Here is a 144,179-nt window from a genome sequence, read left to right as displayed (position 1 = left end):
GTGAATTATGATAAACAGTGATCACTACAACGGTTACATAATCCATTTTAGTATACTTAACATGGGTTTAGTGAGTAAATTCTACAAAAAAATTATCAGTATAATTAAGTTGAAATTACTAAAAAATAAAAAGTAACATTGAAATTTTTTCAGTGTGTTTTATAATGTGTAAAATGTGTATAATGTGTTTTAATCAGTCAATGTTAAAGAGACAATGTTAACTTCTCATTTTGTGCTAATAAAGCTTTTTATTAGAAAAATTGTGTTTCTGTGACTTAAAGGGGACCTATCATGCAAAATGCACTTTTGTACGTCTTTTATACATGAATATGTGTCCCCGGTGTTCCAGGGAACTCACCAAGTGTCAGAAAACACAACCCTCTCTATTTTCCTCCATACCCAAATCTCTAAAAAAGGGGCTGCAACGGATCTGATAAAAACTGATCCAGCGCTACGGCTATTGGGCCAACTCCACCAATCAGGAGGAGACAACCACGGCATTGCCGTTCGAAAGCGCTGGAGACGCTGTAGTACATATGACAGGCCTCTAGATGGTGCTGTTGCTCACAGAATCAACCCTTGCAAAAACAGGGGTAAAAAAGTGCAAATTGAGCGAAATTAGGCATGGCTAAAATGCATGATCTGTTTGGTATTTTGAAAAAAAAAAAGCATAAATATGCCTTATACAGATGGAGCCTCTTATTTTGGACGCCAGCATACAGCTTCCTGCCTACTGCCAGCCAGTTACCTGCCTAAGACCTGCCAAAGACCAGTATCCAGGAATGTTAGGCCCTCCCACTATTCTCCAATTTCAGGGTTTAACCAGGAGATGGCGCTATATATTAAATAACTAAGACTTAGTTTGTCACAATAGAAAATGCAGATATTATATAAAAAACTAAAGTTAAAATCTTGTTTTTAATGCCCCAAGAGCAATAACATCTTGTCACAAGCTTTTTGGAAGAAAAAGACTGACCCAAGAGACCTGTAGTTGACTAATTACAGGCCTCAATAAAGTTCTGCCATTGGTTGTGAAAAACAACGGTGGACATAGTGGAAAGTGAAATTGACATTGTCGAATTTAATAAAAATACAAAATAATGTATCTGTATACGTGTTTTACTATGTGATCTGCACTTATCAAACATCTAATTAAAGAATGGTAGCTGTACCTCTCAAACAACCTAATCTAGTTATAAATGTTTATTTTAAATAAAGTCTTTATGACTCGGAATATGAATAATATGGGTCCTTTACAGTTTGTTTTCATCTGATTTCAAATAAACACTAAGAGTACAGATATGTCTACCCTTTCTTTTCAGAGTGTAATATCTGCATTTTCTCTTTTGGTTTGAATAGGAGAAGGGCAATGGTTATCGATGGTGCTTTTAATGCCTATTGTATACGAACTGTGTGATTTATATTGCTTTTCAAATGCATATAAGCCCCCCATTTACACTGCACTTCCCCGTCAAGAAAATGAATAGCACTTAGTTAGATCACTTTACAGATCAGGTTGGACCAGCCCTGTCGCTACTCTCTGCATTTCCTACTGCAGATAAAAAAAAAGCTACAAATATGTATTTCTTAATAAACTAAATAGGCCACCATTGGTAGCAGTTCTCATTATATACTTCTCAGTAACTGCTCCCCTTAAATTAAATGTATTCTGTAGAGAAATGTAAACGTTCACCATCCCCCACCCGCCTACTGTATGTTGCTTTTTGACATGTAAATGGTTAACTACCCCCCTCTGAGTGAATACCTGTTGTACCTGTCCGGGGCTAAGCCCATAGGACGATGCTCTGATGTCATCACCCTCGCACATTGGTCATATGTTTACAAAAAACGATGTTAACACTTTCTCGTTCTTAATATATGCTATATTTAGGGTCGATATGTGTTGAATTTACTTTAAAATAGCAGATCACTGTGATTCACTTCTCCGCGGCTCCTCCGTGCAGAGAGCCCCCCCCCCGTTGACAATTCACGAGCGTCTAACTCTCTCCCCCCTCCCCCGTCGCACCTTCTAACAGAACCCCCCCCCCATATCAAATCCCAATTTATTCATATTCTGAGTCATAAAGACACACACACACACACACACACACACACGGATTTGGCCCACAGACCTAGAGAGTACCAAAATACAGTGAGTCCTAAACACAAGTAGTCAGGGTTCATTTATAACGCTTATTTTGATTTATTTTTCTCAAATGATGCTGTATGTTTCACTTTCTGAAAACGTTAGAATCGCACATGAAAAATATTGAAAGCTGCCAGCTGCCCTCGGCCATGTCTTTGGCGGTGATCCAAGCTTCGGTACCACAGTGGATAAAGTTAGTAATACATTTATACTGATCAAATGTCAATACATTACATAAGTCTTATTCTCATTCATACTTCATTTATTTCTTCTTCTGTCAGTATGAACACAAAAAACTAACCGGTATTACATTTCATTCTAAAGTTTACGGTCTAAAAAGGTATTTAAAACAGATAATTTGTCGTTGCTTTTGGCATAAGCAGTCAGAGGAAACATAACGTTCTCAGTAAGATTCCTTGAAGAACTAGAGCACAAGAACCAAAGTAAGCTTTACTTTCAATGAACCTTCAATATAGACCTAACATGTGAAGAAACATACTTTATTTAAAATAAACATTTATAACTAGTTTAGGTTGTTTGAGAGGTAATTGAAATAGCTAAGGGTGATGATCTGCGAACACAAACTACAGACTGCTGGAGAAGAGATATCACAGGGGGGGGGGGTTGGGACACACACATTCCGATGGCCAATTCGTTTTAAACAAAGAGTAGGCTATACTCAACATAGTGGGGTGGGGGCTGGTGAACGGTATGGTCAATGTTTGTAAACACTGTGACATTTTGACTTTATTTGATCATTTCAGTTAAAAACTAACGTTCATATTTCATATTACTGTTTTGCCTGGCTGGACCTGTAATTTACAGGAAAGGAGTGCACGCTACTAAAGAGACACGCTACCATGGAAACCAAACAATGGTGTTGCTGTATTGAAGTCCGAGTGGAAACAGTCATATTTGGAGCGTTATGTTAGAATGAAACAGCGAGGTCGTGACTCACAAAAAAAAAGTGTTACTTCACTAACTGTAAGCTTGTCACTCAGAGTAACCTACAGTTAACTTAAAGCTCCCATGTCATGCTTTTCCGGTTATTACTCGTCCCCTTGTGTGTTATGAAGGTTTTTATGCATGTAAACGGTGTGCAGAGTCAAAACCCTCAAAGTACACCCTGTAGCGAGTAAAACTCTAACACAGAAAATACCTCCCCAAAACGCCTCGTTGGAGATACGTCACTGCCCATTTGAGTCTTCCATTTAGTTCCGGGTACCGCCTGATGTCATGCGGTACCCGGAACGAAATGGACCAATCCCGAAGAGCTATGGCCACACCAGCAGCGGCGTGTTCCTCCTCCAGAGGTTCGAAGAACCGGCATTTCACAGACGAAAGCTTCCAAAACATTGCCCAGTTTGAGGCCGGATATGCACAGCTTGTTTGGACCGTTTGGAGCAGGTGAAGATCTGGGTATACAACCTGTAAGTTTGCATTGTTATTTGTGTATTTATCAAACAAGACTGTTTAAATGTGTAAACTGTGTTGGACTGCTAAGCCATTGACACAGTGCTAACTGTGCTAACTAAGTTGCTAGAGTTTCCATATATCAACTCTAATATCAGCAGATGGCCTTGCATACATGTATCTCATAGCAGGAGAATGTCTGCATTCACACACAAAATACCTATTGACAGTATACTCCGGGTGATTTGCCGGTCAGTCGCGAAACGTAATTACATTATAGCTGGCGTAGCGATCTAACACACGGAGCTAGAGCTAGTTTTGGTCAGAAAAACATTTTTGTGATGCTACGTTGCTAGCGTTTAAATATATCAACTACAATGTCAGCAGATGGCCTTACATGTTTGTCATGGCAGGAGAATGTCTGCAGTCACACACACGGAATACTCATACAGTATACTGTACTGTGATTTACCGTACATTGTGACCGTACATATACTGCATGTAGCTAACGAGGCTAGCTGTATGCTAGCGCAAAACAATGTATTCATGCAAGTTACATTGTATGACCGAACGTAGCAGAATACCCGTATACGATTGCAATTATAAACACGTTATTGCTAGCCTAATATGAACCACTAGCTTTTGTTCATAGTAGTTTTATTACACTGCATTATAGTTGCCTTTCCTCCAAGCTAACGTTCATATCGTGTTAGCTACCAAGGTAAACAAAGCTAGGTTAGCATATTAGCAGGCAAGCTGTTCATTACACAACTACTACTAACGAATCTAAAACAACTAAGTTTCTCTAATATTTTGTGATTTGCATTTGATTTCGTCCAGCCAGATCCTGGCGGACAATCCATGACGGGGAAGGGATTCTACTACTACTGAGGGTGCTAAAAGGCACCGCACCGACTGTGCGCAGGCAAGATGCGAGGAGGAGGAATGGATGATATACCGTGTATATATGTATATTTATGTTCATTTTGTACATTTCTAAAAATAAAGTTTAATGGAAATACTTAGTAGGCCTATCCTTTCTTCCCTGAATTCATATATAGCAAACCATGATTTGATTTCTCATCAAACAGTAGTAGTTTATAACGGGTAAAAATAACTTACTCTTTGTTATGAGAGTAGCTCGTAGGCCACAACGGAAAGACAAGGAGACATACACGAGTTTACAAAACCACGGCACATTTATTGTCGTAAATGCAGAGACAGGTGGTTGAGAGGATCGCAGAGTTAGTCTTCCTGCAGCCGCTTTGGAGAGAGACTGTGTCCGGAGGTGTCCGTGATCGTGCTGATTAGCCTCTATAGCTCCACCCCATCGTAAGACAAAGGCCCTGGGGCCGTCACACTCTTCTATAACAACAGTTAAAAATATATATGTATATAAAATATACCGCTGTACCGACGCCATGATAAGACTGATGTTACGCTGAGAGCAGCCGGGAAAAGCACTGACATGGGCGCAGCCTCTCTGGTGGTTGACTAATCAGAACGAGTGGCCGAGCTGACCAATCGGAGCACACTAGGCTCACAGGGAGGGGGGGGCAAGAGCTCCAACGAGTCGTTTAGTGGAGAAAGTGAATACTGCTGAATACACATGCTTGACAGAGATGCTGTATGCGAAACCAATGTGAGTTTGGAAAATTGCACAGTATAAATCTATTTTAGTATACCTCAACAATGTAATTATGATCAGTGGAAATGGCCATGACATGGGCCCTTTAACTGTTGGAAAAGAAAGATCAGGGGGGGAGAGAGCTGTGATGGGCCATTAGGAGTGTACACACACAGCTGAGAGCTGCCGTTTCATTCTGACTGTTTAAAAAACGGTAACAACGGACTATTTTTCTTAGTGGATGCATGTAAATTTAAATCAATACATACAACTATTTTTTAAATCAATAAAAATATTTTCTAAATCCATAAAAGCATTTGAATTAATATTGGGAGTCATGTCGTTACTTTGTTGAGAATGTGGCCATGTAATAAGCGGGATAGTTTGCAGCGACTTGGTCATTATGGGGAAAAATAACACCCAGGGATCAAGATCCCTCCGCGACGCGACGCGGAGGGATCAGTAATTTTTAGTGAATTACTGAGTTTAGGCACGTTAATAACATTTTAATGAAGTTGAATACAGTATATTCATATTTGTCAGTGATTTCATGTCAATTCGGCGAACATAAACGATTAAATTAGGATTAAAAATCGAGAGCCGGCTGCTGTTCGTTTTTTTCGACTAAACAACATTATTTTGTTAAATAACAACATGGTGATGTTTTGTAAATGATTACATGTCTTATTTAGCACAGACTATGATTCTATCCGTGACATATGGATCTTAACAAAGATCCGCTATACATTAGTACCAGACATACTGTACAAGACTCCACACATGACTCCAGTGTGGAACCCCACTGCACCCCCTGGTGGATCAATGATCCATTGCAGCTGGCTTCACAATAATTACATTTATTTATCACGGGGGCGGTATCAAGTCAGACTGGGGGCCGGCCGGCCATCACGGAACGTGCACGAACCGATCACGACCCTCGCATTTTAAACTGTCCAAAATAAGACGCTTCATCTGTATAGGTATGGTCCTACACTATATTATTCAAATATAGCATGATAGGTCCACTTTAATGGTTCTGTTAGACTACATTTAGTGTTATCAGCATATTATAATTATGTGACAAAATTCCATGCAATTAGATTAAATAGAACCAAACAGTAAAATATGTCAACCTGAAGTATTAATTTTACATTGGATCGATGAGATAAACATGTGTTGGGTTAACAACAGTGAATCATGTATTATGTACATATTTCATTTAAATTAGAGTAACATAATGTAATTGCGTGCAATTTTGTCACGTAATTAAATCATGTTGGTTTAACAAATCATTTTTTTGAGTGTAGGTCTCAGAAATATGTAAAATGTATATTGTCTCTGAAGTGTTTTGCTCAAAATACCAAATAGATCATGCGTTTTAGCCATGCCTCATACCCCTCTATTTCAGCCCTGTTAGAGAAGTGCTGATTCTGGGTCCCTAGCTTCAAATGTAACCAGAGCCGCCCCTTTGGAGCGTGACCAGTAGTGAGCTCTGTGAAGGCTGTCTACTCAGCAGAAACTCATCTAAATGCTGCCGTGATTAAACGCTATATTATGTTCCAAACCACATCAAGGATTATTTCTGAAACAGTATGGAACTCAAACGCTTTCTCTCTGGCGGGTTTACCACAAGGACAGTACCTTTTTATATCCTGCTTCTTTACACATACTCTCTCCAGTACAGCGTTAGCGCTGAGTGTTAGCGATGCTTGCTATTGAAAACAAAGAACATATTACGTCCAAAACTCGTCGCCCATTGTTTCTGATACAGCAAAGTTTCTGATAGGGGACCTCAGGGCCGTGGGCGGAACGTTGCAAGGAGTTTAATGTAAAGCCAGCCAACATTTTAGTAATGTCGCCATGACCGCAACAAATCTGGATCAGCTCCGTTGTACCCGTTTTTAGAGAGGTGGGTAAGGAGGAAAAGAGAGAGGGTTGTATTTTCTGACACTTTGTGAGTCTCCTTACACACCGGGGACACATATTTATGTATAAAAGACGTTTGAACAAGTCCTCCCTCATTTTAGTTAGTGTTAATTTCGTCAGCTATTTTTTTATTTAGTTTTAGTCTTAGTCCTGTGTTAAATTTCCTTTTTAGTTTTAGTCATATTTAGTCACCTTCATCCTGTTTTTATTTAGTCAAGTTTTAGTCGACTAAAAGTCTGAGCATTTTAGTCTTATTTTAGTTGACTAAAACAGTAAATATTTTAGTCAAGATTTAGTCGACTAAAAGTCTGAGCATTTTAGTCTTATTTTAGTCAAAGAAAACTAATTATTTTAGTCTACTTTTGTCAATGAAAACTGTTGAGTCTTTTTTAGTCATCAGATTATATAGAACATTTCAGTCAAACTAGTCTAGCCAAAACCAATAATTTGTCATTTTAGTTAAACTTATTTCACAATAAGATTATATTGTAGTGCCGAGAGATAGGAGTCGGAGGCGGTGCATCGAAGGTGAAAAGTGGTGCTTTAATGAGCAGCAGAAAACCACATGTTGTCGGGTCGCAGCCCGGGAAGAAGAGGAAGAAGAGGAAGAAGCCAGGAGGGCACACAATAAATACAATCGGCAACACATATGTCCGTGCGGAAACAATACCCCCCCACCTGTAGTTCCATGAGTGAATTATGTAACCTAGTTAATTAGTGATCACTACACAAGCCCCCCCAGAATTCAACCATGGACACAATCCTCGCGTCCGGGAGGAAGCACCACAGGGGCCGAGGAGGGCGGGGCCGGGCCATGGAACGGGCCGTCGGAAAGGAGCCGCAGGAGAGGGTAGGGGCCCTAACGAGGGCGAGGACATCCCCACCGGGGGGTGGGGGGCGGGCCGGAACGGGCCGTCGTCAGGGGGCCGCAGAAAGCAGGGTCGCTGTGTTGCGACGTGGGGACGGGCGTGAATATCCCGGTGGTCCCCAGCAGGGAGGAGCGCTGCCCGGCCGCAGGCGAAGGCACAGCGGCGGCGGGTACGAAGTCCTCGGGAGGAAGGAGCCGTGTCCCCGGGAGGAAGGAGCCGTGGACAGGGGAGAGGCCAGACGGGGCGCCGTCCGAAGCCGCCGTCGAGGCGAACCGTGAGCCGCGGTTAGAGGAGAGGCCAGGCAGGGTCCAGAAGCGCGCCACCCACGGGCCGATGAAGGCATGGGCGACGTCCGAAACCGCCGAGGCGAGGGAAGAGGCCAGACAGGGTCCTGAAGCGCGCCACCCACGGGCTGATGAAGGCATGGGCGACGTCCGAAACCGCTGAGGCGAGGGAAGAGGCCAGACAGGGTCCCGAAGCGCGCCACCCACGGGCCGATGAAGGCATGGGCGACGTCTGAAACCGTAGAGTCGAGGCGAGACGGGGTCCAGAAGCGCGCCACCCACGGGCCGAAGAAGACATGGGCGATGTCCGAAGCCGCCGTCGAGGCGGTGAAAAAGCGAGAGGGTCCACACGAGGCCGACCAGACTTGATCGAACCTCCTCTCCGGCACCACAAAAAAAAAGGGGCTAACAGTCGGATGTCGTTAGCCAATGGATGCTAGCTGCTAGCCGTTAGCTGTCGTGGCTAGCCGCCCTCGACGACCGTTAGTCGCTGTCGGCGGCGGCGGCGGCCCCGGAGCCTCTGCTAGGCGGCGTGCCCCCACCAGGGAAGGTGCCGCAGCGTGTAGTGGCCAGCACCTCAGGGGTAAATCGCCGGGCGGCCAGGAAGAACCGGCTAGCTTCTTCGGCTAAAGCGCGGGGCTCAACACTGGCCGTGTGAGCCAGCACAGCCTGGACATGCAGCCGCATGTCCCGAAGAAACAGCTCCATGAGGTAGAAGTTGGGTTCCTCCATACCGAGCAGGTTACGGAAATGGCGAGCGACGTCCTCAGCCATTCCGTGGGGTGCACCGAGCCTCAGTCCGTGTGCACGTGGCAGCCACGGACGTCTCCAAAAATCTCCGGCATTCCGAGAAAAACAGTGTTTGTTTTTTGCCGTGTTCGGTTCAGTCTCGGATCCTTCGCGAGACTTATGTCGGGGTCACCAATGTAGTGCCGAGAGATAGGAGTCGGAGGCGGTGCATCGAAGGTAAAAAGTGGTGCTTTAATGAGCAGCAGAAAACCACATGTTGTCGGGTCGCAGCCCGGGAAGAAGAGGAAGAAGCCAGGAGGGCACACAATAAATACAATCGGCAACACATATGTCCGTGCGGAAACAATACCCCCCCACCTGTAGTTCCATGAGTGAATTATGTAACCTAGTTAATTAGTGATCACTACAATATCTTGATTTGATGAAAAACACAGGTTGAATGATTAAGAATGCAGCTTTGCAGAGAGTATCTGGTCAGGTTTGTGGTGTTTTTACCAGCTGTGTTATGGCCACATTGCTTCCCTTCTGATAAAACAATGCATTCGCTTTTTTTCTCCGCCTCATTGTAGCGAAAATAGGCCCAAATATCACATTGTTTTTTCTCCCAAGCAGTGGTGGCTTTAGACTTTTTCGTTGTCAGTAATTTTGACGGACAGGATCGTAACATTTCCGTCATAATCCATTATTACCCGTCGAGTGCACAATTTATCACTCACTCGCGCTGACGGGGGGGTATTCGGTTAACGCGAGTGCGACCACTGCTCCCAAGCCTTGTTGTTGCCATTTTATTTTCTGTTAAATAAGGTTAGTTAGACCATGAGTTAGACCTGAGTCTTCCTGACAGTTCATATTGTGCCGCTGCCCGGTGTAATTCAAATGTACCGCCGCGCGCAGCACAGACACACAGCTGCTTCCCAGCCGCAGCACCGGAAATGGAACTGCTGGGAGAAAAACTGACTATCAGAGATGTAACGTTATCTTTGATAATATTTCGTCTCCTCATTTTTCGTCAACGAAAGTACAGAGAGATTTTGGCATAGTTTTTATTTAGTAAACTACATTTTCGTCTCGTCACTTTTCGTCAACGATATTGCATGATGATTTCGTTACAGTTATTGTTTTACTGCCGTCTGTGTCGTCTCGTCATCGTCTCGTTTTCGCCATGGAAAAAAAGGTCGTTGACGAACATATTTCGTTTAGTCAACGAAATTAACACTAATTTTAGTAGGTAGATTGTTTCAAAGATAAGGAGCTTGAAATAATCATGAGACTTGGCATTTTGAGAGTCAAGATCCCAGCGCTTTCGAGCGGTCTTGTGTGAACGGACAGCTCGAACCGCTGGAGACGCTGTAGTACAGGGGTCGGCAACAGGCGGACCGCGGTCCGGATCCGGACCCAGACGCCGACCTATACGGACCCGGACCTATAATCAATACATTAATAGGGGATTTCAATTTTGACGGGGCGATTCTATTTGAACCGCCGCCGACAGGGGGCGAAAGAGACGAGTGAGCGATACAGGGAGAGAAACACAGAAGAAGAGATGAGAGAGTGGCAGATAGAAGAGGAGAGGAAAGTGAGTGAAGAGAATAATTAGCGATACAGGGAGAGAAGCGGTGAATGTGAATACATTTTGGAATACTTTTTGGAATTATTGGTGGAAAAGTTTCCTCATAAAATGTAATATTCATTACCAGCAGAACTGTGTGCACACTGCACAGCGCTGCAGCATGTCTGTGAGGCCCCGCCCCCGCACGCAGATCAGAGAGAGAGATGTCTTTTAAAATATATAGAAACGGAGATGGTTCGATAAAATGTGCAAGATAACGTTTATGTAGCATTTCTTTATTGTCGAAATGATGACATTTCATAGCGGGATCAAATCAAAGTGAATGGCCTACTGCTGCTGAATGCATGGGGCAAGTGACTGGAAACAGTTGTAAAAGTTATTACGTCGTTTCAGATAATAAATAATAATGGTAATTCATTCTATTTAGGGGCGCCTTTCAAAGCACCCAAGGACACCTGACAATTCATAACATATTCTAAGGAAAGGTTTAAGAGAGTACAAATAATGCAGTCCGGGTGATGTTTTTTATGTGGGGTGCAGATGAGAGGGAGCTGTCCAGAATGACCCAAAGATGTTGTGTTTGAGTTGTGCTCTTGATAAGCCATTAAAACAGTAAAATAAGTGTCTCCTGTTCACCAAAACATACCCATCTGTTATGGAAAAATAAAGTATTCCAAAAGTATTCTAAAAGTAATCTGAATACGTTACTTTTTTAAGACACGTAACTCTAACTGTATTCGGATTACTTTCAGAGCCATGTATTCAGTAACCGATTACATTTACAAAGTAACCCTCCCAACCCTGATTAAAAGTGCCAAAACGCCACTATGAGACAAAACACAAAGTGTTTGACCAAACATTCCCTCTCAAGTCAGAACTGAGGTCACAAAAAATAAGCAGTCTCAGAGCCCAATATGATCAGTCCACCAGGATCAAAATTAAAACTAAATATCGTTCCAGCGCAGGCTAACCGAGGCTAACCAATGAGCACCTGCATGTGTGTATGAGAATGGCCCTGACACCATTTCAGCCCAGATTTAAACTCCTGGCAGGACAAGCTCAAGCTCAATTCTCGCACTGAATACAAAAAAGTGAGTGAGGGACTGCAATATAAGAGGGAAAGAAAGAGAAACTTTAAAACTGTTTAATTGTTATGATGTGTAAAGACTGATATGTTCTATAATCGTCTGAAACTGTTAAGTCATGATGTGAAACGGTTAACAAAGCTATTTTATTTATTTATTTATTTTATTTTTAAATGCAGCCCGAGAGGAACATTACACATATCCACAGTATTTACTGTATATCTGTATAGTTCAATGTTCATTGACAATAAATATTGTTGTTTTTGAATTGTACTTTCTTTATTTATTTGGCAGTCAGTTGTTGATGACATGCAGACGTTGATACAGCTACAGGCTACTTCAATATATATCACACTAATTCATAAAGCAAGTTAGACATTTTGATGTTCCGGACCTTTGCATGGGGAGATTTTCTCTAACTGGACCTCGTTGAATTTTAGTTGAATACCCCTGCTGTAGTACATATGCCGGGCCTGTAAGTGGCGCTGTACTTCTGCCACAAAATACACCAAAAGCAGCGAAGAAGTCTTCTCGCACATGCATGGTTGCCATGGTTGCCCTTCTGTTTATTCTCCGCGCTGGATTTAGCAGCAGAGGTGGGGTTTCGCCGGTCAACATGTCGTTAAAGTTTAAATCTTCCGGACAAAATTAGAAAAGTGCCAGTCAAAGGTCTTCTTTGTTATTTATTGAGCTTTAAAACAAATGAATAACGACTCTATATAATAATATAATAATAATACACGGAGGACGGAGCCTCTCTTTTCCTCCCCCTCTCCTGACAGCCCGTCAGTATCCATGGTCTCATGCAGCTGGCTGATCCAGTAAAAATAAACATATTTATAACTAGTTTAGGTAGTTTGAGAGGTAATTAAAATAGCTAAGGGTGATGATCTAACTTGAAGTGTGTGTTTTGTTCCTCTCATCGCTCCATCACAGCGGGCGGAGCTGCAGGTTATCATGCTGAGCTGCGTGTCTCCTCTCCTGTCCGATTAGACTTCACTCGCGTTTATGTCCATATCGATCAAATCTAGCTGGAAGCTCCTGCTGGGTGCACTGTCCTGCGAGATACCGGGACCTGGCTCGAAACACTGGGGTGTCATCGTTAGCAGGAAATTATCGTTATAGGGCGTAATCACATAGCCGTTTGGCCCCCCAAAGCGTTTCGTCCGCAGATCTACCCACCTTGGGACCCGTTATCGTTATCGTTTTCTGCGTTTCCATGTCGGCCTCGTGTGGCCGAACCGTCTATCTCAGGGATGGGCAAATGGTGGCCCGGGAGCCGCATGCGGCCCCCACCTTCTCTTTTCGCGGCCCTCAGATTAATTTATAAACAACGTAATTAATAAATAAAAAATACTTGTAGTACTGATACCGTCCACTAGACTCCTAGTTACGTCGCGAGCTGGGTACATGATTTCAAATACCGCAAAATAATCTGTGACGCGTTTGTGTCCCGGGGAAACACTCACAAGAAACACCGGCTGTTGTTATGCCTGCTGTGACGTTAAGTTGCCGCTTGTAATTATGCCTTTACAAGCTTCAAAGTTGTATTTATCATCTGAATTTGGCGAAACAAGTTTAATATTCTAAAAACCAAGACAAACTGTCACGGACCCTGCCGTGTTATCTATGATTACTATACGCTTTTCATTCATAATTTCAGCGGGAGGGGGAGCGGCGCTGAGGAACAGCAGAGTGCGGGTTGACAGGTGTCTGTGTTGACATTCCCCTTATTGTGGAATAAGGGGAATGCAGAGACAGGCTACAAGTGTCTTAGGTTCAAGTTAGACAACTAATGTCTGGGTAGTGTTCATGACTTCATGTTTATGTCATCTTAATGGTTAATGCACACACATTTTCCGTGCTTTCCAATAGTTTAAAATAGTTTTATTCCACTGTTAAATAACCTGTTCAATACAAACATGCCACTTGTAAAAATTAAATAACATTTCTGTGAACTGATATTTGTTTAGTGAGCTTATTAGAGGATGTTCCCTGAAAGATTGTAAAATGTCAATGAAGATGTCAGACTTAGTATATTTGTTAATAATTACATACAACACATGGGATATCTGTGTGTGTGTGTTCCAAGTGAATCTGCGGCCCCCTGGTGGCCAGTACATCAATTATGTGTCCCCCACCACCATCAAAGTTGCCCATCCCTGTGAAATATATGAAGCTTGAAATATGTGAGTATTTCATTTTATAGGGATAGTGGTGGTCTAATGCAGTGGTTCTCAACTGGTCAGGCCTCGGGACCCACTTTTTACTTGGTCAATACATCGCGACCCAACATTTTGAAGCACTCAAATCTATTCAACAAAAAATCGTGCTGTAATATATATATATACGCTTTTGAGCATACAATATTAATAAAAGTGAAGTACAGTGCATATATCCCTTATATCCCTTCACAGAACTAAAGTATGCTTTTAAAAAAGGTTTAATGAGATGATGGAATCAAAGCTGAACTATATAAGAAGGCACACATGCTGAAACCCAACCCCAGCAGGGGGGTCTGGGGGGATTCTCCCCCAGGAGATTTTTAGAAATACTAACATAAACTACGCATTCTGGTACACTCTGAGAAGAAAATCGGGCCTTCAAAATAAAAGTTTGACTTTTTCCCCCAAAAAATAAAAAAAAATAAAATCCAATTTTTTTTCCAACTTTCTTTTCTTCACTCACACATCCGCGACCCACTCGAAACGGGTCCGCGACCCACTTTTGGGTCGCGACCCACCAGTTGAGAACCACTGGTCTAATGGATAGTGAGGTGGGCTGAAGATCGGAAGGTTGTGAGTTCAAATCCCGCCAGGAACACCACCACTAGTGTGCCCTTGAGTAAGGCACTTAGTCCTTAGTTAGTCCAGGGAGAATGTCCCTGTAATTGGTAATTGTAAGTCGCTTTGGATAAAAGCGGCAGCTAAATTTAATGTAATAGGAGAAAATGGTTTCCTGAAAGAGTTATTTTTGAGTAAATATGTTACAATTGTTGAAATAAGTTTTAGAAGGAGTTTTTGTAATATCATTAGGGGACATTACTTTTGTTGTTTAGATGGCATTTAACAACCAAGATAGATAGTATGATTAGAAAAGACAGAGTGGAAAGGGTTGGATTTATTTAACCTCAGTGTGCTAGAATTTCTATAGGTAATGCGCCCCGAGACCTGGACTGTCCCTCTGCGTCAGACAGCTAAAACCCCGACCCTCCAGAGCAGGCTTTTGACCTAACCCAGAATAACATCCACACCTTCAATCGGCATTACAGGACGGACCCCCACGTTGACCTCACCCTGCACCAAACCAGAGAAAAGCACAACAGAATGCAGAGGAACAGGCACAACACTCATTCCCATACCTCGCATCAGGACAAAGTCCCCAGTTCTAGATTTGTCAGAAAACGGTAACACAGAGCTCAGAATGTATGAATCTGTGTTATCTTACCTTGTGTTATTATTACATGTTATTGCATTTGTCCAGCAGGGGGCAAACTCACTCTTGGTATTAAAAGAGCCGGTTGTACATGTTCCCATGAGGAAGTCCCGGAAGTATGTTACCAAAGTTAAACCAGTTAAACCTACTCCTATGTTGTGGACAGGGTTAGGGTTAGGGTTAGGGTTAGGGTTAGGGTTAGGGTTGATCACAAGATACAACATATTATTGGCGACGAGGATTAAGAAGAAGATTAAGACAAGGATCAAGACGGGATCAAAGAGGACATGCCGAACGGACTGGTTAGCACCTTACATGCAGATTTGGGTCGTTAGCGGCAGCTAGCTCAAATTATTAGCAAAGTCTGCGGGTGGAGGAGAGGATTCATTGACACACAATGGCAATGATTGGCACGCTGGCACCTTTTGATGCAAAAAATCAGAAGTGGGAAGAATACTGTGAGGTATTGGAACAGTTTTTTGAGGATAATGAAATTGATAATGGAGACAGACAAAGAGCCATATTAATAAGTGTTGTGGGATCATCAACATACAGCCTTATGAAAAACCTCCTCAGTCCGGATAAGCCCAAGGATAAAACTTACACACAACTTGTGGAGCTGCTAAAAAATCACTTTGACCCAAAGCCTAGTGAAATTGTGCAAAGGTACAAGTTTGACTCCCGCAACTGTGAGCCCAATGAGTCAGTAATGGAATACGTGGCTGAGCTGCGTCGGTTAGCGCAGGATTGCAACTATGGTAACACTTTGCAGCAGAGGTTGAGAGACAGGATCGTCTGTGGAATAAATGAAGATCGGATTCAGAGACGACTCTTATCAGAAGCGGATTTAACATTTGAAAAAGCATTGTCAATTGCTGTGGCGTCAGAGACTGCAAATAAAAATGCACAGGAGATACAAAGCCAAGGGGCCACAGCTAAATGCTTCAAAATGGATAAAAAGCCACAGGAGGCTTATGCACACAGAGAACCTACCAAAGAGTGTTACAGATGCAAGGGAACCAAGCATGAAGCAGCAGACTGTACGTTTAAACAAGAGAAATGTCATGCATGTGGTAAAATAGGACACATTGCCAGAGCTTGTCGTAGTAGATCTACACAGAATGGAAACAGCAACAAAAATGCAGACCCAAAGAGAGAAAGGAGGCAAACCACATATCACCGTTCTCATAAAGTAGAAGAGCAACAGAGCCAAAGTGATAGCTCAGAAGAAGATAAATTCTTACTGAATAAGATGAGGTTCAGATTGGGACGCATGAGTGAAGTGCACCTGAGACGAGTAGACCCATACATGGTTGAAGTGAAGCTGGATAGTAAGTTTGTTAACTTTGAGATAGACACTGGCTGTAATACAATAATGAATGAACAGACATTTCAAAGACTATGGAAAGACACAAAAAGTCCATGTTTGAGACCAACCAAAATCCACATCGAGTCTTATACTGACCCTGTTAATGTGGTCGGAGCTGCCCTTAAAGTGAAATACAAACATCAAAGGCGGTACCTGCCTCTCATTGTGGTTAAAGGGGACGGCCCGCTGGCTGGAGGAAATACATCTGAGTTGGAAAGAAATCAAGCTCAGACACAAATCCAGAGTCCTGAAACACCTGAAGACAGAGGACAAATCGCTGCAGCAAGTACTCAGCAAATTGCATGTCAGTAAACTTACAAGTTATGCGAACATGTAAGCAAAGCATAAATTACAGCTACGTTGACGTTACTTTGAATCGCGCGGGTAAGCTAAACCGTTAGCAAGTAGCTATAGCTAGCCAGATATATTAAATAAACACTTTGTCACACAATATAAATGTTGTGTTTTTTAGCGTTACCTGGTGATTTCAAAGAAAGCTCTCTGGGAAATGTTGACTTACTGTCAGTGTTCGACATGAAGCTAGAAGCTACCTTACAGTACACAGTTGATCCTGATTCCTGAGTCCTGTCAGTTAAAGTGTTTCATAGTTAGCTTAGCTAAGCATCAACCTAGCACTGAAATATATGGATGTTATGTGACAGTATTTCTGAGAAAAGTCAGCTGAAATGGTGGCATAGTTGCCACTACTTTACGTGTCGACAGCACGTTTGAACGTATTTGCAGCAGTAAATGTGGCTGTTTGGCCACTGACGTTGCCATAACAACACCTGAATTTAAATGTGCAACCTCTTTTTGTGACAGATTTTTGCATGAAATTATAATTCTTCTGATTGATATTTCCTATTGACAGCTAGTTTCTATGTGAACATTATGAGATGGACAGCCAGCTAACAAGCTTTTTATATACAAAGATTTCAGATCAAAGCTAATCCAGTGGGGCTCCTGAAAGGGGACAAGGGACACTATGCTCCCAAATATTAAGCCTTGACCCCCATCTTAAAATTGATATGATCCGAAAATTATCTGCATTGTCGGAGGCCTTTTTTCCTCATTATCATGTCAAATTGTACAGCTTTCCTTAGTTTTGAATGCAGAAAGATGACTATATTAGAGTATTAAGTAAATATATTAAGTGAATTACTCAAACTGCATTTGTATAGGAATGATTCTGTCCTATTGGCAGATAACTACTAACAGTGATATCTACAAGAGGTTTCCAATGTCAATTTAACTATTTTCAATTGGTTAGTATTATATTTTGTGACAGTGTGGTGACACTCATTTTAATGAAGACACATTTGTGTATCTTGAAATTCATTTATTTGACAGAGCTGGAAACTGATTGACTTAAAATACTTGTTTGTGTTTACCTACACAGTCATCACAGATGAGCCAAAAAGAGTAGAGGATGAAGAAAGGAGAACAGGAGAAAGGGACACACAAGAAGGAGATACAACAGATAAGAACAACAATGAACAGGAACATCAGAACAGACAAGAGTCAATGGGTAACTGATTTAGGGACTGCAGATACAGGGCCAAGGCAAGTGAGACATCACTGCTTTCCATCCGGCATGTTTGGCCAGCAAAAGAGATCATTTCAACCAAGTTGGTTTGATACTTTTAAATGGGTTGAATATTCTACAACTGCCAATGCAGCATTCTGCTTTAGTTGTAGATTATATGGCATACCAAAGGATACACAAACTGGAAGCGTGCATTGGATTCTTTTCGAGAACATGAAAAGTCAAACATACACAAGGCTTCAATTATTCTCTGGAAGAGCTTTAAAGCCACCCACGTCCATGGGGACATCACACAGCAGCTACATGCTGCAAATGTCAGTGAGATTCAGGAACGTAGGGAGTATCTGAAACGCATAGCAGCAGTGACAGCCTTTCTTGGGAAGCAAGGGATTGCTTTCAGAGGGCACAACGAAGCAGCAGAAAGTGATAACAAGGGTGATTTTATGGAATGCATGAAGCTTCTTGAAAACTTTGATCCTTTTCTGCAAACATATAAGCCACCTTCATGTGTGACTTATCTCTCACCCTCATCACAGAATGAGATGATTGAAAGCACCGCCGACGTTATAATGGCAAGGATAATATCTGAGATCAAAGAGGCAAAAATGTACTCGGTAATGGTGGATGAAGCAAGGGATAATCACACAGAGCATGGGAAGGAAGGTTTCAAAATTCAGATTAGAATAATTTCTACCATTTCTTTAATTCATGGTGGTTTCAGTAATCCCATGGTAATTGAGGACATAAATCATCTAAATGACTAATGTAATCTTTATGACTTTCAGAAAGGACAGGAGACAGACAGGTGCCTATCAATGATTGTCAACTGACAGCACAATGAGTCAAAGGACTAGCAGCAGCAGCAACATGATGATGATGTTAAATGTGTTGTTTTAGGAACATCCATTGTAAATACATGGAATTCAATAAACATTGAATAGCATGTCATGCAGTTTGTCTGTGCCTTTTCCTCTGTGTTGTCCTGGCATATAGTCTCCACCATGGTTTGCTGTGCTGCCTGGGGATGCTCCAATCACTCAGAGAAAGGAGTATGAATGTAAAGTTTCCCCACTGACACAGAGAGGAGGAAAGAATGGCTGGCTCAAGTCAGCAGGAGCAATTTAACTATCACAAAAGACAACAACAGCAACAAAATATGTGAGGTAATCATATTTTTCACAAAACGAAGACCACACCATTGGGAAGCTTAATGTCTGATTAATACAAATAAGGAACAGGGAGAGGCTTGCAAAACTCTGGGAGTTGAGACTCAGGGTGAGGGTCTCATTGCAGGTCTTCAGGCTCCATTGAATCCCCCTGGGGTTCTTGTGCTGAAAGAGGGAGACAAAGACAGGAGAAAGGGTTAGATACATCTATATAGCAACCAGTGGCGGCCGGCCCATAGGGGTAAATATTATATAATTGGTATCAGTAAAATGTATAATCTACAATAAAATCTCGTTTAAAATTGTGTTACGATGTCTAAAGTTACTGATAAGTCACATGTTTCCTGCCTGGCCTTGCCCGTGTATCATTACCTTCTCTCGTCTGGGCGCTAAGAGAGGAGCCCTCAACCGGTGCAGCAGCAGCCACTAGCAGCTGACTGTTGCTATCTGTAAACTATGCCGCCGAAACATAATTTCAGCCAATCAGCGTCGTCAAATCTGATGGTCACCGGGCGCCAATGTCAGCGCCCGGTGCAGTCTGTGAGTAGTTTGGACAGTGACTCGTATCCGGGTGACGCAGTAGTTGATGAGGATGGCTTCGTGTGCAGGTGGAGTCTCCGGACCTCGGTCCCCGCCTAATTCCGTTCAAGAGCTAATCTCCAATCCTTTCGAAAGGAGAAGTTTGGCAGATAAATTGTTGCTTAAAGACCTTGGACCGGACCAACCCGATTTGAATATATCGCAGCAAGCTCGTGAAAAAGACAAAACTTATACACGAGGCTTCGCACGTAGCTGGTACACCAAAAAGGCTTGGCTAGCTGGATGCAAACAGGTAAATGCTGGATGCAAACTTTATGTTCTTTCTTGCTCTAGCCTTGCCAGTTACATTGTACATAACACATATATTATCATTATGCTAACTGGTTGTTCGTGTTAGACGATGTAGCTTTTTCATTTCTGAGTTATTGCTATATGTAAATAAGCCTGTTTGTAAATAATCCTCAGAGAAACAGAAAAAACACAATGTATGACGTTTTGTGCTGTGGTTCTTTCTTTTAAATTGCATTTATTCACAGTTCAGTTTGAAATGCTGTAGTGACTTGTATTGAACCACTTAAATATTTATAATTAATGCTACTGAAAAGATGCTATTAATGACCAGAAACACATTATCTACAGTTTTTATATCCCACATGCAGTTCACTGTAAAGCCACTTGGTGGAGGTGTTGGTTCATAAAACATGAACAGTTTTAAGAAAGAAAAAAACATCACCAGAAGTCATCATTTAAGGGGTCATTTCTTTAAAAAATATGCCGGGGGAAATCCCCTCGACCCCCCGGGTACGTTTGATTCTATATGTCAAGAGCCCCACCAAAAAAAAAGGCCACCAGCCGCCACTGATAGCAACCTATAGGATGGGAAATTGCTGACCTATTTTAAATTTACCTTGTGTTTTCACTCTCACTTAAGTCCCTCTCCCTTTGCCATCAATCCAAAATCAGCTGAGCTGCAACATAATACAGACAGGTAATAATCAACAGAATCACAAGGACATAATATGGCTCTGCTAAAAACACTCACCCATAAGTTACGTTTTTGTTTACTGTTTGGAAGTCTCAAATATGCACTCTATATCCATATCAATAGCGATGTATCACAAAAATAGCTCTCTTCCTTATTATTGTGTAACGTTAACTATATTATACTAGCTTGAACTCCAAAATGGATATCCTCATTTCACCACCTCCACCCACTACAATCACACGCCCCGATGTTATATTTAACTAATATTTAACTCCCTCCACCCCGGATAAAAGCACGTTAAGAAGTTCTTTTTCTCTAATTCCACAACGTTGGATTGAAATAACATTGGGAGAACGGATTAATAGGCTGTTCATGGTTAACGTGTGTTGCTAACTTTATCCGGTATCCTAGCCCAGCGCCATATAGAGAGAGAGTTATGACAGCGGAAGTCCAAAATGCTTGATCGTCACGTGGTTCAGGGAGAGTCAATAGTTCCCCGGAAGTTCGTGGCGGGACATATGAATGCATGATTACCGGAGATAGAACTACGATTTTTGGTAATAAGTAGTGAATAAAGGTCTTGATTTGCAATATTTATACAACATACCGATATGTGCATGTATTTACATCAATATGTTTTAAAAATAAAATAGAATCTGCTAATATTTATGGATAATATTAGGAATAGTGTGAACAACTAGTTTACTTGTTAACATATACATGTTAGGCTGTTGCCTTGGTTAAAGAGCCTGTTGCCTTGTTGTGTATTGCTTTGAATTATTTAAAACAAATATTATCTTCTTAAACAGGTATGGTAGTCAGGAGCATCACTTCCTAATGTTTATTGATATATTTAGAGGGAGGGGATGGTAAGGAATGCTTCAAAATTTAGATTAGATTCATTTCTACCATTTTTTTTAATTCATGGTGGTTTCAGTAATCCCATGGTACTTGAGGACATAAGTAATCTAAATGACTAATGTACTCTTTATGACTTTCAGAAAGGACAGGAGACCAACAGGTGACTATCAATGGACTAGCAGCAACATGATTATGACGTTAAAAGTGTTGTTTTAGGAACATCCATTGTAAATACATGGAATTCAATAAACATTGAATAGCATGTCATGCAGTTTGTCTGTGCCTTTTCCTCCGTGTTGTCCTGGCATATCGTCTCCACCATGGTTTGCTGTGCTGCCTGGGGATGCTCCAATCGCTCAGAGAAAGGAGTAAGAATCAGAATGTACGGCTTCCCCACTGACACAGAGAGGAGGGAAAAATGGCTAGCTCAAGTCAGCAGGAGCAATTTAACAATCAAAACAGACAGCCGCAACAAAATATGTGAGGTAATCATATTCAAACACTGCATTTGCACTTTTTCACAAAACGAAGACCACACCTTTGGGAAGCTTAATGTTTGGTTTAATACAAATAACAGGGAAAGGCTTGAAGAACTCTGAGAGTTGAGACTCAGGGTGCAGGGTGAGGATCTCAGTGCAGGTATTCAGGCTCTATTGAATCCCAGTAGCGTGGCGTGGGGAAAAATGTAGGGGAAGCCCATTTTTTTGGGTTGGTTGGGGGGGGGGGGGGGGGGGTGGTCAATAACGTAACCAGATGAGTGATTACAGCGCCCGGTATCATTTTACACACATTTGTATCACACAGATGCAGGACTTGCACACGCCTGTTATCTAACCGACAGGTCCGCACGCACTCTCCAGCCGAAACTCTCGTTTTATTCATTTAAGCATTTCTTATTAATTTATGCAGACACACCCCCCCCCCCAAATGCAATACCAGCCGCTCAATGCGCAGTGCAGATTCGGTAATGAATAAAAAAGAAGCATTCATTCACAAAGTAAATCAGGAGACCTTTAAAGTTTTATGTACACATCAAAGTATCAGTAGGCGTGTATGAAACACATGAATTCAAAAACAATTATGTACAGAAACATTTGCATGCGATAGTCCACCTTCTCTTCCCTTCCCTTTCTAACACACGGCAAGTGCAGCAACAGTCCTCGTCTCTGTAATTAGCTCAGTCCGTAGTCCAAAAGTAACTAAAAAATATAAACAATCTCATCTATTCAGGTGAAATCGCCAGCCGCTTCTGAAGGGAAGCCAGAGAAAGCTGGCTTCCCTTGGCATGGCCCTGACCAATCACAGGTTGGCAGGGGCATCACGTGGGCCTCATCTGATTGGTCAATCCCTCAATTTTGTTCACCAAGGGAAGCTCGATCCGACTGGCCTCCTCTCGCAACAGTGAATGCAATCTACTGTTTCACCATAACATCTAGAGGGGCGCTGTTTGTTTCACTCTTTGTAAAATACTCAATGAGAGTGGGGGAGAGACCCATGGATGTATAATAAGAACTGGATACAGCGTGGGAGGCGGGGCCTCATTCATTCCTATGAGAGTTGCTCATTCGCGCATGATGATAAAATGGCCCAACTTTTGAGAGAGCGAAACGTCACAGATTACCCGGCATGCCTGAGAAGTACCCGTATGTGCGCTCATAGCGCATGCGCAACTTTAACCATGCCCCCCAAAATGCTCGTTCACATCAAGCACGTCCATTTGCGTACACGTAACAGCACCGCATGTTCATGACAGCATGGTAATGGATTGTTATTATGATGGATTTGATATTAACGAGGCGGCAGTTAGCAGCTAGCGGCTAGCTAGTAATTATGCTCATTTACACATCAATCGTTATGTACTTTTATATTACGCTGTAACAGGATCTAGTGATATCCAAGCAGCAGAGCTTCATTTAGCATGAAAGAATTATTGCACTGTATATATATATATATGTATATGTATGTATATATATATACATACATATATATACATATATATACCTATACATATATGTATATATATATATGTATATGTATATATGTATATATATACATATGTATATGTATATATGTATATATGTATATATATGTATATATATACATGTATATATATGTATATATGTATATACATATATATGTATATGTCTCTACTGTCTCTCTCTCCATGTATATATATACTGCTCGCTCTCTACTCCTCTCTCTTTCTGTGTCTATATATCTGTATATATATATATATATATATATATATATATACAGTGCAATAAACTTCTTAGTGCAATAAGAAGCTACAGGGACGTTAATCTACGTCGGTAATATTAACTTTATTTAATACAACATTTACGGCACAAGATTTAATCATACAGCCCATGTAGTATAATATTTGACAAATGATGAATTACAGCAAACATGTGCAATATATCCATTATTACAGCTCCGTGGGCTGGCAAATATGGGTCCGTTCTTATTGTGCATCCATGGGTAAAGATAAACGCATGTAGTGCTGAACCATAGACTGTATATATAAATGGACGTAGGGTCCGTGACGTCACCCATAGGATTCTGCAGAGTTGCCGAGAAGCCCTTAGTAGGCGGAGTCGGCCACTAACGGCTCGACAGTGACGTCTGAGTCTAACTCCCGCCTGCTCCAAATAAGGGCAAAGAGGCGGAGCCGAGGCGGGACCTTCTGCCTCCAGCTGGGAAGTAACAGAGCTAGCTCAAGCTAAGAAGCTAAGCTAACATGCTTCCCCATCAGCACACTGCCGTCACATTTTACGTTTCTAAGGTAAGCGGACATGAAACTATTCAGCAAAACTATAAATAATAATCTAAGTTATTGAGTTTTTAGCATAATACTTCAGAATCTTAAAATCCCTTAACGTTTGTATGCAATGTGCTAAATGCAACACTGGAATCAAGCAAATATTAATATGTTTGCATGACATTAGTTATTTATATTTTGCTATCACTTAATTATACGTTTAATACATTTAAGTTAAGCTAAGGTGCATGTGATGGTAGCTAGTTAGTGCTCTTACCTGTGAGGCCTCCTCCAAACCGCATTATAACCAGACTGTATCATTAAAACTATAAGTACCAGTTCTAGATCCTTGACTTTAGACAAACAATACAAAAGACAAAATGTATTTAAAGACCAATCTTTATTTGAAGGCGCCTCTTAACCTGGGATATTAGTTATACAGTAATAGTATTGACAATCTAAAAAAACTGAGCAACTCAACAGTCAACTTTATATTTCTTATTGTCTAAAGCATTTATTATTTTCATTTTCCCCTCTCATATTCAGTGTGGACGGATTGAGACAGCGTGGTGTCCAGAGAGCTGCAGAGACTTCAGGGAGAAACCTCCGTGTGATGGACGTCCAGTCTGTTGGTTTGGAGAGGACTGAGGGTCTTTCCTCTGTGAGGAGGATCAGACCTGATGGAGGAGCCCATGCATAGCTGATACCACCTGATCAGGCCTTGTCTGTCACTTTATTTGACTAAATGTGTTTACTTATACATTTAATAGGTTTACACCTTCTGTCCATATGTGCTTTTTTATTTAAAACATGTTTGATTAACTTTTGGTTCAGATTTCAATAAATTGAATTTGTATTTGCACTCCTTTTGTCCATTATTCTTACTGAAAATGTTAGATTACACATTCACATCCGACTGAAGATTGGCCCCATTTATTTGCGTTGCAAACTCTGCGGTACAAGGTACATGTTGTGAAGCTCATAAAGTGAGGCAAATAGAATTAATCAGCTGATGGAGTGTAGATGTGGAAATAGGTGCATTCGATCAGCTGACTTCACAATAAAAGTAGTTTCTTAGTGAATGTCCTGTACTGGTCTTAAAATCTCATAACATCAGCTTTTAATTTTCCTCTTGGATGTTCTTCTTGACCCTCAGAGAAGGAGAACATGTTGAGTCGTGTCTTTCAGGCATGTCCTTTCCTAACAAAAATTACAGGAAACATAAAACATATTATTGCAGAACAAGTGTGTTATTTATGAAAGAGGTGTGCTTGTGTTTAGGGGCTGTAGATATAATTATTTTGTAATTGTAATGTTTTATTTTATTTCAACAGTGAGCTACAAAGACAATCAGATTATGAATGAACAGTATGAAATTCATCAACATTGAAATATATTTTATTATCAAAATAATATTGAACTGTTATCAAAACTTAGTGCAACTGTAGAAGCTTGCTCTGTTCTCTCACTGAAATCATAACTTTTACCACGTTTTTTACAGACAATATTGAGAGATAAATAGTAGCAGTTCTCACTAATAGCTTTGCCTTCAATACCTTAAATTAGAAAGCTGACTTGCTTGTTAACATCTAAATGTAACCCTTTGCATGGAAAAAACCCTCAACTTCACTGATGTGTAGGTGATCTAGTATTTAGTATTGTTTAATGGAATGTATATCAGTGTATTAAAGTCAATACTTCATTTATTTAAACCAATATCTTTCTTGATTCTTTGTACAGTATGAAAAAAGAGTATTTGTACCTGTGCTGAAGTTCACTGCTGTGAGGAGTCCAGTTCTGTCTCTCACTCTCTGGTCCATCCTGTCTGCATCACCTGGAAACTTTAAACAAACAGATATATATGTAAAGAACCATGTGTACAAACAATATAACTTATTCTCTTCTGTTGAACATGTTGGATTGTGTATTGTCCGAGTCAGGGTTCTTTTTATTTTACTGTAACTTTGGAAGTTGTGTTACCAATGCTGTTGTGTTACTGTTTATTTGATACCAATTTGGTAATGCAATTAATAAAAACAACAACGTTTGGGTTCGTTCTTCAGATGACTGTGACGTTAACGTGTAAACTCAATAATGAACTCCAGCTCAACCAACCATATTGTAATATCTAAGTAATCATCTTGAAAATATGACATTAATAATTGTAATATACACACATCTTATTGTGAGGTTGATTTCACATACACTACTTCGACGTTAGCTTGTCTACATACTTGAGCATAGCTACCACTCGCTTACACGCAAACCCAAGCCTTAACATTCATTACGTATCATAAACACATAAATAAAGTACTCGAATTTCACTTACCGCAAAACGGCATTCATGCACCGTCTGTTTTAACCGCAGAGCGAGTCACAATAGTCCGATATATAAGCATGAAGAACAAACAAACACGGCCGGGATCAAGTTGTGTTCCCTGGATGAACTGGGCAGGCAGTGTCCCTGTAGCTTCACGGACGGAGCAGCTAGCAGAGAGACAAAAAGCTAACAGCAGCAGTCACCTGACAGAGCTGTCACTCAATGTGACCACGCCCTAATTTATGCAAAAACTTTAAGACCTAATATAAATAAAAGGGTCGCGTTAGAAAACAATTCACTCACAGATTCATAATCACGAAGGTGGAATCTAACTATATACATAATAAAATGTATTGGAGCCAGGGCTAGAAACATTTTTTTTCTGCTGTGAAAATGGGCATTTTAACATTGGGGTCTATGGAAATTGCTCCTTTCTGCAGTCATCGCCTATCGGCCAATATATGAACTGCAGTTTGTGGCACTTCCGTATTGGCGTCCCGGCTCTTCCCCAGAGTTTGCCGCTTGTGCTGAACACGTAACATGAACGTGCCGGGCGGCGCGGTCCCGTGGGTTAGATGCGCGTTCATAATGCAGAGGGAAATAACTCACAGAATAACGTTATTAGCACATTTTTACAACTTGAGGAACGAATGTTTTTAATAAGGGCTATACAAGTGTGCTATACAAATGTGCTAATAACGTTATTCTGAGAGTTATTTCCCTCTGCATTATGAACGCGCATCTAACCCACGGGACCGCGCCGCCCGGCACGTTCATGTTACGTGTTCAGCACTACATGCGTTTATCTTTACCCATGGCTGCACAATAAGAACGGACCCATATCGCCTTACTGCCAGCCCACGGAGCTGTAATAATGGATATATTGCACATGTTTGCTGTAATTCATCATTTGTAAAATATTATACTACATGGGCTGTATGATTAAATCTTGTACCGTAAATGTTGTATTAAATAAAGTTAATATTACCGACGTAGATTAACGTCCCTGTAGCTTCTTATTGCACTAAGAAGCTTATTGCACTGTGTATATGTATGTATATATATATATATATATATATATATATATATACAGTGCAATAATTCTTTCATGCTAAATGAAGCTCTGTTGCTTGGATATCACTAGATCCTGTTACAGCGTAATATAAAAGTACATAACGATTGATGTGTAAATTAGCATAATTACTAGCTAACCGCTAGCTGCTAACTGCCGCCTCGTTAATATCAAATCTATCATAACAAACATTACCATGCTGTCATGAACGTGCGGTGCTGTTACGTGTACGCAAATTGACGTGCTTGATGTGAACGAGTATTTTGGGGGGCATGGTTAAAGTTGCGCATGCGCTATGAGCGCACATACGGGTACTTCTCAGGCATGCCGGGTAATCTGTGACGTTTCGCTCTCTCAAAAGTTGGGCCATTTTATCATCATGCGCGAATGAGCAACTCTCATAGGAATGAATGAGGCCCCGCCTCCCACGCTGTATCCAGTTCTTATTATACATCCATGGGAGAGACGGGCCGGCAGCAACACACAGCAAAGGAGAATTATCGAAACAAAACAAAGTGTTTTTATTTATTTATTTAAATTATAACTACAATCCGAAAAAACAGGGGAAGCCTGGCTTCCCTTGGCCTCCGGGAGAAAACGCCACTGTTGAATCCCCCTCTGGTTCTTGTGCTGAAAGAGGGAGAAACAGACAGGAGAAAGGGTTATACACACCAGGGTTCCCGCGGGGTCTTAAAAAGTCTTAAAAAGTCTTACATTTGATAATCTGAATTTAAGGCCTTAAAAAGGTCTTAAATATGACCAAAAAAATAAGAAAGGTCTTAAATATGATTTAGAAGGTCTTAAAAATGATCGGATTTGAAAGGTACTTCTGTGTTGCGATAGCGTCTAAATGTGTTTTGGAGGAAATGTCCGGGCTGCAAAGTAACCAGTACGGTAATAGCCTTTCAGTTCCCCCCAACAATTTGTATTGAAATAAATCAACATGGAACCAGTAATCACTAACTTTGTTTCCGCCGGCCCCTTATCGGAGAACACCCAGCTAGTAACCGAGCAACCAAGCTTCAGCTAGCGGCAGTCAGAAACTCATGTATCTTCGAATAAATATGGGGAAGTGTAAGTTCAACCGTTATTGGTTGGAAAACATCGAATTTAGTGCTTGGTTGAAACCAGGGCAGGGGAACGTGTTTGAAGCCCGCTGCAAACCTTTGGCAAATAATTAGCGTTTGTTTGGCTAATGTAGCGTTAGCTAGTGTAGCGTTAGCTAGTGCAGCAGCTCCCGCAACAACACAGTGGGACCTCCGGGCAACGTTTGGGTCTACGTCAACCCTAAAAGCGGAGGTGCTGTAGACGCTAAATACCGTAGTTAAACACCAATCATGCAACAGCAACGATGAAAGATTGTAGCCAAGGCAGCAGAGCTCTGAACATAGCTCTTGTCAGTCAGAGTCTGTCTGTCTGTCTGTCTGTCTGTCTGTCTGTCTGTCTGTCTGTCTGTCTGTCTGTCTGTCTGTCTGTCTGTCTGTCTGTCTGTCTGTCTGTTTCGTCTCTCTCTGTCTCTGTCTTGCAGTGTCTGTCGTCGTTGTAGTCTCTCCTTCCTCTGTCCTGTCGCGAGTCTGTCTCTGCTCTGTAGTAGACTGCGTAGTCGTCTGTCAGAGAGAGGAGAGTCTGTAGAGCGTCGATGACTGCGTAGAAGAGAGAGAGAGCAAAGGGAGACATCTCTCGAGCAATGACGAGAGGATAGTGGTGAATAAATAGATTTGCCTATCAGAGAGATCGAGAGCCGGAGAAGGGAGAGCGAGAGCGAGCGAGAGCAGAGGAGACTCGACGTCGCGCGAGCTGGAGAAGAGGATCAGGATAGATGAGAGCGCTCGAGCGTCGAGGTAGCGCACTATACTCTACTCTCTCGAGCATATAGCGAGCAGAATCTGATGCTCAGCCTCTCTCTAGTCTCCTCTCTCTCTCGTCTCTCCTCTCTCGTACGATCTCTCTCTCTCTCTCTCTCTCTCTCTCTCTCTCTCTCTCTCTCTCTCTCTCTCACACACACACTAGGGCTGCTCGATTATGGCAAACATCATAATCACGATTATTTTGGTCAATAATTGATATCACGATTAGTAAATACGATTATTAATTGACTTTGAAAACATCCATTTATTGAACTTTAAAACAAATAATAATTTGGACAGTATCTTTTTAACTGTTGATTACCCTGAACGTATAATTCAACTGAAAAAATAAATTTAAATAAATAATATAAAAAATAATAAATACCAATAAACAAGATCAACAAATATTTTGGAGCGCACTTCCACAAGCTACTAAACATATACAAATATGATAAATAAAAATAAATTAGACTAAAATTAATTAGATCAAATATGTTGTACTGCACTGTCACAACCTAGCAAAGCAAAATAATCAATTATGTTGTTTCGTAATTGCCATTAAAATATGATTAATTGCACAGCCCACACACACACAAGCACACAGAGACACACACATACACACTTTTTGTCTAACACGCTAACACAGTTCTGTACTGTTATGCTGTTATGTTCAGTCATTGTTCTTATGTTGAACATGAATACATTTATGGGACGTATTTCTTCTTTCATAGCAATTTTCCTTCATACTTTCTTGCCGTGAAATAGGTCTTAAATTCTATTCAAAGTGGTCTTAAAAAGGTCTTAAAAAGTCTTAAATTTGAGTTGGCGAAACTTGCAGGAACCCTGACACACCTATATAGCACATCTATTGGATGGGAAATTGCCTTGGGGAGGGATAAGGTGTGGTCTTTGTTTCCAACTGAAGTTATGGAACTTTATTATTTGTGAGTTTAACAAAGTATGACAAATGGCATTAGTAATGGATGTGATATGAATTTGTATAAAGTTGTCTCACATTCTTGGTCGTATTTTACGTACAGTATGTAATGAGTGTACATGTCCAGTAAGTCCTCCACCTGTAACATCACTGCCCCTCCACCTGCCATACAGTAGATTACTAATATACACTAACAAGATTACTTATATAATACAGTGATAGAATACATGTTTAGTATGCTTACTTATATACAACAGTAGTATTAAATGTACCTTGTGTTTTCACTCTCACTTTGCCATCATTTCAAAATCAGCTGAGCTGCAACATAATACAGACAGGTAATAATCAACAGAATACACTAAAAACACTCACCCATAAATTACGTTTTTGTTTACTGTTTGGAAGTCTCAAATATGCACTCTAAATTAATATCAAATAGCTCTCTTCCTTATTATTGTGTAACGTTAATTTTATTATACTAGCTTGTAGGTCTACTCCAAAATGGAGATCGTAATTTCTCCACTTCCACTCATTACAATCACACGTGCCCCAATGTTATATTTAACTAATATTATATTCCTCCACCCCACAAAAAAAATCACGTTTAGAAGCCCTTTTTCTCTAATTCCACAACGTTGGATGAAATAACATTAGAACGGATTAATAGGCTGTTCATGGTTAACGTGTGTTGCTAACTTTATCCGGTATCCTAGCCTAATCTGTTATCTGTAAACATTCCCTAAATCTACTGATTTAGGGATAATCCACTAACATCCTTTAATACACATGTTCATTTGACTCAGATGTGCTGATAATATCCGCAATATAAATCTTTAAACGTCTTCTTACCTTTAAAAGTCCATCAAGAACGCTGCAACTCTACTGCGCTGCCAGCTACAGATCGTGGAGCCTCTCGAGTCAATAGTCCCCCGGAAGTCAGCGGCAAGCTAACTTCCGGGGAACTATTGACGGCTCCACCATCCACCATTGCTGTAAAAAAACTGGTCCATTGGAGTGAACGGAGATGTCGTAACTCTTCTATTATACGGCTCTGTCCTAGCCTAATCTGTTATCTGTAAACGATAATCCACTAACATCCTTTAATACACATGTTCATTTGACTCAGATGTGCTGATAATATCCGCAATATAAATCTTTAAACGTCTTCTTACCTTTAAAAGTCCATCACGAACGGTCTATTATGCTGCAACTCTACTGTGTTGCTAGCCACAGATCGTCAATAGTTCCCAGGAAGTCAGCGGCAAGCTAACTTCCGGGGAACTATTGAGGGCTCCATGATCCGCCATTGCTGTAAAAAAACTGGTCCATTGGAGGGAACGGAGATGTCGTAACTCTTCTATCTATATGGCGCTGCTTCATTGTAACAGATCTGGTAGGCCACCACGTTATTCTTTACTTTCTACGTCTTTATATGGAGAAGATATTACTTTTTTCTCCGTCATGTTGTTTCCATAGCAACAACAACTTTCTGTCAACAGCCAACGAAAGTAACAAAAAACAATGTAAAATCCTTTTCAGTTTCACAGAACACAAATTGGGTACATAATATGTTTACAGTACTGTTTATTGTTATTTTGTAATATTCTTTGCGGAATTTGGCCATGTAAAATGTCCTATTGGGTTGCTGTACAGCCAATGCGTGACGTCATTGGTAAGCGTAACGAACCCCGAACAGATTCTGGTACCGCCACCGCCACTGTGGGCTAAGCCCCGAATGTTTCCAGGTCCAGGCGACGCCCCTGGTGGAGACTACAAGCTCACTGTAAATACAGTTTCCTCACTTGAACAATACCCCATACCCCGAATGGAAGACCTGTTTGCAGCACTGACAGGAGGAAAACAGTTCACAAAGTTGGACATGAGTCATGCATGCCAGCAAATACTCATGGATGATGAATCAAATAAATACTTAACAGTGAATACGCACAGAGGCTTATTCACATATAACATACTGCCTTTTGGAGTAGCCCCAGCTATATTTCAGAGGACAATGGAAGGTCTCCTGCGAGGCAGTGTATTTAGATGACATCCTGGTGAGCGGTGTGGATGAGGAAGACCATCTGCAGAACCTCGAGACAGTGTTGGCAAAGCTGGAGGAGGCAGGATTGCGTCTGAGAAGGAGCAAGTGCACTTTCCTGGAAGAGGAAGTGGAATATCTGGGACATCGAGTGGACGCACAGGGACTTCACCCTGTGGAAAAGAAAGTCAAAGGAGGCTCCCACCCCCACACATGTTACTGAACTCAAGTCGTACTTAGGTTTGCTAAATTACTATAACAAATTTCTGCCAAACTTAGCTACACTATTGGCACCACTGCATGAGCTCCTGCGACAAGATGTGCGATGGACATGGCAAAAGAAACAGGAAGAGGCTTTTAAAAAATCAAAGGCCCTGTTAAACTCAGCAGAAGTGTTGGTGCATTACTCTGCTGACTGAGAGTTAATTATGTCATGCGTCACCTTACGGGATGGGCGCTGTTTTATCACACATAATAGACGATGGAACTGAACGTCCTTTGGGGTTCATGTCGCGTACCCTAGCGCCTGCTGAAAATAATTACTCACAGCTAGACAAAGAAGGCTTAGCAGTTATATTTGGAATCAAGAAATTCCACAAGTACTTGTATGGTTGAACTTTCACCATCTATACAGATCACAAGCCACTGATCTCTCTCTTCAACGAAAAGAAACCCATTCCACAGATGGGTTCCCCTAGAGTTCAGAGATGGGCGGTGCACCTGAGTGCCTATGAGTATCACATTGTGTACAAACCAGGAAAGAACAACGCTAATGCGGACGCATTAAGCAGACTGCCGCTGTCGGAAGATGTGCGAGAGAGTGAGACCGCAGAACAAGTGCTCATGATTGATCTTCTGGATGACACACTCGTGGACACAGCCAAAATAAAACACTGGACAGCTAAGGATGTAATATTGTCTCAAGTTCATGGTTATGTCCTGTCGGGATGGCCTTCAGTGACTGAGGCTCCTCTCAAGCCGTATCATCAGAGGAGAGAGGAACTGAGTGTGAGGGATGGCTGCGTGCTCTGGGGAGCCAGATTCATCGTAGCAAACAAAGGCAGGGAAAATATATTGAAAGTACTGCACCAAACACATTCCGGCATGTCAAAGATGAAAGGTCTGGCTAGATCTTATGTATGGTGGCCGGGGATGGACCAGGATGTAGAAAAGTGCAGTCTTGTGAGGAGTGCCAAAAGCACCACAAGTCACCACCATCAGCACCATTACATCCCTGGGAGTGGCCGGAGTCTCCCTGGACGAGAATTCATGTGGACTATGCAGGCCCTTTCCTGGGAGAGATGTTTCTACTGATAGTGGATGCTCACTCAAAATGGATGGATATTTATCCAGTGAAGTCAACTACATCACAGGTGACCATTGAAAAGCTACGTCAGAGTTTCAGTGGTTTTGGACTGCCAAAAATGTTGGTGTCAGACAACGGAACCTGTTTTACAAGTGCTGAATTTGAGACTTTCATGAAACAAAATGGCATCCGCCATGTGAGGTCAGCACCGTTTCACCCGTCTTCTAATGGGCTGGCAGAGAGGGCGGTCCAAACCTTCAAAGGGGGGATGAAAAAGATGAAAGGTGAAACATTGCAAACTAGACTGTCAAGGTTTCTGTTCAGTTACCGCATCACACCTCACGCGACCACAGGCCTGTCACCTGCAGAGTTGATGATGTCAAGGAGACTCAGATCTGCACTTGACCTGCTCCTGCCAGATGTGAAAACAAGAGTACAGCAAAAACAACTAAGACAGAAACAGTCCCATGACACAAATAGGAAACTGAGAAGTTTCTCACCAGTGTCATATACAGTGATCATTGGAAGTGGTCAAGTCGTGAAGCGGCATGTGGATCAAGTAAGAGCCAGATTGACAGACACCGTGCCCTTAGAGCCGGTGCTGGACTCCAACAGAGACACTGTGGTTCCAGTGACAATCGAGCAAGAAGGACCTCCTGCAAGAGAGCCAATGGTTCTGTGTACTCCGGTCCCGCCGGACTTGCCTGCTACACCCGTGGTGAGACGATCAGAGCGCGAGAGACAGCCACCTGTATACCTGAAAGACTTTGTTAAATAGATCAAGAGATGTTCCATTAATAAAGTTCTCACTTTAAGGAAATGTTTAGAATGTTAATCTTTGAAAATGAAATGGTTTATGTCAGTACCTCGAAATGTTGTGTAACGGGAGTATGTTATACCCCCACCTTCGGGAAGTATTTTTAGCTTAAAGGGGGGGAAATGTGGTATCTTACCTTGTGTTATTATTATTACATGTTATTGCATTTGTCCAGCAGGGGGCAAACTCACTCTTGGTATTAAAAGAGCCGGTTGTACATGTTCCCATGAGGAAGTCCCAGAAGCATGTTACCAAAGTAAAACCAGTTAAACCTACTCCTATGTTGTGGACATCCAATTATTGATCACAAGATACAACAGAATCATACGATGCAGTGTCTCTCAATTTTTTTACCGGCACCCTAACGTCACTTCCCACCAGTGACACGTATCCATCTGACATAAACGGAGAGAAATCCGGTTCCTTCAACCCGCATGGCTCATTAACCTGCTGACAGGGAGAGATGACAGGGACAGGTTTAGACACAGCACAAGCAGCAGAGTTAAACTGGCCTACACAGTTCCCCCTGCTAGCCTTAGCCTCGGGACAATCAACCTTCCAGTGCCCTCTCCCCCTGCAGAAGTGACATATATCTGACGAACCAACCTGTGGCTGACCTTGCATCCCACGTTCAGGTTTACCCCAGTGCGACTTAGTTTTCTCTTCCCATCTACCTGCTGCACAATACATACCACCTTCATCCTGGACCCTGAAGTCTCGACCGCCCCTGTGCGTTAGCACATAGTCATCAGCCAGAGCAGCAGCCTCTGCAGCAGTTTTCACCTTACGCTCACTGATGTAAACCGCAATGTGACTGGGTCCAGAATTGCTCCAACACCATCAACTCACATAATGCAACATATGTATCCACATTTAAAGCGTTACACCTACTGAAAGAGGTAACCAGATCCCTGGCAAACTCAACATGTGTCTGTCTGCCAGACATCTCCCAGGACCGAAACCTCTGGCGATATGCCTCAGGGACTAACTCATAAGCCTTCAACACAGCAGTCTTAACAGTTAAATACACCTTGCTATCTGTCGCCATTAAAGCAGAATAAGCTTCCTGGGCCCTACCTGTTAGCACACACTGTAGCAATAAGGTACTATTAGCATCCGACCACTCTCTGCTCTCAGCCACACGCTCAAATAGGGAGAAAAAGGTATCTGGATCTCGTTCACTGAACTGAGGCACAACCCGCAGATTAACTGCAACGTCAAACGGAGTATTATCTCTACCAGGAAAATCAAAAGCACGGCTGGGCCCTCCAGCAGTTAAACTCAACCTCCGCTCCTCTAACTCAAGTTTTTTTAATTTCTACCTGCAACAGCAACAGTCTCTCTCTCTGCTCAAACGTCAGGCCTGCATCACGGCAGCCAGACGCACTGATACCGTCTCTGCTCGGATCCACCGTAAACCTTTCCCCTCTGAAAGCACCTTCCTCAAACAGATTTGCTTTAACAATCCCTCTTATGTTTTCTTTCATTCTTTTATCCCCAACATCCAAGTGGAAATGTTCAGCAACATAGATCAGCTGCTCACGTGAGAAACCCTCCAGCAGTTCCTCTGAAGGTGCCCTCAAAAAATCCTCTACACTCCCCATGATGACCACACTGTGTGACACGCTCGCGCTACTTACACAGCATACACGCTACCGCGGCCCGTCCCTCCAACTGCCTCACAGAAACTAGCTAAACTCCCCAACTAGTCTTCAGGTGCTAGTTACGGCGGGTACTTACGCACTTAATACCGTAAGCTCGGCGAAGCGACCAGCAAACCGGCAACTCCACCTGCAGTCTCGGCGTGCTCCCGAGCTAATAGCTCTAACCACTTTCAAACCACACTAACAACCCCCCCTACGACCTCCAAGGGAGACCGTACTGAAGCCTAACAGGGACAAGACCAGCGGTACGTGACTGCCGTGAACAAATAGTCAGTGCACCACACCTACCTCGCATTCCAAACAACCAGCTGCCTTACTACAAACACTTACCCTTGTCAAAGCTACTCCCAACCAAACAGCTGTGCGCTCCGTTCACAACAACAAACTCCATTTGCGAAAACTATCTCCGACTGACCAGGTTCAACCACGAGCCCCCATATGTTACAACCCGGCTCCTGGGCTGCACATAAAGCTGGGAGGCGAGACGAGGGGTATGAATATAATATTTGTTTATTCATAACAAACAAACAAACAAACAAACAAAAAGGAACCAGCAACAGGTCCCTGAAGCTGGCACGGGGAGAGTGCCCAGAGGAGTGAGAGAGCGACGTATCCGGCTGGACTCCTCTTGAAGGCTTCCGGCAGGTGTAGCTCATCAGGCAGATGCAGCTCGTCAGGCACTGGAACCTGCAATCACCCACAAACACACACACACAAACAGACGGCACCCCACGTGGTGTGGAGAGGTCGTCACAGTTGTAATCGTGAATTAATAAATGATGGCGCTCCGCATATGACAGATTTTTGTAGACAAATGATACCTGCCTATGCTGAAAGATCTCTGAAAAGTTTCTTTGGACTAACACATTATTTTGGAGCTCCAAGGGAAACGAGAGGTTTCCTAAAAATTCCACAAAAATTGAAAACCGCACGTGACCTGTTTATAATCTACTTGATGATATTTTACTCCCACAGGAGTTGGCGGTTTGCAAATGTAAAGCTCAAACTAAAATCTGAAGATTCTTGTTTCTTTTAGGACTGAAAGATGGAGAGAAACACTTATTTTCACAGCGTTTTACAGTGCCCCACAGCGGAAAATAATGGATGTAAAATTGTAAATAATTTGTGGTATTTCCCTATAACAAATGATTACCTGAAAGTTTTTTTTTTTTCCCCATTACAAGATTTTGTTACACATGAGTTCATGTGTAAAAAGGGGGAATGTGTATAATGCATAATATCAACATGGCTGTCAAATTCACAACTTACATTTTTCATTTAGGGATTGAAAGAAACCTGCCGCCCAACTCAGATGTTCAAACTGAGCATTGAATAATAGTCTTAGAATGAACCTGCTCCATGTCTGGGGATGGGGTACTGTTTGATGAATGTTGCCATGTTTCTAAATATTGATTGAATTTTGAACAGGCAAAACAGATGCAGAATCAGTGGCCAAGGGGCGACTGTGAGAGATGTAATTCCAGAATGGGAATACCAAAGAAGTTGACATGTGATAATGAAATAGTTTTGTAATGTGGATATTTTAACAGATAATAGAGTAAGTGGGTTTTGAAATATAGAAAGAACATATTACAGTTAAGCTAAAACATAGTAATGTTTTGTAAGTAATGTAATGAGAAGGGTTATGGTCACCCCACAGACAGCAGAACTAAATGGTCCCAGGAGGGAGTTTTTAGCTAAAGACAGCATTAGGGTGCCTCCTGATGAGTTTAAAGATAGAAACCAGATATCAGCAGGTTTTTAATTATTATTCCTCTGTCCCACAATCAACAAGAATGTGGATGGGGAGAACTATATCTACTATAACCAGCAGAGATTAATAAATTACACCAGAGACGTTGTAAAAGATGACACGAACATTTAGATAAAAATAGACCGATAGAAAGGCGCTAGACATTAGTTGAAAAAGGGGGTGTATGCAAAAGCTGAAGAGGATGAGATTGTTTAAATAAAGAACTTTATATTTTGCTATTTTCAGATAGTTCAATCTTTCTTATATTTTGTGAATGAACAAGTGCCTTTAAAATGGATACAGTATGAAGATGATTTATGATGTGAAAGGAGGGAATTAGACATTTTCCATACCAAGCTAATTGCTGCTATTTTACGAAGTGACATTAAAGGATTAAAGGGCCCATGTCATGGCCATTTCCACTGATCATAATTACATTGTTGAGGTATACTAAAATAGATTTATACTGTGCAATTTTCCAAACTCACATTGGTTTCGCATACAGCATCTCTGTCAAGCATGTGTATTCAGCAGTATTCACTTTCTCCACTAAACGACTCGTTGGAGCTCTTGCCCCCCCCTCCCTGTGAGCCTAGTGTGCTCCGATTGGTCAGCTCGGCCACTCGTTCTGATTAGTCAACCACCAGAGAGGCTGCGCCCATGTCAGTGCTTTTCCCGGCTGCTCTCAGCGTAACATCAGTCTTATCATGGCGTCGGTACAGCGGTATATTTTATATACATATATATTTTTAACTGTTGTTATAGAAGAGTGTGACGGCCCCAGGGCCTTTGTCTTACGATGGGGTGGAGCTGAAGAGGCTAATCAGCACGATCACGGACACCTCCGGACACTACGGCCCCAGTCTCTCTCCAAAGCGGCTGCAGGAAGACTAACTCTGCGATCCTCTCAACCACCTGTCTCTGCATTTACCACAATAAATGTGCCGTGGTTTTGTAAACTCGTGTATGTCTCCTTGTCTTTCCGTTGTGGCCTACGAGCTACTCTCATAACAAAGAGTAAGTTATTTTTACCCGTTATAAACTACTACTGTTTGATGAGAAATCAAATCATGGTTTGCTATATATGAATTCAGGGAAGAAAGGATAGGCCTACTAAGTATTTCCATTAAACTTTATTTTTAGAAATGTACAAAATGAACATAAATATACATATATACACGGTATATCATCCATTCCTCCTCCTCTTGCCTGCGCACAGCCGGTGCGGTGCGGTGCCTTTTAGCACGAGGCCTCAGTAGTAGTAGAATCCCTTCCCCGTCATGGATTGTCCGCCAGGATCTGGCTGGACGAAATCAAATGCAAATCACAAAATATTAGAGAAACTTAGTTGTTTTAGATTCGTTAGTAGTAGTTGTGTAATGAACAGTTTGCCTGCTAATATGCTAACCTAGCTTTGTTTACCTTGGTAGCTAACACGATATGAACGTTAGCTTGGAGGAAAGGCAACTATAATGCAGTGTAATAAAACTACTATGAACAAAAGCTAGTGGTTCATATTAGGCTAGCAATAACGTGTTTATAATTGCAATCGTATACGGGTATTCTGCTACCATACAATGTAACTTGCATGAATACATTGTTTTGCGCTAGCATACAGCTAGCCTCGTTAGCTACATGCAGTATATGTACGGTCACAATGTACGGTAAACCGGAGTATACTGTATGAGTATTCCGTGTGTGTGACTGCAGACATTCTCCTGCCATGACAAACATGTAAGGCCATCTGCTGACATTGTAGTTGATATATTTAAACGCTAGCAACGTAGCATCACAAAAATGTTTTTCTGACCAAAACTAGCTCTAGCTCCGTGTGTTAGATCGCTACGCCAGCTATAATGTAATTACGTTTCGCGACTGACCGGCAAATCACCCGCAGTATACTGTCAATAGGTATTTTGTGTGTGAATGCAGACATTCTCCTGCTATGAGATACATGTATGCAAGGCCATCTGCTGATATTAGAGTTGATATATGGAAACTCTAGCAACTTAGTTAGCACAGTTAGCACTGTGTCAATGGCTTAGCAGTCCAACACAGTTTACACATTTAAACAGTCTTGTTTGATAAATACACAAATAACAATGCAAACTTACAGGTTGTATACCCAGATCTTCCCCTGCTCCAAACGGTCCAAACAAGCTGTGCATATCCGGCCTCAAACTGGGCAATGTTTTGGAAGCTTTCGTCTGTGAAATGCCGGTTCTTCGAACCTCTGGAGGAGGAACACGCCGCTGCTGGTGTGGCCATAGCTCTTCGGGATTGGTCCATTTCGTTCCGGGTACCGCATGACATCAGGCGGTACCCGGAACTAAATGGAAGACTCAAATGGGCAGTGACGTATCTCCAACGAGGCGTTTTGGGGAGGTATTTTCTGTGTTAGAGTTTTACTCGCTACAGGGTGTACTTTGAGGGTTTTGACTCTGCACACCGTTTACATGCATAAAAACCTTCATAACACACAAGGGGACGGGTAATAACCGGAAAAGCATGACATGGGAGCTTTAAGCTAGAAGTTATGCACAATGAAAAACTTCGTATTGATGATGAATATGTATTTTTCCTACTCTTTGTATTTTCTACTTTTTATATGAGTTATGTACTATGCAATGTTCAGATGAAGAGCATATTGATTTTAGTATTATTTACACACCTTAAAATGTGTAAGAAATAAAATCAATGTTTATATGGCGTAATTTAGATTAAATACACTGTTTTAATTGAAAGCTGTTTTATTCCGAAAACCGGAAGTTTTACACAACAACTTCCGGTTTTGCGAGTAAATATTGTTAGCTTCAATTTAAGGTTAGCATTAGCATGTGGCTAAATTCTACGTTTTGAAACAGTGAACTTAAGGTGAAATGACACGTAGTGTTGTACACTAAACACACTGTCTTTAACCCTCACTTATTGACACTGAAATACTTTTATTAGGGAATGTTTAAATAACCACAGACATTATATATTGTAAATTAACAACAGAAAAACGCCAGGAAGTGCCTTGGACCCGCCCCTCGTCGACGCCGGCCAATGGGAGAAGATTACAGTTGATAATACAGGAAGCAAGACAGAAAATCGATCTCTTTCATCCGGCTGACCTCACGCGAACGGGAGAGCCGACCGAGGGAGCCATCACCTGCACATTTTCATCTGTATCATCGCATCATTGTTGAATTAAATGCTGTTAACTAGTGATGGCAAAATGAAGCTTTGAATGAACTCGATTTGAAGCAAGCTTCGAATCACTGCTTCTATGGAATAGGAAGTCCAGGGTTGAAGCTCCGTTCGAAGCTTCAGTGTCAAACTGCCATCACTACTGTTAACTTTTAAATAAGCTTCCTTGGACTCTTTTCAGCTAATCCTGCTCTCAGGTTTTACTACCGTTAACAATTAGAGCAATGCGAATATTCGCATCGTGTCCGTTGTGAACGCAGCATAATGCAGTTCAGACCAGACCACTGCTCTGACGCTTTCAAAGCAACTTTGAGATTTGAACAGTGATAGGGGCACAAAGGCCATGGTGGCCGTAGGACGTACAATTATTTGTGGGGCATAACGGCCAGACTGAGGGGCAACGACGGCCACGGCCATACTCCCATGAGTATGATATTTATTTATCAATATCAGACACATTTACAAACAATACTTTAACCAGTAAAAACAACAATTTATTATGAATTAATCTACACCAAGAATGCTATTTTAAAAATGGTATCCAGCCTATAAAAACTGACTAAATGAGCGCAGACAGTTACTGTTGGGAGGGGGAAGCAAGCAGGTAAAATCTAAATATTACTCACCGCCACTCACACGTGCCCTGTACAGACACAGCAACTGAAAAGAAAGTGATAAATTAAGAAAGGTGCAAAATTAACTAAACACACACACACACACTTAAGGGGCAGTGAAGTGCACGTGAGGGCCTAACACCGCTGAATCCCAACTCCCAAGGCTGCCGCTCACGTCAGGGGTGCTGGATCCCTCAACAAAAGACACAAAACACAACAGTATATCAATTCATTGGATAAGATTCATACAGATAATAAAAACACTAATACTCTTGGAAGATTAGGAATCGGAGCAACAATGTAAACAAAAGCATCAAAAACAAACTACTATAACAAACCAAAATAATGGAAACAAAACAGCAGTGGCAGACAATCTATAAAAGAACAAAGCACATGTTACAGAAATGCCGCCATAAACATTAACTTTGTAAAAACCATGATCGCTCATACCTTATGTCCCTCGGACGGCGCAGCCCCTCACACACACACAATACCGCTGGTCTTGTCACCGTCACGGGCAAAGCTACAGTCTGCTGGAATCATGTGTAAGGCCCGGACACACCAAGCCGATTTTGGCCGTCGATGGGCGTCAGGCCGACGATGAGCGTCGACACGCCCTACTCAGATTGGTGTGTCCCGCACCGTTGTGTCTTTTCAACCGTGCCGACACCTTTTCGGCCGAAAACAGGCTGTATCAACATGTCGAATCTGTGTTTTCTTTTGCAGTCGGCCAAAGGCTGAAAAAAAGAAATCAGAAATCACTCTGATTGGCTGTTCAGCTAGCGAATCAGTGTATGAGAAGCGAAACGGAAGTGAGGGACCCAAACAAACTATTAAGAAGGCAAATCTGAGATTTCATTTAACTCCAGCTCTCGACACAGGTTCGGGAAAGCCCCGTGAGCTTCTCGCTGTAGAGTGAAAATGGAACGCACACGCTATTTGTTGTTTGTTTATATCACGCAGTATGTTCTTCTTCTCCATCGGTTATCACGCAGTCTGTCTTCCGGTTGTTGCCTCTTTTGAATGACGAATACACACTACCGCCGCCTGCTGGTAAGGAGAGTTATTACCACTCACGCATGCGCAGTTCGTACGTGCTTCTTGGCCCTCGGCTGAAGTCTTTGCGGTGTGTTCCAGTGCGACACATGGCCAAGACGTCGGGGGTCCGTCTGTGTCAGTTCTTTGGTGTCAGCTTGGTGTGTCCAGGCCTTAAAAGTCAAACACCCAGAGCCTAACATGTCACTAACTCGATAATTGTGTGGAGACTTATTCTGAGTCTAGCTATCATGATTTCCTCCCTTCTGTTTCTTTCTTTATAAATATTAATTGTAATTGTCTTTTGAACTTTATGATACTCTTTGCCTTTCTGGTCTTTCTCCCACCTTTTCTGCCAGATCTCCATCCCTTTTTTCTTAATTACTGCTTTTCCTTCTACGGGAAAGAACTATCAGGTATCAGCTGTTTAAATATTGTTTACCTAGTGAAGGGAATGCGGAAGTGGGCGGAACCTCTGTAGCGCAATACTACGGTGGCCGAAAAGTGGTTTACCTCTATGGTCGGCTACATATAGTATAATATATAGAACACTCCTATAGTAATAGTATGATAGAGGCGCTGTTTCTGGAGTTGCAGAAACCGGCAGAATTCATGAGGAAGAATTCCCAGGAAAACGCCCCTGGTGGCTTGGAGGTCTAGGTGTGGCTCGACGCCTCTCTCTCTCCCTCTCTCTGAGGCGATTATCCACTCGAGTGGCCATGGAAATGAATGTTTCCAGGTCTTGAGGTAATTCCAACGGAGCCAGGCAATCCTTTATGGGATCTGACAGTCCATTCATAAACGCGTCTATCAACGCGGGAGTGTTCCAGCTGTGAGGCTGCGGTCCGAAATGTTATGGCGTAATCTATGACAGGGTAGGTGCTGTTTTATCTGCATAAGAGGTGGCCTCCCTGGAGGTTGAAGTCTGATCGAACACCCGGCTCATTGTGTCGTAAAAAGCGGAATACGACCTGCATATGGGAGAGTCTCGAGCCCATTCAGCCGTGGCCCATGCCGCGGCTCTGCCGGTGAGGTGGGAGACCAAGAAGGCGATCTTGGCTTCCTCGGAAACAAACGCAGCTGGATTGTGTTTGTAATGAAGATCACACTGGACCAGGAACGTTCTGCAGTTTCCAGACTCCCCGGAAAACCTCTCTGGTGATGCCAACCGAAATGGAACAAATGCTGAGTGAACCTCGGCCTGGCCGGCTGCAGGATCAACGGGAGGTGGCGCCGTCGGCACATCTGGAGTCTCTAGACGGGTGAGGATTTGTTGAAGCTGTGTCGCCAGCTGATTGACCTGTGCGGTTACGGCGGTCTGAAAACCCTCCTGGCGGTCCGACAAACCTCTTACTCCGTGCCCAATAGCTGTTTGCTGCTCTTGATGCTGGTGAATTAGGGCAAACAATGCAGTCTGGACCGCTTTTAGGTCGGCTGGGTCCATTTTTGGTCAGTTCGTTCTGTCTGGACCTCGACACAAACTGATGGACCCAAATGCACGACCCAGAGACAAAGTCTTAAATGTAAAAAAAGTATCTTTAATTTCAAAGATCAGGAAATTCTTTTTAACAGAGTAGGTACTGGAATTAACTAAAAGCGCTCACAAGGAGAAAAAACTATGCATAACAAAAAGAGAACTTAAGAAAGAAACTAAAGCCTACAAAACAACAAAACCTGACATGAGTGAAAGCGATCTTTTCTTAGCTGAGGCTTGGCACGACCATTCGGGGAAACAAACAAGACGAACTGACAGGACAGGGGAGAGACAGGACTATTTAAACAGGAGGTGAGTGGGAACAGGTGGAAACAATCAGAGACGGGGCAGACACTGATGATGGCGGGAAAAACACACAAGGGGAGGAAGAAATGAAAGACAAGAGGTAAGTACAAAATAAAAGAGGAAATGACAGACAAAATACATAAACATAACTAACACATTTGACGAGACACAACAGAATGTGGGAAGAGGTGGGGCGGCGCCCCTATGGGCCAGCCACCACTGGCGTGAAGTATTGGTTCCTGGTTCTTGCCGGGCAGCCGAGTGGGGCCAGCTAAGAACCGGTTTTCGGTGCTTAGAGCCGGCTCTGCTGCGGTGGAAACAGGAAGAACCAGAGCTAAATCAGGCTGTAGCCCGGAACTGGCTCTGGAACCGGTTTGGTGGAAAAGGGGCAACAGTGTCATATGAGAAGCACCTTAGACAGGAGAAAATGGTGTGACCCTGCTGAAGGGGAGCCAGGGCAGGAGGCTTAACAATTTGATGTAAAATGTTTGTGTTCACTTCAGAGCCCTTTAGAACTAGGGTTATAATTTCCGAGCCCCACTCTCCATTGTTGAAAATAAAACTAAACTTTTCATAACCACAGTATTTTAACGGATTTAAATGCGGAAACTGGTGTTATTCATCAGAATTTCGTATGACTTGACTTGTGACTTGCTTGACCTGAGCAATGACTTGACTTGACTTGCTTGACTCTCACCACAGTGACTTGGGACTTGCTTGAGACTTGTAGGTTAAAACTTGAGACTTGCTCATGACTTGCACATGTAGGACTTACTCCCACCTCTGCTTCCCGCACTGCAAACAACAGAGGGTCTAACCAATTATCCCAATTACGGCTATCTTCATGAACAAATTTACGAACCATGTTCTTTAGTGTTTTGTTAAACCGCTCCACCAGGCCGTCAGTCTGGGGATGGTAAACACTAGTCCGGATTGAGTGGACGCCCAACAGTTCATACAGCTCGCGTAGTGTGCGTGACATAAATGAAGTGCCCTGCTCAGTCAGGATCTCTTTCGGGATCCCGACTTGGGAGATTATATGAAACAATGCCTGCGCAACGCTCTTAGCAGAGATATTACACAGCGGCACTGCCTCGGGATATCGTGATGCATTATCTACTGGCAGTGGCGGCGCCAGGGTATGGCTGGGGTAGGCTACAGCCATACCAAGAAATGGCTTAGCCCCACCTTAGCCCCACCATGAAAAGTGATGTTAAAGTAAGCAAATTCAATTAAATAATAAGCTAAATGCAAAATGTTGAGAACACGGATTGCGAAAATATACGGGTCGTGTCCACAACACACAAACTGATCCTGCTGTAACAACAAGTGCACCTTACTGATGCAATATGGTTGAGACCATTCGGGCTTATAGAAGAGGGGTGCAAGGAATAGTCAGTGGTTCTCAACTGGTCAGGCCTCGGGACCCACTTTTTACTTGGTCAATACATCGCGACCCAACATTTTGAAGCACTCAAATCTATTCAACAAAAAATCGTGCTGTAATATATACGCTTTCAGAATACAATATTAATAAAAGGGAAGTACAGTGCATATATCCCTTCACAGAACTAAAGTATGCTTTTAAACAAGGTTTAATGAGATGATGGAATCAAAGCTGAACTATATAAAAAGGGACACATGCTGAAAACCCAACCCCAGCAGGGGGGTCTGGGGGGATTCTCCCCCAGGAGATTTTTAGAAATACTAACATAAACTACGCATTCTGGTACACTCTGAGAAGAAAATAAATAAATCTATTACTACCCGACATATTAATAATATTTTATGCCATTGTTTGTTTTTCACTTAGTTCTGACATCTTGCTGCGAGAAGAGGAGATAGTCTGTGTGATTTACTTTAAATTGTGGGTAAGGGTAGATAGCTCCCATTGTTCTGTGACCTGTCAATCATCAAACCGGGGGTCATATTTCATTATGTGTTCATTTTTATCTGAAGTTGTACCCATGGATGTATAAAGAATAGTTCTACCGCAGTTATTCTCCGTGGGGACTTCCGGCAACTATCTTGATTCTGATTGGCCAGAAGACTCGAAAAAACATCAGCAGAGATGTTTTATTGAGAAGATGATCACTACGTGACAGAAGTTTTCAAAACCATTTATGGTCTCCGGTACTTCCAGTCCAACGCCTACTGCATGCACAGCGTTAGAAAATCGGGCCTTCAAAATAAAAGTTTGCATTTTTTCAACTTTTTTTTCTTCACTCACACATCCGCGACCCACTTGAAACGGGTCCGCGACCCACCAGTTGAGAACCACTGGTCTAAGTAGTGGGGGAGTTTTATACACTAAAGGTGTGGCAATCCTCTGGCGTTATAATATCAGCGCGGCCGCGGTCAGATCAAAATGCCTCCGAATGCAATTTGAATAGACCTACAGCCAATCAGAGCAACGAAACGTTGGGTCTGCGTCATGCCTTACTGATTGAGATCAATCGGAACCGCCATTCAGTATCCCTATTGGATCTTCAACGTGTACTATCATACGTCCGTTCACAGTGATCCCTTTTTATTTACTATAAGACAAATGTGCCGTTTTATTTCATACAGTTCCATTTTGATTGAGAAAGGGAAATAATCTAAACCTCACGTGTGGCATTTCACTGTTTCACGGGGTGCGATATAGCGTGTATGTAATTAAATTGCAAATACTGACTTGAGCACCACCACTGTATGGGTTAGCCCTACCATAGATTACCCAACAAAAATACCCTGGCGCCGCCACTGTCTACTGGGACAAAGCGATATCCCCGTGCACTCCGGTCTAATATTCAGATGAGGTCCTTACCCACTCTCTCAAAAGGCACCTCAATCAATGGTAGGGGGCGCAACAGCGCTTTTGGGGTGGCCAGCAGGTCAACCAGCTGACATTCACGGCAAGATGCACACCACCACTTCACATCTGCGCGAATGCCTGGCCAATGATCCAGTGTAGTGTTTTATCATACCCTAGATGACCTGACATGGGGTTATGATGAGCCGCCTGAAAAATCGTTTCCCGACGGCTTTTTGGCACCAACAACTGGGTATTTAGTTCTCCTGTTTGTGTGTCACGGCTCACACGATACAGCCTGTTCAAATCACAGTAAAGTGTGGGTAAGTGAGTGCTGCGTTTGGGTGTAGCTGGGAGCCATCAATACTCACCACCTGGTCGAAGCCGTGCTGAAGGCTCAAGAGGGAAATCCCCCACTGGAACCACTGGCGGGGGCGGAGGGACCTCCGCGGCCCCCTCCGTGGCTGTTTCCCCCTCAATGTCGTCAGCCGCCTCCGACTTCCACTAAACACAGCACAAAGCTCACATTTCCCTGACGCACTTGAATGCACCCCCATAGACCCCGCTAGCTTAGCAAACCCCGGCCAGTTCGTTCCCAAGATCAGGGGGTTCGTAAGGCGAGTACTAACTCCAGCCCAGACTCTATATGCTTTTTTCCCCTAAAAGACATTTCCAGAGTCACCTCTGGGTACTGGTGAATGCACACACCTCACCTTCACCCACGATGCTTCTACCAATGCCCCCGGCTGAACCAAGCGCTGATGGATAATCATCTGATTACAGCCTGTGTCCACGGAAAATATTCGGTTAACGCGACCTCTGGTACCACCCTGTATACATACCGGTATACTGTACGTCCCCTCGGGACCTGGGGAAGACACCGGCGGTCCCGGAGTGGGTCTGCCTTCAGGCTCTGCCGGGGAAGAGAGAGATGATCCTTTGCGAGGACGACGGTGCCTTGCAGGGGCCAGGAAGTGAACTGGGACCTCTCAAAGTAGCAGTCTACACTCCATATTTAGGTCTGTTCGGGGAAAGTCCAAGCCCCTACTGACTGAGACACTGCCGGACACAACCGTGGTGGGTCTCATCAGCAACAACGACGAGACCCACTACAGGAGGGAGGTGAACCAGCTGGCCACATGTTGCATAGACCAACACCCCCACCCACTGACCATCGGTGGTGCTGCTGTGGAGCAGGTGAGCAACACCAAATTCCTGGGGGTGAACATCACCGAGGACCTCTCCTGGAGCAACAACACCACGTCAATCACCAAGAAAGCCCAGCAGCGCCTCTACTTCGTCCGAAAACTGAAGCGGTGCCTCACTCCCATCACTCCTGGACCTCTACAACACCCACCTCACCCGCAAAGCACTCAGCATTGTGGGTGACATATTATATAGTGGGGGTTGGGTGTTAGAGGGATTGAATTAATCCAAAATGTTGTGCAACCTGGATTGTCTTCTGTACTGTGTTGTACATTAGATGTTGCAATAAAAAATGTATGATACAAAAAAAAATACGAAAAAAAGAAAAGAAACTCTTATAAATAGGTCAGTCCTATACCTATGAATAACATTGCCTTCTGTCACTTAGCACTCTACTGTATTTATTATTATTTTTTAAAACATGTATTGTATGAAAAACATGGTGGTTGCTATACACAAAAATAGTCCCATTTCATTGCACATGTTTTAGTGAGTAAAACTTTATTCTGTACAATAGGTTAGCAGAATCATAGACAAAGCTCAGAAAAAATAATATATTACAGAGGAAAAAACTGATTAAAAAGGTCATCAGACACAGAAACACATTTTGTTCCCAATACACCCATCACATCTTTCACAACTGAAATCATTTTCTTGAAACTTTACACTTTTGTATAAAACAGCATGTATAACTAATGATATAAAAATCATATCCACTAGTCGATCTCTACGGAAGCCAAAAACTGCTAGTTTTTAATATTTGTTATTCTTAAGATCACAAGGTAATTATTTCATATCGTCCAGAAAACAGGCTTTGATATGTAAGGGGTGTTCTTTTTTTCAATAATATCCACCTCGCTGGACATATACCGCTTTTTACATGGCCACATACTCAATAAACTAACACCTTGACATTAATTGAAATTATTTTATTGACTTATAATACGAAAAATAATCGTATTGCTGCCGCCAAGAGAGCAAATCTCCGTTACACAGCGGACCAATGGCTGAACTGTGACAACAACAATGTGGCTTAAAATTAACGGCAGAACTGATCGAGGTTCACTGTAACTGTTAAAGTCTGTTCACAGTTTCTGATCCGATAATTAAGTCCTTAAACACTGCAGACCCCATAGCGTGTCCCTGCTAGTATTGACTTCCTGTTTGTCTTCTTCTGTTGATTTATCTGACTTCCAACGCTGTCTTTTAGGCCCAATCCCAAACCACTCCCTCGACCCTACCCTCCGTCTGTACGAGGCTCCCTCCTGTCAGATGGAGGGAGTAAATGCAGCGGCAAGCTTTGGAACAAACTCCCCTCTCCAGCAGAAACAGGAAATGCCGTAACTGTATGTAACAACGGTTTGAAATCAGCATCTCTTAGACAAAAAATGTAAATTAATAACTCAAATAAAACTCCAAACATCTTTCATTGTGTTACTTTTTCTGTAAAGCTCTTTTAGTTTTAAACCTGATGTTTATAAGCTTCTTAGTTTTTGCAACAGTCTGTAAATATACACAACTTTATAATAAAATGCACACATTTACCTTTTTCTAGACTAAACACAGGTATGATCCTAAGTTAAAAACATATGAGGTTATCATGAGGTTGTTAACATCGCAGTTTATCAGTGGATGTTTGCTGGAACTACTTTTTAACAGCGTGTTTCCTGACGGACACACACAGCGTGACTCCGGTCAGGTAGAGACCGGTCTCAAGTCAGCACCGCTGCAGACTCGCTGTTTGAGGGCTTGATAGCCCACTCCCCCTCCACACCGCTCCACACTCGTTGGTTTGGAACAGCACTTAATGTGGCGGACCCTCCGCGCGAACGCGCAAACGGAGGGGTAGTGTGTAGGGGTAGGGTGTAGGGGGCGGTTTGGGATTGGGCCTTAACCTCTTTGCTTCTTTCCCTTGATCCTCCTTAGCAACAGTGATGTTATGCTTAGCAACGGGTTAATGAGTATTAATAACCTCTGGAATTTCTTAACTGATCAGAATCGAGTATTCAACTAAGCCGTGTAAGAACTTGAGATAATCAAGATCAGGAGGGCCATAGATGGCGTCTTGACAACCATAGCAACTGATTTAACTGAACATGTCCAGTCAAGGAGAATAGTACATTATGTTTACATCAAGGTCTAACATAGGCAGATCGTCTTTTGTTTTCAGGTGTTATATCAATAAAACAAGCTTTGTTTTCTTAAAACGTCAATAATTAACTTGTTATCTCAATATGGCATTTACATAAGTATTGCAAGCAGCTTCGAAAGAACTCTTACTTTGCCAAATATGTAATTAATGCGCAATGCGCATTTGACATCATCGTGACGGGCCTTATGAGGCCTTTGAATTTATAGTTTGAAATGCCTTTATTTTTAGGGGGGTGCAGCTGCACTAAATGGCTTCATGGAACAGCAAGGTGATATCTCAGCACTGAGGCCCTCCGCATCCTCAACCTGGCAGTGATTCATTATATCCTTACTAATATTTTGTGCATCTAATAATGTGCACTTTCTTTTCCAAGAAAAACACGATAAATGTTTTCTTTAAGGGGATGTTAGAAAGGAAGTTTAAGGAAAAAATGATAGGTTTACAGTAATGTAAAAATCTCGATTAATAATAAAATCTATGAAAATCAGTTTTATTTTGGTGCGACAATTAAGCTTTTGTTTGGTGTTTCTGTCACTTCAAACTCTTTGCATAATCTAATTTACAGTTGTGTTTGGCTTGTATTCCTCAGAAGCAGCTATTTTAAATAGTCAAGGATTTACATAGAAAGATTCCTTCCCAAATTCATCACACAAGAGTTCACAGATTTCACAGAATATTGCACCCTCTAGTCTCATCTCGCCTGTCCTGTAATGGCTTGTTTGACCTGCATATTAAGTATGTGGCTTAAGGGCACATAAGGTGTCAGTAAAATACCTTTCAAAAAGTTTATATATACACATTAAGGAAATATCCTGATATTTCCTAATGACATGTTATTAGGGCACCATACACCATAGCATCTGATGTACAGTTTGGCTGATGACAATACTGAAAATGTATCATTTACTGCTTTGTCTTGTTCTCCTTCCAGTTTTCTTCCAATGTTGCTTTGGGTTTATGTTTTTTGGTGCATCTCTTATCTCTAAAAACAAAAGATAAAGAAAATAATGAGACATTCCTTATACAAGTGATGTACACTTCCACTATTCAGTGTTTTAATTACGTTACCTTTGTGAGAGAAAGCAAACATCACATCACCAATATTTAACTATCAATATCAAAAACCCCTTCTCTACTACATTTATCCCGTGTTCACCCGGTTTAAAGGTTGTTTATGTGCACCCTTCACTGAACATATATAAAATTATACTCAGTATAATGGATACATTATAGTATCCATTATACTGAGTATATATGGATAATGCATTAGCATTAGCTTGTATTGAGTTTGGTTTGTGGTTGTGCTCTTACCAACTCAATCCTCCTTTTTGGCTTTCACGCTCTCTATATCCTGAGAGGCTTCAGTTGCAGAAGTCACTGCGCACACATTGAGAGGAAATCAATACATGATACAATACAATCGACATTGCAGACTTCATACAGAGGAAACTTTCACTCGTTTAACATATGGCTTCACCATCACCAAAACTAAAGAGACAACTAGTGTAACAATGCACCACAGGAGAGCATCCCTTCTTTGTCACATCCAGGTCTGCTGAACTGGTTACTAGTTATTCACCTGGTTTCTAAGCTTACACTCACAATACTGTATGGTGAATGGTCTGGTATGCACACTGCATAGATTCCAGAGAAAAGGTTTTGTAGATGTTATGCAATTTGTCTTCACCAGACCAGTTTTCTACACATTCTGCCTGTAGAGGCATCTCTGCCCTAAAAGTACAGCATGTTCTCTGACAGTCAAGGGTGGAGTGCAGGAGGAAATGAAACCACTAGCTCTGCTTCTTAAAGGAAAACTTCACCACCAAAATGATCGTCTGTAAACTTTGTTTATATTGCTTTCACACTGCACAAAACAACAGAATAAAAAAACAGAATTGTTTTTGATTCATTTGACTGGGGGAGGGGCCCCTTTTGACCCTATTAGGCTTGTTTAGGTTTAGGCGCTTTCACACCAAGTACCTTTCCCAGGAATAGTTCTCGGAACTTAGTTCCCCGGAAATCTTTAGTTCCGGAAGTATCTAGTAGATTGCAATTCACACCGGAATAAGTCCGTGAGGGAGCCGCTGACGTCACTTCTTCTTCTGCTTTAAGTTTACTGGCAGGCCGCAAACAACTTCACAGCGTATACTGCCACCCGAAGTCCCCGGCCGGAAATCCCCGGAGTTGGGGACTGGCTTCAGTAGAAGCTGCTGGGAGTCTTCCCAGCAGCTTCCGAGTAAATCGCCAGAAGCGCCGACACCTCCTCATCACTCCACCGCTCCCATGTTTTCTTTTGTGTCGCCATAAGTTAGTCTCTCTCCGTTGGTGCGTTGGGCTAATGCTAATAATGCTAATGCGAGCAAATAAAATGGCGGCTTCACAAAGCCTTTCAGAGTTTTACGGGGCGTGGTTTGCAATTCGCCCAGCCAATCAGAAATTGGAACCTTTTTCTCCCCAGGAGAGTCCCTGCTCTTTAGCTAAACTAAAAAGGGGTGAAAAGGTTCGCAAAAAAAAGTTCTAGTTCCAGATCTTTTTGGTGTGAACGCAAAATCCCAGGAACTATCGGAACTATTCCTGGGAAAAGTACTTGGTGTGAAAGCGCCTAATGGTCTCGAAGGCTTAAAGGTCCCCTATTATGCATAAATGCATTTTTTCACGTGTTGTATACATAAATATGTGCCACCTGTGTGAAGACATTCGGAAACTTTCAGGGAAAAGGATACTGTCCCTTTTTCTTCTGATCCACCTATTCAAAAACCTGTCTGGAAATTAGCTAATCAGATTTGGCCACTTTGCGATGTCACAACTGTTTTTCTTGGTTGGGCAACGATTAGCCACAAACCAACCAAGGTAACCCCCGCCCACCTTATCACCTGAATAGAGTGGCGAAGTCCCTCCCCTTCCGGTGGACCTCCATGGGACCTTATTTCGGAAAAAATATGTATTGAAGTCAATGGAGAGAGAAAGATTATCTTTCGATCCCGTTTGAATTGTGCCACGAATTACACATATGATGTTTGTCAATTTAAAAGATCATTTTGCAAGTAAAAAAAAAAAAAATGTGTCGTAAAACTGTGTCTTGCACAACAACACACGTCACCAAGATGGCCGTCACTACTGTCTTGTCAAAAAAGTGATTGACTACCCTCACTATCACCACAATGAAACACGTCCAGAAGAATGTCATGCAAAGCTGCCTGCCTGCCTGCCTTCCTTTGATTCTCTCTGAACTGCCTGATCTTTTTAATGTTTAATGTCAACCATTTGTGCAGATAGCATGAAGTAGAAAAGATCGCCGAAGCTAATGTAGCGTTAGCGTTAGCATTTCTCCCCCGGGCTTAAATGGTGTATTATTGAATGATCACACCGGTGTGACAGTACTCTTCAAAGGGTTCACGAAATATGACTACTACTCTTACTGTTTAACATTTTGGGTTACTTAATGTTACTTAATGTTAAGGCTAATAAAAATGACAAGGCTAAGCCGGCTGTAATGCTAACTAACGTGCTTGCTACTAGCTAGGTAGCTAACTTGATCCAGCCACTCCTGGTCCTTTCATCAGACGGGGAGCGAAAGAACGAGCAAGACCCATTGCTGGTATGATAACAACCTGGTACTAAGCACACAGGCATCTTGTTAAAGTTATCTTATCTTAGCTATCTCTATTTTAGTGGAGGAAAACAATTGTGACATCAGTTATGAGTGACATCACTTACGTGACTCTGGGATTTGTAGTCTTTCTAGTTGCGTATTTTTCATAGTCTTATATTTCAACAGTTTTACGACAAACTGTGACTTTTTTGACATGGACATTTTTTAAGATTGACAAACATCATATGTGTAATTCATGGCACAATTCAAACGGGATCGAAAGATACGTTTTCTCTCTCCATTGACTTCAATACATAATTTTTCCGAAATAAGGTCCCATGGACCGGAAGTAGATGGGCGTGACTTCGCCACTCTATCTCCTCCTAGAGCACCATTATGTTTTTTTAAACCAAGCATCTTGCAGGGGGGCGTGGCCAGCAGCAGCTCATTTGCATTTAAAGCTACAGACACAGAATCAGCACTTTTGAAACCGCCTGAAACAGAGGGGTTTATGGGATGCTACAATTATCTGTTTGGTATTAGGAGACAAACTCTTCAGAGACGTTTTGTGTATCTGATACCTATAATATATTGTTAAAATAAATCCCTGTGTTCCCTCCAGAGGGAGTTTCTCTCCCATACACCACCCAATTTTTTCAGCCTGGAGGCTTTTGAGAACACACAAGAGAAAAGTTGTATTCAATAATTCAAGGTTACATGTGGAGTGAGACATTTATAAATAAATTGTCATTTTGTGGGTAAATTATTCCTTTATAAATTACAACCAGATGTCCTGTGCATTTACTTAGTGCTAAATTACATTCCCAATTAAGTCAAATATTGTTTATGTTACATTTACATTGACTTGTATGTAATTTGAAGCAACACGGTATGATAGAAGACAGTTCACAATAGAGTACAATGAGTGAGAGTTGCGTGACTGAATCTATTGTACTGTTAGCATGCTCTTGGTAAAATGGACACACTCAAGAAAAGCGTTAATTTCTCATTCCCAGAGTGTGTGATTGCTTTTTATTTGTTCACACTATGTTATCTGTTCAGCACCACGGCCCAACAATATCCTGTTCATCCTGTCAGCTCGGACCAATCACAGGACAGGCAGGGACCAATGTAAAGTATTGTTTATTACAATGACAATTTTATGGTAAACTGAGTTTGTTGTTGCCATGTGTGTTTTTACCTGCTTAATTATAATGGCAGCCCCTTCAAGGGAGTGATGTTGTTAAACTTTGTCTTTATGTGTAACAAGAAGACAGATTGGCTTGCATGGCTGGTGAAGGGTCATTGATCGTTTACCTGGATGTAAAAAATAATTATGAAAACACTGAAATATTTCTTCATTTTCTATCCCCTTTCTGCTTGTTTACACATCTAATTGGTAAGCATGTTTGCATAGATTTACCAGCTATTTTAGCTAGTAGCAATGCTCTACTGTTTGACCTCCACCCAAAAACTCAGCCATCCGACCAGTAAGTGGACGGTGACTATCCAGGGTTCCTGCAGGTTTCGCCAACTCAAATTTAAGACTTTTTAAGACCTTTTTAAGACCACTTTGAATAGAATTTAAGACCTATTTCACGGCAAGAAAGTATGAAGGAAAATTGCTATGAAAGAAGAAATACGTCCCATAAATGTATTCATGTTCAACATAAGAACAATGACTGAACATAACAGCATAACAGTACAGAACTGTGTTAGCGTGTTAGACAAAAAGTGTGTATGTGTGTGTGTCTCTGTGTGCTTGTGTGTGTGTGTGTGTGTGTGTGTGTGTGGGCTGTGCAATTAACCATATTTTAATCACAATTACGAAACAACATAATCGATTATTTTGCTTTGCTAGGTTGTGACAGTGCACTACAACATATTTGATTAATTAATTTTAGTCTAATTTATTTTTATTTATCATATGTGTGGAAGTGCGCTCCAAAATATTTGTTGATCTTGTTTATTGGTATTTATTATTTTTGATATTATTTATTTAAATGTATCATTTATTTAATTTATTTTTTCCGTTGAATTATACGTTCAGGGTAATCAACAGTTAAAAAGATACTGTCCAAATTATTATTTGTTTTAAAGTTCAATAAATGGATGTTTTCAAAGTCAATTAATAATTGTATTTAATAATTGTGATATCAATTATTGACCAAAATAATCGTGATTATGATGTTTGCCATAATCGAGCAGCCCTAGTGTGTGTGTGTGTGTGTGTGTGTGTGTGTGTGTGTGTGTGTGTGTGTGTGTGTGTGTGTGTGAGAGAGAGAGTGACAAGAGCTATATTCAGAGCTCTGCTGCCTTGGCTACAATCTTTCATCGTTGCTGTTGTATGATTGGTGTTTAACTACGGTATTTAGCGTCTACAGCACCTCCGCTTTTAGGGTTGACGTAGACCCAAACGTTGCCCGGAGGTCCCAATGTGTTGTTGCGGGAGCTGCTGCACTAGCTAACGCTGCACTAGCTAACGCTACATTAGCCAAACAAACGCTAATTTATTTTGCAAAAGGTGCAGCGGGCTTTAAACACGTTCCCCTCCCCTGGTTTCAACCAAGCACTAAATTTGATGTTTTCCAACCAATAACGGTTGAACTTACACTTCCCCATATTTATTCGAAGATACATGAGTTTCTGTCTGCCGCTAGCTGAAGCTTGGTTGCTAGGTTTCTAGCTGGGTGTTCTCCAATAAGGGGCCGGCGGAAACAAAGTTAGTGATTACTGGTTCCATGTTGACTTATTTCAATACAAATTGTTGGGGGGAACTGAAAGGCTATTACCATACTGGTTACTTTGCAGCCCGGACATTTCCCCCAAAACACATTTAGACGCTATCGCAACACAGAAGTACCTTTCAAATCCGATCATTTTTAAGACCTTCTAAATCATATTTAAGACCTTTCTTATTTTTTTGGCCATATTTAAGACCTTTTTAAGGCCTTAAATTCATATTATCAAATTTAAGACTTTTTAAGACTTTTTAAGACCCCGCGGGAACCCTGCTATCAAGCAGTTTAACACATGGTTTTACGCTAATGTCACATATAGAAAACTGAATCGGAATATGCTTTGAATAGTTTCTTTTGTTTCTGCATTACAGGTTTGTCAGGAAACACTTCAGGTTTTAATCATGTAAAATCACTGAGCAGTAAACTCCCTCAAGAAATACAGAACGGTGTTAAAAAAAAGGCATATATCTCCCACTAGGATTGTCACATATAGAAAACTGAATCTGCTTTGTTAAGTCTCTGTTGTTGGAACAGATTACTAAAAAGAATGATGAAGGATTTTAGATTTTTATAATAGACTATTAAAGAAAACAGGGTAAACTTACTTACAATGATCGGTGTTAGAGTTTCATACCTTTAGGTGAGGGATCTGCCTTTGTTTGAGCAGCTGCAGTGACTGGTGATAATGGAGGCAACAGTGGAATAGTTGCTGCAGCAATCTTTATATCTATAAGAGTGTGTACTGCCTCGTCCGATGCTGATACTTCACTTGGTTCTGAAGCCTCGTCTGCTACTACTGCTGGTGATGGGGCTTTAGCTTCAGTTAGTGCTGTGGCTGTTGCTTCGGTTGGGGCTGTGGCTGTTGGTTCAGTTGGTGCTGCAACTTCAGTTGGTGCTGCAACTTCAGTTGGTGCTGCGACTTCAGTTGGTGCTGCGACTTCAGTTGGTGCTGCGACTTCAGTTGGTGCTGCGACTTCAGTTGGTGCTGCAGCTTCAGTTGGTGCTGTGGCTGTTGCTTCGGTTGGTGTTGCGGCTTCAGTTGGTGCTGCGGCTGTTGCTTCAGGTGCTGCGGCTTCAGTGTATGCTGGGGCTGGTGCTGGGATTGCAGCTACAGCTGGAGCTGGGGCTTCAGATGGTGCTGCAGCTGGTTCTGGGGCTTCAGTTGGTGCTGGTGCTGGGATTGCAGCTACAGCTGGAGCTGGGGCTTCAGATGGTGCTGCAGCTGGTTCTGGGGCTTCAGTTGTTGGTGCAGCTGGTTCTGGGGCTTCAGTTGGTGCTGGTGCTGGGATTGCAGCTACAGCTGGAGCTGGGGCTTCAGATGGTGCTGCAGCTGGTTCTGGGGCTTCAGTTGTTGGTGCAGCTGGTTCTGGGGCTTCAGTTGGTGCTGGTGCTGGGATTGCAGCTACAGCTGGAGCTGGGGCTTCAGATGGTGCTGCAGCTGGTTCTGGGGCTTCAGTTGTTGGTGCAGCTGGTTCTGGGGCTTCAGTTGGTGCTGGCGCTGGGATTGCAGCTACAGCTGGAGCTGGGGCTTCAGATGGTGCTGCAGCTGGTTCTGGGGCTTCATTTGTTGCTGCAGCTGGTTCTGGGGCTTCATTTGGTGCTGGTGCTGGGATTGCAGCTACAGCTGGAGCTGGGGCTTCAGATGGTGCTGCAGCTGGTTCTGGGGCTTCAGTTGTTGGTGCAGCTGGTTCTGGGGCTTCATTTGGTGCTGGGGCTGGTGCTGGGACTGTAGCTGCAGCTGCAGCTGGTGCTGGGGCTTCAGTTGGTGCTGGGGCAGCAGATTCAAATGGTTCTGGGTATACACATTTTTCTGTTGAGGTAGCAGCGGATGCAGAATTGTCAGTTGGAGCCTCTCCCTCCACATGAGCAGCCACTACAGCAGGGGCCTCAACAGCTAGAGCTGCTGCCTCTTCTACAACAACAGGGGCCTCTGTCTGCACAGCTACAACAGCAGGGTCCTCTGCCTGCACAGCTACATCAGCAGCGTCCTCTGCCTGCACAGCTACATCAGCAGGGGCCTCTGCCTGCACAGCTAGATCAGCAGTGGCCTCCTCAACCAGGGCTTCGACCACAGGAGTGGCCTCAGACAGTAACGTTTCTACAGGGACGGCTTTCTCTAAATGGGGTAGTGCCTCCAATACCTCTACAGCAGCCTCAGGTTCAGTGTAGGCTTCAGTTGGAGCAGCAGTTTCTGGAACTGGCTCTGAAGGGCTGACAGATTCTAGCTGTGGCTCAGGAGTAGACAGGAGGTCCTCCCCAGACCCAAGATCCTCCTGGGCCTCCAGGGCTACCAACACCACATCAGCTTCATCATCGGCTCCTGGTTGAAAATTGTCCGGTAAGGCAGTCTGCACAGGCAACTGTATCTGGTCCTCGATGGTTTGTGCATCTTCTGCAATGAAGCCATTTCTGACTGCTGTAAAAACAGGGTGGACAACAGAACATTTTTTATATTTAGATGTACGACTTGCAAGCATATTATCAATCTACATCGCCCCTTTGTGATGCCCTGTTAATCTGTAACAGTAACTACCTGACAACGCTAAGCAACAAAAATGATTAAGAGAACATTCCTAATTTCATTAAATTGAACATGATTTGGGGGTTGGTGAGCTAATCTACAGTAGGCTTCAATAACAACATTTCTAATGGCCAAATTCAAATGCATCCTAAGGTGACATTCAACGAAGAATAGACTTCTATATTGCAGGGTGTTAAATTATTCCTGTATTTTATTGTCTTAATCTGTCTTAATCAGCATGTTTTTGCATATCATTTTGCTGTTCTTGTAAGAGGCCAAAGACAAATGTCTGAAGTCAATCTAATAAATAATATGAATAATACAAATTAACCTTAACTCATGGAATGCAGGAGATGGAAAATAAAGGCAACAAGGTTCACAAACTGCATTGCTAGAGAAAACATTCTTTCATTTCCCTGGTTAAAAATGTGATTTATTGAAGCCAGTCTTTGTCTAAAGCCCGGAGGACATGCAAGTCACTCTCTGAGGAAATGAAATACACATGACAATGCATTTGTTGCATTTTGAGAGAGACCCTTCCTTCATTCTCCTTTTTTACCTCTGCTGTTATAGATATTTGAACAAGTAACAAGCCCTCAGGTGGAAAAACATGAATTTAGTATCAATGGCAGCCTAGGACATTTTAAGTGACAGTTTCTCTCTAGATAAGTTTTGCAGCTAATTTATTTGCAAAAACACCAGCTAAGACAGAGCAGAATGGTTCAGAAAGCTGAATGGGTGGATGGTTCAGAAGCCACAGCTTCCGGAATTTATTCGTCTGTCAGAAGTGCTAAAAAGAGCTGAGAGTGATGGGTGGAAAGGAATGTGACGGGCTGGCAACTCAAACGAAAAGGAATCATTGGAAGAAATGCAACAGAGAAAAAAAGTGGGTAAGCTATGCAAGTGACATATTTCTAATAATATCAAGTTTCAACTAAGAGTTCAGAACTGCAGACTTATAAGTGTTTTTTTTAAATGTCTAATTGTTATTATGGTATTACTTAACATACTCCCCTTAATTGAATTTAAACATGTTTCCATTAGTTTCCAATTTACGGCTCACATACCATCTAACAGAGTATTCCACACTGTTGTGCAGCTTGAACTGGTGTTAAAAACAGTTTTGGTGGAGACATAGACAGCCTCTCCAGGCATGGATGACCAGAATTTCAACATAATTTAGCAGCCAAAGATGATCCCAGTCAAAAGAAGTGCCATGGTTGGCTTAGAACACAGAGAAGAGGGAGGGATGGGATGTAAAGTATAGGGGGCCCGGTCAGGGGATGCGACCAGTGGTGGATCATACAGTGACTGTATGATTTAAAACTCCACCCATTCATTTGGAGAAGCCTTCCTGAAAAATACAATAAGTGGTTTTCTTGTGGGAATGATGTAAGAGTCTGGATAGCTTTTCCAGGTTACTGTAGCTGGCAGGCTGAAGAGACAATGCTATGGTACAAACATCATACACTGATGACACGCATGAATAGACAATCACGGTCAGTGTACACAGGGCTTGAACATAAGAATCCAAATGACAAACAAAACAAGAACTACAGAGCATGACTGCAAGTTCAGATGTAACATGTATATTCAGAAATTCCAGGATAGCCTGAAAAGCATTTGGGCTTTTTTACTAGCCCCTCTCCTTTGAAATCCAGCATCCATTGTTTTGTGCGAGCGCTAAATTCCTGGAGCAGTGTCAAACACTCCTTATCATGCATAAACAGATGGTAATCTAAGCAACTCACTTTTGAGGAAAACTTTCTATTCAGACTTTGGATGCACAAAAAGCATGCACACTATGTAGGGAAACATAATTTAATTCACAAATCAGACTACTGTAGATTGGCAGAAAAACGGTTTGGTCACAACTCTTTCCTCAGGCTGCAGATGCACTGCTGAACAATCCCAGCTGGCTTTCACACGGTGCTACTGTCAGAGTTTTATGAAGTCCTCACTACATTTTACAAAGCTAGCTTCATGTACATGTAAATACCCAATTGGCTTTGGTAAGGAGAGGAGTGGAAAATTAAACACAAACACACAATATAGCTCTCATTTGATAAAAAGCCAAAACATTCCGTTTCTGGCAGCATATTTTGAATGGATACCAAGCTAGAAATGGCTTATTAAAAATAAATGCTGACCACTTCTGGGGAGCAATGAGAAAATGGGTAAACATGAATAATTCTCTACATGGGCTGCTGTAGAATGCTTCGAAGCAGAAGAGAGTGAGAAAGCACACAGTGTTCCAGAGTAGAGTCACACACCCCTCAGCAAGCCTTGACTGAATAAAAGTGACTTACTCTACATATGTAAATGTAGAGTAAGTGTATAAATCATATGGTATGCTTATTCATTAAACATACACTAAGCTAGACACGTTTAGACATTTAAACATAGATTGTTCAAACTTACCCACTGTATCTCCATTGGCCTCCTCTGGCTTTGTACCTGGTCTTTTCTCCTGATCAACAGTCTGTGCACTGGATGAGGAGCACCCCATGTTTGTCAAAAATAGTTGAAATTGTTTAAAAATAATCTATTTTGTTAACAAACCCAAGTTCCACTGCTCTATATTAGCAAAGACAGAAACTGCACCATTTTCTCCACCAGTCTCTGATTCAATGCATGACCCGCTGTCTTCTTGCCCCAGATCTGTTGTAAGAATGCAGCCAGGCAGGGAAGGCACTACTACTGCTGAATGTTCCCGACTGCCTCATGCACAGGCACACTTTTCATGCAAGAGGGGGAGGCAACCATGTGTGAATGGAGTGTGTGTCCTCCCCTCTATAGGAGTGTCCCCTATGGAAGAGATCCACCACCTGGTGGTTATGGGTAATACATTTTCAAAGAATGCATTTCTTTAAAAGGGTTTAGTCGATGAAGTTATGCATTTACTGTCTTTGACTTGCATAATAGCTTTTATTATTATTGTGAGAAAAATTAAGTACTATAGATGACTTATCTTCTGAATTAATCATAAACCTGATAAAAAAACTTACAATGAAATGTGAAGTCTAAAATGTGTATTTATCTGTATAAGAGTATTTGGCATACAATTATAAAGATGTACAGAGAAAAATACATTGTGTAGAAAGCATCGCATTTGTATATGTTTCAGTGTAACTTGTAGAGCAGGGTGATTAGAGGGATCCTGTGATACCACACTGCAGAGCGGGGGTTGACTCCAGCTTTCCATATGCTGAAAACTTGATTTTCGAGTGTCTCCAGCTTCTTTGACATGGCTTCAAGTAAAGTTAAGGAAATATGCAAATACAAATAAAAAACACGATCTACCAAGTTTGGCGGTTTATCTTTTTTATGTTCTGACCCCATGTGAAGCCTAACCCACAACCATTTTATTAATTTTACATTTAATCAAGAAATGCTGCTCATTCATGAATGAACATATTTTGCCTAGAGGGCATTCCTCTGATTAAAGGGAGAGTCTAGGCTGCAGCCACACGAGGACGATAACGGTAGAATCTGCTACATTTCTCTGTCAGATAGACCAGGGATGGGCAACTTTGATGGTGGTGGGGGCCACATAATTGATGTACTGGCCACCAGGGGGCCACAGATTCACTTGGAACACACACACACACACACAGAAATTCCATGTGTTGTATGTAATTATTAACAAATATACTAAGTCTGACATCTTCATTGACATTTTACAATCTTTCAGGGAACATCCTCTAATAAGCTCACTAAACAAATATCAGTTCACAGAAATGTTATTTAATTTTTACAAGTGGCATGTTTGTATTGAACAGGTTATTTAACAGTGGAATAAAACTATTTTAAACTATTGGAAAGCACGGGAAATGTGTGTGCATTGAGATTAACCATTAAGATGACATAAACATGAAGTCATGAACACTACCCAGACATTAGTTGTCTAACTTGAACCTAAGACACTTGTAGCCTGTCTCTGCATTCCCCTTATTCCACAATAAGGGGAATGTCAACACAGACACCTGTCAACGCGCACTCTGCTGTTCCTCAGCGCCGCTCCCCCTCCCGCTGAAATTATGAATGAAAAGCGTATAGTAATCATAGATAACACGGCAGGGTCCGTGACAGTTTGTCTTGGTTTTTAGAATATTAAACTTGTTTTCGCCAAATTCAGATGATAAATACAACTTTGAAGCTTGTAAAGGCATAATTACAAGCGGCAACTTAACGTCACAGCAGGCATAACAACAGCCGGTGTTTCTTGTGAGTGTTTCCCAAGCGGCAAACTCTGGGGAAGAGCCGGGACGCCAATACGGAAGTGCCACAAACTGCAGTTCATATTGGCCGATAGGCGATGACTGCAGAAAGGAGCAATTTCCATAGACCCCCATGTTAAAATGCCCAATTTTACAGTCTAAAAAAACATGTTTCTACCCATGGATCCAATAAATATTATTATAGATATAGTTAGATTCCACCTTCATGATTATGAATCTGTGAGTGAATTGTTTTCTAACGCGACCCTTTTATTTATATTAGGTCTTAAAGTTTTTGCATAAATTAGGGCGTGGTCACATTGAGTGACAGCTCTGTCAAGTGACTGCTGCTGTTAGCTTCTTGTCTCTCTGCTAGCTGCTCCGTGAAGCTACAGGGACTCTGCCTGCTCAGTTCATCCAGGGAACACAACTTGACCCCGGCCGTGTTTGTTTGTTCTTCATGCGTATATATCGGACTATTGTGACTCGCTCTGCGGTTAAAACAGACGGTGCATGAATGCGGTTTTGCGGTAAGTGAAATTCGAGTACTTTATTTATGTGTTTATGATTTTAATCAGCTACGTAATGAATGTGTTAGCGTGTAAGCGTGTGGTAGCTACATCGGTGCTAACGATGCTAATCGTAGCCTCCAAGTTAAAACCATAGACCAGGGGTACTCAACATTTTTGATTAAAGGTCCACTTGTGAACTTTATACAAGGTCACTGGTCCGGATCAATGCCAGTAAAGTCACCCCCCCCCCCCCCCCCTTGAAACGAAACTGAAATTAAGAAGCAGTTTCTTATGGCGCGCTATGCATGGGGCCCAAGCCCCCAGGAAGTGCGCCGGACTCAGATGAAAATATTCGTGCTGGCCAAACGGCGGTACTACACTTCCTTTTGGTTGCCAGGCCCGGAAACACTTTTTCCCATTGACTTACATGGGGAAAGAGTGGTCTGTAAATCGTGCTAATAACGTTTTTCTGTGAGTTATTTCCCTCTGCATTATGAACGCGCATCTAACCCACGGGACTGCGCCGCCCGGCACGTTCATGTTACGTGTTCAGCACTACATGCGTTTATCTTTACCCATGGATGCACAATAAGAACGGACCCATATCACCTTACTGCCAGCCCACGGAGCTGTAATAATGGATATATTGCACATGTTTGCTGTAATTCATCATTTGTAAAATATTATACTACATGGGCTGTATGATTAAATCTTGTACCGTAAATGTTGTATTAAATAAAGTTAATATTACCGACGTAGATTAACGTCCCTGTAGCTTCTTATTGCACTAAGAAGCTTATTGCACTGTATATATATATATATATATATATACAGTGCAATAATTCTTTCATGCTAAATGAAGCTCTGTTGCTTGGATATCACTTGATCCTGTTACAGCGTAATATAAAAGTACATAACGATTGATGTTGAAATTAGCATAATTACTAGCTAACCGCTAGCTGCTAACGGCCGCCTCGTTAATATCAAATCTATCATAATAACAAACCATTACCATGCTGTCATGAACGTGCGGTGCTGTTACGTGTACGCAAATTGACGTGCTTGATGTGAACGAGCATTTTGGGGGGCATGGTTAAAGTTGCGCATGCGCTATGAGCGCACATACGGGTACTTCTCAGGCATGCCAGGTAATCTGTGACGTTTCGCTCTCTCAAAAGTTGGGCCATTTTATCATCATGCGCGAATGAGCAACACTCATAGGAATGAATGAGGCCCCGCCTCCCACGCTGTATCCAGTTCTTATTATACATCCATGGTTTCATGTTGTCGTTGCTGTGGACCTTCTTAATCTACCTTCTTTGGGGGCCCCCTTCTGGTCCAAGCACTTGCCTGCCTTGCCTGTCGGCAAACGGCGCCGCTTTATACACTCACACATTCAATACATACATACAGTATGGTGGCTTGGCTGTTTGTCTGTAGTCAATGCCTTGAACCTCGGCAAAAAAGGCATTAGAAGCATTAGAAAGTCAAGGTAAACTTGCGGTTAACTTGCGGTCTGCAATGAGTGTCACGCTCGCGCACACAAGTAAATATATATGCACGTTCATTCTCACTATGCGTCAGACACAAGACGCGCGTACACAATGATGTACATTAATTTATCAGAATCAGATTTTTTTTTTTTTTTTTTAATATAATGGGACACAGGGTTCGGTCCGGATCCGGACCTTGGTCCGGAGTTTGAGAAGCCCTGCCCTAAACCCTTAATGGAGGGAACTTCATTCAGCTGTGAGTGTGGCTACAGATGGAGTTCACTCCGTCACGGAGGGGTAGGGTGTAGGGAGTGGTTTGGGATTGGGCCTTCACCTGCTGCACTACCTGACCGGACTCAAAGCTAGGTGTGTCCGTCATGAAACACGCTGTGTACAAATAATTCCATCAAACATCCACTGATAAATTGCGACGTTAACAACCTCATGATAACCTCATTTTTTTAACTTAGGATCATACCTGTGTTTAGTCTAGAAAAAGGTAAATGTGTGCATTTTATTATAAAGTTGTGTATATTTACAGACTGTTACAAAAACTAAGAAGCTTAAAAACATCAGGTTTAAAACTTGTAAAAGAGCTTTACAAAAAAGTAACACAATTAAAGATGTTTGGAGTTTTATTTTAGTTATTCATTATTTGTTTTTGTCCAAGAGATGCTGTTTGAAACCGTTGTTACATCAATTTACAGCATTTCCTGTTTCTGCCGGAGAGAGGGGAGTTTGTTCCAAAGCTTGGTATTTACACCCTCCATCTGAAAGGAGGGAAAGGAGGGAGCCTCACAATGTTCGAGTACACCAATAACTGTTGGATCATTGTTTTGACAGGAACTGGAATTTGAGACAGGCTCGGATTGGCCATCGGGAGAGTCGGGACTTTTCCCGGTGGGCCGCTGCCTTTGGTGGGCCGCTGGCTGGCATTGGTGTGCTGCAAATGTACACAGCCGGCTCGGTTCGCTGAGCCTCCCCGTTGACAGTTCACGAGCGTCAAGCTCTCTCTCCCCTCCTGGTTTGACACACAACAGTATATGACTTTCAGCACAAATCATTTAGTCTAATTAATCAATTAAAACAAAAAGGTGGCTTAGTAAACTTTATATTTTTTAGAGTACATATAAAATAGGCATTAATGAGATAAACTATTCATTATGTTTGTCTAACTGCTACACATGCATTTATTTATACATAAATGTAGATATTTATGAACATCAAAGTATAGTTGTTATACGTTTTAAAATATAAATAATCACATCATGGGGTCATTAAAGTTTCAAACAGATTCATGTCTGGCTAGGTAGGCCTACTATAACATAAAAACATGATTTTTAAAACTAATTTCTGAATCTCACATTGGCCCATATCAGTATGTTATTGATATGGGCTGGACACCCCTTCACAATGATCATCATTTACTTTTTTTTAGACCAAATTAGGAGGGCCAGTCAGGCCACTAATGAGCTAAATCATTCACATTTGTAATTATTATTACTTTATAAATTAAGAGTACTAGGGGTCTAATACAAAACCTTTGCAGGAATCGTCATGCATTCTGAATGTTTCTGTACTTTAAAAAACAGGCATCATGGATCCTGTTCTTGTTTAAGATGATTCATACTCATTTGTGAATTAAACATCCATATTCACTCTTCAAAACTGAAACAACTAAAACATTGTTTGTAAAGCATTGCAGGCCTAAAGCTCCACGTCAGTGACCTATATTTAGATTTCTTCCAACAAACTTTAAAAATCGCAAACAGCATGTTTTTAAAGATTTAATCTTTTAAGAAACAAAATATCAACTTCCCAGGACCCTTAAAGGTCCTGGAAACTGCAAAAATTCCCTTATTTTGATCAATGCACTCTGATTTTAGGTGGCGATTTGCTGTGATGTCTGATGTTTTGGATGAGTGGTGCCTTTGTATGTGCATTTTTAGGTTTTTCTTAAGGAGTTGTAGGCTACAAAAACAACATGTTGTGTTTTTGCGCTTTGACATCAACATTTTGGGGGCTGTGGAAATATTATGCCATGTTGCTGCAGCAGTCAGGGCCATCACTGGAGCGGTCGTTGTGGTCGCTGGGGCCATCACTGGAGCGGTCGATGTGGTCGCTGGGGCCATCACTGGAGCGGTCGATGTGGTCGCTGGGGCCATCACTGGAGCGGTCGATGTGGTCGCTGGGGCCATCACTGGAGCGGTCGATGTGGTCGATGTGGTCGCTGGGGCCATCACTGGAGCGGTCGATGTGGTCGCTGGGGCCATCACTTGAGCGGTCGATGTGGTCGCTGGGGCCATCACTGGAGCGGTCGATGTAGTTGCCGGAATCATCAGAGACCTAGTTGTGGCTGTCATTGGAGCAGTGGCCGGAGTGACTGTTTTATTTGGAGCTGTAGCCATTGACGCCAACGTAGTTGGAAGTTGAGTGCAGCAGTTTTTAAAGTGATTAAAGAACATCTCCTTTCTCCCAATGATTCGTGGGCAAAGGCCACAGTGATAATGGCTGCTGGCCACACAGTCCAGATGGCATTTATAGACATTATAACCTAAAAAAGAGACAATAAGTGGTTTAGAGGATTCTAGAAACAAATCAAAATGATTTCCTTGTAAATATGCAATTATACACAAGGTGTTTGTGCGAGAGCAATAAATAATCATGTCACCAACAATAATATTTTTGCCTATAAACTGCATTTTTGCAGATTGAATGTGTGATTATGCTCATATTGTGCCATTAACCCCAAATGTGTGAGGCATTACACCTTAAGGAAACTTGGAGACCATTCGAAATTCAAATTATGAAGTATACAATGATCATATAGAATTATAGATGGACTTACCTCCATATTTTACAAGCGACCTCTGGTGGCTCTGCAAATGAGCCACCAAGCCAGGGTATGACCCGGTCCTGTGACAAAATGGACACTTGAAAGTGTCCAAGTCTAGTTTTTTTAGCTCTGGGCATGCTCCATCTGGGAATGTTGTGCTGTTTGTCTATAGGTGAAAAAATATAATACCATTTAAGTGAGTTTAATATTGGAAATAGTTAAACGTGGGGTAGGTAAGTTTGAGAAACCGGCTCGAGATACACTTTTTGTTATATTCCATGGAATGCTCTTAACATCCCGATAGCAATGAATATCTTAAGTGCTTTGACAAAAAAATCCATAAAAAAATGTCATCTGTGGAAGCCCGGCTAAAATAACTGGATGGCCTACCTGCCTGTCAGCTTTCCATCTGTGCACAAACTTATCTCGTGCCCTCCCTCATTGGTCATGTGCGTGTTCGTGTGTGTTGGAGGAGTGGCTCTGTAAGGAAGTGGCAGATTTGTTCCGGCTGTGTATTTTCAAATTCTAGCGCACTCGAGTTGGTTTCTCCAAAATTACCTACCCCACCTTTAACTCCTTAAACAAGCAGCAATGGACTGGCCTGTATAATCCTGTGGGACGAAGCTGGTCATACTTCCTCACTTTCAGAAGGTTTAAAGAGAAACTAAGAATAAAAACTCATAAATAGTGTAGTGTGCTTTTATTACATGTACAGCACTTTGGCTCGACCAAAGATCGTTTTTAAATGTGCTTTACAAATAAAAGTTGATTTGATCATTTATTTTAAACGTCAGGCCACCAACATGGCCACAAACCCCATCTAAAAACAGAGGCTCTGTCCTAATTACCTGGTTGCATCCACCTGGGTTACTTGGCTCTACCCAATACGTTTATATAATTTTACTTTAAACCACACTTAAAAGGAATAATATAAAGTATACAACACTGCATATGTACATGGCTACAGTGTAGCAACTAATACAAGTTTTAAATAAATAAACATTCAAATGTGAAAGACTTTCCTTCAAAGGCTGCTTTTGAATTTTAATGAATATTTAAAACTTACACAAAATCAGATTCTTGTAAACATTTGAGTATATGCATTGTTCCATCTGTCAAGCTAAGATATATAGCTTAGCTCTTAGCTTGACATGCTCAGTTAGCATACGTGTGTATATATATATATATATATATATATATATATATATATATATATATATATATATATATATATATATATATATATATACAGTGGCGACTGGTCATTAGGGGCAGGTGGGGCACAGCCCCACCTAGTGTCAGCAGAAAGTATTACACATAATGATTACAAAAAATGGAAAGAGATGCAAAAAAAGAAATAAAAAAATATATAAAATATATTTTAAGGTCATGTTTAATCATCTGATTCGTCTGTGCATTGCTGTTTTAGTCTGTGTTCTTCTAATTAGTGTCTACAGTGCCGTTTTGAGCCATGTGGGACAAAACCTGATCATGCCCCACCCTTTCACTGTCAAAGTGAACGGTGACTGTAAAAACTACACTGCGCATGCTCAGAGTATTTTTCAATGTAATGTGTGTGGCAAAAAAAAAAACACCATAGGGGCACAGAGCTGCCATCCCCACCATACGTCATCTCACATCATTCAGAGCTGATTGGCTGTAAGTACGTGTGCCGCGAAAAGTGTGGTGTGTGAAGAGCATGGATGTATAATAAGAGGAGACGAGAGCTGCAGTGACGCGTCCTAAAACCAGGAAGTAAGCTGCAAAAAAGCAATGAGGTTTCTCTATAGGATTTTAGAAAATAGCTTGAAATAAGATCTGTGGGAAACGTACCTGTTAGATAAATGCACGTTTTGTTCAGCCGGATAATATCCACATGTCTACCCTACTTTTATCATTTTCGAATCATAAATCTATCGATTAGATTTATGATAGACTTTTGAAACTACAAGATGATAAGGAGGACTTTTACAAAAAAGTTATAGAATTTTTTGTCCAGAAGGATAGGCAAATGGACTTCATCTTCAAGTCAAGGTAAGACCGCAATTTTTTGAAAATGGGATCTTACTTAGAGAGAACAATTCAATATTTAAATGATCAAATTACATTTTTTGGGTATCCTTTTGTTGAACTGTCTGTTTAAAATTAATCGAAGCATCAGACAAAAAAAGCTTTTGAAAATAATATTATATTTTGGTTTAGGTCAAAATATAATATTTGTAAACCTGAAGAGTCAGTGCCAGTGCCTCACCAGCCATGAACCTCACTGCAGAAGCTTATATATAGACATCTAAGTTTTTTGTGCCCCACCACTTTTGTACATATAAAAACGCCACTGTATATATATATATATATATATATATATATATATATATATATATATATATATATATATTCCATTCCTTTGAATGGAATATTTAAAATACAATTTACACTGCGCTAAACAGCCAAATCGACAAACAGCCGAGAACCTAAATAGTATGTAAAGATATCTAAACCACAAGACGTTAATTACCTGTACTCGGTGCTCCATATTGTCTTTTTCTGCGTTCTCTTTAAACTTCCATGTCTCTTTAAATATCCTTGCGTCAGCGTTTTGGGCGCGCTCTCTTCTGACCATTTGGAAGTTTCACTTCCTTCAACTTCCTGCAGGTTCAACCTCCACCGTCTTGCTGCGGCTGCAGCTGGGTGTTATTGGAGTTTGGACACAACGAATATTTTCCTCAGAGTCCGGCGCAATTCCTGGGGGCTTGGATGAACCTAAGGAAACCAGTAGAAGAGAGAGGAAGTCAGGACATTTGTTTTAAGAGCAATGGGACGTCCTTTCCTCGGAGCGTCACGTAAAGCGACGTCCGTTTGTGATGACGCCGGCACAGCTGATCGTCTGAAACCCATGTATAATGCAGCCAGCTCTGTCCCACACACACACAACCCCCCCGCCACTGTTAGTAGGCTACACATTTACTGACATACAAACATTTGTATCATCTGTTGTAGACCAAAATAAATTACATAAAATAAGAACTAATTTTCAGAAAAAGATAAAAGCCATTCTTAAAATGTATAAACGAACATCAGTTTAAGATTTGCTAGAAGAAAAAAAAGTGTAGGTATCCGTCTTGTGTAAAACTCTCGCGAGAGTTTGCAAGTCACGTGGCTGAATGTTTACGTTTGGCAGGCAGCCTTTTAGTTACGATCGTTAACATCAGTGGGCCACAGCAAATGATGGTGAGAAGCTAAACTATCTATTAATTATGTCAATTACAGGGAGTGTGATTGTTGAAATAGGGTGTTAGCGGTCTTGCTGTTCAAAGAAGAATGACAACACTGTAGATCACCAACACTATGGTTTATTTTTTATTCACAGGCAAGTCAACGTTGTCGCAGTAAAAGTCCCAAGATAGCTCCTGGTGCAATAAAATGTTCCCTTTCAGTGTTTTACTATTATGTCTGATGTTTCTCTATTAATATTGCTGCTGCATTAAAGGTAGGTAAGTTTGAGAAACCGGCTCGAGATCGCTAGAATTTGAAAATACACAACCGGAGAAAATCTGCCCACTTCTTTATAGAGCCCCTCCTCCAACACACACGACACATGACCAATGAGGGCACGAGATAAGTTTGTGCACAGATGGAAGGCTGACAGGCAGGTAGGCCATCCAGTTATTTTAGCCGGGCCGGCTAAAATGATTGGTCGTGCTTTTTACAGTATTACGGCTTCCACAGATGACATTTTTTTATGGATTTTTTGTCAAAGCACTTAAGATATTCATTGCTATCGGGATGTTAAGAGCATTCCATGGAATATAACAAAAAGTGTATCTCGAGCCGGTTTCTCAAACTTACCTACCCCACCTTTAATGTGTATGTTGCATGTTACTGCTGTAGATGTGTTTCCGAGCCGCTCCGATTACAACGAGAGTTACAACGAGAACGTGACGTCATATTTACACAAGACGGATCCTTTCTAGCCATAACCATGGGTGTTTCTCAATCGCGAGTACGCTTGTTTGGTAGCACATGTCTGCCGAGCATCTTGCTTCAGAAGCGAGGCAAGAATACTTCCTGGCATTCGGAAAACGAAGAGTGGAACACGCTAGCAAGTGTGCAGGTGTGCGTCATATGATAGGCCCCGCCTTACATTTTCCGCCACAGATTTTGGAAATTGGTCCATGCGCAAAGCATTGTGGGGATTTTAAGACCGCGGTGTCTACTCATGTGCAGCCTCGATATTTCTCCAAACGGAGTACGCCGGGCTCGGTAGATTTCCAAGTATGCTGGAGATTGGAACAGTAGAGGAAGGACAGTTCGCCTGCGCGGCGGCCGGAAGAAGGAAGTGAAGTTGGAGACGCGTGGCAGAAAGTTCACAGAGAATCGGAAATTCGGATACATACAGAAACGGTAGCATTGGACTGTTATTTTGGCGGATTTGCATAAACTGTACATTGAGTGTTTCATCATGTCAACCAGCTCAGATGGTAGCCAAAGAAACAATATGGAATGGATGATAGCCAAAGCTGCGAAGAAGAAAAGATCTTTGAGAGAAAGAGATAGTTCAGTAAGAGCTCGAAGTTGGTCGGATTGGTCGGGTGAAGCAGACGAGGCTAAGCAAACAAAAAATCAAGAGTCAGTCAAAATGACAGCCAAGCAATGTTGAATAAAGAAATAGAACACGAGTGGAAAGTGGTAATAGAATTCAATCAGGATGGTGGGCATTACCACCCGATTAAACTTACCAAAGCAATTGAAAAAGAGATTGGAAAAATTAAATTTGCTAAATTCATGAACAATAAGCGGGTATTGATACATGCCAATAACAAACAGCAGCAGGAAAAGATTCTGGGAATGAACTCACTGAATGGGGAGAAAATGAAGGCGCATGTTCCAGGAGCAATGGCAAAACTGAGAGGAGTAATCTCAGGAGTACCATTGGACATGTCAATGGAAGATGTGAAAAGTGAATTAAAAGGAGGCAAAATAGTGGAAGTCACAAGGCTTAAAAGCAAACGGGATGGTACACTCAAAGAAACATTATCAGTTCTCATTCAGTTTGAGAGAATCTTACCTAAGGCAGTACAAATGGGATATTTGAACTTCATGGTTAGGGAGTACATCCCCAAACCTCTCAGGTGCTACGCATGTCAACGAATGGGGCACACAGCGCAGCAGTGTAAAGGACAGCTAAGGTGTGCGAGATGCGGAGGAAAACATGAGTATGGAAAATGTGAAAAGGATGCAAAGGTTAAATGTTGTAACTGCGGAGGAGATCACAGTGCTGCGTTTGGAGGTTGTGAAGTGCAGAGAGAGGCCAGAGAGGTGCAGAGAGTTAAGATTACAAACAAAGTTTCATACGCAGAAGCAATAAAGAAAGTAAGGGGAACAGTAACAATCAATAAGACCCCTAGTGGAATGGAGCAGAGCATTACAATACAAAATGGCAGGAACACACCAAAAAGTAATCTTCAAATCCAACCCCACAGCGCCACCAAGAGTAAAGAGGATGATGATGTTTTAGGAGTGAAAAAGGTGAATTTTGTGGTATTTATATGCCATACTGTAAATGTTGCATTACAGTTAAAAAAGAAAAGTGATAGAATCAAAGCCATTGTGGAGGCAGCTGGAAAATTCCTTGACATGAAAGATATTAAAGCAGATCAGATACATGCAATGCTAACTATAAATGGAGCTGGGGAAAATGAAAATCAGGATGAGGGTTAGATCCTTAATCATGGTGCTGCACATACTACAGTGGAACGCAAGAAGCCTCATAGCTAATGGTCAAGAATTCAAGAAATATATATATGATCTAGAGGTAGTCCCTGAGGTAATATGTGTGCAAGAAACCTGGTTACGACCTCAATTAGAATTTGTCATTCCAGGATTTAGCTGTATAAGGCATGATAGAGATAATAATCAAAATGGTGGAGGGTGTGCCACGTTTCTCAAAGATGGTGTGGCATATGGAGGTGCAATCTCCTGATGATATAGAGTGTATTATAGTGGAAATCTGCAACCCTAGGAAACAAGATAACATTAGGATAATCAATTTATACAACCCATGTAAAAATCTAACCACTGATATATTTAAAGAAATAGCAGGCAATAAACATAGGAAGGAAGTTTGGTGTGGTGATTTCAATGCACACAACAGTCTATGGGGCAGCAACCATACAGACAGTAATGGAAATATAGTGGAAGAAATGCTGGAGGAAAGAACACTAGTATGCCTTAATGATGGACATGGCACAAGAGTAGATGTACACAGGGGGAAAGTATCATGCCTGGATCTGACATTAGTGTCAAACTGTTTGGTTCATACATGCGAATGGTTTGTTTTGAATAACTCCACAGTAGGAAGTGACCATTATCCAGTGCTTACTAAAATGAATACTAATGTATATATACAGGAAGGAGGTGCAATAACCAGGTGGTGCTTTGCTAAAGCTGATTGGGGGAAATTTAGGATATGGTGTGAGGAGTCGGTACACCTGCTAACATCAGAGGGAAGCATAGAGGTAATTACAAGCCAAATAACGCAACATATTCTAAATGCAGCAGAGAACAGTATACCCAAAACAACAACCAAGGGTAGGAAGAAAGTGGTGCCATGGTGGAATGAGGAATGCAGCAGGGCTATTAAAGAGCGAAATAATGCATTTAGAGAATTAAAGAAAAACATGACACAAAATAATGTTATAGAGTTTCAAAGGAAAAGGGCAGCTGCTCGAAGGACAATCAAATACACAAAAAAAAGAACATGGAGAGAATTTTGTTCTACCATTGGCAGAGGAGTAAAATTAGGTGATGTCTGGTCCATGTTTAAGCGGATGAGTGGGAAAAGGAAATCCATTAAAATTCCAGCTTTGGTTGATGGGGAGAGGCTGGCAGTGATAGATAAAGAGAAGGCAGACATGTTAGGAAGGACACTTGCAGCAGTACATAGCGGAGAACATCTCAGTGATATTCATAGGCAGCAAAAACAGCAGTTACTAGCAGAGAATGAAAACGTGAAGGAGAAGAGACAGGATAATAGGTCAGCTCTTGATGTGGAATTTACAATGTCAGAACTCAAAATAGCCTTACAAGGTACAGGTTATACAGCCCCAGGACAAGACCAGCTATGTTATGCTATGTTTAGACAGTTGCCTATGGAAACTATGACAATGGTGCTGAGTCTTTTCAATAAAATCTGGAGAGAAGGAGATATGCCAAGTTTGTGGAAAACAGCAGTCGTGCTACCATTCAATAAGCCAGGGAAAGATGCAGCTAACCCTAGTAACTACAGACCAATAGCTCTTACATCACACCTATGTAAATGGATGGAAAAGATCATTGTCCGTAGGCTCTCACATGTACTGGAGCAGAAAGGGCTGCTGAGTAGTTTTCAGAGCGGATTTCGTAAAGGGCGGTCCACAATAGATGCTTTAGTAAGAGTGGGTAATGATGTGGAAAAAACATTAAAAATGAAAGAGATAATGGCAATAGTGTACTTTGACATTGAAAAGGCGTATGACTGTATGTGGAGGGATGGGTTACTGATCAAATTGAGTATAATGGGTATTGGAGGGAGAATGTACAATTGGGTAAGGGCCTTTTTAACAGACAGGACATTTAGAGTAAAGGTTGGAGCAGATATTTCCAACTATTTTGAAATAGAAAATGGTATTCCCCAAGGGAGTGCAGTCAGTCCAATATTATTTAACATCATGATCAATGATATATTTACATGTTTAGACACATGCATTCAATCGGCTCTATACGCAGATGATGGGGCTATTTGGATGAGGGGAAGAAATGCCCCATACGTAATGGAGAATATAGCTAGAGCGATTAAAAAAGTGGAGAGGTGGTCATATAACTGGGGATTCAAAATGTCAGAAAGCAAGTCATGCTACATGGTATTCACAAACAAACGCAAGATTGATGGCCAACAGCTAACACTATATGATCGTCCAATGACAAAGGTGAATGAGTTCAAATACCTAGGACTGTGGTTTGATAGCAAATATACATGGAAAATGCATATTAAACAAGTGGAAACAAAATGCAAAAAAGTATTAAATTTATTGCGAGCTGTAGCTGGATGCAACTGGGGCGCAGACAAACAAGCATTAATAAACATTTACAGATCAATTATGAGGTCCACAATAGATTATGGTTGTATAGTGTATGGAGCAGCAGCAAAAACATCGCTTTTAAAAATTGATAGAATACAATATAAAGCATTGCGGTTGTGTATTGGAGCGATAAAGTCATCCCCTATCAATGCAGTTCTGATAGAAGCAGGAGAGACACCTCTGGAGATCAGAAGAGAGAAACTTGCTCTGTCATACTGGGTCAGGCTACAAGGAAGTGGAGAAGAAAATATTTCAAACAGAATATTACAGGATTGCTGGGAATATGCAAAGTTCCAGGGACGTGGGTTTGGCTGGACAAGTAAGGAAAGAACGAGGGCATATGGAGTGGAGAATATCACGTTTGCTAAAGCAACCCCATTTAGCAGTGTTCCCCCATGGCTTTTCCCAGAAGCTAAAATAGATATGAGTATTGTAGAAAGGAAAAAAGAGTGGCAAGTAAATGAAGTGGGAATTAAAACAAGTATGTATCTGAATGAAAAGTATTACAATTGCCTACAAATTTACACAGATGGTTATAAGAACAAGGAAGAGTGTGTTGGAATTGGTATATACATCCCAGAATTTAAAATATCTATTTCAAAAAGAGCGTCTGATCAATTATCAGTGTACACAGCAGAAATGCTTGTTGTAATAATAGGATTACAGTGGGTTGAAGAGGTCAGACCAGATAGGGTGGTGATATGCACAAATTCATTGTCCATATTACAAAGAATACAATCAACAACAACTGCCAGAGAAGACATTCTCATAGAACTGAATCATAGCCTGTTAAGACTGCACAGAGGCGGCATAGATCTGCAGTTCTGCTGGGTGCCTGCACATGAGGGGGTGAAAGGGAACGAGTGTGCTGATAAATTAGCAAAAAGTGCACTACAAAAGGAAATAACATTACCAGTTCAACTCGGTAAAGGAGAAGGAAAAGCAGTAATTAAGAAGAAAGGGATGGAGATCTGGCAGAAAAGGTGGGAGAAAGACCAGAAAGGCAAAGAATATCACAAAGTACAAAAGACAATTACAATTCATATTTATAAAGAAAGAAACAGAAGGGAGGAAATCACGATCGCTAGACTCAGAATAAATCACACAGCATTGAATGGTACTCTGTATATCATGGGGAAAAGTGACAGTGACAAGTGTGGGAGCTGTGGAGTAAAAGAAGATGTAGAACATATCTTGATACATTGTGACATATATAAAGCGGAAAGAGAAAAACTAAAGGCTAAAGTTTTAGAGGCAGAGAGGGAATGGAGTGTGGTTGGTATTTTGGGAACAAAAGGAGAGGGAGTGAGAGCTACCAGAAAGGCACTGTTTACATTCTTGAGTGAAACTGGGGTAGGAAAAAGAATTTAACATTAGGTCAAGAAAGAACATAGATTTTTATTTTTGTTTTATTTATTTCATGTTTTTTTTTTTTTGTTGATTTATTTATTTATTTTGATTAGATCATAGGTTAAAGAGTTGGTATGATATGATGATTCATACTCATGTACAGTAGGTGGCGGTATGCACCTTTTAAGTTGTTTGCAATCCGCCAAAAAACGAAGAGAAGAAGAAGAAGAAGATTGGAACAGTACTTCGGCGGGACTCGATGACGTAGTATGCTTGAAATAGTGGCTCTGCAGCAGCTTTTGCTCGCGATTGAGAAACACCCCATGGGCTAAGGCGTGTGTCAATCGATTTCCGGGTCAAGTGATCGAGGAGAGAGGAGTCGAGGAGGTACATTGGGGCCCAATTCGAAACCGCACCCTACACGGTACCCCTACGCACTTCCACTCCGTTTGCATGTTCGCGTGGAGGGTTCTCCACATTAAGTTCCGTTCCAATCAAACAAGTGGGTAATGGGAGTGGGTTATCAAGCTCTCTAACAGTCAGTCTGCACCGGTCCTTCTCCTGCTGCTCTACCTGAAAGAAGGAAGCCTCATTCAGCTGTGAGTGTGACTACAGACGGATTGGGTAGGGGTCGATTCGGAATTGTGCCGTAGTTTCCGGAAGCAAACGTTAAGACGACCAGCTCGACTGTTTCTTGTCAGAGAAACACACATGGTAATTGTAGCAAAGTGGAAAACAGAAAACTACACCGTGCATTCGTTCTGGGGAATCTAGAGGTGAACACATGCTGTGTTACTATCTGAACGTAATGTTTTAAAGGCATGTTGTGTTTTCCCCCCTTTTAATCCAACTCCCAAACTAAGCGTTATGCTGACCTGCTAGGTAGCTAACGTTAGCAAGCAACTATGGCAAGTCACGTGGTTCTTGTTTTTTTTTATATATAGAAAATGTCTGCGGCTAAAGTGAAGATGCGAGGGAAGAAGATGAGGAACCAGCCCTCCAGTGTTCAGTATGTGGGGAGCGGCACACAGAACGGTACTGTGCCTTCTGTTGGATCTGCGCTTCATGTCATACTGTATCCGACGTATTCACTTCTCTTTATCTCCATGACCTCGTCTCTTGCTGATGCATGATCAGATTTTCACAGGGTCAGCAAATCAGTATCCTGTCAGATAAACAGTCATTTATTCTTGTCTCTGCAGAGCTCTGTTTTTTTTACTTAAATATGAATGATCAGCGCTGCTAGGCACTGCTTTTACTGTCTGTGGGGGCAGAGTTTATCTAAATGCAGTAATGATGTTCTGAGCAACATTCATGGTCTAATAAACTCGAGGCTCTTGGTAAAATGTACTGTGGGCTTCTATGTTGTAACAATAGTTAACCCCAGCGTGACAGTTGGGTGGTTTGAGATACTTAATAATCTAAGAAATCAAAACAATAATCGAATGTTGCGTAAGTATGATAATAACAAAAGGAATGTTATAGGTATACAAAATAAATTGGTAAATTTTTAAGTTGAAACCAGATTTTGTGTTTTTATCATGCTTTATAAACACATTTTAAACTCCTCAAGCTATAACAAAAATAATTGCCTCCAGACAAGCACCCCTAAGTGTCTGGCAGTTGTCTGACATTATTGTTAATCCAGCCTTGGACATATTCAACATTTTACATGGTGGCCTTGAACTGATAAAATAATTATCTTCCCTAAGGTGGCGGTGGTGATGAGGGTCCATCTAGCATCCATCCCTCTACAAAAAGGCAGACAAACACCCACCAACGGGGTGGATGGGTCCGTGGACACCAGAAAGATGGTGGGGGCTACTCTAGGGAAATGCCCAATTACATCACAGGTAAAGACAATGTCCTACTCTCATAAATTATAAACACATTTGACTTTTATATCCATAACGCTGCTGTTTTGCAACTCTGTTGCTTTCCTGTTGGCCTTTATATAAATATGGTATTAAGTGGAAGTAAGGACACTGCAAATGCAAATTCACTGTCAGATTAATACCATTTTAAAATGTAGTGTCTCCACCCTTCCCCCTGCTTCCATCATTACTCAGCTGGAGCTTTTGCCAGGGCCAGGGCGGCAGAGGTGAGCACCATGCTTAAAGCCGTCACCAAGACAACGGGCAGCTGCCATGTGTTTGGAGCCCTGCCTAAACACATGAGGAGAAGGGCCATGAGCCACAACACCAAGCGCCTCCCTTGCAGACTGAGAGAGGTGGCTAACAGAATGGTAAAGCAAAACATATTCCCTTTTTAATCTTCTACATAACATTTTCTGTCTCTTTTTTTCATAGACTATCCATCTCTGAGTACAGTGACATTTCTGTTTATTTCCTCCTCCAGCGGGAAAGGAGCCTACAGGCCGGCCCCAAGAAGAAGAAGGAACAGGCAAAGAGCAAGAGCCGCAAGGCGCGCCGCCGCCACGGAAATCTGCTGCTGGAGTTCAACCGCCGCCAGAGAAAGAACGTCTGGCTGGAAACGCACATTTGGCACGCCAAGCGCTTCCACATGGTTAAAAAGTGGGGATACTGCCTTGGGAACAAGCCCACCTACAAATGCTACCGCTCTTGTCACAGGGCAATGAGCGGCCACTGTCTGCTACAGGTAACCCTTACTGAAATGGAGGGCGTGTTGTATTTTTTTCTTAAAATGTTTTGGATTGTAATCAACAGGATTTCACTGCCATTTGAAATATTTGGAATTTGTTGTTTTTGTTAACGTAGGACCTATCTTACTATTGCTGCATAGAGCTTCGGGGAGAGGAAGAAAAGCTGCTGGCTTCTCTCTCACAACTGACCAGCAAGGAGACCGGTGAGACTAGCCTTACTCCCACAAATTGCATTTTTGGTTTTTACTATATGCTCCAAAATACTGTGGATGTGGTTTTAATCTTCCACATTAATTCTTCCTTTTTGAGTTTGGAGTGGTAATCTGTGTATTGTTAATTAACACCCAATCTGATCAAAGTAGTTTATTGTTTTTGATTTAATTACAATGTTAAAAGTATTTGGTGTACTTCAGGTCCCACCTTTGCTGCAGCACTGTGTCTATCAGGGCGCAGACAGGGCAGTGTGGTGGTGTACAGAGCAGGACAGTACCCCACGCAGCCCCTGGGCCCTGTCACCTTCCTCTGGAGACCCTGTTCACAGGATTTAACCAACAGGCAGCTGTGGATCTGGGCTCATCCCACTATTAAACAGGTTTGGTGGTTGACAATGAGTTAAAATGCAATCTGTAGTGAAACGTTTCTTTTGGTTGCTATGATGGTTACTGGAGTTAAACCTTGTCTCCCATTCACTGTGTGCTCCTTTTTAAGGACCTTCTTCTGGAGTTACAAAAGGTGTGCCAGTGTTGTGACCCTGTGGTGACACCTGCTGAGGGTTTTCCCACCCTACAATTGGAGCCAAAGCCTGAGAAGACCTCCGATGCCAAGCAGATTACTGAAACCAAGAGAAAGCGAAAATGTAAGGATGCCAGTGGACCTCCTGCCAAGAAGATTCTTGGAGATGGAACCAGATCTCCCAGCACCCCGGTGACCTGGAAGTCCAGCTCAAATCGAATAGTTATAAGGTTAGTGTAGTTTGTATAGAAGGTAATTAAGAAAATACAATTTGGCTTGGATGTATTATTTTCACTCAAAAGTATTGATATCTTTTTGTTTTTACTTGTGGATGTGTTGCAGTGATCTCACAATGGAAATAGTTCGCTATCGCCTGATTGGACCACAGTCCTTTTCTGTTCTGGCGGAAACCATGGAAGCAGCTACGGTCTGTAATGTAAGAATTATAGTCTTAGCATCATGGAAAGCAGAAAGCCTCTTAAATGTTCTCGCATTTAACTCCAAACAACTGTGTTTTTCTTTCTTTAAGGAAATAAATATATCCAAGCCCTCTCACCTCTGGTGGCCTGAGCAATGCAAAAGCGAGAGCAAGATGAACCTGCATCAACAACAAACTCATGTCTTTCATATACTAAAAGGTGTATTGATATTTTTATTTTCACACAATCAAAATACTGTTGTTTTTTACGACATAGTACTACATTTCTTGCCATCTGATTAGGTATGTGTGTGCATGTTCATCTCACCATGACTGTATAATTCATCCAGGCATCTTTTCGACTGGAGAGCTGCCCTCAGGCACAGTGCTGGGTCTGACTGTAGATGACCCCAGGCTGACTTTACCAACAAAGAAGGTTAAAGCTTTGCCCTGTGTAAGGCCTGCACAAGGTAAAATCTGACCTATCAGACACTGGAGGAGGGTGGGCACTTAATTTACACATACACATGGTTATAGGGCATGCAATCACAAGTCATCTCCCCAGACTGGAATCATAACCTCTATTTTTCTTATGTGGACTAAGTCATACAGCGTGCAGATGCATGAAATGTTCCTTTTTATATATGCAAGCAGAAACCTAAGCCTTAAATAAGACGTCTCTATAGTTTAGGTAGAATCAGTCTGTTGTTGTGGTCATGAGGTTGCTTCAGTGAGTACACATCTGGTCCTGTGCTCCGGGGGGCCTCTGCCTGGCCATGCAGATGTTCCAGGTTCGAATCCTGGCAGGACCCTGTACTCCAAATACACCCTCAGTGACACACAACAGCTGATTCGCTGACAAAAAAGGGGTTTCTTTCAACCGCGCCGTTTATGTGTTTATAGTTTGCTTTTTTCAAATGTACAACAGTATTAGACTAAAGGAAATCCAGTCAAGTAAAAAAAAAAGAAGCAAATTACATTACATTGATGCTTTATGTCCATGCTTGCACACTTCCTTGTTTATTTTCGCCCATATTATATTAAGAGTGTTCAGTAGAGCACCTTTTCTTTCTTTACTTACACCTCTTCTAATGCCAAATGGCTGGATCGAATAAAAAGGTTTTGTTTTTATACAAATCTTGTTTTTAGTTAACTTCACATAAAAAAAAAAAAAAAAAAAAAAACTACAAAAGAAAATGCACAAATAATAAAGAAACATGGGCCAATTAAGGCTCTAAAGCATGTTGTGATGATATATGACCAAAACTGCGTTAAATCTGTTTTCATAATTGTGACGGGTGAGGGTACACTGAATAATTTTGTATTTCCTTATACATTACAAATATTCTCAGCCCAGTTAATTTTGAAAAATTATGTTTTGTTTTTCAGTTACAAAAGCTTGAGAACTTCTGGGATACAGGAACATAATGTCTCTCTTCAATTAGCACTATTACCAAGAGCGGGATTAGCATAAGCAGGACTGCAAGGATAATATGGCACGGCTTGAACTAACCAGGGTTATCTGTAACTTGTTATGACAGTTTGATTAAAATCCTTATGATATGCAAAACCTGTAAAAGCCACTGGGATAATTGGTAGGATAAAAAGTTTTTTTTTTCAAAGATTTTAAATCCTATAAAATTTGAAAAGGAATGTCTAAAAGCACTGCAAAAGCATTTTCTCTCAAATCCCATCTCTACCAGACTCTGTACTATAATAAGATATTGTCATTAGATTTAAGCTTAGCAAGACCTGCATAAATGAGGATGCAACATAAATGAACTTATATTTAGGACTGTTACCTTACTGCCTGGCAAAAAAATGGCTGGCCCACTTTCTGGTGAAAAAAATAATTGGCCCCAAGCGGGAAAAAAATGTTTTATTATACCTTAAAGATGCTTTGTTTTGTATTGCACGTCAAACAAGGAAAAGATCCAAAGTTCCGACAGACGATAAAAGAAGAAGAGATTTGTGGCAGATTGTAATCAATGGGACCCGGTCAGTCAATACGTGTATATGTATGGGAAATGCAGCTATTATGCTAATATAAAACACTGACAAGCAAAGAAAAATCCCAGTTTCAGAGTTAGCTGCTGCCTGCCACTCGTCCACCAGCAGACTGACAGGACATCCATCCTCTATAGTTTTTAATTTAAGTATATATCTTGTATTTGAGTTCCTTGTAGATCAAAAATGGTATGGTATTCTTACCTTTTTGATTTGATTAACGAAAACCTCAGAATCTGTATTTACCGGCAGTCACATGGCGGCGAATGTTTTCACCCAAAAAGGGTTGACCATGACGTAGACGGAAAATACCCAGATGTTTTTTTTTTCATTTATAAATCAGTCAAAAAGAGCTTAATATGTCCTTCTCGCACTTATGATGATGCTGGTCATACAGGATTGTGCCATGTCTGTGTGTGTGTGTTTGTTTCAGAGATGGACGAGAAGAGGAGGGAGCTGATGTTGCAAGGAGTTCCTGAACTCTGCTGTCAGAGTGACCTTTGGGAGCAGTCGGTCCGCAGCAACGTCGCTGATAACAAAACATCCGAACAGGTTGTCCATCATTTTGTTAATAGCAGAAATGTAATGCAGTACTTTCCAGTCACTCAGTTATTTACCTTACATCTGTAACTGGAAGCACAGATAATCGCATAGGTTGGTCATTTCTCAAGCATTTTCTTCGCATTTCCTTCAGGAGTTGAACCGTATGAGGAACGAGGTGCTGGTTCCGGGCTCCAGGCTGAGCCCAACCCCTCCGCAGGGCAGAGTCCCCATCCTGCTGATTCAACAGCCTGGCAAGCAGGTGGGAAATGAGATGAGCTCCTGGGGGGCTGGATGGGACCTACTGCTTCCCAAAGGATGGGGCATGGCCTTCTGGGTCCCATTGGTAGGTAGCATGGACAGTGGATGTATTTGATTACATTTAACAACATTGAAATGCAGTTTGTATTCAACCAGAAAGTGTAACAAGTAATAATGTGCATTAAGGGTTACAAAAGATTTACATGTAATGTACATAAATGTATCAATATCTTTAGATAAGGTTAAGATTTACAAGTGTATACATATAAGGTGCAGGGTTTAGGCATATATAGGGATCGGTACCGAGCCCCGGTATTAAACGGGCCCCGGGGCTGAATTATTAAAGACCGTGGCACCGTTAAGCTCCGACATTATCTGTCTTTTTATCGGTACTGGAGAGATGTAAAAAATATGTCATATGTATTATTGCTACACAAACATTATATTGCAGTTTTAGTTTCGCCAACTCCGTTTCTAATATGCAAAAAGACTGCAAAATGCGTCAATGATTATTTTTAGTATTTTCGATCTTTCCAATCCAGACGAGAGATCTCTCTCCCCCGCCTGCTTGCGAGGGGGCGGGGGAGTTTACACACACGCAGCTGCTACATGCAGCAACACACACACACTGAGGAGATGTCGGAGAGAACTCGCTCCGAGGTGTGGTTAAACTTTACCCAACTCGATGTGGACAATGCTCGTTACCAAAAGTGCAATAAGAGTTTAGCATGTAAGAGCGGTAACACGAGCAATTTGTCGAAACATTTAGCAAAAGTGCACCACGTTCAGACGGAGAAATGCACCTTTTTAGACTGTCTTTCTAGTAGCTCTGTAGCCCCATCCACAAGTAACTTTTCCACGTCAGGTATTAACTCAATTATACAAACATGGGTTAATGATTAGAGGTAACTGAGTTATTTATTTTGTTAAAGTTTCAGCTATTCTGTTTACAATTCTGTCATCAGATTATTTAATACGATTTGTTAAAACATTGTTTTTTCTTCTGATGTGAAATATATGTATTTCATTTAAATAAAAAGCAATGTTAGTTTTGTTCCCAATTTGTTTAGTTGGTTTACCTTGTTTTTTTCTCCAAAAGAACCGATAAAAGTACCGTTAAAAGACCGAATCGATAAGCGGTATCGATATAAGTAGTAGTACCTATAAAACCTTAACGATACCAATCCCTAGGCATATAATTAAATACAGTTGTAATGAATATTAAATACAGATGTGATAGTAATACCAGACATTGTAAATGTGTTACAAGAAGTGAATTTTCCCTGACTGTGAGGTGCTGTGGGTTAGAGCCCCATGACATTCAAAGGGGAGTGTGGTGGTGGGCTGGTACTAATTGACTCATGGATTTGAGGACCCTGGCTAGTTCTGAGTTTGAAAGTTCAGAAGGGTTATGGAGTTGTGGAAAAAACTGTTCCTGAGCCTGCTGGTGTGGGATCTAATGGCGCTTTTCCAATGCAGGACCTAGCACGGCTTAGTACGGTATGGTTAGGCCTTGGTAGGCCAGGCTCACTTTATGCTGCATTTCCATTACAGTTTAGGAACTGGGGTTGTAACTATAGTAACGCAGTGTAGGCGGGGCGATCGGCTGTTCAGCGGGCGGAGCGACGCTGCGTAAAACTGCCGTGATTTCATCTTCAATGCGAACCACAAAACCAACATCAGCCGTTAGCTGTTAGCACTCAGAGCTCACAGCTCACAGCTCCTCATATCTGTTCAGAAACTAGACAAAAGTTAAACAAGTACAAACCACAGACTGTCTGTGTCATGGCGAATACAGTCGCTGGTTTATTTATGTCTGTATAGGCCGTTGTTGTGAGTCTGGATGGAGTCGGAGCATATACAACGTTAGCTTAGCCTGGTCGATCCGATCTCCATTCAGAAAACATGCATTTTAAAAGGTTTTTCGCCTGCCGTCTTGTCTGCAGACTTGTCAAAGCATTAATTCATGGTTTTTACTAACCCGTATCAGTATGTTGTTACTTCGGCATCATTTTGAAACGTGTTTTACAATTAAATCACGGTAAAATATGTTCATTTTGTTGTAGTTGTAGCCCCCTTGCCAGCGATTTTCTCTGACCATTCACCAGTCGAGTGTTTACGTCACTAGTTTAGCATATTCAGCGCGGTTGTTGGCCCGGTAAGAACCTCAATTTTGGAGGGCCAGAAAAAAGGTGAAAAAGTAGCCCTGAGCCGGAAGTGGAAAAGCAAAAAAAAGCTCGCTTAAACCGTGCTGCAGTGGAAAAGCGCCATTAGGCTCCTGTCCCGCTTGGCAAACAGTCTGTGGTTTGGATGTGAGGGATCTTTGATGACGCTGTGAGCACATCGCAGACACCGTGTACGATGGAGGTCAGCGATGGCAGGTAGTGGCACACCGATGATGTGTTGAACTGTTGCAGGGCCTTCTTGTCAGCTAAAGAGCAGCTGCCATACCACACCGAGATGCAGCTGGTAAGAACGCTCTCGATGGTGCAGCGGTAAAAGTTATTCTGTATTTGAAGAGACAGGTGGGCTTTTTTAGCCCCCTTAAAAAGTACAGGTGTTGTTGTGCCTTTTTAAACAAGGCTGGATGTTTTGAAAGACCAAATGAGATCATCACAGAGATGGACACGCAGGAATTTGAAGATTGAGCCACGTTATACCTCAGATGTGAATACAGGGTGCGTCTGCAGCCTTTGGGCTTCCAGTAGTCCACAATGAGCTCTTTGGTGTTAATGATGTTGAGGCCAAGGTTGTTCTCAGCGCACCATTTTGTAAGAAGCTGGACCTCCTCCCTGTAGGCCGACACAACAGTGGTCATCTAACTTAATGCTGGCGTTGGAGTCATGCACAGGAGAGCATAGGGGCTCTATTTTCCGCTCCTCACACCATCGCTGGAATCCTAGCCACTTCGGCCTGTAACAGGCTGTGGTGGATCCCGCTCTAGCTGCCTGGATAGACTGAATAACACTATCAGACAATCCACCCTGTCTTAGCCTGTCCCTCTCAGGAGCCAAGCCTGGAGAGGTTGGCCCAGAGTGGGTAACGCCCCAATTGCACCTGCCTCTTGAGACATCGCCCCCCAGAACTGGGGAAGCGCCCAGGGCTGGCCCACCTTCATCTGTGTCATCTCTGAGTACCACGGAGCCCTGACGCGATCCGGCGCTACTAGGAGGATTGACAGACGTTCTCGCCTCACTCTCCCCAGGAGAGGGAGAATGAGACGCAGCGGTGGAAAGGCGTAGAGCAGCTTCCTTGGCCATGGCTCGTGTGCAAACGCGTCCACCCCCAAGGGCGGGTCGTCGCTCAGAGCCATGGAGAACCACAGGGCACAGTGGCTGTTGCGCCGGCTGGCGAACAGATCCACCTCTGCTGTCCCGAACCAGGCCCAGATCTGCTTCACCACCTCCGGGTGAAGCGCCCACTCGCCTGGCAGGGGGCCGCCCCTCGACATGAGGTCAGCCCCCCTGTTCTCCAGACCCAGAATGTGGAGGGCTCTCAGAGATAATACCACCTCTGAAGCCCATAACCACAGTTTCTCCGCTGTGGTCAACAAAGCGGTGGAGCGGACTCCGCCCTGCCTGTTGATATATGCCACTGTGGTGCTGTTGCCGCTCCTGACCATTACATGTCTCCCCCGAATTAAGGGTTTGAAATGCTGGAGGACCAACACTACTGCCCGTAGCTCTAGGAGGTTGCTGTGCCGTGTTTCTGTTAGAGACCAGCGCCCACCTATAGCTCTCCCCAGGCAGGTCCCTCCCCATCCTGTTCCGGATGCGTCCGTGAACACTGATGTAGGAGGTTACCTGTCCCAGTGGAGACCCCCTCCGGAGGTGATCCGGGGACCCCCAGAACCGGAGGTTGCCCTCCACTGAGGGGGGGATGGTCACCAGATGCCGTTTGTGCCTCTTGGGATCTAAACGCAGGCTGGAGAACCACCTCTGCAGGCGGCGCATATGCAGTAACCCGAGTGGGACCACAACATGAGCAGCTGCCATGAGACCCAGAGTCTGCATGATAGTCAAAGCTGTCACTGTTGCCCCCTGTCGCAGTCTGCAAACTGCCCGAAGCAAGGATGCCTGTCTGCTCTCTGACAGGGTGGCGCGTAGCCTGCCTGCATCGAGCACCACTCCTAAATACAACGCCTGTTGGTGAGGTATGGGGGTGCTCTTGTTCCAATTGATCGCAAAGCCCAACTTGGTTAGGTGTAGGATCAATTGGGCTGTGTAAAACATTGCCCGTTCCCTGGACCTGGCCATGACTATGAGGTCGTCCAGATAATAGAAAACTCTCATGCCACGGGCGCGCAGTGGTTGGAGCGCTGTGGCCACACATTTGCTGAACGTGTGTGGGGACAGGGAGTAGCCGAACGGTAGTCTGTTGTACTCGTAGACTACACCCTGGAAGGCAAAACGCAAATACTTTCTGTGTTTCGGAGCAATCTCGACATGAAAGTAAGCATCCTTCAGATGGTTGTGAACCAATCGCCTGGCTGCACCAGTCCCAGTAACTGTTTTATAGTTAACATCTGGAATTTTCTGCGTGCAATGTGGAGATTCAGGCTGCGAAGATCCAGAATGGGCCTGAATTCGCCCGTCTTCTTGGGAACCAGGGAGTACAGGGAATAATGCCCAGTCTCAGCGTCCTGTCCATCCACTCCGTTAACACACAGCTGCGCTTCCATTCCCCATAACACTGCGTTAGGGGATGTGCAATCAGCTGTGGGGCCCCAGTGATAAAGCTGTGGTACTCTCTGGTGACCCGTCCCGCCGCAAAACTCCCCGCGAAGGGAAGCTCTGCCCATGGGGGGTCGACACAGAAAGGGCAGACTGAGGTCCTTGAACGCACCACGGGGCGCTCTCGTGGGAGCGCGCGCTCCGCCATGATGCATTCACCCAAACAGTGAAATGCATCAAGCGGAGTTTTTACACTCTGCGTTATGTGTTCCCTAACCCTGCTACGCCGGCCATAATGTCCCTGTACCCGCATAGCGCGGTTTATCACTCTCACCCGCGCATGCCCACTAGCTGCTTCCTTTACTGGAGTTACGTCGCCTCCACGACCTCCAGTCCCCTTCCCGCGTCCATTCGCGATGTCTCGCAGATCCCACGCAGCTAGCAGGAAATGAACCCAGCTCACACTGTCCGCTCCTCGCAGCAGCCCGCCACCACAGCACCCAGACCCCACGCAGCATTCTCATCTGTTTGTCCTTACTGGTGTCATTTTCTGGTTGCTAACGCTATTGTAACACATAATCACTGATGTTCCTCTGTAACGGTGGTAGACTCATCAGAGCACAGTGGGCTCACAGGGAGGAAAATGGCCATGACATGGAACCTTTAAGACTTTCAACTCTGTTCTAATGGTTTTAAACATTTGTCTTGTCCATGTTTTGAGGCAATCGTAATTTGGCTGGACAAGCACTGTGAAATGTTAAATGTACGTTGAAATGTAAATTTAAAAGGCCCTCAGGTTTGCATAATTTGTCAATTTCCCTATAATCCAGTGTTTATTCTTTTATGCCTTCTTTTTCTATCTGCTAGGTGTACAGAGGAGTTCGCATTGGAGGGCTGAATATGAGTCTGAAACACTCTCAGAATAAAGGAGCCCCACACTTTCCCCACGATTACCCAGACTGCCCTGCAGGCGTACGTTTTCAGGAGGAACAGGAGGCAGAGCTCTTGGCAAAGTTCAAAAGGTCAGCTTATAACTGAGCAGGGAAGGAACCAAAAACATGAATATTGTATGTTTGAGTATTTGTATTTTTACGGAATTCAGCGGGAAAATCTTGTGCTGCCAAAGCTTACATGTATTTTGTATTGTATAGAAGGCTGATTTTTACTGATGGAACTGTTTCTAAAATGTAGTTTAATCATCCATTGCAGAGGCAAACTTGAGCTTAGGACCTTTACACTGTAAATGGGAAATGTTTCCTTTAACAAATCATAAAGTAAGGTGATAATTAGACTAAGGTGATAATTAGACTAGAGCTTGAACTAAATATACCTTGAAGTAGTTACACTATGACTATACAATCATCTGCTAGGTTAAGATAACATTCCCTTGCCTACACTCTGAATAAATGGAGAGCATGACATTGGATTAAAGTTTGATAGAGAGAAGCACTCCAAAGCTCTGACCCCAGTAAATTCCCATTATGCACATTTCCCAGACGGCGTGCTTCTTTTTCAATACTTCTGTGGCCGTGAAGCACTCATGGCAGTTTGACAGGGGTTTAACCTTCTGACCTCTCCTGTAGGCGTCCACCCGCCAAAAGAACCAATTATATTAAACATGGCTGTCTGGCTCCGTTCTGTTGCCCGTGGCAACAGCTGTCCGAGGAGTGGGAGCTTATCACGAGGGAAGGAGACGAAGAGAGGAGAAGAGAGTGCCAGAGCACAACAGAGGCTGACACAGTGATGGAGGAGATGACATCATATGGAGAAATCGCTGAGACAAAGCCTCTGAGCCGAGTCATTGTACTTAGGTAAGTGTTTGTCTTTACCTTCCCTTTATTCATGTTTGTGACATTCACTGAAGATTTACTATTTTTTTTAATCCTCTCCCCTATTGTGAACAAGAACTCAAGTCAGTATTGACTCAACACACACCCACTGCAGTTCTACACCAAGCTGTTTAACATCCTGCTAATCTAAATAACACTTCTTATAATATTAATGCTGTTGACTTTTATAGGTCCCTTGAGCAGAAATGTGCACTGTTTTTGGGTGTGAAGTCATTACTTTGTACCTATTTTTGATTAAGAGACCCCGGCACAGATTTTGGCAGGCTTGATGCATGGTGCTTCTCCAGTGTACGTCGCTTTCATCATAATGTCCCTGATGAGAATACCCAAAGTACATCCAGCCTTAAATTGCATTTATCCTCATGAAACCATCACACCAGTCTTGAGTAATGAAGGACTATATGAGAAATACATTGGATTGCTTTTCACTGTCCATTGGTTGCCTTTTTGTTTTCAGTATTATAATTAATATATATATTAATAATCCTTTAGGGAGCTTTACGGGGCCATAGCAATGTTTCTTTTTGAATATGAATCACTTCTTACAAATGGATATTGATTGTTTTTTATGCTTCTTAGGAACAGGAAGTTACTGAGGCTGCTCTCTGGTTGGTGCAGACCCACGACATCTAAAGGTCAAAAGTCATGCCGTGTTGGGGAGCTGCGACCTCTGGACAGATCAGCCATGACGGTGTTTCTCACTGCACATAGGATGAGTCTGGTGTGGGTGCGTCTTTCAGTACTGTGCAAGGGCAAACCAGAGCTCCATGCCATGGTGTGTGTGCCAACAGCAGAAGACCTGAATCTTCTGAAGAAAAAGCGTGGCAGCAGTGGCCCCCAGGAGCCCCCGCACAGAGACCACTTTAAAAGCAGTGTTCGACGCAGAAAAAAGGAGCCCAAGAAAGCTGCTGAATCATCTTGGTGTTCTGATAACACTCAGGGCAAAGAGTCAGTCTTTTCCACTGAACCAAACCCCACCACATCTGTCGTCCTCAATTCATCATCCTCTGACATCATTCTCGGGCTGTGGCCAGACCCTCTGCCGAGCATCACCTCTAACTGCTCCCGGGTGACTCTGGGCTGGGTCACCCAGGGCGACTTCTCCCTGTCTGCAGGCTGCGGGGAGGCCCTGGGTTTCGTCAGCGTTACTGCTCTTCTCAAAACCCTCTTCAACCAGCCGATGGAACACAGAGGAGTGTTGCTGCTGCGCAACCCCACATCTCTGCACTACCGCTTTGCAAAAATCAACATAGAGGTCTGATAGAAACATCTGGGCCCATGCAGAACTGTACTTCCCATCTGAATTCTTGGGTATTGGAACAACTCAAGATATGTCATTAATTTGCATGATTATTCATCACCCAATGCCTGTCTGAGGGACGCACCACACAGGTTAAAAAAAGTGTTTTCTTTTAGCAACAGGTTTCCAAATGAATCAAAGTAAGGCTTATTTTACACCTTCTATATTCATGCTAATGATCCCAGGAGTATTTATGTTGATGGTATGTGTGTACATACATCTTTTTTTGCGCCAAATGCATGGGTTTGAATTTTGGAAGAGTCCCTTTCTATTTGAGAAGCCTTGGTTAAAAAGGTTTAGTTGGAATATAAGCTAATAAAATATCCATACTGCACATAACAGACATTGTTATTTTGGGGTAATTACTGTCCACATTCCCACTTTGTAAGAACATACAGTGTTACGGCACACTCAATAATTGAAATATGCATTATGTTATCAGAAGTAAATGCTATGATCATGCAATATTTTTATAGTTGCATTGCATGAGCACTGGTTTCCCACTCATCCCATAATGTGTAGGTGGCAGATAAGAGTTTTGTTGCTTGGCAACACTAAAGTTTAGCAATTAGGAATGCAGTTAGGAATGCAGTCTGAAATGTTCTGTTTCTACTTCTTGGAAACAGGTTTCAGAGTCTTGCATGCTCAAGTTTTCCCACACACCTGCTAGCTATGTGTAAGCAACTTAAATTAATATAACTAATACTGAACTTCTTATGTTTGTCCTTTTATTGACTGAATTCACTTCACCCCAGATCATCATGACGCATGCATAGTTGCCTGGTCATTTAAGTTCCCCAGCCATTAGAGGGCAGTAGTGTTCCTAATTTCACTTATGTTATGAAATGGACACACTATTGAACCATCAGATTTTGTCCTTGTTTATTGACAACAGATCCTAAATAGGCAGATTTATACAATTGATTTCAATATATACATGTGTGCTATATTAGAAGCCATTTGTCACACTAGCCTGCTGGAGATTTATTTTATAAATACAATGTACTTGCTAGAAGGGAATTTGCACTCTGATTCACCACAATGAGATAATACTCTTCAGCTACTGTTAACTGCTGGTATAACTGTTAACTCAAGAGATGGCTCTGATATTTAAAGAGGCAATTTTTAAAGACCAATGTTGCCATCAATATGCCACTCAGCTATTGTTTGAATTCATGCCTACCATTTAATTTTAGAAAGATATCTTTCAAGTTCACAGGAAAAATAATTCACACACAAATCCACCAACATTACACTCCCAACAGATGGTCCTGGTCCTATGCATCGTCTGATTGGCCAGCTCTGTTGCACATGAGTTTGGCAGCCAGCGATCCGTATGTCTGCGCCTCGGGCTGCACTCTGTCTGTGTGACTTCTCCCTGTGAAGGTGGACAGCACACACATTAGACCCTGCTGCAGTCGGATAGATCCAGGGTTGCTGCGTGCTAATCAATGCACCATGCTCAATGCAAATAGGTAGGTATGTAACATACCATCATTTGAAGAGAGCTGATTAAAAATGTATCAGAAACTTACGAGGAATCTTATCCATTGAGATACAATTGGGATTTTGTAGCTTTATTTTTGGCCTGTTTCGGGCGATCAGGAAAACTCCAAGGAAAGACAGAAGACAACTGGAAGATAATTTTTAGAGATACAATCTTACAACAAATACCACATTTGAATAGGTGGCAACAACTTGTGTGTTATTGAACACTTACCCAAGAAGAAACATAAAAATGTTTAGTAAAGCCAATTCTTCAAATTCCTCGTAAAATACTATCCCTGCAAAGTGAAAAACACAAACACAGAAACGATGTAGACTCAAGTGCTTTGTGTAAATAGACCTGAAAATCCTGAGCACACATCACACGCATGGGAGGAATGTGTTTGATTATTAACTGAGGAGTTTAGTTCTTAAAGTTGTGAACACAGAACTTTTTCTTTTTTCTCTGAGTGATTGTTTCTATCTGTGATAGTTGGAACAAAAGTGTATCTTCAATCTTCCTGAGCTCACTCAACACACCCCGAGATGTTGTAATGCTGCCAGAAATAATGCATCAGCAATTTCTTGTTCAATGCAGTCAATTGTGGGTGTTGTGTGTAGGTGGAGAGAGCAACTAATACCAACAGCAAAAACAGCAGGAGATTATAATAAAAGGTGAGAGTAGCTTAAATCCCTGCATGCCCTATGATGGATGTCCTCATTTATGATTATAGCACATCAGATCAGGACTTATAACAAATATATATAAATATGTCTTATATTTTTAGAGCCTGACATAAAAACCTATGTTTACTGTAGATGATTTGGCCTGGTAGTGGAATATAAAGTGCATCCGGAAAGTATTCATACCCCTTCACCTTTTCCACATTTTTTATGTTACAGCCATATTTCAAAAATGGATTTGAGTTTTTCCTCAACATTCGAGACACAATACCCCATAATGACCAAGTGGAAAAATATTTTTTGTAAATGACTTAAAAATAAAACACTCAAATATCACATACACATAAGTATTCACACCCTTTACTCAATACTTTGTTGAAGCACATTTGGCAGCTATTACAGCCTCAAGTCTTCTTGAGTATGATGCTCCAAGCTTGGCACACCTATCTTTGGGCAGTTTCTCACATTCTTCTTTGCAGATTGTCTCAAGCTCCTTTGTTATCGTGACTCCAATCAAGTTATAGAAACATTTCAAGGATGATCAGTGGAAACGGGATGCACTTGAGCTCAATTTTCAGTGTCAAAGCAAAGGGTGTGAATACTTATGTACATGTGATATTTAATTTAATTATTTTTAACACGTTTGCAAAAAATTCTTTAAATACGTTTTCGCTTTGTCATTATGGGGTATTGTGTGTGGGTTATTGAGAACAAAAATGAATTTAATCCATTTAGAAATAAGGCTGTAACATAACAAAATGTGAACAAAGTTAAGGGGTATGAATACTTTCCGGATGCACTGTATTTAGCTATGACACTGAGGCTTCACTGGAAATGATCTCATGGCAACAGCAGTTGGGCAATTTTTCCACTTGAAGAATACCAAACATGGTAATTAGTTTATGATTGCAAGGTCAATTTTAACAATTGCTTTAAATCATAAAGTGTAGGGTGTTCCTTCAAGATGAAAATGCTTTTGAAAGTTGTTGTCTTGGTATATACAGAACAAAGAACACCATCATCGATTAGATAATAGAAGTGACCTGACACTGCTCATGCTATAAATACTGCGGGGCCTTTGCCAAAAAATGAGTAAGTGATTCACATCTACAGGTATAAATCATCATCTTGACTTTGTTTTATTTGTTGGGGAAAATATTATATATATATATAATAGAAATGTATGTTGCTCGTATTTGTGGCAGAACAATACATGAACTTAACGCAAAATAAACTACACTGGCTATAAAGGAACATATCACCTGTTTGAACAACAATGAAGCTCTGAGTCACAGGATACGTTACAGAATGCAGAATACCAGTATTGTACTGATTCTTTGTTAGTTTTTGAATCTCATAGGATTTGTTGACAAAAACGAGCTTGTCTTTCACTTAAATTGGAAAAATACACGCTTTCATTAAATGGGTGAAACTGTTGATATACCTGCAACAATGGCACTTGTGGTGAAAAACACAAAGTTGATAGGAACCACCTCTGTGGCATCAAACATTTTCATTGCCTGATTGAGAAATCTGTAGAAAGAGGACAAAAATAAGTTTGGGAGATAAATAAAGACATTTGTTATAGAAACAAGTGTGTGTATTTATCCGTCATATCACTTTAGATGCCAATATCACCATCTCAAATATAATTATTTCCCTCAGATTCTGCTGGAACTAATATGTCTAAATTGCATCCAGCCTGTGACAAACATCAGGGATTTCAACAACAAAATAGTGGCTGAAAGAGAAAAAGAAGGTTCACAGAGGAAGAGAGACAAAACCAGGACTTACTTGATCTGGAAGGCACAGGAGACAATCATGATGACACCCATGACGTAGAAGATGGGGTAGATGAGCTGCAGCTGGCCTGTTATTGACTCTGCGATCATCCCTGACACCGCTTTGACTGAGATAACTGTCAGAGAAGCTGCCGAACAATGGATCACTTTATTATCACAGCAGCAAAACATATTTTATCCAACTCAAAGCAAGGCCCACCTTAAAAAAAAATATATATATATTGAAGTGTACACTACAATAACAATATTTTTATAATTTCTCGGATGACGGCACTTGTATAGTTAGAGTTAAAATTGTTGTATTTGTCAATCTGGTGAATAGAACAGGGATAACAACTTCGGTTCGCCTTCAGAAAGCAGGGTGAATCGGTGAAAATATTCTAAATTTAGCGATGATACTAGTGATATAGATTTTTTTATGTGGGCCTTTTTCATTGACTAAAATATGTTTTGCTGCTGCCGCAGTTTACAACAGAACATCACTGAGCTTCTTTGCTTGTGCTCCCTTCCTTTAAACTATACAAACTATCCCTTTAACAGAGATGATTACAGAGCATGAGTCCAGTTTTAGTAGCCAGGCAACGGAGCAACCAATGACTTCCTCAATATGTTTAATCCCTAACCTCTGCTCTCAATCAGACAGCTGACATGGGTTCTTACCTAGCAGAGCTACCAGCAGCATCACAATGACGATGTGCTTCACATTCCTCATCTTGTACAGATAGAGCAGGAAACAAAAGAGAAGCATCTCTAGTAACTGTTGAGAGTGAGAGGGGGACACACAAATCATTCATTGAGATTCCATTGCGTCAAACTTTTCCATTAACATTTTAATCAGAACTGTACTTTTACTGACCATCTTATCTTTATTACAAAGGGTGGTATGCAGGCAATGAGCTGCATGCTTAAATTGAAACAAATGACTGGCTGAATAATGAAATTAATTGCTGGTCAAGAGCATTCTGCTCTGTTCAGGAACATCTGAGATAACACCACGCAGCTGTAATGGGTATATATATTATATATATATATTTATATTATATATAGGAAAAAAGGGCAAGCCAGGGGTCTTAAAAAGTCTTACATTTGATCATCTGAATTTAAGGCCTTAAAAAGGTCTTAAATATGACCAAAATATGATTTAGAAGGTCTTAAAAATGATGGGATTTGAAAGGTACTTCTTTGTTGCGATCGCGTCTAAATGTGTTTTGGGGGAAATGTCCGGGCTGCAAAGTAACCAGTACGGTAAGAGCCTTTCAGTTCCCCCCAACAATTTGTATTGAATTAAATCAACATGGAACCAGTAATCACTAACTTTGTTTCCCCCGGCCCCTTATCGGAGAACACCCAGCTAGTAACCTAGCAACCAAGCTAGCGGCAGTCAGAAACTCAGGTATCTTCGAATCTATTTACAAACAAATATGGGGAAGTGTAAGTTCAACCATATTTGGTTGGAAAACATCGAATTTAGTGCTTGGTTGAAACCAGTTGAGGGGAACGTGTTTGAAGCCCGCTGCACCTTTTGCAACAAAAAAAAAAGCGTTTGTTTTGCTAATGTAGCGTTAGCTAGTGCAGCAGCGGCGGAAGTGACGTAATCTGCCACCCAGGACAAGAGACGAGCATATTAAATGTATTATGTTCTGTTGTGTATTTGTGTTTCCAGGTATAACATTTAAGTTATAATAACAATCCTAATTTGTGGATTAATTTCATTATGGTATTTAAATTTGTTTCAGATTAACTTTTGTATTTGATGTTGCAATTTAATTTCTCCAAGAGAGACAAAAATCACTAAAAGATCTGGTGGATATCTGACCAGTATTTATTTATATATATCCTAATAGTACAGCGGATAAGCACAACAATTGTGCATTTTATGAGAAAAGCATGACATTTCTAGCATAGTTAGTGCATACCATAAGGTTTATTTTCAGATGTGGAGGGAAGTCAGATTTGACCTGTGAGGACCGTGAGAGGTCAAATCCAAGATGGCCGGCAGTCTCTCGGGTCAAATGTTCAAACACGCTTAATTTTGGAACCAAACATTGTAGAAAAACATTTAAGGTGTCATATCCAACTCAATTAGGGATGCCCAATCATTTGGTGATACTTTTGGGATCGCCAGAATTCACGAAAATGCATTTAGGTGAAGATAAAGGTAGAAATTGACCAAAAATAAGCTGTCAATCAGTTGAAATTTGCAAAATTGCAAATTATTTATCGTGTGTGTGTGTGTGTTGGTGGCAGATGTGGCGCAGTTATGTATTGTGTATATCCATGCTTCAACTATAGATTGCATAGATGCATTCTCTGTAGAGTTCTATGTTTTCTTGAGCCATACAGGTAAATAAATCCTGGATAATTATATGTAGCATATGGTCCCGCCTTACCAATGATATCAACTTATCATCAGCTAGATAAATGACATCAAAGTAACGGGCCGTCTCCACGGCAGCGTTAAAAAAATCTTGGAGGTGGGCGTATCTGAAGCTTGGGGATTTTTTTGCGATCAACCAATCACATGAATCTCCCGCCCGCGACATACGAAGCCAAAAAGCCCGAAGTAAACTGGATATAAACTCCCCAAAACAGGCGAAAACATACCACTGTCTCTGCCACCTCCCTCCATGCCTGGCTCCTCCGGTTTATATCCCGGTAGGTCTGGTCATAAAGCACCGGGTGATTGATTCGCTACCGCTAATTTCTCCTCCATTTTTTGGAATATGAGGAAATGATCTGCGGTATGTCTCTCCCAGCATACACGCCGTTTGATTGGCTAGAGCTTGAACTGTCAGATTTGCGTACACGGGATTTGATTGGCTGACGCTTCCTCCTCAGCTTCAAAAGTTGAACATTGTTCAACTTTGGATCTTGAAAATCCTGAGAATCTCCGCTCGCCTGCCCACAATGCATTTCGGCGAAAGCGAAAAAAAGTGACGTCACCCCATTCAAAGTGAATGGGCAGAAGCGTTTCAAGATTTTTTAACGCTGCCGTGGAGACGGCCCGTAACAGTCAAATCCAAGATGGCCGCCAGTCCGCTGTGTCCACGTCTTTTATAATTTTGGAACCAAACGATGTAGAAAATAATTTAAGGTGTCATTTCCAACTGAATTGGACAAGGACAAGGTAGACATTTACCAAAAAATAAGCTGTCAATCAGTTGAAATTTGTAAATGAACATCCAGTGGTTGATTGGGTGGGCAGCGGTTGGCCCCACTCACCAGTGAGAGCATGGAGGTGAATGATGCCAGGAAACAGCTCTTCACACAGAAGTCTAGATCTCTAGAGAACATTCCTCCAACCCAGGCAGCACTGAAGCAGCACATCAAGCGCACTTGCTACCAGGCCAACTGTTGGAACCAGGCATTGGTCCTGGATCCAAAGATGCCAGAGCCGTCTGACTGGGGCTGGACAGAGGAAACAACTGGGTGGCAGCCACTTTGGACCATTCTACCTGAAGCATCAAAATCGTGCCATGAATTGATCCACTGTCGCTGCCAGAAAGGGTGCACTGGACGATGCAAGTGTGCCAAAGCTGCACTGAAGTGCACTGCACTATGTTTCTGTTCTGGAGACTGTTATGGCGCATTTCCACTACACGGCCTCGCTCGGCCTCGCTCGGTATGGCTAGGCCTCGTTAGGACTGGCTCACTTTATGGCGCATTTCCATTACAGTTTAGGAACTGGGGTAGTATCTATAGTAACGCAGTGTAGGCGGAGCCGTGACGTCATCTTCAATGAAAACCCCAGAAAAACAACACAGCCGTTAGCTGTTAGCACTCAGAGCTCACAGCTCCTCATATCTGTTCAGAAACTAGACAAAAGTTAAACAAGTACAAACCACAGACTGCCTGTGTCATGGCGAATACAGTCGCTGCTTTATTTATGTCTGTATAGGCCGTTGTTGTGAGTGTGGACGGTCGGAGCATATACTGCGTTAGCTTAGCCAATCTCCATTTAGAAAACATGCATTTTAAAAGGTTTTTCGCCTGCCGTCTGTCTGCAGACTTGTCAAAGCATTAATTCATGGTTTTTACTAACCGGTATCAGTATGTTGTTACTTCGGCATCATTTTGAAACGTGTATTACAATTAAATCACGGTCAAATATGTCCATCTTGTTGTAGTTGTAGCCCCCTTGCCAGCGATTCTCTCTCTAGTTTATCATACTCAGCCCGACTCAGCCTCGTTGTCTCTGGCCCTAGACCCACGATTTTATGAGGCCAGAAAAACTGTGAATTAGGACCCGCTGGCCGGTACTAGGCCAAGTGGAAACGCAACCAAAAACGGGCCGCTGACGTCACAGCCCTCTTAAACCGTGCTCCGCGCTGTAGTGGAAACGCGCCATTAGATTTAGATCTGTATAATTATCATAATTAAAATAGACTAGCACCATGGGTCTATTATTTTGTATTATTATCCCTATAGTTTCAAAATTGAAGCACATTTCACTATATTGCATAGGTCGAATCCAAAAGTTTTTAATGTAATTTGACCTTGTCCTTGATCTAAATTAATTGTCTTTAATTCTGGCGATCTCAAAAGTATCATCAGATGAATGGGCATCCCCAATTTAGGTGGAAATGACACATTATTTTCTACATCGTTTGGTTCCAACATTTAAAAAAACGTGGACATTAAACACAGAGGACTGGCGGCCATCTTGGATTTGACTGTTACATTGATGTCATGTATCTAGCTGATTATAAGTTGATATCACACACACACACACACACACACACACACACACACACACACACACACACACACACACACACACACACACGATAAATAATTTGCAATTTTGCAAATTTCAACTGATTGACAGCTTATTTTTGGTCAATTTCTACCTTTATCTTCACCTAAATGCATTTTCTTGAATTCTGGCAACCTCAAAAGTATCACCAAATGATTGGGCATCCATAATTTAGTTGGATATGACACCTTAAATGTTTTTCTACAATGTTTGATTCCAAAATTAAGCGTGTTTGAACATTTGACCCAAGAGACTGGCGGCCATCTTGGATTTGACCTCTCACGGTCCTCACAGGTCAAATCTGACTTCCCTCCACATCTGAAAATATACCTTATGGTATGCACTAACTATGCTAGAAATGTCATGCTTTTCTCATAAAATGCACAATTAGGGGGGGCTCGACGCTCGTGAACTGTCAACAGGAGGGCGGGGGGAGCCTCGCTGCGGGGAAGCAGTGTGTGGACTTGTCAGCGCAACTTACATGATGCCGAATTTAACAACAACATTTAAATAATTGGCTTAAACGGCATAATAATAAGGACGATCGTCCGTTCTGTGATTCTCCAGAACACACATGTTATGATATTAGGGTCATGCAGAGTGAGATGAGATTGCTGTCCCTTTAAGAGAGAGAGAGGGGGGTGTGGCGTGTGCATGTGTGTGTGTGGATGGTAGAGCGAGAGTGAGCGAGCGTGTGTATGTTTCTGGAAGTGAAACGAGGCAGCAGAAAAACAGAGGTCTGTCGTCTCTGATGTATTTTGTGAAACAGAAGCCCCTTTGTAGCATATTATTTCGATGAGAGATGAGCAGATCGCCACTGGGCTTTCAACTAAAGACACAGCCACGCAAAAACTGCGGCATTTGTACTGCTCCTTATGGGTACAGCAATTTGTGAAGTGCTGATCGTTTAACCACGGAGGAAAGCGGAAGAAAGTCGCCTGGAGTTAAAGAGAGCGGGGCTGCGTTGCGTGCATGGCTTCCTTCTGCAGGTAACGGGGAAACGCGCCCTGGCGGTGGTCTCGTTCAGGATCCGAAAATACAATTTAAAGGAGAGGTGTCATGGCCATTTCCACTGATCATAATTCCATTGTTGAGGTATACTAAAATAGATTTATATTGTGCAATTTTCCAAACTCACATTGGTTTCTCATACAGCATCTCTGTAAACTACGTGTATTCACTGAATTTCACTATCTGCCTTTAACGGCTCGTTGTAGCTCCAATAGCTCCAGCCCCCACCCTCCCTGTGAGCACAGTGTGCTCTAATTGGTCGGGACGTTGTGAATCGCGCTGAGCTCCGTGGAGGTGTTGTTTCCTTGTTTAGGATACATAGCGAAACACAGCCAAACTCATCCTGAGCACACACAAAGTCACAGCCGAAGTAAAAACAATAAGTGTGGCTTGATATTGAGTAAGAAAAAGGTTGATAAACTCTGTTGCGGCTTTCACACCAGCGCTTTTCCCTTTCTAGCTCCTAGCGAGAGCTTTTCTGGTTCAGCTCCCGTTTCCCTTTTCAGCTCCCGCTCTGTTCACACTGCCCAGAGCTGCCGAGAGATTTTCTCCCACAACAACGGGGGGGGGGGACTGCGTCGGGTCGACGATCGTGTTGCTTTTAATCATACGAAGCCAGATTAAATTAAATAACGACTTCTCCAACCTTATACTTTTCTCCAGAGTGCCGTGGTTCATTGTTTATTAATGTGTTAGTGCTGGCTGCTCTTCAACGGGAGTGTATTCTCCCGTTAGCTCCAGGTTAGCTCACACGGCTCTAAAGTATTCACTGTCTGACTGTCACACAAGCAGCTGATACATATCCCCAGTTCCCCTTAAGTGAATGTGTGTCAGTCTGAATTGACACTGTTTGGCATCACAACGCTGTTATGAAAGTTTCTCTGGTATAACATGGGTGATGTTAGCATAGCAACCGAAGCTAAACGGACTACTTGCTAAGCCGTTTTCTCCAGGCACTTTTTACCGGCGTATTTTTCATTATGATTCTACTTGTGATAGTCGGACATGACAACCTGTACAGCCCATGTATTAATTCCATCCGATAGCTGCTATAATAACAAACCAAACGTCTGCCTGCTCTCCACAATGATCAATAACAGCGAACGGATGGTCAAAGTAAGGTTTCCTGCACGCCTCGACGTAAGAGACGTAAGCGACGCCGCGTCATAGCTCCAAAGCTCTTGCCTCTGGACCGACAACTTTTTGGAGCTGGAAGTGAACCGCATTCCGGAGCTATGACGCGCTGCCGCTGCGGTGTGAACAGGAAAAACCGGCGCTTTTCAGGCTCTAGCTCCCAGCAGGAGCTGGAAAAGCGCCGGTGTGAAAGGGGCATATGAGAATGGGTCTGCAGAGAGAATTTCGCCGCGATCCCAACTGTCTGTTATCAGCCTGCAGCCAGGGAGGAGAAATCAGCAGAGAGAGTGAGTGTGTGTGTGTGTGAGGAAGTCCGTGGATTGGTCAATTTGGACCAATCAGCGGGGGCTTAATGTAACGGCTCCACGGACGTAACGTAACGGCTCCACGGACGTAACGTAACGGCTCCACGGATTGGTCCATTTCGTTCCGGGTACCGCATGACGTCATAGCTCTGGGCGTGGCTACTGGGTGTTCACACGTCACAATGTCCAGGAAGAACATGGAAGAACATGAGAAAGTTCCAGCGAGGCGTTTTGGGGAGGTCTTTTCTGTGTTAGAGTTTTACTCCCTACATGGTGTACTTTGAGGGTTTTTGACTCAGACCATTTACATGCATAAAAACCTTCATAACACACAAGGGGACGGGTAATAACCGGAAAAGCATGACATGTCTCCTTTAAATATTTTGCACACTTATTCCACTTATTCCTAGTGTGCCACTGGTTACGGTGCCACGTGCCAATGGTGGCACGCGTGCCAGGGGTTGCCGACCCCTGTTATAGAGTATGATCTCATTATTCGTTAATGAACCTCATATTTGTGACAAGGCGTGAGTGAGCGGAACTCTCCTCTATTTAGGGTAAACGTTAAACTTTTAATACAAAAGTTGCCGACTTCTCATCCACGATTACGTCACTTCCGCCGCCTAAAACCCAGGAGGTATACGATCTAGCACTACACACACACACACACACACACACCCACACACACACACTTTTTGTCTAACACGCTAACACAGTTCTGTGTACTGTTATGCTGCTATGTTCAGTCATCGTTTGAACATGAATACATTTCATGTACGTATTTCTTCTTTCATAGCAATTTTCCTTCATACTTTCTTGCCGTGAAATGGGTCTTAAATTCTATTCAAAGTGGTCTTAAAAAGGTCTTAAATTTGAGTTGGTGAAACCTGCAGGAACCCTGGCAAGCTGACCTTTACTGTAAATGTCAAATGTCTGTACCAACCCTTTTGAATAATCTAAAACTTTCACATGAAAAAGTTGCTTGTATGACTTCTGGAAATAATGAGAAAACAGTGATAGATATTTAATTTTCATCTGATTAATGACCTCATGAGAAAACAATCTCATACTGTTGTAGTTTGCTCTTCTGCAGGCTGATGAGTATTCACGATAGATTGCCAGCTATCGAAAACAGCTTGCCCTTTTATCAATCACTGCAGCCAGAGACAGCATGACTGAGAGAGATCTGAAAATGTAAATATGTGTGTGCTATCTGTAGTTTCCTAATATCTGGTTTAAGATTTCTCATGTTTTTCATCCAATAGCTGTTAGCATAGAGGACTAGAATGTGTTTGAGAGAAACAGTCAGTCTCAACTAAATCAGTGTGCCTTCGATCGAAGGAATTTTTCTCCCCTGGCTAAACGTTGCATATGATGGGTTATAGAAGTTCATATTTTTGAAAAAGGAAAAATATAGATCTCACAAATATGCTACAAATCCTCAGTAGTGTTCAAGACTTCTAATAGCATTTTTCTGAATAACAGATCAAAGGTGTCCTAGCACTACATACTTTATACTCTTCACTTCACAAAGCTCTGTATTTCTTCAGGAGAAGGTTAACCTGGAAAGTGGAAACACAGAGCATGTGTTTCCCTGCACATCACAGAAGTCATCAATGGAAAAGCTGCAGCGACCTTCTCCTGCAGAAATCTTCCATAAAAAACATGGAAGGTGTTTTCCACAGAGACAAGTGCTTACATCCCTGTAGGCACTTGTCTACGGCTGTGGTGCAGTGGACTAGTGCGTTGGTGTTCGGATCAGGGGAGCACAGGTTCAAACCCCAATGCAGTCAGCATGTCGTTGTGTCCCTGGGCAAGACGCTTCACCCCAAATTGCTAAAAATAAATCAATAAATAAAATAAAATGAATAGGCATGCAAATAAACACAGGTTAGTATACAGATGATACAGGACACAAATCTGAAAAAATATGACGTGGGCTACTACACTTTAGAATCATATTCCCGTTGCCCCCTTCCCCGCCCCGGTCTTTGGTGTTATTAATCATTACCAACCTTATTTTTCAGAAACTCCATGAAGCTCCCCCAGATATTTTCCAAAACTGCCAGCTTTCCTTTAGTAATATATGTTAGTTTTTCTAAAGCGACACATGCTGACAGATCCTTAATATATTTATTCATACTAGGTTTGTTCACATTTTTCCATTCTATAGCTATTGCCCTATTTGCTTGTAAAAGACACAAGTCTATAAGTGCACGCTCACTCTTCTTAGAAACAAAGTCTTTTGGATAAATACCCAGGATGCACAACTTTGGCTGACAAGGGATTTTCAGTTTTGTTATCTGGTTAATCATGTTAAGAGCCTCCTTCCAAAAACGATTGACCACATTACATTCCCACAAACAGTGAAAGAGTGATCCTTTAGCATCGTTACATTTAAAGCAGGTGTCTGGGGTATTGGGATTAAAGTGATGTAGTTTTGATGGCGTTATATATGTTCTTAAAATCCAATTGTATTGTATCAACTTAAGCCGTGTGTTAATTGTTTGTGTTTGAGCCTTCAGGCACACTTCAGACCATTCCTTCTCAGAGATTTCCTCTTGTAAATCAAGCCTCCAGCTTTTAAGTTTATCTTCTGAAGATTCAGGTGACTTGTCTACAAAGATTTTATAGAGCAGCGATAGCTGGCCTCTACCAACCACGTGTTTAACTGTAATGTCTTCCAACATTGAGAGAGGTGGCTGAGTAAGTGAGCTGTTTTGAGATACAGAGATAAAATGTCTTATTTGTAAACACTTAAAGAAGTGCTTAGAAGGAATATCATACTTTTCTTGTAGTTCAGTAAATTACATTCATTTTACATCATTGTACAAATCGGTAATCCTGCTTAATCCCTTGTTCGCCCAAGTCTTAAAACCAGCATCTTCTCTACCAGGTATAAATTGACTATTGCCCCATATGGGGGTGAAACCTGACAGTGGGGGGATGTCCCCTATATACATTACATTACATTTAGGGCTGTCAGTCGATTAAAATATTTAATCGCGATTAATCGCATGATTGTCCATAGTTAATCGCGATTAATCGCAAATTAATCGCACATTTTTTATCTGTTCTAAATGTACCTTAGAGGGATATTTTTCAAGTTTTTAATACTCTTATCAACATATGAGTGGACAAATATGCTTTAAATGTTTGTTTATTATCATTTGAACAATGACAAATATTCTCATGAATATTAAACACAACAACCTCTGAACATTACAAATATTCGCCTCAATTCAACCTGGAACCTCTCTCATACAATAATACTGTGTGTGTGTGTGTGTGTGTGTGTGTGTGTGTGTGTGTGTGTGTGTGTGTGTGTGTGTGTGTGTGTGTGTGTGTGTGTGTGTGTGTGTGTGTGTGTGTGTGTGTGTGTGAATGTGGAGACACTGTGATGGATCGTTGGAGCTATGTGCAGCTCAAGGCATATATGCTCGAACGGGAGCTGCCTGGACGCTGCAATCATGTTGCGCGCACTATCCGTGCTGAGTGTGCTGACTTTTCGTACAATGTCCCACTGTCTGGCTACCTGCATAAAGTCAAGTGCTCGGCGCAGTTGTCGGCGAAATGTCGCTCCTCTGTTTTCATTGAAACAGCTCCTTATATCCGTTAGCGCAGCTAGCTAGCACCAGATGCTAACAACAACAACAACACGTAAGGTGTGCCTCGCTCGCCCCACACATACACACACCCTCCCAGTCCTCCCGATGGCCAGTCCGGGCCTGCCGGCCGGTGAGCGTGGAAGTGTGGTCTGCCACAAGCGGGCGGCAGGAGCGGGGCTGTCAGCATCAGCTTGTAGATGGTATTTTAAACTCGATGCGCTCTGAAACTACGGGGCAGGGCGGCCGAGGACAAAAAATACACATGCGCTAATATAATTAGTGGCGTTAATTTTTTTTTGCCTTAATGCGTTATTAACGCATTAACTTGACAGCCCTAATTACATTACATGTTACTTGTTAGACGCTTTTATCCAAAGCGACTTACATACTCAAGCAGTTTGGGGTGAAGTGTCTTGCCCAGGGACACAACGACATGCTGACTGCAGTGGGGTTTGAACCTGCGCTCCCCTGATCCGAACACTAACGCACTAGTCCACTACGCCACAGGCCTCCCTATATATTTGTGGACCTCATGCCAGATGTGTATGGTATTTCTTAGAAAGTATTTTTTTGTGTTTTTACCCTTCTTTGGCTCAGAAGAATAAAGATAGCTACTAAGCGCGGTAACCCTTGAGCTGAGCATGCTTCAATCTTGACCCACGCTGGAGCATCCTCTGGGGTGAAGTAGCACATGGCTGCTCTCAGTTGTGCTGCCCAATAGTACCAGCGTAGGTTGGGCAGTTTTAGACCCCCTCTGTCATAAGGAAAGTAAAGTAGGGTAAAACGGAGCCTAGAGCGTCTATTATTCCAGATAAAGTTGGTAAATATTTTCTTACATTTTTGAAAAAATGACTCGGGTGGGGGTAAGGGGATTGATTGAAAGAAATAGAGCAATTTGGGTAATGTATTCATTTTTAAGATGTTAACACGACCGATTAAGGAGATTGGCATTAAAGTCCATCTGTTAAGCGATTCTACCACAGATTCTACAACAGGGTTATAGTTGGCTGGAACCAGATCATTCATTTCAGGTGTGATTTTTATTCCTAAATAGGTGAATCCTTCCCTATGAGCTGAAAAGGGAGTTTGTATTCTAGGTTGCTGCCTCTCTTGTTCATTTAGATAAAGTATTGAGGATTTATGCATATTTATTTTGTAGCCTGCAAATTGAATCAGTTGAAATAGTGGGGAAATCTAATGAACTTAGAAAATGTTCCTTTTGGCCTGAACCTTTATGTTCGGATGTATTAAGTTTTTCATAAAACATTTTAAAAGCATTATTTATTTCTGCAGGGTCATTTGTTAATTTACCATTTGTTTTAATGCTGTTGATAGCCCTTTCAGATTGCAATTTTTTAATACGCCAAGCCAATATTTTGCCCGCCTTTTCTCCCTGATCGTAGTAGCTTTGTTTTAATCTTAGTAAGCTAGCAGCTGCCTGGTTACTCAATAATTCACTATATTGAGTCCTTAGGACCAAAAGTTCTGCTTGTAGTTCTGGGGAATCTTGGGTAACAACCCTATCCTCCAAATCTTTAATACAACCCTCCAGTGAATTTAATTTGGATTTAAAGGCTTTGTTCTGCGAGCTAGAATAGCTAACAATCATGCCCCTAATGTATGCCTTAAACGCTTCCCAGCGTATAGTTGGAGAGGTTTCATTAGTATTCATGCTAAAATAGAGGTCAATATGTATTCCTACAAATTCAACAAATGTTCTATCCTGTAGCCATCTGGATTGAAAACGCCACCTAGGTGGATTCATAACAAGATCAGAGTTATTAAACAGTAATGAAATTGGTGAATGGTCAGAGAGGACCCTACTGTCTTACCAACATTTTGTAATCCTTGACATAAGGCCCATAGAAACCAGGAAATAGTCTATACATGAGTGTGTTTGGTGAAAAACAAGAATATTCTCTGGAAACTGGTTTAAATGACCTCCAAACTTCACACAAATTAAAATCCTGGATCAGTTGTTTAAGGGGTTTCCTTGTTTGGGTGTGAGACAAGTCTGTCCCCCTTGATCTATCTATACTGGGCTCTAGTGCACAATTGAAGTCTCCCCCTATAATATAATGGCCTGGGAGGGAGGATAAAGTTAGAAAAATCTTTTTGAAGAATAAGGGAACATCCTCATTAGGGCCGTATATATTGACAATATTCAAGGTTTCTGTAAGAAGGGTGCCGTGAATAATGGAATATCTGCCTCTTGGGTCAGAGATAGTCCTAATTATGTTAAAAGGAATGGATGTACAGTATGTATAAGAGTTAACACCCCTCTAGCATGGGAAGAATAGGAGGCTGCGATGACCTGACCATTCCATCTTTTCTGGATCTTATGAATCACCTCGTGGCAAAAGCGATTCCTGTAAAAACAGTATTTTGGAATTCAACCTCTTAGCTCTGGTCCACAAAACTGAGGAACAGAATACATGTCCACAAACAAGTCCCTAAAGTGTCGCTCCGCCCTAATTTCCATACAAATTATAGAAATGTTAACAAAGGGAATGAATAAAACTAAAAACTTCTATAAAATATTTCCACTTCCACTTGTCGATGCTTTCATTCACTAGGCAGCAAGTTTAAAGCTCTTAAAATAAAATGTATTCATAAGTAAACACCAAGTTTAGCTGCCATTGTTAGGATCTAAAATGTGGATTAATAATTTGTTTTATATCTAAAGAAAATTATATAAAATGTGATTTTGGGAGTGTAAAGGCATAACTTAGATTTAACCGTTCAAGGACAGCACTTATTCTTAACAGTATCAATAACAGAAAACACACTTCTTCAACAGTGTAATATAATAAATGTAACACAGATATACCAGTGTATAGCCTACACATCCTACATAAATATTATTACTGCTAAATACTGCAAAGACAAAACTTTACTTTGACAGATTTTGTCCTTTTACAGTAACAAGTAATATACTGTAGGCTATTCTTTATAGTAATCTCACCAGGTGCTTTCACAGAACTGTTCAATCTCTGGTCTTCTCCTGGATCTTGTTCAGGAACGTGTGTACATCCGTAGGAGAAGTGAAGAGGCGAGAGTTGCCGTCATGTGTCGGAAAGAGGATGGATATTGTATTCCATACCGCAGACCCATGTCTCTGCACCTCGTTTTAACTCCATCGTAGGCTCTGCGCTTTTTATCCGTCTCCTTGGCGACGTCATGGAAAAACATTATATGATGTTTGTCAAAGTGGATTTTACCCTTTCATATGCATGCAGCCGACATCACTTTGGTTTTGTCCTTGTAGTTTAAGAACTTAATCCGAACTGCTCGAGGCGGTGCGTTTGGCTTCGGTCAGCCAGATGGAACTCTGTGCGCCCTTTCAATAACGAGCGGTGCTGAAAACGATCCAGCACCCAGAATTTCAGGGATCCATTTTTCCAGATAGGTGCATGCATCCTTCCCTTCAGCGTTTTCGGGCAAGCCTATCAGTCGCACATTAGATCTGCGGCTACGATTTTCCAGATCTTCCATTTTCGCCTCCAAACTTTCCACCTGTTGTCTCAGCTGTTTCGTTGTTTTATTAAGTGCTGAGACATCGTCTTCCACCGCTCCAAGCCGCTCCTCAGCCTCCGTTAATCGGCCAGAGTACTGTTTTAGTTGGCCTTCGATAGATTGTATTAAGTGTATTACCGCATTACATTTTGATGCAAAGTCTTCCTTCAGGTCTTTCTTTAAATTGTTAATTGCACTCAGAATTTCACCTGAGGATTTATCCTGCGACAGGTCTTCTCCCTCCTCGTGTTCCATGTCGGGAGTAAGGCCAGTTTGAGACAGCGGTGGCCAATCTTTTTCGGATAAAGTTTCCAAAACGTTGTCCTTTTTAGTTGTTTTCTTGCGTGGAGGCATTAGTAACACCGTTATGATGTGTAAATTGCGTTTTCCTTTTACCTCCCGCGTTCCAAAGAGTTAATTTACAATATTAGGGCAGAGCGACGACTAAACTATGTCTGATCAACACCGCGCCATAACCGGAAGTCCTCTTGAATGTAACATTTACACTTTTGTGATGAGTTTTGAGAAAAACACAGATCTACAGTATACAAGACCCATCACTATGGCAACAGGTATGTTTATGCCATCCCTGCCTGAGGCTAAATTGGAGAAGCAGAGCATATGGGTATCAATGCATCGCAGACCATGAGGTAGGGCCGATCTGTTTTAGTTTGAACAGACTCCACTTTACAAAGTCCATGTAGACACAACACAAGGACAAGAGAAATCTTTGTTAATCAACGATTATTTTCACCTTTCTCTTATCCATCAACTGTATACTTCAACATTTTGACAGAGGATTTATACTATACTTGAATTGAGCCTTAAAAGGAGTGCTCCTTTCTAAAGGGAGGTCAAAGGTTGGGTGAGCTAACTAACAGCAGGACAAAAGCTGCTGTACAAGTACACACTTAAGAGCATCCCATGTAGACATACAAAAAGAAGCTCAAAGTCTGTTCTGGTTGATGTGTGTTTCCAGGCCTCCCACATCTGCACTCTTTGCATTTCTGCACCATCATTGCAGCTGGGCAGGGACTGTAGCGACACTTTCTACTTATATATTTATAGTTGCAACATCACAACCTTTTGAGATCCAGAAAGCTCATTAAATCTCAGTTTCTGAATACGGGCTCTGTGTATCTCCCCTGAGCGTTTCAATTCTTCCAGAGAAATTACAGCAAATAGAAAAATAGATGGCATTCTTACTTTTAACTATATGGGATATTTAAAGGGGTTACGTACAAGGTAAAGCAGGAAGTGCCAGTTCATCACGTAGTACTGTACCAGATGGGCTGTAATGTGTATGGTAGTGTGGGGGGCAAAGTTCACCAGGACATACGTTCCTGTTATTGCCAGGGTGCCACCTAGAGAAGAAGGAGAACAGAGAACGGCGAGATCAGTGTGCATGGTTTTGTTTAATGTGATTGCAGAACTACCTGTACATAATTTTAATTGCCTGTTTTAAAGGGTACAACTCTAAAATCCTGGAAAAGAAACTGCAAATATGGCTGAACATAATTATGGGGAATACATGTATTTAAACTGTCACTGCAAATCTTACATTTCTGATTCCCATGCAAAATATTTCAACATGCACACTCATTGTGATTTTCTGTTTTTGCAAATGTTCCCTTTAATGAATTGACAATTATGCAATACATTAACATCCACACTAAACTAATTTATTTCGGTAATAAATACAGCCTGGTTTGACATCCTTCAAAAAAGCCCTCACTATTTCACTCTTGCTTTCAACTGCTAATACCCTAAAAGTGTGATTTATTAAGGCAACAAACAGTTGTTCAATGTAGCATGAGTGTCATTGTGACTAACATAAAGGCCATGATCATTTAGCAGCAGTCTCTACAATTTGACAAATGACAAACAGTTTTCCATAAAATAAGATAATAGGATTGATCGTTTTATTTCACTGGCAGAAACAAACAGCAATTAGACGTTTAAACTGCAGGATCAAATGTTTGATTTGATCTCAGTCTGAAAGGAAGTAAAATGAGGTCAGTAGTGTTGTAAACTGAAATATGTTTTCTTCTGTCACAAGACTATCTTGCGACTGAGATAATGTCCCTGTGATATGCCTGATCTGTTAGATGAAGACTTGTGAAGTTGAGAGGAAGTGTTTGCTTACCAACAATGTCAGAGGCACGCACTGTCTCCTTCAGGAAAACCACGGATAACACAGCGCTCGCTGGGAAGTGAAAATATATTACTGTCAGTTTAACTGTGAAAAAGATGATTATTATCAAACAATGTTTCAAGTCAATTTAGTTCTATATACTTTATTGGCATGCAATACATGTTTTGCCTAAACAAAATTACAATAGTGAAAGAAAATAAATGTTAAAGTAAAAACATGTTAAGTTAGTTTCAATATTAGCTTTTTAGAACAAATAGATAATAGAATAAATACATATAATATTTATTTCATTATAAATCTGAAAATAATTTGAATTGTGAATAAAAACAAACTGGCTGCACACATGTATGCATTTATTGAATGTTAGTAAATAGCATTTACTGTCCAGCATGCAGGTTGAAATTATATCTGTAATTTCTTATATTGTATGTATACAACAAAGCATGTGCAGTTACACATACAGGCAAGCACAGATTTACACACAGTTATATATGGGATGCTCCGATCGTTATCGGCCTGCTCTCTATAAAGGCCGATCAGGAGAGCTGATCACATGACGTAAGATACATGACACTTTTCTCTGTGCGCGGCAAAACAAGCTCGCCAAAATGGCTTCACCGGTCTGGCAGCAAAAACTGTAACAAAAAACACAACGATGCTGAAAGAGTGTGTTTCAGAGAAACATGTGCAACTATGTGCTTGACATAAATATCAAACTGGAAGTTTTATAAAGACTCCTGTGGATATGTTTACAAAAAGGAGAGATTTTAATATATTTTATGTTGGGACTCTTTCTTCACCTCTGGGACCAGCTGGATCCAACAAGTAACCATAGCAACCCGGTACAAAGTGAGATTCACATGGCTTGATAACATGAGAAATGCAGTAACCTCAGGGGTACACGGTTCTGTCGCTGCCTGTGTGTGTGTGTGTGTGTGTGTGTGTGTGTGTGTGTGTGTGTGTGTGTGTGTGTGTGTGTTTGTGTGTGTGTGTGTGTGTGTGTGTTTTTTTTTTATCTAACATGAATGGATGAAAGCTGCAAAAGTTGAAATGTTGTGCTTATTCAAAATATCAAAACAAGTTTTTAATACATGTATGTTCTACAAGCTTGCAGAAATCCATCATCCATTTCAACTTTGTGAAATTCCTGAATATAAATGGTGTAATATGGTTTTTAAAATAATTTTCCAATTGAAATGTCTCAATTAAAGCCAACAAGCTATCTATAATTAGATTAATTAGCTAGCTGTTATGATTGGCTAATGATCCGGCTTAATTTAGGACAGCTCTCGTTCAAACTGATTATTGATTATTATTCTGAAGTAAATACACTTTCTAAATCACACATAACACTTCAGAGGAATGAAAGAATATATCACATATCTTCTGTGTCTAGTGCTCAAAATAACTAGGAATGGAAAAAATAAGCATGCACCTACTCTGAACTAAATTCAATTATCTATACTTGACCTGGATATTAGGCAGAGTTAATATTTAGTTGCCTAAGTAATCAATATTACAACCAGGACACTTAAAGTGATATATATATATATATATATATATATATATATATATATATATATATATATATATATGTAAAAACATCATTGGTAGATATTTAGTGGATATAAAATAGCTTAAAAGCGGGACCTCTTCTATTAGATTCTTCCTAATTCAGGGTCGGCGTCATGGGGGTCATTCGCGGGCCATCCCCCCCAAAACGAGTCACTGTGCCCCCCCAACGCAGGGCAGGCAAGCCCTGCCACTTTGCCGGTTTAAAAAAAAAAAATCATATTATAAGTGAAAACGTTTCCACTAAATGTTTTTTGTGTGAAATAAATCAGAAATAAAGAATACAAATAGAAAACACAGCCTGAGGTGTGCTCACTGCTGCTCGTTGATTGGTGTGTTGCTTGACCAATGACCCCCGACCTTTGTTTTGTTGTCATTACGTGGCTGACTGTTTAGATGTAAGCCCAGTGGCAATCTGTTCATCTGTTATACTGATTATACAGTAAAGCCATCGAAAATAATATGATACGGTACAGTACAAGTACTTCTGGGTCTCTGTGTTTCATTCAAGCTCGGCTCTGTGTATGTGTGGCACGAGCACATTTTGTTGTTGTTAGCCTCTGGTTAGCTAGCTATGCCAACGGATATAAAGAGCTGTTTCTGACTGAGAGGCTCAGATAAATACAGCTCAGTGAGGTAAGGTCAGGACTCTGTCAGTGTTTAGATAGTTAACTTAAGTTATCTCAGTAGGTCTCAAACGGTTTGGTTACCATTTATGTAAACAAGTATTTCCGAGGAACACCTTTATATGATCATTATAGTTATTAAAAAATAAGAGAATAAATGAAAAACAGGTATGAAATACTATATGACAGTAAAACAAGAATAGAGTTTAAAAGGGGAGTGATTTGTAAAACATGCATAAAGAAAAAGTAAATCTGTTTACAGTTCTGTTTCATATGGATGTTGAGAGATGTATCCATAGATCTCTTCATGTTGCTCTCAAAGTGCACCAGATTGATGCATTTAACTTCAATATTTAAAAAAAAAATCTTCCCGGGGGAGGTTAGGTTCACCCCCCACCTAAAACATGTTCATATGGATTAGATACTAAATACATTTGCACACTTTTTATATGGTGGCCTATGTCCATATGTTTCTGTTTTTGGTGGTCGTGCCACAACCGTAAATGTATGCACAAGTCATAGGTGCGCTATAAAATAGCACTACACCCCTGCAATGTGTGTGAAAACAAGAGACTTTACACCATGTTTTGAAATTGAAGTTGCGTTGGTGTTTGTGTGTTGGTTGTTGACGGCAGTGTGTGCCCCCCCGTGGTAAATGATTGCCCCCCCATTCGATTTGTTCTAGAGCCGACGCTGTCCTAATTGTTGAAAGATATCTTTTAAGGATCTACCCTCCCATATTATCAAGTGAATCGTAAATAAATCCATATTGGTATGGTACTTGTATGGAATGGAGTGCCAAAATATATATATATCTATATAGAAAAGATTATTACAAAATTGTATTGAGAAAAACTTTTCAGCAACACTAAGAATATTGTTGAGACGTCTATCTGTCAATCAGGTGTATATATAGTAATAGTTATAAGTAAAACTAATAGCTTGGAAGCGCAACAATGCCTCTTTTCGTTTTTTTTTGGAGTGAACATATAAACGTTTTTTGTTTTTTTCTAGGGACATTGCACATTAATGAACACTTAAAACAATAAATATTTCAGGTGTAAATATGCCAGATTTAGCTACTTTCCATCACATAAGAAAATGACATTTATAAACATAGCAAAAACAAATACATTATGCAAAAAGTGCAAAAGAGCAAGAGCAGCATACACAAGTATTTATCACATGGCAATACAATATGGCAGCAATAACATATAAAGTGCAAGAGAAGATACAAGAGATACATAAAGTGCAAGAGAAGATACCCCTGTATTAAAGTGCATTTAGCGGTGATTGCACGTCTGTTTGTTTCTCAACCATTCTTTGAGTTGACCTTTAAAACTATTGAGAGTATCCCGTATCTCAGTTGGGAGGCTATTCCAGAATGAGCCAGAACGTTCACTTAAATGTATGGAAATCTTCTAAACGTTAATGTTACTATAACTTTAAATCTGTTTCATAATGTACTTGAGTGAATTTTATGAAATGCCACATATAGAGGAAAACCTTTCAGACTTTCAGCACATAATGTACGCTCTGGACTGCTTAGGAAAGATCAGAAGAAGAGCAGACTTCACATGGCATCACTTCCTGTACCTGTCGTCGTGCCTTGGTGGAAAATGCATGAGGGGGGAAAGGTTGCACCTACCTATGACAGACACACAGCCTAGCGGGGCTATGAGTGATGCTGGGGCAAAGCCGTAGGCAGCAAAGTTCCCCAGTTCCCCGAAACCCATGAGAGCCACGCCGCACCACCACGTCCCAGAGGTGTAGTAGGGCTTCGATCCACGCTGGGACTGACGCACATGGGCATATTTCTGTCAGAGAGAGAGGGAGCAGGAGCCAGCAGCATCATATCCTAGGGACCTCATGTGATTATAAAAATGTAGTTGTAAAGATTGTCAATTAAATCAACAAATCGATAATGTCGAGTTATCACATTTTTATTTAGTCAGGACAGTCCTGATATATAATATTAATGTAGAATTTTTACCTAAAAATTACAGTAATGGCAGATTTTCCATATTATGATCACAAACAACTTCCTGAAATACTACAAATTACTTGAGGTCCACGTTTTGTTCTGTTTAGGGCCAGTCAAATATATAAGACCTGATGATAAACAGGATGAAATTTAAAAGAAAAAGGACATTTTGCTATTATCTGAATCACGCTAGGAAAACAAAAACGATGATCATTTATCAGTTAATGTATTTATAGCTCAGCCTTTAAAGCTTCTCAGTCTGGCAGAGGCAATCATCTATGTATGTTTGTATTAAAATAATCAAATTAACTTTCTAAATGACTTGACATGTAAATCTCAAAATGGCAAAAGAACAGCGATAAAAACGTTCACAGAGAAGATGACAACAATTGTCACTTGCACGAAGCAATGTTACCTTCACGGAGTGCGTCGATGCGCAAGCTGTCATCCAAAGAACAGGAGGGTTTAGGTAGCGCCTCACAGCAATCTTTAAAGGTCGTTTTCTCAAAATGAGTTTTTTCTCATGAATATTTATTGGGAAGCGGATTAAAAACAATGGCGTTCAAGTCACTTGAAATATTGCCTTCAAAAGATCAGAGAGCATCATAAGCATTATAGTAAAGTAGGTCTGTACTTTATTATAATACCTATTATGCTCCCTGATCCTTATGAAAGCACAAAAACATTGCAGTTTGGTTCTTTAAGTGGACAATTGTATTGCTTTTCACAATATGAATATTAAGTAGATTTTAAATATTCACTTTAATTCATTACAATTCTTAAGCTGCAAAATGGCTGCTGTAGCATGTCAGCAGAACACACAGTCACTTTCTTATAATGAACACAGAGAATCAACTTGAAATAAAGCATACCGTCAGGAAAAAGGCAGTCTATAAGTAACTCTTCAAAGACTCTAAGTGCAGCTGGGTTCTGGTGCTTCTTACCTGTATGTTGAGTGAAATGCTGATGAGGATGTTCCCACATATGGAGATAATGATTCCCAGGAGATAGGTCTGTGGGAACAAACAGTAATCAGGCAAGATTAGGTAACATTCTACTTGTCACACAACAACTCCAAACACCCCATAATACTCCCTGCAAGGCTTCCCTCCAGCTGTCACATCTGCCATTTCCAAGACAACCACAGAGACTATTGTTTTGTGAGAGTACTTTTCCCAGGAATAGTTCCGATAGTTCCTGAGATTTTGCGTTAACACCAAAAATATCTGGAACTAGAACTTTTTTTTGCGAACCTTTTCACCCCGTTTTAGTCCCTGCTATTGCAAACCACGCCCCGTAAAACTCTGAAAGGTTTTCGTGAAGCCGCCATTTTATTTGCTCGCATTAGCATTATTAGCATTAGCATTAGCCCAGCGCACCAACAGAGATATACTAACTTATGGCAACACAAAAGAAAACATGGGAGTGGTGGAGTGATGAGGAGGTGTCGGCGCTTCTGGCGATTTACTCGGAAGGCTTCAGTAGAAGCTGCTGGGAGTCTTCAACTCCGGGGGACTTCCGGCCGGGGGACTTCGGGTGGCAGTATACGCCGTGAAGTTGTTTGCGGTCTGCCAGTAAACCCAAAGCAGAAGAAGAAGAATAAGTGACGTCAGCTGCTCCCTCAGGGACTTATTCCGGTGTGAACACGATTTACTAGATAGTTCCAGGAAAAAAAAATGTTCCGGGGAAAAGTTCCGGGAACTATTCCTTGGAAAAGTACTTGGTATGAAAGCGCCTATTGCTGCTCTGTTAGAAGGCACAGTGTGTGTGTGTGTGTGTGTGTGTGTGTGTGTGTGTGTGTGTGTGTGTGTGTGTGTGTGTGTGTGTGTGTGTGTGTGTGTTTCTAATTCAGATGCTTAAAAGGTTCTTGATATACAAATGTTTATTCTCACAGTCACATGCAGTAAAGAGCAGCAAACAAACACACACTCCCACCCTTATCTCTCCCACAATATACAACACCTCACAGAGGTCTTGATGCAGGTTAGTACACACCTTTAGACTCACAGACACCCTTGTGATATCACAAGGTTTACAGATGGTACTCCGGTAATGTAGCGAGAATTGTTGGAAGAAGTTGATAGTGTCACAGCAGTCGAAAGCAGTGTTAATTTTGGCAGCTGTTTTTGATTTAGTCTTAGTCTTAGTCTTTAGACGGAAATTTTAGTCAACTTTTAGTCAAAATGTTTTCTCTCTTTAAACCAATTCAGTTAGGCAAATACAGGTTTCTGAAATCGGAATCAATGTGACAGCATCAAGTGTTGAAATTCGTAAAGCAACATTTCACTCTCTTTGATGGGTATCGTTAAGGTTTTCTACGGTACTACTAGTCTTATCGATACTGCTTATCGATCCGGTACTTTAACGGTATTCTTGTATTTACTTTTTGTTATTTTTTAAAGGGAAAAACTAACAAATTGTTAACCGAATTAATTGCTTTATCTAAATGTGAAATAAATGAAATATATATAATTATGTTAAAATATTGTACTGTACTTGAGTAAAATGTTCAGGTACTTGTACTTTACTGGAGTATTTAAATGTTTTGCTACTGTGTACTTCTACTCCTCTACAGTTCAGAGGTACATGGTGTACTTTTACTCCACTACATGTATTTAATACCTTTAGTTACTTTACAGATTTGGATGAATGATGTGAAATATAATCAAGTGTTAAATCAGACTTTAGTTCCACCTGGAGTAAATTCACAAGCTACCCTGCAGTATACAAAGTACTTCAAACTAGCTGCACCTTTACCAGCTTTGAGAACACTTTAATGATCAATCATTATAAAACATATCATATATATTATTCTGAAATGGACCAATCTGCACAATGACTACTGTCGCTACTTTAACTATATTTTGATGATCATACTTTTACTTGAGGAACTCTTCCTACACTATGGTATTTGTTTACTTAACTACAAGATCTGAGTAGCCTACTTCTCCCACCTCTGCACACCTGATGTGATAACGTTACTCGTAATTGGGGCAACAGAGCTACGAGTTAAGGAAGTCGAAAATTGTGCATTTCTCCGACTGAATATGGCGCCTTTTGGCCGGCTGTTTGGACAGACTACTCTACTCGTGTCAACGCGCTAACACGAAAACACTAATGGCAAACAAGCTTTGTCCACATCGAGCCTTGTAGAGTGTCTCTATACTTCTGAACGCTCCGTCCCCGGCAGATCTCTGTGTGCCGCTGCAGCGTGTCTGTTAGGCCCCGCCCCCCGCACACAGAGAGAGAGTGAGGCCCCGCCCCCCGCACACAGATCGCTCTTCTGGAGTGAAGAGAGCGGAAATAATGATATTGCAAGTTAGAAACGTAAGATGCATTTTGACAGACAAGACGGACAATTGGGGGGAAATACCCTGCATTTTGAATGTCCGACAGTCCACAATTAACACCTTAGTCCCGTCTCATCTCGTCAACGAAAACTAAATATACATTTCGTCAAAGTTTTCGTTATCAAGAATCTATTTTTAGCTCGTCATCGTCTCGTCTTAGTCATGTAAAAAAGGTCGTTGACGAACATTTTTCGTCATAGTTTTCGTCTACGAAATTAACACTGGTCGAAAGTCTACGGCCATGCTAGTAGTTCAAGGAGGCTTTACTTAGAAACTGATGATGATAAAATTCTTACAAGCTCACAATGAAAATGCTAAGATAATGATGAAACAAAGATTGGTTTAGCCATGAGACTTCCTTTGAGCATACAGTCTAGAAGTCAGTGTAGATAACAAAATCTGGGATTTATTCATCTTGTATGGTGCCTAACTTTAGTAGATTATAACAAACTAGGTATGAAATTCATCTGACCAAAGTCGGAGCCGCAAAAAAAGCTGATATTATTGCCAACAACAGATTAGGAAATGTTTGCTTTAGCCTTGCCGTTGGCCTGAAAAATACTTTTGTTGATCACTTACATCCTCACTAAGTGTTAATTAAAGCTGCAAGCAGTGATGATCGGGCCCTTGCACATCCAAAGTTTTGACCATGAGCTAATGCAGTTTGATTGTTCATGGCGAAGTATCATCATTTTCCATCTCTTTCTCACGCCGCCACAGCCAAAGCCACGCAACACAGACACACAACTTTTTCTATGGAGCTTCCCTAACCTCTGAAAGCTTATCATACCAAATTCGGAGAGTTATGAATAATATGAAAGGAGAAGGACATTAAATACCAAAACATCTTACTTCCTGCTGCCAGTAGGTGGCGCTTGGTCGATGAGTGAATATTGACATGCAGCTGTCTTCAGGCCTGGACTCTGGTCCTCCATGAGAAATTTGGAGCTTATACGAATATGGTGGAGTTACAGCGACTTCTGTTTCAAGGGTGAAAGACGCTTTTTTGTTGCCACGCCACCGCAAGGGAGTTGGATGTAGCCTAAAGCTTTTGAAACTTTTGATCCTCAAGGTCTTATGATGACATTTGAGTTGATCTGATGAAAACTGTAGGAGGATTTTGTTCAAACAGGGGACCTGAAAAGTGCAAAATCCTGCCAAGAGAAAATCATCTTTTGGTAAATGTTAAGGCTAATTTGAATAGGTTCAATGGATCCCTGTGGCTAGAGAAGTAATGCCCCCCAAAACTCCCCCCTATCTTGAGATCCTTCTGTCTCAACTGTGGTGGAAAGAAAAACCAGATCCATTCGTTTTTAGTGTCTCAAGAATAGGCCGCTACTTTCTCCCATATATTGGAAAATGATTGCCAAGTGGAAATGTGATTTTAGGTGATAAAAATACAATTTTCTCCACCCACCTTTGACAAAGAAAGCATTGTGATTGATGAAAAACTTAAAGAAAGAAACGTAATCACTGAAGAAGTGTCAGCATACAGTATTTCCCTAGAGTGTATTACGAGAGAGAAGAAGGAGAGAGACAACAGAGACAGAGGATATGCAGTAATGGGAATTAAAACAAAGGAGACAGAGGAGCTGCAAAATGAGAGTGATGGAGATCCGAATAGTAAGAAAAAATGGGAAAGAGGACAGCACAGGTTCAGAAGTCAATTCTGCCAGATTATTGTGACTAATATCCATCTGATATTGTAAAAAAATTGATAAGAATACTGCGGTCAAAGGCCACCACAATGAATTGAGTGTAACACACATAAAAACACAACAGTTGATCAGTATCACACAATCCAGAGGTCATCTAGGGCTCTGTCAGGGCATATCATTAAATATCCTCTGTGAAAAGATGAAACATCTCTTTTCACCACAGAGAGGAGCTGTCATTATAGCAGACTCTTGTAGTAAATAAGTGAAGGCCAAAGCCCACCCTCTCAACAAGGAAAACAGCCATAACTCTCTGCCCTCTCTCAGACAAAATGATGATGGTAACTTTTCTTTTATGGGGACCAGTAGTGTCACAGGCTCTCATCCTCAGGTTGCTCTGTACAGGGGCAGAATATGAGTTTGTATCTCTGCGGGAGAGGTGGAGGTCTGAGACTGAACATCCTCCGTCCTAGCTACACAACTGTTACGTACTTCAGACTTGCACAAACTCAGGTATTTCATTACTTTAGACTTGAATCTTGTGCAAACATGCATGGCTTTATTTTTGAACAAATAATATTTTCTTTACCTGGACAAACATCAAGATATGTTGGACACAGACACATCTATTGCAACCGGATCTGTCGTCTGAATGTGAAGAAAGATAAAAGTCCCATCCTCACATCTAATCAAAATTGAAATATCTGTTTGCTTCAACCTTTGAGACACAGAAAGTGGTGGGCTGTCTGTACTGTAGGAGCTAACTACGGCTCTGTGATCATTCATGATCAGAGAGACAGCATCATGCATCAGGCCAGCTGTTCTCTGTTCACTAAACTAAGATCAATAACCTTGTCAAGCTTTACAGGACGGAGTGTAAGTGACCCACTGATTTGCTGTTACTGAGCCCGCCAGGAGGCTGCCGGCTTGAACTGACAGGGCCAGGTGTGTGTGTGTGAGAGAGAGAGAGAGAGAGAGAGAGAGAGAGAGAGAGAGAGAGAGAGAGAGAGAGAGAGAGAGAGAGAGAGAGAGAGAGAGAGAGAGATTCACAGAGTCTTCACACAGAAACTGCAATTTGAAGTGTGAGGAGGGAATCATCTTATTTAAAATTAAGCAAAAGTAAATTATGCATGCCAGCAAATATATTTATAAAATTAAATGTAATTATTTTTCATTTGTTTGTTTGTTGTCCAATGTTTGGGGAACAGAGCGAGAAAACGCATGTACCTGTGGTCCCAGTAGGGACCGAACCAGCCAAATGCTTTACGAAACAGTGAGATGAGTGTGAGAGTGTGTGAGAGAGGAGGATACACAGGGAGAGAGCTTCCTGTTACAAGAAGAGCAAACACAGCCGCGAGGCGGGGTCACTGGGAGGGCCTTTGGCTTGCGGCTTACACAAACATTACACACTTTACCTAAGGTAAGCAAGAGACTTCACACAACAAAGCTATCGTTTTTGCAATCTATTTTTTGTTTCACTTTTTAGATTTCACACTGATGTCTCAAGACTTTCCTGTAATTGAACGTCACTGAACGGTAGATGAATGTGAAGGATTACAAGATAAGGCCACCTCATTTATGCAATGGTTGAAAGTAACTACCTCAACTACTGTACTATATTTAAACTATGTTAAGGTTTTTTACATCATTCCCATTTTATCCGTCTTTATACTTCGACTCCACTACATTTATAGGAGTGTGTTGAGTACATATTTCAAATAGCATTATTGTAAATAAAACGTACTCAGAGAGAGTACAGTAGTTCAAATTAGCTTCAGAATTACCCGTTACCCAAGGCCTCCACATTTCTAAACTATTAAATTATTTCTAAATAATGAAGCTAATAAAACACCTAACAGTTTTGCAAATGTGAAATATTCCATTCACAGAATCAATGGGGTGGCTTTTAAATCAATGGAAGGGTATAGGTAACTAGAAAATACATTTCCTGCTGAAAATGCGTGCGAATGCTGTAAACTGTGTACATTTGTTGCTGAATTTAGCTGAAAATGCAGAAAAAGCTGAATATTTTATTAGTTGAATGGTCTCTGTAGCTGCTTTTAGCTACAGAAAGTGTGTTGCTGAACTTAGCGGAGAAATGTAGAAAAGTGAAATGATTTTAATCAAATTGTTACAGCTCAAATGCATTGCAATGACTTTGTTGAAAACTTGAAAGTGAAATGTTAAACTGGAAGAGTAGGAACATTTATGAAGGTAGATATGGTGCAAAATGTGAGAGCTTGTAAAACCTGATGTGAGCACTTGCAGAAAAAAAATCTGAGCTTGTGTGCATACATTTACACTTGTATAAAATATCCATGTATCTGTGAACCAAATTTGAAGTCACAGAAGAAAAAAAAGTTTTGTAGCTTGTAGAAAAAAAATGAACTTAGTGATGAAATGTTCACTTGCAGAAAAATATATATTTTTTAAATATATTTTCCATTACAACTGCAACTTGGTTATTACAACCTCTCAAATCAGTCATTACAACTTCACGAATCTGCTCGCCTTGACTTTTGCTACACTTCTTGCGATGAATGTGTCGCTAAAGTAATTTTCACCTGTAGATGTGGGGGAGGGAGGGGGGTTAGAGCGAAGGGGCGGAGCTATCAAAACGAGGAGGCGCAAGCTCGGGTCAGTCACACAGCCATGTCAGGTCGAACCGGATGACTGCGGGGCCCCGCATGTTGCCCCTTTCACACCAACGCGGTTCCAGGGCCGGTTCAGAGCTTGTGCCTGATAAGCACCGATTTTTCCTGTTCACGCCACAGCGGAGCCGGCTCTTTTCCCCGAAAACCGGTTCTTACCAAGCTCGAAAAAAGTGTCGGTCTAGTCTCGAGGCAAGAACCGCATACGTCACGCTTACGTCGGAGGGGGCCGAGATTAACCTGAACTAACAGTTTATGCACAGTAAGGCAAATAAAAGTTGAAACAAGCAGTAGCGCTGAGCAAAGTGACTAGAACGCTACCACACACTTGTAAAAAAAACACACTTTATAAAGTCAGGCAACACTAACCAGTAACCAGGCTTCGTGTGATTCTGTTTATTTGTACCTATACTTTGACCATCTGTTCGCTGTTATTGATCATTGTGGAGAGCAGGCAGACGTTTTGTTTTGTATTATAGCAGCTATCGGATGGAATCAATACATGCACAGGTTGTCATGTCCGACTATCACAAGTAGAATCATAATGAAAAATACGGCGGTAAAATGTACCTGTAGAAAACGGCTTATGCCACAAGTTAAAGCAACAAGTAGCCTAGTCAATATAGTCAGTGTAGCTTCGGTTGCTATGCTAACATCACCCATTTTATACCAGAGAAACTTTCATAACAGCGTTGTGATGCCAAACAGCGTCAATTCAGACTGACACACATTCACTTAAGGGGAATTGGGGATATTTATCAGCTGCTTGTGTGACAGTCAGACAGTGAATACTTTACAGCGGCCGCTGCTGTGAGTTAACGGGAGAATAAACTCCCGTGGAAGAGCAGCCAGCACTGCAGCGGTCGGTAAATGCCGCTGTAACACATTAATAAACAATGAACCACGGCACTCTGGAGAAAAGTATAAGGTTGGAGAAGTCGTTATTTAATTTAATCTGGCTTCGTATGATTAAAAGCAACACGATCATCGACCCGACGCAGTCCCCCATTGTTGTTGTTGTGAGCGAAGCACGGAGCTAGAACGGGAGCTGCGTTGGTGTGAAAGGGGCAACAGTAGTCACTTGTTTGTGACTGACCCGAGCTTGAGCCTCCTCGTTCTGATAGCTCCGCCCCTTCGCTCCAACCCCCCTCCCTCCCACACATCTACAGGTGAAAATTACTTTAGCGACACATAGGGATGGGTACCGAGCCCCGGTATTAAACGGGCCCCGGGGCTGAATTATTAAAGACCGTGGTACCGTTAAGCTCCGACGTTATCGGTCTTTTTATCGGTACTGGAGACATGTAAAAAATATGTCATGTGTATTATTGCTACACAAACATTATATTGCAGTTTCTAACATGCAAAAAGACTGCAAAATGCGTTTTGTATTTTCGATCTCTCCAATCCAGACGAGAGATCTCTCTCCCCCGCCTGCTTGCGAGGGGGCGGGGCAGTTTACACACACGCAGCTGCTACATGCAGCAACACACACACACGGAGGAGATGGCGGAGAGAACTAAGCGCTCCGAGGTGTGGTTAAACTTTACCCGTTTCGCTCGTTGCCTAACCCCTAGATTGAAAGACTACGGAGGGATAGGGTCTGCAAAATTAGTTTGTGTGTGTGTACATATATATATATATGCTATATATGCTCTGAACGTTCCACTTCCTGCCTGCCCGACCTTACGTTACGGCTGCGCCGCGTCAAAAATAGGATTCATCCTAATTTTAGAGGAGCCCTGCGCCGAGACGCTTCTGGGACGCTTCTGGGACGCTTCTGAGCCGTAACGCGCCGCGTGTGGTGGAATAGCACCCATTGACTAGAGTGGCCGCGATCGCCGTGAGCACCGTGGCGCAGCCGTAACTCGCCCGTAACGCGCCCGTAACGCGCCCGTAACGCGCCGCAGAAGGACCCGGTGGAATCTAGGGGTAAAGTACAATAAGAGTTTAGCATGTAAGGGCGGTAACACAAGCAATTTGTCTAAACATCTTGCAAAAGTGCACCACATTCAGACGGAGAAATGCACCGTTTTCGACTGTCTTTCTAGTAGCTCTGTAGCCCCATCCACGAGTAACGTTTCCACGTCAGGTATATTATGTATGCTAGCAGCAACACACGGAGCTAACTCAATGATACAAACATGGGTTAATGATTAGAGGTAACTCTGTAGCCCCATCCACAAGTAACTTTTCAGGTATTAACTCAATTATACAAACATGGGTTAATGATTAGAGGTAACTGAGTTATTTATTTTGTTAAAGTTTCAGCCATTCTGTTTACAGTTCTGTCATCAGATTATTTAATACGATTTGTTAAAACGTTGTTGTTTCTTTTGATGTGAAATATTATGTATTTCATTTAAATAAAAAGCGATGTTAGTTTTGTTCACAATTTGTTTATTTTCATTTTTCATTTAATCGTTTATTTGAATAGGGACAATGCACATTAATGAACACTTTAGACAAATAATGCTTCAAGTGTAAATATGCCGGATTTTGGCTTTGAGATCATTTCCATCCGTAGTCCCTGACATACAACATATAGTTAGTTTACCTCATTTTTCTCTCCAAAAGAACCGATAAAAGTACCGTTAAAAGACCGGACCGATAAGTTGTATCGATAAAAGTAGTAGTACCGTTAAAACCTTAACGATACCCATCCCTAGCGACACATTCATCGCAAGAAGTGTAGCAAAAGTCAAGGCGAGCAGATTCGTGAAATTGTAATGACTGATTTGAGAGGTTGTAATAACCAAGTTGCAGTTGTAATGGAAAATATATTTTAAAAATATATTTTTTTCTGCAAGTGAACATTTCATCACTAAATTCATTTTTTTTCGACAAGCTACAAAACTTTTTTTTCTTCTGTGACTTCAAATTTGGTTCACAGATACGTGGATATTTTATACAAGTGTAAATGTATGCACACAAGCTCAGATTTTTTTTCTGCAAGTGCTCACATCAGGTTTTACACGCTCTCGCATTTTGCACCATATCTACCTTCATAGTAAGCCCAGAGATCAAAGGTTACCATGGTGACATGTGTGTGTGTGTGTGTGTGTGTGTGTGTGTGTGTGTGTGTGTGTGTGTGTGTGTGTGTGTGTGTGTGTGTGTGTGTGTGTGTGGTAGAGATGTTCAGTGTGTGTGTGTGTGTGTGTGTGTGTGTGTGTGTGTGTGTGTGTGTGTGTGTGTGTGTGTGTGTGTGTGTGTGTGTGTCCCTGTCTGTCTGTCTGTCTGTCTGTGTGTGAACATATGTAGTATAAACATCTGAAGTTACCTACTGTAACTCAAGCTTCTATGAGTATAGGCGTAGACCTCTAAGGCTATCGCTATTGGGTAATCCCCTGCGCACCCGCGCAGCACTGAAACACTTGTAGTCCACGCCCACCTGCGAGGTGGGCCCCACCCTCGGACTCACTTCTGGTATAAATAGGAAGGAGGCCCGACAATCTGCTCCCACACAAACAGCTTTTCTTCAGCTATTCGTGGAGCCAGTGGGGCCCAGAACTTAGAGGGCAACGCCTATACTCATAGAAGCTGGAGTTACAGTAGGTAACTTCAGTTCTATTTCGTATAGGCTTCGCCCTCTAAGGCTATCGCCCACTGGGTCCGCCCGGTACCAGAAGCACAGACACACCTACTCAGATAATAACCCATGCCTATTGCGCCATGCGAGTGGCGCATCACAGTCCCTGGAATATAGCATAACATGAATATTCTCCATGAGGGGACGAAGACTGGGAACAATACAAACCTGCCACTGTGAAAAAGTATAGACGAAGGTCACACTTTGTCCAGCGATAAAAGAAGGGGAACAAGGGCAGCTCTCTGCGTGTAGACAGGCAGGAGAGCTCACAGCTGGATTCCTGACATCACTCATTCTGACAAAACACTTCGTACAAAGTGTGTCAGAGAGGGAAAAAAGTTAACATCCCTCTCATAAGAGGGAAAAAGGGCCGCTCTCTGCGTGCTGAGAGGCAGGCGAGAGGCGCACAGCTGGATCCCTGACGTCACCCACTCTGACAGGACACTCAGTACAGGGTGTGTCAGAGAGGAATGGGAGACATCCCTCAAATAAAATGGAATAAACGAACAGGGGGAAGACCAAGATGCAACAGTGCAAATGTCTTCCACTGACAAAACGGTGGGTTACGTATTGTAACCCTTGTTATATAAGCACAGGCGGAGCCCTCTACTGGACTCTATGGGTACTACCTTATCATGCAAGCATTCACCCACTGAGATTTCTATAGACGTAGCCGGCCCCGGGGCGTGCCTACCTGAATGTGCGCGCATCTCACCTCCGTATAAAAGGAGGCCTCGCCTCCTGACCATCATCCTACACCTCTCTTCAGCGAGCGGTATAGGACAGACAGTGCCCCTGAGTAGAGGGCTCCGCCTGTGCTTATATAAAAAGGGTTACAATACGTAACCCACCGTTATATCTCTCACAACCCGATGTATACACGCACTGTCGTCCAGCACACCGTTCTGGTCACTGTCCCTGACTGGCTTTAGCAGCCGCTGCGCCTCACTCACCTCTCCCTCTTTTTTTCTGAGCATCAGACAGACTCTTACCTTGATCATGTACCCCACATCTAACCTGGTAAGGACAAGTATCATCCAGTCATGTACTACACACACGCAACTCTAGTGACGGACCTTTTTTGCAAGCGTACTGTAAAGAACAAACTATAATAAATTAATCAGACCAAAAGTATGTATAGCGCACTTAAAAGGTGCTATGTTAAAGGTGGGGTAGGTAATTTTGGAGAAACCAGCTCGAGTGTGCTAGAATTTGAAAATACACAGCCGGAAAAAACTGCCACTTCCTTACAGAGCCCCTCCTCCAACACACACGAACCTGACCAATGAGGGCACGAGATAAGTTTGTGCACAGATGGAAGGCTGACAGGCAGGTAGGCCATCCAGTTATTTTAGCCGGGCCGGCTAAAATGATTGGTCGTGCTTTTTGCAGTACTACGGCTTCCACAGATTCATTGCTATCGGGATGTTAAGAGCATTGCATGGAATATAACAAAAAGTGTATCTCAAGCCGGTTTCTCAAACTTACCTACCCCACCTTTAATTCAAGTTATTATTATTATTATGAATAATGCTGAAGCACTAATCCTATAGGACACTGACTCAAAGACAGACAGATGGACAGTGTTGCCCTTTGTGTCCCCTAACAATGGGGGTCTGTCCCTCCCTGATGGGCTTATCTCCGGAGCCTGTCTGTTTCTGCTCAAAGGTGATGCTACAGAAGAGGTCTCAGCTTGGAGAAATAGATCGGTAGGGAAAGAAAAGGGCAGAAGGAGAAATTCTTATTTTCTTAGGTCAATTTGATGTTAGGTTAACTGAATAATAAAAGAGTTGCCTGACAGCAAATCTGAGCATAAAGAACACGCTTACAACATTTCCAACACCACCTTTGTAAATCCTTGCTGACCTCAATGCTGTCTGAACAAAGGCTGAGAGAGAACTCAATGTCAGATGATTTACTCACTACCAAGTTAGACTTGCAATATGTGATAAACATCCAATAGAGGTGATGAAGAGCACATTCAAAATGTAACGACCTCATGCGTATTACGTCTAAGGAGTTTGAGGCGCCGTTTACACGAGGAGAAAACGGCTTGTATCTGCATAGTTTCGCGTGCGTATAGCCCTATTATTTACACGAGGCCGATAGAAACTGACCCCACAAACGATAACGGGTCCCAAGGTGGATAGATTTGCAAACGAAACGCTCTGGGGGGTCAACCGAGTCCGTGTAATCACCTCTATACGAATATTTCCTGAAAAAATAACGATAGCCCCACCTCTCCTGCTCACTGCTGTAGCAACTATCAAAAATAGCTGTGTTAATTAAACGCACAAGGGGTTCTTGAATGAAATAATATTATAAAAGGCAAACCAGAATTGTTAACGCCCAATATACTCCTTAAACAAAATAAACAGAGTCAGATTTCATGCATTGATCCATTATATTGACAAAGGAGCGATCTCACCCGGTGTTTGTAGAGAATATCTCTCTTTCTGAGCGCGTCCTCTCCACGGAGACGTGCTTCTTGGTCGGTTGATGCAATATCCACAGATTCGGTTTCTTTCAGTTAACTTCCCCGTTGCATTTATCCATATGCTGAGGAAATTACTATATCCCGCTGAATACCAGCAATCGCCACACACACTTCCTCCTGTCAGTAGCTACTGCTAGTGCTACTGCTACTGACCATGCTACAGATATTAGTGCAAAATCTACAGCTCCTCTACCACAACCATCAGCAACAAGTGGACATGGAGAATTACATGAACTACATGTTGCTAAATACACCGCGGGGACTAAACAGAAGGGTAGCCATGGCAACATTGCTGCGGGGCTGCTCGGGCTGCTCTTCTTCGCTGCTTTTGGTGTATTTTGGCGGAAGTTACAGCGCCACTTACAGTCCCGGCATATGTACTACAGCGTTTCCAGCGGTCTCGTTTGAACAGACACGTTAAATGAAACGAATGCATGTGAACGGAAGACTTTTTAGAATACGCATACTGTGCATAAACGCAAACGTTCCCGTGTGAAGGAGGCCTAAGGGCTGAGGGGTCTTTAAAATATAAACGTGATTTATTGCGCAGGGAGTAAGAATGTTATGGCCTAATGTCCATTACATTTTCATATATTCTGTGTACAAGACATTACTTAATATTGTCCTAATGTGTACTACTTGGTGCCTTTGAATATATACAAGTCAAAATGTATTGAGTAGCTTCACTATAGGGGGCGGAAGTGGCTCAGTCTGTAGGGACTTGGTAGGGACTTGGTCTTGGAACCGAAGGGTCGCCGGTTCACGTCCCGATCGGACCAAAAAAAAATGGAGTGAGCTGGTAGCTGGAGAGGTGCCAGTTCACCTCCAAGGCCACTGCCGAGGGGCCTTTGAGCAAGGCACCTAACCTCAAAACTGCTCCCTTGGCGCTGGGTACCTGGCAGCCTCTCTGCTCTGCCACCTCTCCTATCTGCATGTGGTTGTGTGTGTGCATGTATATCCTCTGTGTTTGTGCATGTATATCCTCCCCTGTGTGTGTAAACACAACAGAGTGGGGAAAGAAATTTCCCTGTAAGGGATTAATAAAGTGTTTCTTCTATAGGTGTATAACAATTATAGGTAATGTTATCCAGCAACCCTTTGCACCAAAACAACAGAGATTGTGGATGTCTTCCTTTTTATGTTTTCATGTCGTAGCACGCGATCCAACCAATTGGAAAATAAGTCAGGCATTGAGAAACTCCTCAACATGTTCAGCTCAGAGACGCAGACAGACAGACATTGTCCCCTGGACAGGAGATGTTCTCTGGGATGTGGGTAGCTGCGACCATTAGCCAGCTGCTCAGGACTCTTACAGTAGATCTATTCTCTCACAACCCACCATTACTCATTACACACGCCTCTCATTTCTCCTCCTCTCTCTCTCTCTCTCTCTCTCCCTGCCCCACACTGGTGATGTCACACAGAGGACAGAAAGAGAAAAACACTCTGACAGGGGAAGAGGAGCACGAGGAGAATGTGTGTGTCTGTATGAGGTCTGACACACATAGCAGGACATTACCAAACACACACACACCCCTCCCCCCACGAACACGGAAGACACTTTATATTACCAACTCAAACAGAGAGAGTCTACTTAAGTCAAAAGTTCCAAATAAAAGAAATGTATCAGATCGTGTACTTAAGTAAAAGTAGAGGTACCAGAGTGTAGGAATACTCTGTTACACTAAAGGTCCTGCAATCAAAATGTTACTCAAGTAAAAGTAGAACAGTATTATCATCAAAATATAGTTAAAGTACCAAAAGTAAAAGTATCTGGAGAAAATATTCTTAGTTACTTTACAACACTGCCTGTGACAGGTGTGTCAGGACTCATTACCAGAGCTTTGAGGCTGAGCTTATATTTAGAAAAGATGTTTTAAAACGTATTCTTGTCTCGTACATTAAAGTCACTCACTGTTCCTAAATCGTAATTGTATTCAAAATATTTCTTTGTTTTGTACAGAGCATAGCAATGATTTTTAATATATTATTCACTGAAAATATCCAGAAAATATCCAAAAAAGAGAATTCCATTCAATATAATGAAAGATATTGCAAACATTTCTGATTACAAAATATATTTGTATCTCCAAATCATTCAGCCCTAGTGCCCAGTGAACCGCGGTGAAGTTAGTTTTAGGTTGGATATTCGACGGACATTCGCGGACCAGCCAGCAGCGTCAGTTTCCCCTGCTGCTGGCTGTATTACGACGGGGAGATCTTCTGCGCGAAAGGAGGCTTTCACTTAGGGACCATCAACAAATGACTTTTCAATTACACAAGAAAAATGTTCCTTTTAATAAATCAACAGCTTCCCGATCGAGTGAATGTGAAGCAAATCCACTCTAGAGCATACATGTGTTGAACACCCTCTTGTTATTGCATTTTAATACTTTAAATACGTTTTATTAATATTTTGATGGAAACATTTGCATATTTCTTCAATAACTTCTAGATCATGTGACCTAATGACTCAAAATCAGTGCTGGATAAAATAACTAAACTTGCTGCATAGGACACACCTCTTTTTATTGAATTTTAATACTTTAAATATTTGTATATTAATATTTGTATGCGAAAATGAGCATATTGCTTCAATACCTTCCAGGTCATGTGACCTAATCACTCAAAATCAGTGCTGGGTCAAATAACTACACTTGCTGCCAGGATAACAACCTCCATCTCAACGTCAGCAAAACCAAAGAGCTGATTGTGGACTACATGAAGCAGCAGAGAGAGGGTCACGCCCCCATCGCCATCAATGGGACTACGGTGGAGAGAGTCAGCAGCTTCAGGTTCCTTGGGGTCCACATCACTGAGGACCTGACATGACTCTTCACACTACCACCATCACCAAAAAAGCTCGACAGCGGCTCTTCTTCCTCCGCAGGCTGAGGAGGTTCAACATGGACTCCAGGATACTCTGCAACTTCTACAGGTGCACCATAGAGAGAATCCTGACCTTCTACAGGTGCACCATAGAGAGCATCCTGACTGGCTGCTTCACGGCCTGGTACGGCAGCTGCACCGCTCTCAATCGTAAGGCCTTACAGAGGGGGGTGAAAACTGCACAGAACATCACCAGGACGGAGCTGCCATCCATGGAGGACCTTTACTCCCAGCGGCTCAGGAAGAAAGCCCTCAGGATTATCAAAGACCCCCATCACCCCAGCCACAAACTGTTCTGTCTGCTGCCGTCTGGCAGGCGTTACCGCAGCATCCTGACTAAAACCACCAGACTCAGGGACAGTTTCATACCACAGGCAATAAGACTGCTAAACAACTGAAGTGCTGAAACAACATCTGTTAAACACCTGAACTGTTGAAACAACATCCATAACATTCATCTGCTATTTAGTAATTATTTATCTATTTCTCTAATATATCATTCCAATAACTTGCATATAGACTCTTATTGTACTATTTCACTTTTTTAAACTATTTTTCTTTTTGTATTTACTATTTACTTGCACTATATTTGTCTGTTTATCTGTGTTATTGTGTTGCATTGTTGGAGAAGCCTGTGAGCTAAGATTTTCATCGTCATAACTACACTGTAGCTATGTTCGTATGACAAATAAAAACCTTGAACCTTGATTAATGAATTAAAGTACTTGTTGTTTTGCCCGCTGACCGGCTGGTCCTGTGGCTCGTCTTTTTTTTGTAACTAGCTGATGCTCAATCTAATCCTGTTCTTCAAAGTCACTGTCGGACTCAGAATTCTCAGAAATGTGATCCTCACATTCTGAAACACCTTCCTCTTCCTCATACATCAAAATCATTTGCAAGGCCCTCTGAGCAGAGAATCATTTGGCCATCTTGATCAGTTGTGATCACTCACGCACGCACGCACGCACGCACGCACGCACGCACGCACGCACGCACGCACTCACACACACACACACACACACACACACACACACACACACACACACACACACACACACACACACACACACACACACACACACACACACACACACACACACAATTTCCACACTTGTGTTAGCCCCGAACATCCTGTATGTAATATAAATGTGTAGGGGGGGTGTACAGTGGGTGGTCATTGAAAATGTGTTCTGATATATGTTCTTCACAGAAAATTAGCCAACGCCATTGAGTGTGAGTTTGAACAAATAATGTATCATATCATTTTTCTTTAGATAAATAATGAAACACTATACAAGGGTTAATATGAATACATTTTTGTATGGAAAATTCTGTTTATTTTTTCAATAGCTTCTCTGTCATGTGACTGACTGTCACACTCAATTTTGTTTTAACAGCTTCTCTGTCATGTGACATAGAAGCCCAGGGACGTGTGTTTGGCTGGACAAGTAAGGAAAGAACGAGGGCATATGGAGTGGAGACCATCACGTTTGCCAAAGCAAGCCCATTTAGTAGTGTTCCTCCATGGCTTTTCCCAGAAGCTAAAATAGATATGAGTATTGTAGAAAGGTAAAAATAGTGGCAAATAAATGAAGTGGGAATTAAAACAAGTATGTATCTGAACTAAAAGTACTACAATTACCTACAAATGTACACAGATGGTTCTAAGACCAAAGAAGAGTGTGTTGGAGTTGGTATATACATCCCAGACTTTAAAATATCTATCTCAAAAAGAGCGTCTGATCAATTATTAGTGTATACAGCAGAAATGCTTGCTGTAATAATAGGATTACAGTGGGTTGAAGAGGTCAGACCAGATAGGGTGGTGATATGCACTGATTCATTGTCCATATTACAAAGAATACAATCAACAACAACTGTCAGAGAAGACATTCTCATAGAACTGAATCATAGCCTGTTAAGACTTCACAGAGGCGGTATAGATCTGCAGTTCTGCTGGGTGCCTGCACATGAGGGGGTGAAAGGGAAGGAGTGTGCTGAGAAATGAGCAAAAAGTGCACTACAAAAGGAAATAACATTACCAGTTCAACTTGGTAAAGGAGAAGGAAAAGCAGTAATTAAGAAGAAAGGGATGGAGATCTGGCAGAAAAGGTGGGAGAAAGACCAGAAAGGCAAAGAATATCACAAAGTACAAAAGACAATTACAATTCATATTTATAAAGAAAGAAACAGAAGGGAGGAAATCATGATAGCTAGACTCAGACTAAATCACACGGCTTTGAATGGTACGCTGTATACTGTATCATGGGGAAAAGTGACAGTGACAAGTGTGGGAGCTGTGGAGTTAAAGAAGATGTGGAACATATCTTGTTACATTGTGACATCTTTAAAGCTGAAAGAGAAAAACTAAAGGATAATGTTTTAGAGGCAGAGAGGGAATGGAGTGTGGTTGGTATTTTGGGAACAGAAGGAGAGGGAGTAATGACCTGTCCACATGACAGGTCATTAGTTATTGAAGAAATAAGCAAATTTTTCCATCAAAATATTAATATAAAATATTTAAAGTATTAAAATGCAATAAAAAGAGGTGTGTCCTATGCAGCAAGTGTAGTTATTTGATCCAGCACTGATTTTGAGTCATTATGTCACACTACCTAGCAGTTATTGAAGAAATATGCAAATGTTTCCATCAAAAATATTAATAAAACGTATTTAACGTATTAAAATGCAACAAAAAGAGGTGTGTTCAATAAATGTTTGCTCTAGAATGAATTTGCTTCACATTCACACGATCGAGAAGCTGTCGATTTATTAAAAAGAACATTTTTCTTGTGTATTTGTAAAAGTCATTTGTTGATGGTCCCTAAGTGAAAGCCTCGTTTCGCGGAGAAGATCTCCCCGTTAAACTGACGCTGCTGGCGGGTCCGGGAAACTGACGCTGCTGGCGGGTCCGCGAATGTCTGTCGAATATCCAACCTAAAACTAAATTCACCGCGGTGCCCAACGAATCAAGAAGATGAAGCTATGTTAGCTACATCTTAAATAAGTGACTCACCCCATGATGGAGACATTCTCTTCACATTAACATTGGTTTTTATCTCAGCATACATACATACATATATATAATACATAATATGTTGACTTAACCTATTCTCCCAAAAAATACTCATGTAATGCATGATCCACTCTGGAGAAACCTGTCCTTCCTAAAGACTCACCCGGAGAGGGTTTTCCAAGATGTGCGCCCTGTGAGCCGCATCTGGAGAACTTCCATTTGCCATGTTTTCCTTGTCGTTTTATAAGGAAATACCACTTTTCTAGATCGCAGCTCCTACTCTGGTCACATATTCGTCTTTTGTTCTCCACTTCATGTCTTCATCCCGTCCCACGTCCCCGTCGCCTCAGTGGGAACAGAAGGAAACGCTCCTCACGTTCGTATCAGAAGGGCTGCTGACTTCATGTACGGTCGGAAAAATCGTTTTTTTAAGTTATAAAACATCAGGGAAGGTCCACATGTTTTAAAAACGTTGCTTTTTTGTTGGGGTGGATAACAACAATAAAAAAATAAAAAAAGTAGAGCATCAACTGCTACACATAACATTGAAGATCCATCTAATTGAAATTATTTTGCCACTTCTATACAACATTGCAAGAGGCACTTGAAGGCAGCATAAGCGAACAGGTGCAGTTCCTGTTGCGCATGGAAAGAGCGCTCTAGCGCAGAAAACCATATCCTGGCATCATAAACTAAACATAAATGAACAGTTATTTGCCGAATGCAGAACTTACATTAAAAAGAAACCCTCCAATGGCTCCCCAGACTTGATTTGGCTACCATTGCTGTAGTTGGTCTTTAAACACTTTGCCCCCTGCTGGGCACATCCAGGAGGACAGATGCATCTGGCTGACAATCTCCCAGATGACTGGACAACGCATTTGAAAAGCCCACGTGAAGGCTGCTGATGCTCTCCCATTCAGACAACAGGTGTTTTATTGTTTATCTGCATGATTTACCATTCACCCCTCATCATCTGCAGCCAGTGGCGTCTGGTGGAATTTTTTCTAGGTAGTGCTGTGCCACATGCAATCAATTTCAGCAAACATCCCAGTATGGTGGAGGAGTTTTCAGCGTTAATTGTAATGACTATGTACAAAAACTTAAATCAATGGCATTAGCAATACTTGCATACATATATGTATGTATATATATATATATGATGTATATAATATATATATATATATATGATAATATATATATCATATATGTATATGTATGTATATATATATATTACAGAACAACGGTATAATCAACAGTAATACAAAAAGCTGAAGATGTAACACAATAATTATTCTTATTCTTAAAATCAATGTGGTGTACGTCTTTGACGCGCCTTTAAAAAGGGTGGCGGTCTTCAGGTGCTCCTCCAGCACAGTGTGCAGGAAACTAAATACACCAATTCCCTGAAAATCCCAGGGCTGACTGAAGAGTCAGTCTCGTCATGCCCACAAAAAGCCAACTCAAAAGCACAACAAAACTTCATTATTTTGGATAAAATATGCCTGTTTTTATCCACTTCCTCATTGTGTTTCCCAACCGCAATCCTGTGGGCGTCGTCCAGCTGCGTAGCAGTTGCTTACTTGGGGCGATACAATAATCGCCCCTCCGGAAGTAGTTTTGAGGATGCTGATTGGCTAAATCTTTTGACATATGTTCACATCTTGAATCAGCAATTGGCTAACCTGCTACAGACACCCGGGGCGATTTCTCCATCGCCCCAGAACTGAACTTCAGTCATATAGTGTACTAGGATGTAATTAAAAGAATCTACCCTATGCATAAACGAAACCTAAATCATAGCGAACTCTATCTACTTACTACAACTCTATATCTATCTAACACCCCTCCTCCCCCCACCCCCACAATGAATATCTACCAATCACGTTCTTGCTTGATTTGCCGGACCAGCGTTGCAGTCTGGAAGAAAAGCAATGTGGCACCTCCCCGCTGATTTTCCTTCTGGCAGAATCTACACAACACATCAGCCCCATTGAACAGCCTATCATGCCAGCCATATACAGCACATGGGGGGCAGAGTTTTACTCTGTGTGTTGCAACTTGCATATATATTTATTGCACTTGACGCACACACGCATGGCGTAATTTCCACCTGGGACAGGGGGGAAATGTCCCCCGCTCTTTTCGAAATCCCGTTTGTGCCCCCCCACTTTACAAATATGTTTATTATTATTTTTAACGCAAGCCGTCGATCGCCACGGAGGAGCTCACAGCCTCTGTTACCCCTTTCACACCAAGGCTTTTCCCGTTCTAGCTCCGTGGTAGAGCTTTTCTGGTTGAGAACCGGTTTTTCGGTTCAGCTCGTTTTGGTTTTGCTCTGTCGAAACTAAATGGAACAAATGGGACGACTTTACTACCAACTTTACATGCTACATTCAAGACTTCTTTACAATCATCATCATCAACTTCAACGACGATTCGGTAGGAGAAAGAAGGTAAATATACGTCCTATTCGATGGCATTAGAGCTAGCTGTTGTTAGCCTCTGCATGCGCCAAGCTCAAAATACCCAGCTTTGCAGCATTCATTACTATGGTATAACATTAAAACTGATTCTCAATGTTATTTCCACAGATCATGTTGAAGCTGGCGAAAAGGCGGATGTCGCGTGTTATTTGGACACAGCCCAGATCTTCCGACGTAAGCGTGACGTATGCGGTGCTTGCTTTCTAGACCGACAACTTTTTGGTGCTTGAAACAAACCGGATTCCGGAGCTTAGAGGCGGCTCCGCTGCGGTGTGAACAGGAAAAACCGGTGCTTTTCAAGCTCCAGCTCCGAACCAGCCCTGGAACCGCGTTGGTGTGAGCGAGCGAGACAGAGAGAGAGAGCGAGCGAGAGAGCTAGGGAGGGAGGGAGGGAGGGAGAGGGGGAGAGAGAGGGGGAGAGAGAGAGCGAGAGAGCTGGGGGGGAGGGAGGGAGGGAGAGAGAGAGAGCTAGGGAGAGCATACCTTTATCTATTTAATATAGATAAAGTAAGAAATCATTCCAATGTGTACTATAGGACAGTAAAAAAAATCAAGGAGGAGGTGAGGCCCGTCCACCCCCAAATAAAGCAGGTTAAAATAATTAGATTGCATACATGTTCTTTTAGTAAACACTGCAAACGGGTCCCACAGACCCAAACAGCACACAAAGGTTAAAGGTCAGCATATCATCATGTTAAAATGTGCTAAATATATACACTGCAAAAAAAAAAAAAGAGGAGTAAAAGTAGCCCCCGACTTGTTTTATTTTTTGAAAGTAGCCCTCACCCTAAAAAAGGTTGGTGACCCCTGATCTAGGTATAATAACAGAGACTGACAATGTTGGGCCCCAAATATTCTCTCCATTAGCCTTTGGAAGGTACTTGGGGCATTGCAAAGCCCAAAAGGCATCCTGTTCCACTCAAAAAGGCCGAATGGGGTACAGAAGGCAGTTTTCATCTTATCCTTCTCTGTGACAGGGACTTGATGATACCCACTAGCCAGATCCAGCGTGGAGAACCAACGGGCCCCCGAGAGTGCATCTAGGGATTCCTCAATCCGTGGCAAAGGGAAGGCCTCTTTTCGGGTCTTGTTGTTAAGCAGCCGGTAATCGACGCACATCTGAAGAGTGCAATCTTTCTTTTTGACCAGGACAATAGGCGATGCAAAAGGGCTACTGCTCTCCCTGATCACCCGTGACTCAAGAAGCTGGTGAATGTGGGTTTTAACCGTGTCATACTCTGAGGGCGGGATACGTCTGTACCTCTGGCGTTTTGGTATTTCATAGAGCACTGGAATGTCATGTGAGATCAGATTTGTGCAGCCTAAGTCTCCCTCATGAGCTGAAAATACTTCACTATGATTTTGTAGTAGGGACCTGACCTGGCACTGATTTTCTTCTGACAATGCAGCCAAATGCCATTAATCTTCTCTTGCACTGAGTTGTGACTGTCTGTGAAGACACTCTGGCTGTCACCTGTTCTGCACTTTCTGTGACACCTGTGGGCAGACTCACCAGAGGGGCATGGCTCAAGGTAACTATCACGGTGCATGGGCAGAGGACAACATCATTAACCCCCACATGGACTATAGGGATGTAGACTGTACCTCGTGTCATTTGGACCAGGGATGGAGAAGCTAGCAACCCAGCAGGCAAGCCAACACTCAGGGGTTCAAACAAGCCATAGTTACCTGCATGATGCTGGGAGAAAGTCGCTGCAACCAGCTTCATAGTTCCACCAGGGACTCTGAAAACTCTCCTGCCCTTGACTTTTACTCTACTCGAGTGATCAGAGGGCCCATTGACCTGAGCTTGGTGATACTTTTGAAAAGCTTGTTGAAGCTGGCTGGGGGCCTGTGAGACAGAGGGCAAATCAAAAAGAGCAGAGCCATGCAGTGAAAATAACTCCCTGTAACATGTTTTAAGGATGTTCATGCCTATAACACATGAGGCAGATGATGCCTGACCAGTGGGGTCTTTAACAACCAGCACACCACGCTTTGTGCAACACAGTCTCACTCCCTGATAGTCCAATAGCGACGCTTGGTCAGGGTCCTTTGGCGCCAGTTGTGACGCGCCGAGTCTCCTTTAGCTTCATTAACGGACGCAAAGAACTTTCAACTGATTGCAATGTATTCCCATCGGCGGCGGTATTTGACGCTCAGGCAAGTACCGCATCGGTCCATGTCGGCGGCAGTTAAAGGCAATGTGAGCGTCCATTCCCATTGGATAACGGAGAATTTTACACCCGGAAGTAAGTATTCTCCTTACTGTCGATTGATTTTACAGTGATATCTGCACTACTCATCAACTCAAAACACCAGATTATCCTTGTTAATTACACAACATTGATTGGTTTAAATTGTGTACAATGGTTTTGTGTTTTTCCCCTTCGATTCGGAGAAACAAATATTTTTTCGGAGTTTAGGATTGCCGAAGACACTACACTACCCATAATCCTCAGCTATCGTTCCGCTTTGCTCGACAAGCCCCGTGATTAGTCCTCAAGCTCTGTGATTGGTTGACCTCCAACTGCATTCTATATGAAAAAAACGTTTTGTAAAAGATAAAATCATACTTTATTCAGCAGTGCTTGCTTTACTCTTTGAAAGTCATCACATGAATGCATTGTAATAAATGGTTTGGCTGCATTAAATATTACACATCTGTCGCAGTAGTTTATTTATCTACAGAGATTGGGCCTCAGAATAAACCGGAAAAAGTTTAACACTGTAAACTTGACAGCTTTTTAACCCGCACCGCCTACTGGTTAAAGCATGTTATTACACGTTTAGAGTAATTGTGCAGGTAGATTGTGTTGCTTTTTAATGACTGTTTTAAAATGCCTTTTTCTTAATGTCTTTCATTTTTGTGAAGCACTTTGAATTGCCTTGTGTTCAGGGCCGTCCCTGGCCAACTTGGGGCCCCAAGCGACATTGTGAGATGAGGCCCCCCCCCCCCCAACCGACAGGAGTGAAAACAATTTTTTTCGAAACAAAGTACTTTGCAAATATAATTACTGTTTATTATTATTATCAACACAGTTACTTTTTTTATACAGTGAGGTAAATGGTAAATGTGCATGTATGTCGTTCAGTATGCGTTTACAGGTGAATACGTCTGCATTTCCTGCCAAATACTAGCCTCAAAAAGGTTAAAATATGATTAATGCAAATAAACTCCTTAATCATAATCATAATCAATTCAATAATATAAATACTATATTATTTTATTATAATATAGCTGTAATATAGTCAAGACAAAACATGCTTATTACATGCTCAAAAACTTGCACGGAGAACTGCGCTGAGAACTGCGCTGAGAACTGCGCACAAGCCAAGCTCATAAGCCGAGGCCCCCTGCGCGAGGCCCCCTGCGCAATGTGAAGCCCCATGCAGCCTGCATGATCGGCCTGAAGGGAGGGACGGCCCTGCTTGTGTTTGACACAAAGGGCTCTTTAAGAACTCAGATGCTCGATTCCGTTGCTTTGGTAATATTCTTTATTATAAAGATCACAAAGCTTTTCAAAGTCTTCTAGGATCTACTAGGACATTCCAAAGAATCCTTAGGTTCGACTAGGTATTTACAACAGGTCTCTGGTAACAGGCATGGATCTCATGAAGAGACAAGACGAACCAACACAAGACAAAGGGAGAGAAGGACTATATATACACACACACACACATTAGGTAATGAGGCACAGGTGGACACAATCAGGGGCGGGAACAACAATCAGTCTGACCGGTGACACACAAAGACAGGAAGTGCAGACACCTGGAAAGATAGAGCAGAGTCATGTCAAGATAAGACAGATAGACAAACACTAAAACCTTACAGTACCCCCCCTTTTACGGACGACTCCAGACGTCCCTGAAACCTGAGACCGTAGTCTGTCAAAATCCGTGATCAGAGTTTTGTCGACAATGAAGCTGCCTGGGATCCAGCATCTTTCCTCTAGTCCATACCCTACCCAGTCGACCAGGAACTGTCTCCCTCTACCCCGCTTTCTTTCTGACAGTATCTTTTCCACTGTATAGACGATACCTCCGTCGATGACCCGAGGAGGTGGAGGTGGTGTGGAGGAGGGAACCAGTCTACTCTCTAAAACTGGTTTCAGCTTGCTGACATGGAACGTGGGGTGGACCTTGAGAGACTTTGGGAGACATAGGCGAACAGCAACAGGATTAATAACCTTTGAAATGGGAAATGGACCAACGAACCGGGGGGCCAGTTTCCTGGAGGCGACATGAAGAGGAAGGTCCTTGGTGGACAACCACACTCGTTGTCCGACCTTGTATCTAGGAGATGGACGTCGTTTTCGGTCGGCCAAACTCTTCATGCGGGTCGCACTTCTCTGCAGCATCTGGCGAACACCCTTCCATACCCGGCGACAGCGGCGAACCAGAGCATGTGCTGATGGTACGGTAACTTCTTGCTCGAGCTCCGGGAACAATGGAGGCTGGTATCCATGAACACATTGGAAAGGAGAGATTCCGGTGGCTGATGTGGGTAAGGTATTGTGTGCATACTCAACCCAGATCAGATGTTTGCTCCAGGTGGTAGGCTTCTGGGACACCAGGCATCTCAGACATGTCTCCATTTCCTGATTCATCCTCTCCGCTTGGCCGTTTGACTGGGGATGGTATCCGGATGTCAGGCTCACAGTGGCTTGGATCAGGCGACAAAACTCCTTCCAGAAACGTGAAACGAATTGTGGGCCTCGGTCTGAAACGACATCACTTGGGAAACCATGTATACGAAAAACAT

The 144,179-nt window shown here is 41.9% G+C and overlaps 4 protein-coding genes and 1 pseudogene across 11 annotated transcripts; 2 read left to right on the top strand and 3 right to left on the bottom strand.

Annotated features, from left to right (window-relative positions):
- Positions 1–33,228: 33,228 nt before the first annotated feature.
- LOC117497395 lies at positions 33,229–34,628 on the top strand (annotated as a pseudogene).
- A 15,934-nt stretch (positions 34,629–50,562) lies between these two features.
- Positions 50,563–62,375, bottom strand: LOC117497377 (uncharacterized protein KIAA0754-like). Its single transcript, XM_034149339.1, has 4 exons — positions 62,133–62,375; positions 57,825–59,606; positions 52,169–52,234; positions 50,563–51,839 (listed from the first exon to the last, which is right to left on the bottom strand). The coding sequence occupies exons 1-3, from the start codon at positions 62,218–62,220 to the stop codon at positions 52,173–52,175; spliced, it is 1,932 nt and encodes a 643-aa protein (XP_034005230.1). The 5' UTR covers positions 62,221–62,375; the 3' UTR covers positions 50,563–51,839; positions 52,169–52,172.
- A 4,262-nt stretch (positions 62,376–66,637) lies between these two features.
- On the bottom strand, positions 66,638–71,599 carry LOC117497394 (integumentary mucin C.1-like). The gene is made up of 4 exons (XM_034149372.1): positions 71,288–71,599; positions 68,785–68,938; positions 68,006–68,490; positions 66,638–66,706 (listed from the first exon to the last, which is right to left on the bottom strand). Exons 1-4 carry the CDS (start codon positions 71,390–71,392, stop codon positions 66,638–66,640), a joined length of 813 nt encoding a protein of 270 aa, XP_034005263.1. The 5' UTR covers positions 71,393–71,599.
- Positions 71,600–71,983: 384 nt separating this feature from the next.
- pop1 (POP1 homolog, ribonuclease P/MRP subunit) lies at positions 71,984–93,360 on the top strand. Of its 7 annotated transcripts, none has more exons than XM_034149354.1 (16): positions 71,984–72,000; positions 79,184–79,274; positions 79,952–80,092; positions 80,309–80,484; positions 80,598–80,858; positions 80,978–81,065; positions 81,276–81,454; positions 81,571–81,824; positions 81,937–82,021; positions 82,124–82,232; positions 82,363–82,482; positions 84,453–84,571; positions 84,714–84,905; positions 90,361–90,515; positions 91,077–91,304; positions 91,923–93,360. In XM_034149354.1, exons 1-16 carry the CDS (start codon positions 71,995–71,997, stop codon positions 92,602–92,604), a joined length of 2,886 nt encoding a protein of 961 aa, XP_034005245.1. In that variant the 5' UTR covers positions 71,984–71,994; the 3' UTR covers positions 92,605–93,360. The 7 variants fall into 7 exon arrangements, with proteins under 7 accessions (XP_034005245.1, XP_034005241.1, XP_034005242.1 ...); XM_034149350.1 differs by having other exon boundaries at positions 71,985–72,000; positions 81,937–82,030; XM_034149351.1 differs by lacking the exon at positions 71,984–72,000 and adding an exon at positions 78,570–78,953 and having other exon boundaries at positions 81,937–82,030; positions 91,923–92,604.
- Positions 93,361–93,508: 148 nt separating this feature from the next.
- Positions 93,509–137,365, bottom strand: LOC117497385 (NIPA-like protein 2). 2 transcript variants are annotated; one of them, XM_034149359.1, is made up of 11 exons: positions 137,092–137,365; positions 118,226–118,294; positions 116,946–117,093; positions 113,091–113,150; positions 112,187–112,308; positions 97,275–97,371; positions 96,607–96,742; positions 96,257–96,345; positions 94,364–94,427; positions 94,179–94,276; positions 93,509–94,021 (listed from the first exon to the last, which is right to left on the bottom strand). In XM_034149359.1, exons 1-11 carry the CDS (start codon positions 137,152–137,154, stop codon positions 93,921–93,923), a joined length of 1,047 nt encoding a protein of 348 aa, XP_034005250.1. In that variant the 5' UTR covers positions 137,155–137,365; the 3' UTR covers positions 93,509–93,920. The 2 variants fall into 2 exon arrangements, with proteins under 2 accessions (XP_034005250.1, XP_034005249.1); XM_034149358.1 differs by having other exon boundaries at positions 116,946–117,114; positions 137,092–137,361.
- Positions 137,366–144,179: the final 6,814 nt, after the last annotated feature.

Source organism: Trematomus bernacchii, unplaced genomic scaffold (genome assembly GCF_902827165.1).
Source record: "Trematomus bernacchii unplaced genomic scaffold, fTreBer1.1, whole genome shotgun sequence".
Lineage (NCBI taxonomy): Eukaryota > Metazoa > Chordata > Actinopteri > Perciformes > Nototheniidae > Trematomus > Trematomus bernacchii.
The sequence above is the reverse complement of the archived record's forward strand: the minus strand, read 5'-3'. Positions and strand labels throughout refer to the sequence as shown.

Coding starts and splice junctions, on each gene's coding strand:
- pop1 (XM_034149350.1), top strand. Junction 81,066..81,275: donor ACTGACCAGCAAGGAGACCG/GTGAGACTAGCC, acceptor GGTGTACTTCAG/GTCCCACCTTTGCTGCAGCA. Junction 84,572..84,713: donor ATAACAAAACATCCGAACAG/GTTGTCCATCAT, acceptor CATTTCCTTCAG/GAGTTGAACCGTATGAGGAA.
- LOC117497394 (XM_034149372.1), bottom strand. CDS start 71,392: ATGGTCAGAAGAGAGCGCGCCCAAAACGCTGACGCAAGGATATTTAAA. Junction 68,939..71,287: donor ATATGGAGCACCGAGTACAG/GTAATTAACGTC, acceptor TTTCACCTATAG/ACAAACAGCACAACATTCCC. Junction 68,491..68,784: donor GTCGCTTGTAAAATATGGAG/GTAAGTCCATCT, acceptor TCTCTTTTTTAG/GTTATAATGTCTATAAATGC.
- LOC117497385 (XM_034149358.1), bottom strand. CDS start 137,154: ATGGCAAATGGAAGTTCTCCAGATGCGGCTCACAGGGCGCACATCTTG. Junction 118,295..137,091: donor TCTTGGAAAACCCTCTCCGG/GTGAGTCTTTAG, acceptor TTGTTCCCACAG/ACCTATCTCCTGGGAATCAT. Junction 117,115..118,225: donor GCATTTCACTCAACATACAG/GTAAGAAGCACC, acceptor TCTCTCTGACAG/AAATATGCCCATGTGCGTCA.
- LOC117497377 (XM_034149339.1), bottom strand. CDS start 62,220: ATGGGGTGCTCCTCATCCAGTGCACAGACTGTTGATCAGGAGAAAAGA. Junction 59,607..62,132: donor GGCCAATGGAGATACAGTGG/GTAAGTTTGAAC, acceptor CTGTTTTTACAG/CAGTCAGAAATGGCTTCATT. Junction 52,235..57,824: donor GGCAGATCCCTCACCTAAAG/GTATGAAACTCT, acceptor ATGTGTGCGCAG/TGACTTCTGCAACTGAAGCC.